This window comes from Peromyscus maniculatus, chromosome 18, assembly GCF_049852395.1.
Source record: "Peromyscus maniculatus bairdii isolate BWxNUB_F1_BW_parent chromosome 18, HU_Pman_BW_mat_3.1, whole genome shotgun sequence".
Classification (NCBI taxonomy): domain Eukaryota; kingdom Metazoa; phylum Chordata; class Mammalia; order Rodentia; family Cricetidae; genus Peromyscus; species Peromyscus maniculatus.
In genome coordinates, this window is record NC_134869.1 from 42,835,776 (window position 1) to 42,952,184 (window position 116,409).

The following is a 116,409-nucleotide window of genomic DNA, read 5'->3' on the forward strand; positions in this document are numbered from 1 at the left end:
TCCCACAGAAGCCATCTTGTTTATTCCCTTTGCTGAGAAACACACTATATATACCCCAAAATCATGTCTTACTCAATCCCTGCAGGAGGATTACACTTTATAAACCCCCACATCATGTCTGCAACCCTAGATCCTCAGCCATTAGAACATGATATTCCTTCATTCCTGAGTTAAGTTATGAACAAGGGCTGCATGTGGGCATGACTGGAAAAGGCTTCCACAGTGGGCCTGTTCCCCACCCTTTGCACCACTGATTCTAGACTCCATCCCTCCCCTCCCTACATGCAGAAGAAAGAGTGGGGTGGGTGGGGATGGCCTGGCCTTCACTGGAGAAGTGCTTCTCACCTGGCTGAGCTACACTCCTCTGGAGTCTTGATCCCAGTAGATGATTCAGCTCAGATTCTGCCTCAGCACTGCAGCCCAGAGATCAGACAGCTGGAGTGTTGAGACACTCACAAGTTCAGCCCTGGAATGGGACAAGGAGACCCCTACCCAGGACACTGAAGAGGACCACTGGGCACTGTCAGTTGGTCTGTGCAGGAATCTCAGTGGAAAGATGGATGGACTGGGGGAAGCTTCACAGGACAGGGTGGTGTCTCTGAGGATTTCTCTTCAGCCCTGTGACTCCAGGTGAGGGAGTCACACGCAGACCCCTATTCTCAGTGACTTTATCTGGAAATCCAGGGACTGGTCTGGATCCTGCTGTGTTCTAGAAGCCCTTGTCAACAACAGGAGTGTGTACTGCTGTCAGGGTGAGTAAGAAGGGTCAGCAGGTGTGGGGAGTGGGTTTGAACATGAATGGATGGGGCTAGGGAATTCACAGTTGAAGGGACATGTGTTCACTGGGGGAAAATGTACCTTCAGGTTCCCTTTGTTAAGGAAGTCCCAGTGTTCACTTTGTAGGATGCAGCCCACTCATTCTAGGGTCTTGAGGTCCCCTTGGCTACTCAGAACCTTGAGAATCCCTTACTCTTTTGCCCTAATGAGCATCCTAGGGAAGTCCTGACAGCTGTTGGGAAGCAGGACAAGGAGGAGCAAACAAGGAGCAGGATCAGGACCAGGAAAGCCATGGACAAGGGGAAGAGGAGGAGAAGGAACAGAATTAGCAGAAGGAACAGGATTTGAATCGAAAGTGAGATTCACTAAATAAGGAGGAAAAGGAGGAGGAGCAGGAAAATGATCGGTCTGTCCTAGGTGCTTCTCTGTGGCTGTGACACTGTTATGCTCCAATCTTGGGACCCCAAACGACCACCATGGAGACCGAATCCCATATGTAAAAGCAAAGATTCTTTATTTTCAAGCTTGGAGCTTGGATTTTCGGTCAGACACAGTGGTGAACCAGAGAGTCCAGAGCCTGGGCCAGGTGGGGTTTTATCATAGCAGAGGTTGGGGTGTCGACGTTCCCAGGGTTTGAGACACCAATTGGCTGATATTTCTCAAAGGGTGCTGATCATGTTTGGAATGTCAGGTTTCTCCCCTTAGACGCAGGCCCTCCTTGGGTGGAGTCAGTTTATAGCTTCTCCTCTTCTGGGTGTTGCCTGTCAGTAAGCCTGTCACAGAAGTTGTGTCTGGGCCTCTAAGCCTGTCATGGCAGTTGTGTGGTCAAGCTGTTTTCACACACACACACACACACACACACACACACACACACACACAAACACTACAGCACAGACCAAATGAAACTTGGGAAGGAAAGGCCTTATTTGGCTTATACTTCCAGGCCACAGTCCATGACTGAAGAAAGTCAAGGCAGGAACGCCGTGCTGGAGTCTAGAGGAAGGAGAATGAGACAGAGACCATGCCTGACGCTTCTCACTGGTTTGCTCTCCATGGCCAGCTCAGCTTTACTTTTCACACACCTCAGGACCACATACCCAAGGGTGGCACCACCCGCTGTGGGACAGACCCTCCCACAGCCCTCACTATTAAAGGAAAACCCACAGACATACCTGCAGGCCAATCCGATGGAGGCGATTCCACAGTTCGGTTTCCTCTTCCCAGATGTCCTTAGCCTGTGTCGGGTTGATGAAAATATCCAGCACAATTGACCCACTGACATCGTGATCCACAGTGTATCAGTATTAGACTACAGCCTTTCCTTTTTGTTGTCGATTCTCAGATCTCATGCTAATATCATGGTATAAAACAGAGTGAATTTGATGTCTCACACTCTCAAAACATTAAAACCCCTTAAAAGTTCAAAGTCTCTTTAAAACATACAAAGTCTAGTCACTGTGGGTTTCTGAAAAATCAAAACTATTAAATATTTTCTTGCTCCAAAAGAGAAGAACCTCCATGTACAAAAACAATGACCCTTAATCAAAATGAAATTCCAGCATCGGAGATCTCCATCTTGTAGATCAACGTCTGACATCTGGGGCTCACTCTTGATCTTCTGGCCTCCAAAGCCTCGATATCTCCAGGTCTCCAGCTCCGCCATCCTCAATGCACACAGTTTGTCTCATGTCTGATGTCTCAGGACTGCTCCACTCCATTCCTGCTGCCATCTTAGGTCCCTCAGGGCTGGAATCTCAACTATTCTGCGGTCTCCATACCAGCTGAGGCTGCACCCTCACCACTGGTCTCTCCTGGTCTCTCCCAGTGGTCAGCCTCAGTTGCTCTCCATGACCTCTTCAATCCCACAGCTTTCATGTCACCAATACTACTCTCATGGGAGAAATTCTCAAACACTGCCGAGTTCATCTGTGAATTTAAGATGCAGAGTTGGTCCCTGTGCACCATGGATAGCCAGTGTGTGCTCAACCTGAGGAAATACTCCCCAGATTTTATCTCAGTGATGCTGGTCTCTAATGGATAACAGTCGATTCTTCAGCCCCAGATGACCAGCATCCATTGTCACAATAAAGCAAAATTTTCACTTTCTATTATTCATGATAAAAATGTCAGATATACAACCTGATGGAGGAATTTCACCCCTCCGAACATCACAAACCTGGCCTTCTACTATCTGCATTGTTTACCATATCCTTTTCTTTTTAATTTTCAAATTTATTCCACTCTAATATATTGCATACTCTCCCTCCTCTCCTCCACGTCCCCATCCTCTACAGTCCCCATCCACTCCTCCTCCTCAAAAGGCAGCCCTCCCAGGGATATCAACCAAACACGACTTATCAAGGTGCCATAAGACTAGACACTTCCCCTCATATTATGTTTGGACAAGTCAACCCAGTAGGAGGAAAAGGGTCCCCAAAGCAGCCAAAAGAGTCAGAGAAAGCCCCTGCTTCTGCTCTTAGGAGTCCCCCAAGAAGAACAAACTACACAATAATAATATGTATGCAGAGGGATTTTAGGTCAGACCCACACAGACCCTCTGATTGTTGGTTCAGTCTCTGTGAGCCCCTTTAAGCCTGGGTTAGTCGATTTGGTGGGTTTTCTTGTCGTTTCCTTGGCCCCTATGGCTCTATAGTCATTTTTCCCCTTCTCGGCAGGATTCACTGAGGTTGGCCTAATGTCTGGCTGTTGGTCTCTGCCTCTGCTCCTATCAGTTCCTAAATGGAGCCTCTCTGACCATGATAAAGATAGGGTCTCGTCTTTGACTATAGTAGAGTATCATTAGGAGTCATTTCACTCACTTATTGTTATTGTTGCTGTTGGTACTATTTGGTTCTAACACAGGTCTCTGGGATGCTGGAAAAGAAGAAGTCAAAGTATTTCTGTTCTCAGATGATATGATAGTATACATAAGAGATACTAAAAATTCTACCAGGGAACTCCTACACCTGAAAAACACCTTCAGGGAAGTGGCTGGAGGGAGATTAACTATAAAGAAGCAGACAAACAAATAAACAACAACAACAACAACAAAATATCAGTAGCCCTCATATAAACAAATGATAAATGAGTCAAGAAGAAATCAGAGAAACAACACCCTGCACAATAACTACAGATACTATAAAGTATAGCTAGACTAGCTATAACCAAGCAAGAGAAATACCTGTATGACAATAACTTGAAGCCTTTGAAGAAAGAAATTGAAGAAAATATCAGAAGTTGAAAAGATCCCCCACACTCAAGAATTGGTAGGGTCAACATAGTAAAAATGGCCATTTTACCAAGAGAAATCTACAGATTAAATGAAATACTCCTAAAATTCCAACACAGTTCTTTCCAGACCTGTAAACAAAATAATACCCAACTTCATATGGAAAAGCAAAAAATAAATAAACCCAGGCTAGCTAAAAATAAACCTGTACAATAAAAGAAGTTTTAGAGTTATCACCATCCCTGATTTCAAACTGTACTACAGAGCTCTAATAATAAAAACAGCATGGCATTGGCATGAAAACAGACAAAATAGACGATCCAGACATAAACACACACACACACACACACCTGGATTTTGATAAAGAACCCGGAAATACACAATGGACAAAAAGACAACAACGTCCTTCTGCATCCTTCTCTTCAACCCCCAGACAACAGCCCATTACGTTTCCAGCTTTCAAGAGCCTTTCAGCTCAAACTCCAACATCCTTCCATAAACCTCACAAACAGTGATGTGTGCAGGGCCATCAGAGTGAAGTCCCACAGTGGTTGTACAAGTTTACATTCCCACCAACAGTGGAGGAGTGTTCCCTTTGCTCCACATCCTCTCCAACATTGACTGTCATTGGTGTTTTTGATCGTAGCCATTCTAACAGGTGTAAGGTGGTATCTCAGAGTCGTTTTGATTTGCATTTCTCTGATGATTAAGGATGTTAAGCATTTCTTTACATGTCTTTCAGCCATTTGTAGTTCTTGTTTTGTGAATTCTCTGTTTAGCTCTTTAGCCCATTTGGGGTCTGACTTTTGACATATTTTACAAGAGGCAGTGATAGTTTTTAAGAGCTATAAGTCCTCAGGGGTCGGCTGCAGGTGGGCCTTGACAAAACGAGACAGAGCCTGTCTTTTAAGATGAAAGAGCTGGTGTAGACAGGACAGAATTTGTCAAGTGTCTGGGTGACTGTGAGGATGTGGGTTGTAGTGTGTGGATTCCCTGTGGTGGGTGAGGTGAGTCTGGGCCTTGGAGGACACTGTCCTAGCTGCCTGGTGGGCTCAGTTATGTCCCTTAGAGATGATGGAGCTGTTGGTCTGATGAGACCAGCAATGAATAATCCCTATTGCTTTGGAAAGATGGAAGGCTTTTAGCAGGGCCATAATTTGGCCTGAGTTTGTCATGGGTCCTCCTTTTGTTGTTAGTAGCCTGTGCTCTTTCCAGATGGCAGCGTGGGACAAGAGGATATGAAAAGCATATTTGAGGTTTGTGTAAACATTTAGGGATTGTCTTTGTGCCAATTGGAAGGGATGAGTGAGAGCTATTAATTCAGCCTGTTGGTTAGTAGTGTTGGGGGGGGTGCCTGTGCCACCACCACCCCAATATCTGACACTGGCAGAGCCTGCTTTTCAGGTCCTCTTATGTAAAAATGAGCTGCCATCTGTGTGCCAGGTATAGGTGGCCTGAGGCAATGTGCCCTCCTGCATGTGTGAAGGACGGGGCAGTAGTTCCTCTAGGGTTGCAATGAGAGAATGAGATGGGGAGTCGTGAGTATTGGGTTGAGGGAGAAGACTTGAGATATAGAGGGCAGAATTCTCAGGGCAGCAACATCAGGCTTCAGCTGCCAGGCCTCAGAAGAGCTGACAGTTGTGGGGTTGGAATTTGTGAGGAGGACCAGCCTATGTTGTCTAGGGAAAAGTGAGGCAATGGATTCCCCAGAGTCCTGTTGTCCAAGGTCTGAAGAAGGCCCTGGCAGCAGTCGAGGCAAAAGGCAGTTTTGCTCAGTGGCTGTCATTGGCACTCTGGAGCCAGTTCCAGGTGGAGGTTCTTCAGGTGGAGGTTCCTCTGTGCCCATCCATCTTCTTTGGAGGAAATAAGGGTGCTGCCAGGAGCTGGCATGTCTCTCAATCATAAAAGCTTTTTTTTTTTTTTGGTTTTTCAAGACAGGGTTTCTCCGTGTAGCTTTGCGCCTTTCCTGGAACTCACTTGGTAGCCCAGGCTGGCCTCGAACTCACAGAGATCCGCCTGTCTCTGCCTCCCGAGTGCTGGGATTAAAGGCGTGCGCCACCACCGCCCGGCTCATAAAAGCTTTTTAATTAAACAATTTAAATGCCATATTCTGCAGATCTCTGAGCATTTGAGGACTGCCTGTCTATTAGGTGAATGACTATCGACCTGTGTTCCCTAACAGTCGACTCAACTCTGAGAAAAGGACCCTCTTGGGGGATCAGAAACTCCATTATAGAATATATATATATTATCAAATACCTTCTTTATCAAACCTATGCCATCATTTGTTTAAATTCTCTAGAATTTAGTGCTGAACATTTGGCAAAGACGACATAGGTGTAGATCTCTAAGTTAGATTTTTGTTAATCTGAATGGATCTTTATAGCTTTCAATTTCTATTATCATATAGAGTATATTATAAACCAGAGTTGAATCAAATATAGCTTTACATTCTATCATCATACAAAAAATCCATACCGACCCAATATATTTGAGGCTTGCTGCTTCCTTACTCTAGAAGGAGATAAAATGAACAGAGAAGTCACTAGGACTAAATGTATTTTTTATCCATAGCAAACCTTAGTAAAAGATGGCTGCCAGCCATCTGGCTGTCTACATCATGATAAGGTCACCAGCCAAGATGGAGGAGAGCCATGTGGTTGCTGTTTAAAACATATATATATATATATATATATATATATATATATATATATATATATATATATATATTTACAGTAGTTACATACACATATACACAGAGTTGAATCCAAGTTACAAACACATACACGCAGAATTAAGGCTAGCTACATTCACACATATAGGGTTAAATCCATGTCACATGCATATACACACTTAGATATATTAAACAGGAGTTGGGTAAATAAGAAGAAAGAGAAAACCAGTGTGTGCTGAGCAAGACAAAGCACACATGCTTTATTTGTCAGAACATGATCAAAATATTATACAACACGCTAGAGGTTGTGAGTAAGGTTTGCTGGGAAATTAAGCCAGAAACCCTGGCTCGGGGCAGTCAGGGGCAGTCATGGAGGTTGCGGCTGAGGATGGCTCTGCTCGTGTCTACTAGAATTCATGCAGCCCAAAGAAGAGCTTTTGAGGGAAAAGTCGTTTCCTCCCCCACGTCATCTGTGAGACTTAGGGATCTGAGTTCCAGGTGTCATCACCTAGAGGTCCTCAGGGGTCAGCCTTCCTCCTTGGCACCTCCTCCTCCTTCCCAGGCAGCTGCTGTACCAGGAAGTCACCAGCCGGCACTGTCCTCTCTTTAGTGTCTCCTGGAGTTGTAGTGACAAGGATTTACCTTTGTTTTCTGAGGAGAGATTCTGGCTGAGGAACCTGGGGAGGACACCTGAGCTCAGGGCAGGATCTTCACGTAATGTCCTCTGAGTCCCGGTGCAGGTTGGCAAGGGCACCTACGTTCAGAAAGCCCTGGGTTCGGGGCTTTGGAGTGCTAAATGCAGAGTCACAGAGGAGCCAGGGAGTGCCTGTAGTGAGCATGTGTGAGGAAACATGCATGTATTCCCACACAAGGAAAAGTGAAGATCCTAAGAAAAAGGAGGTGTGTTACTGAATAGACAGTGCTGTTTTCTTTGGCAGCAAGTAAGGGGATGCCAAAGGCCATTGTATATCAGCTGAGCAAACAGGTGGAAGATTAGAGAAGTGAGGCATGAATAAATATCAAAGCAGTCAGCAGAAGAGGAACAAAGTGTGGACTCCCTGCTATAAGCCTGTGTTCCTCTGTGTCTCCTGAGTCTTCAGGGTCTACTTGTCCTCTTGAATAGAAGCCAGGCTCACTTTAGCACAGACTGTATGTGCCTGTCCTCTGCCAAGCCATGTGGCTCTACCTGGTGGTTCTCCTGGGCCTGTGGAACCTCCTGCGCTTGTTCAGGGAGAGGCAGGTGGTGAGCCATCTCCAAGACAAGCATGTCTTCATCACGGGCTGTGACTCGGGCTTTGGGAACCTGCTGGCCAGACAGCTGGACAGGAGAGGCATGAGGGTGCTGGCTGCATGTCTGACAGAAAATGGAGCTGAGGAGCTGAGGAGCAAGACATCAGACAGGCTGGAGACGGTGATCCTCGATGTCACCAAGACAGAGAGTATTGTGGCAGCCACTCAGTGGGTGAAGGAGCGTGTTGGCAACAGAGGTACCATTGAGATTCCTGTGTGTGTCTGCTGGTTTGTGTCTCTGTGTGAAGGGAATGCCTGTGTAGACCTGAAAAGGTTGCTCAAGGGGGTGGGGGTGGAATTTTAGTGTCTACAGACTCTTCCCCTCTCCAGCATGTCAGGACTTCCTCTTCCTCCTACATTTGGTCCTTCAAGCTCTCTACTCCTGGTCAGCTGGTGTCCTGTGTCATTTCATGTCCACACTTCTGTCTGTCCTCTTCTGTCACTGTATGCAGAAAGGCTGCACTGTTGGCTGCTGAGTGCCAGGTTAGAGACAGTGAGGAGGTTGGGGCCCTAGCTCTGTGTGAAGCTGGCTGGGCATGGGTCAGATGCATCTCCACTCTCAGTACTGGACTCTGGTCTCACCTTCCACCTGGGATCCTTTATGGGGAGCCAAGGTCATTGCCATGCTTAAGGGTAACACCCCACACTGGAGGAATGCCTTAGTTCAGTCAAATCTAGGAAGGGGATTCTCTCTCTCACACTCACACTTCCTGCCTCTATTCTTTCTTCTCTCCCTTTCTGTCTCCCTTTCACTGTTTGTATGTGTATGAAAATAAATAATTAATTAATTAAAAAATCTATTGAAAACATGTTTATTGTTCTAAACACTAGAGCATATGAATCCACAGTTAATACACAATTTACTATTTAGTGGATAAAACTAGTAACAGTTGGATCTGTACCGATTAATACATGTGAATTCTTTTCAGTTTAAATGGTGAACAATTTTTGACACTTGAAGATTTATTCAAATATAGTATTCAAATAATTAAAATAGTTTGCCCAGTAATAAAACCCAACTAGTTTTACAATGCCTTGGCTTTGGATACTGGAATAGTTTCATTTGGTTGTGTTTATTTGTGTTGGGTTTTGAGTTTAGGTCTTGGTATAGAGCTGGCCATGATCTAATGTTTCTCTTCCTCAGCCTGCTTTGTGCTGGGATTTCAGTTATGTACAACCACACTCAGCTTGTTTCCTATATTTATTGTCATAAACACTGTCTTGGGAAACTTCTGCTTAATTCAGAGTATACAGCATGTTTAATTTTGGAAACAAGAAATAAAATATTTTTCCATATTTTTAACAAATTCTTTTTCATTTGTTTCTGGTTTGGGGGTTGTATTTTGTTTAGTTGTTTGGTTGGTTTTGGGTTTTTGTTGTTGTTGTTTTTGTTTTTTGACACAAGGTTTGTCTGTGTGCTCATGGCTGTCCTGGAACTTGGATTGTAGACCGGGCTGTCCTTGAACTCACAGAGATCCACCTGCCTCTGCCTCTGACGTGCACTTAAAGAAGTGGGCCAGCATGCCTGGAAACTTTTTTTCATAAAATATATTTCCATCATGTTTTCCTTTCCTCAACACCTTCCAGATCCTCCCCATATCTTTATACACCCAATTTCATATTCGTTCCCCCCCCCTCTCTCTCTCTCTCACACACACACACACACAAATTAAAATAAAAACAAAATAAAAAACCAAAATGAAAATCAAGAAATAATCAGAAACCCAAAACAAACAAAATACGTAAACACATCAACATGAAAGATCCCTAAAAATAAATACTTGGAGTTCATTTTGTGTTAACAAGTACTTCTGGGCATGAGGCTCCAATGTCACTGCAGTGGAGAAAACTGTTGTTCCCTTTGCCAGCAGGTATCACTTACAAATTGCTTCTTGGTTAGAGGTGGGACCATGTGTCCACTGCCCCTTCTCAGTGTTGGGTCACTGTCTAGAACCTGATCAGGTCTTACGTGTGCAGCCATAACCTCTGTGAGTTTATGGGTGCCTCAGTCCTGTTGTGTCTGGAAGACAGTTAATTGGAGTCTTCCATCACCTCTGGCTCTTCAGTCTCCCCACATCCTTATCTTCAAATACCCCTGAGCCTTGAGGTGAAGGCTTTGATGAAGATTCCCCTTTTAGGACTGAGTGCTCCAAAGTCTGTCACTCTCTGCACATTGTCCAGTCATGTGACTCTGTGCTCATTCTCATCTATTGCAAGACCAATGTCTTCTGATGAGTGCTGTGCAAGGCACTGGTCTATGTGTGTAGTGATAATGTATTAAGACACATTTTACAGTATTTTCCTTGAGCAGGATAATGTTCTTAGGTTTTCTCAAGGCCCATGACCTATCTGGCCTGATGTTTCTGACTCCTACACAGAGTCAGGTATGGCTCCACCTCATAGAGTGCCCTTCAATCTAATCAGAAAGTGCCAGTTACTACAGGTCATTTGTGCCTCTACTGCGCAGTAGATCTTACAGGCAGATCACAGGTGTAGGTCACAGGGTTTGTAGCTGGGTGATCCTGGTGCTGGCCTTTCCCTCTGGGAGTGCACAGAGTGTCTTCTGGCACCCTGATTGTGAATCAGTAGGGGTGAAGCTGTTAGTCGGACACCTGCTCAACCTCTCCCTGCTGGATGACATAAGTAACTATCATCTTCAGCAATCTGTCCTTACTATGAGCTTGTGAAGAACAATGAGTGGCCTTGGCAATAGCCTGTGATGGGGGTTGGGAGTGTGGCTCCATGGAGACCTTTTGACCAATGACTCAACGGGATGTAACCCATTACTGGCACTGAAAGTTTTACCTGGTGGCATAAGATGTCTAGGTCAGAGATCATCTCCCCATCCTATGGTGACTCCATTTAAATCCTTTCACATATGTATGTATCTTAGGAATTATCTATAGAAATAGATTTCCATAGAGCTTCTCAAAACTAGATTTTAAAAAATTTATGAAAGAATATGGGTCCCCAGAAGGATAAAACTTGCTTTTGAGCCAAGGGTACATATGACATATGAGTCAAGTTTTTTAAATCAACAAATGCCATGCTAAATCTAATCAACTACTCTCCAATGCACTCTGCACAGAAATTGACAGTGGAATGTGGTGTGTAGTTGTAAGCCTTCCCGAGTGGGTACTTGGGGATCCAGGACTTAAAGACCAAAATGGATGAGGAAGGGCAGCTGTTGGGTGAGGGTCAAGAAAGGGCGCCCTTTTCTGGGGTTGGGGTGGAGTCTCAGTGCAGTTGGTGGTCAGCAATCATTGTCTCCTCTCTTTCCTGTCCCTGGGGTTTGCAAGCATCTGAGGAGAGCTGCTCAATATTGATGCTAGACCTCCCAAGACTGGCTTCATCAGAGCCATGAACATAGCAGTTTTTTCCAAACTCTGCCCAAACAAGGTCCACATGTGTTTGTTTCTCAACCTAATTTCACCAGGACATCAATTTTCTCCTTTCTTTTGTTTCTTTTCTATTTTCCCCTATTACCTCTCTCACTAATCCTTCCTCATAACTGTCTTCCTTTGCTATTTGAAAGACAAAGGCAGCAGTGTGTCTTAGTCAGTCTTCTATTTCCGTGAAGGGAAACCACGGCCATGGCAGTTCTTATAAAGGAAAGCATTTCTTTGGGACTGCTTACAGTTTAGAGGTTTAGTGCATTATCAGCATGGTGTGAGGCCTGGTGGCCCACAGGCAGACATGGTGCAGGAGAAGGAGCTGGGAGTTCCACATCCAGATCAGTTCTACATGTCTCCTTCCAGACAGCAGGAAGAATGAGACTCTGGTCTGGCTTTGGCTTTTGAAACCCCATAGCCCAACCACCCCCAGTGACACACTTCCTCTATCAAGGGCACACCCACTCCAACAAGGCCACACCCCCTAATCCCTCTCAAGGAGTGCTGTTTCCCAAAAATGCATGTTTTCTAATCTATGAGCCTCAGGGTTATATCCAAACCACAACAAGAGAATGAATAAAATATTTTCAAGGATGAAAATAATCGGTAAAACATAATCATAATTTCATGGTCTCCAGATAAACATGTCTTCAACACCCATTTTTATAAGTAGCAAGTGACAGTGACTGCTTATTTCTTCCCAGGCAGGGATCTGGGCCATGAACCTAAAGGAGGGAGGTGTCCACGCTGTGAGCCTAGAGCCTCTGGGTTGGGTCCCCAGCCCTGTGATGCCATGCTGTTCCTCATTGCATCTACTCTCCAGTACACACATGTCTAAGTGGTCTCACCTTGTTGAATGTGCATTTCACCCATAACTGTACCTGAGCTGTGTGACTCTCTTCTTCCCACTGTTTCCAGGACTCTGGGGTCTGGTCAACAACGCTGGCATCTCCATCTCCTTGGGTCCCAGTGGGTGGCTGAACAAAGAGGACTTTGCAAAGGTACTGGATGTGAACCTGTTGGGAATGATTGAGGTGACCCTGAGCATGCTGTCCTTAGTGAGGAAGGCAAGAGGCCGTGTGGTCAACGTCTCCAGCGTCATGGGTCGAGTGTCTTTCCCTGGTAGTGTTCCTTACAACATCTCCAAGTGTGGTGTAGAAGCCTTCTCGGACTCCCTCAGGTATTGGACAGGGATGTGGGTACCGGAGGGAAGCATTGGCATTGGGTTTTATTTGATCATGGCCTTTAGAATCCCATCATGGAGAGGATAATCTCTGGTTGGGGACTGTCTCACCTTCTCCTCATTCAATCATCCACTGGGAAGCACTTTTCCATGTCTCTAGCAGAGGGCAGGACACGAACTGAGTGTAGTTCATCTTGTCCTGCCATGAAAGACTGAGGGTACTAGGTGCCATTATTGAGGTCAAATTGAGCTTTGGAGTATTTTGAGTCAAGAATTCAGACCCCTGAGCTCTATGATGCTAAACATGTTTTTGAGTGGGGCTGAACATCTCATTCAAATTGAGATAGATATCACGCCCCTGTAGAGTCCAAAACCACCATGTTCCAGCAGACAGAAATGTTTGAACCTGACCTAAAGACTATGGCAACTTAGAGAGTGTGAGCAGAGACAGAGTGGAACTTTGGAACTTCCCTTGGAATGACCCATGTCCCAGTCAGCTGTGTCCACCATGGTTGTCATCTGTTTGTCAGGGTCCTGTAGCAGGATTGGGCTGCAGCAGAGTAAAGGTTGAACATGGAAACCTGGGACCTGTATGTGTAAGTGGACTCTCCCTGGGAAAAGTATAGACCATATGTGGAAGGCGGATGGTCAGCAGGTGGGCTGATGTAGACTTGTGGAGAGCCTAAGAGTGCTCAACGGTATGTTCTTCATGCTGTCAGCAATAGAATCCGTCAAAGGGATTGAATCAGGGGAGCCATTTGGGGCAGGTACATCCCTGCTGGAGGGAACAGGGAGGCTGTGAATGTGAGGAAGTGTCAGGCAGGTTCTTGCTCTCTGAAGACTCCTGCAGGAACAAAGTGAGAGATGTCCTGAGTGCTTCCTGGGACAGTGGGGTGGACTGAGACTTAGGAGTGAGGTGGAGGTGACTCGGGCAAGATGGTGACCCTTTGCATCTGCAGAACATGGAGAGAGGTCTTAATGGTGTCATAGAACAGAAGGCCTAGTTTTAGGTCAGGGAGCTACACACACCAAACACTTAGTGTGACATTCCAAAGCACAGAGGTAATGCCTTCACTGGGAGTTTAATTCCCATGTGCTACACAACCCAGATCCACAACTGTGACCTCTCCTCACCACAGGCTCATGTTGGCATGTCACTGTACACTTATGGTTAATTTTTTTACAGAAAATCATCTGAAATTGTTGATGTCTGTCTGTCTTGCAGAAGGGAGCTCTCCTATTTTGGGGTGAAGGTGGCCATTATAGAGCCTGGTGTCTTCAAGACTGCTTTGAGCAGTAGTGACAGGTTATCATCAAACATGAATATGGTGTGGGACCAGGCCAGCTCAGAGGTCAAAGAAATTTATGGCGAGAACTTCCTGGCATCCTGTAAGTGAGCTGTGAAGACCCAACAGAGTCTAGTCCTGAATCCTTAGTCTCCTGTTCATTTTGCCAGTACTAACCCATTGCCCTCACTCTTCAAAGAAAGTAGACCCATTTTCTTGTGGTAGGTGTGTATATTGTCAGGAAAATCTTGACTTTGAGAACATGGTGCTCTGCTCCATCTGAGCCTCTCATCATCATGAAGCTGTGAGTGAGGTCAGGGATGGGAGGAGGAGGAATTAGACAGTACTTTCCATGAGCTGAGACAAAGATGTGGGCATGCACGGTTCTTCCTTGAAGCTGGGTCGTGGGCCGCCTGAGGAACTGGGACAGGATAGTGTTGGCATGGCTTCTGATGTGGGATCATGGGGTCTAGAGAAACTTTCCTCTAACTAGGTTTAGAGCAGATGGGGTGGAGGTGAGCAGCAGCTGAAATACTTCTCGCTCTGCACAGATCTCTCAATGCTAAAGTCGTTGGACCAAAAGTGCAATGAGGACCTCTCCTTGGTGACGGACTGCATGGAGCACGCACTGACTTCCTGTCACCCTCGCACTCGGTACTCAGCTGGTTGGGATGCCAAGCTCTTCTACCTCCCCATGAGCTACCTGCCCACCTTTCTTGTGGATGCCATGATCTACTGGACATCCATAAAGCCTGCCAAAGCTCTGTGAAGCCTACATCTGTTTCTGTAGTTGGGTGTATGTGAGTGTAATGTGAGGGAGCAGATCCTCAGGAGAAGGAAGATTCCTGGGTTCAGTACAATCTTGTCATTGGGAGGAACATCCATAGTGGCCTGACTTTTCTTTGTCATTATAAATTTGGAGGAAATAGAGCCACAGGAAAAACTACTACATTTAAACAAATGTGGGTGAAAATAGAAACTGATCTTCCATGTGTCAGAGTCATTTATTTTACTTACTTTATTCTTAAAGATTTATTTTTTTATTTACTGTATGCATGTGTGTCTGTTTTCCATGAGTGTAGGAGTACCTGTCAGGATGCACCATGTAGCATGGGTCGGCTGAAGAAAGAAGCACTCCAAGATGAAATTTAAAGGCCTATGGGGTAGCAGGAATGTCCAGATTCTCTGAACCCCAAACAGCTGTACAAAGGAGTATTGTATTTATTGATTGTTACACAAAGTATTACCTTATACCAAGGTCCAGTCTAGTTTACATGTCTTACTAAGGGGGAACATCACATGCCCCCATGACTCTAGTCCTTTATATATATAGTTTGCAATACACAATAATACAAGTGCCCTGGATCTGCCTGAGGAGTCTTGTGATCAAAGCCATGGGATGGCTGCAAAGACCCTTCAGCAAAACAATTTTACAAAACTTGGGGAGGGAATCACTTTTTTCCCACAAGGGTTCTTCAAGGTTAAAGTACTTCTAGAAAACAGCTGTTCATTCTAATGTCTACCCCAGATACAGTGACTCTGCTAAATTCCTACAAGCACCCATGGAGTCCATATTATTGTGTCGGAGTTACAGGCAGTCAGGAGATGCCTAACTGTGGACTGGTAACAAAATTTGGGTCCTCTAGAAGAGAGGCTAGTGGTCTACCAGATGTCCCTATGTCTAAACCGTTCATATTTGTAGTTAATCTTTAGGTCATTTGAATCTGGGACTCACCATGTCACACAGGTACATCATGACCTTCTGAATGTCTCCCTTTGCGACAGCACATCTGGCTTAGGTCTGAAACCCAAAGGGGCTTTGAGGGTCAGTGAGAGAATGAAGAAAGGACAGATACACAGACACGTGTACAGAAAACAGGCATCCAGTGGCCTGTGTGTGCTCTGATGGAGCCTCAGCTACTTCCTCTTCGACCTGCACCCTGAGCATGTTTATTGTGAACATCAAAGGGAAGGGGCTGGCTAGTCTCTGCAGAGGGACTGAAGACACCAGGTTCAGACTGTAAACATCCATGAAGCTGCAGTTGCTAGTTTTTTCCTGACTGATCTATAAACATCTGAATGTGGTTCAGAGGAAGAAAGCTTTTTCAATTCTGAACCTGACCCATATAGGAAAGGCTTTGCCAATTTGCCATGGGTCAGAGGGCTTCATCCCTGTCATGGAGGTGCCCAGGTCAACAGTACACACTCACTCAGGACCCACTCAGGGCTTCCTCTCCTCTGAATTGCTTCAGCATCTCCAGTGCTGGGATTATGAAGGTGTGCCACCAAGCCATGCTGTTATTTTATATTTCATCGACACATACAAACACTATTATTACACATGATAATAAAATAGCATGTAAATGTTCAAGCAATTCATCACAAAACTTACAGCATCAGAACAGTGAAAGAACAGGGTGTCCAAGATGTAAAGGAGCTAAGAGTCTCCCAGTGCTCCTGTATAGTTCATTCACGTCAGCTCATGATCTACTTGCAAAGAGAACAAGACAGTGTACGGTGGGACACTCCTACAATGTTAGCATTCTGTAAAATGAACCAGAAGGATCAATGTGAGTAGACAGAAAGTGTGAATATGAAGTCTCCTGGATTCACACTTTCTCTCTCTACACACACACATACACACACACACACACACACACACACACACACACACACTACATTTTAGAAAAATCAGGAGCATTTCTCCACTTTGTAGACTGTGAAGAACCTGATCAGAATGGTTGGACCCATCTCCGAAACTCTCTCCAGAACACAGACAAACATGAGAGAACAAGTTTCTGTCCCTCTTGCTGGGCTACATACGGGAAGGGCCAGCACCAAGGACAGATCTATGGTTTGTAAAGAGGAGCATCATGTGCTTGAACACAGTGTGATTAGAAGGAAGTACCCATAATGTGGTCCAAGTCTCAAGTGCCGCACCCTGGGAGGAGCCCACATTCCTCCTCCTTCCAGATTTCTTTGTTGAGTGAAGACTGGAGTCTACTCAGGGGACCTGTGAGGGACCCTTCAGATCCCACAGAAGCCATCTTGTTTATTCCCTTTGCTGAGAAACACACTATATATACCCCAAAATCATGTCTTACTCAATCCCTGCAGGAGGATTACACTTTATAAACCCCCACATCATGTCTGCAACCCTAGATCCTCAGCCATTAGAACATGATATTCCTTCATTCCTGAGTTAAGTTATGAACAAGGGCTGCATGTGGGCATGACTGGAAAAGGCTTCCACAGTGGGCCTGTTCCCCACCCTTTGCACCACTGATTCTAGACTCCATCCCTCCCCTCCCTACATGCAGAAGAAAGAGTGGGGTGGGTGGGGATGGCCTGGCCTTCACTGGAGAAGTGCTTCTCACCTGGCTGAGCTACACTCCTCTGGAGTCTTGATCCCAGTAGATGATTCAGCTCAGATTCTGCCTCAGCACTGCAGCCCAGAGATCAGACAGCTGGAGTGTTGAGACACTCACAAGTTCAGCCCTGGAATGGGACAAGGAGACCCCTACCCAGGACACTGAAGAGGACCACTGGGCACTGTCAGTTGGTCTGTGCAGGAATCTCAGTGGAAAGATGGATGGACTGGGGGAAGCTTCACAGGACAGGGTGGTGTCTCTGAGGATTTCTCTTCAGCCCTGTGACTCCAGGTGAGGGAGTCACACGCAGACCCCTATTCTCAGTGACTTTATCTGGAAATCCAGGGACTGGTCTGGATCCTGCTGTGTTCTAGAAGCCCTTGTCAACAACAGGAGTGTGTACTGCTGTCAGGGTGAGTAAGAAGGGTCAGCAGGTGTGGGGAGTGGGTTTGAACATGAATGGATGGGGCTAGGGAATTCACAGTTGAAGGGACATGTGTTCACTGGGGGAAAATGTACCTTCAGGTTCCCTTTGTTAAGGAAGTCCCAGTGTTCACTTTGTAGGATGCAGCCCACTCATTCTAGGGTCTTGAGGTCCCCTTGGCTACTCAGAACCTTGAGAATCCCTTACTCTTTTGCCCTAATGAGCATCCTAGGGAAGTCCTGACAGCTGTTGGGAAGCAGGACAAGGAGGAGCAAACAAGGAGCAGGATCAGGACCAGGAAAGCCATGGACAAGGGGAAGAGGAGGAGAAGGAACAGAATTAGCAGAAGGAACAGGATTTGAATCCAAAGTGAGATTCACTAAATAAGGAGGAAAAGGAGGAGGAGCAGGAAAATGATCGGTCTGTCCTAGGTGCTTCTCTGTGGCTGTGACACTGTTATGCTCCAATCTTGGGACCCCAAACGACCACCATGGAGACCGAATCCCATATGTAAAAGCAAAGATTCTTTATTTTCAAGCTTGGAGCTTGGATTTTCGGTCAGACACAGTGGTGAACCAGAGAGTCCAGAGCCTGGGCCAGGTGGGGTTTTATCATAGCAGAGGTTGGGGTGTCGACGTTCCCAGGGTTTGAGACACCAATTGGCTGATATTTCTCAAAGGGTGCTGATCATGTTTGGAATGTCAGGTTTCTCCCCTTAGACGCAGGCCCTCCTTGGGTGGAGTCAGTTTATAGCTTCTCCTCTTCTGGGTGTTGCCTGTCAGTAAGCCTGTCACAGAAGTTGTGTCTGGGCCTCTAAGCCTGTCATGGCAGTTGTGTGGTCAAGCTGTTTTCACACACACACACACACACACACACACACACACACACACACACACACAAACACTACAGCACAGACCAAATGAAACTTGGGAAGGAAAGGCCTTATTTGGCTTATACTTCCAGGCCACAGTCCATGACTGAAGAAAGTCAAGGCAGGAACGCCGTGCTGGAGTCTAGAGGAAGGAGAATGAGACAGAGACCATGCCTGACGCTTCTCACTGGTTTGCTCTCCATGGCCAGCTCAGCTTTACTTTTCACACACCTCAGGACCACATACCCAAGGGTGGCACCACCCGCTGTGGGACAGACCCTCCCACAGCCCTCACTATTAAAGGAAAACCCACAGACATACCTGCAGGCCAATCCGATGGAGGCGATTCCACAGTTCGGTTTCCTCTTCCCAGATGTCCTTAGCCTGTGTCGGGTTGATGAAAATATCCAGCACAATTGACCCACTGACATCGTGATCCACAGTGTATCAGTATTAGACTACAGCCTTTCCTTTTTGTTGTCGATTCTCAGATCTCATGCTAATATCATGGTATAAAACAGAGTGAATTTGATGTCTCACACTCTCAAAACATTAAAACCCCTTAAAAGTTCAAAGTCTCTTTAAAACATACAAAGTCTAGTCACTGTGGGTTTCTGAAAAATCAAAACTATTAAATATTTTCTTGCTCCAAAAGACAAGAACCTCCATGTACAAAAACAATGACCCTTAATCAAAATGAAATTCCAGCATCGGAGATCTCCATCTTGTAGATCAACGTCTGACATCTGGGGCTCACTCATGATCTTCTGGCCTCCAAAGCCTCGATATCTCCAGGTCTCCAGCTCCGCCATCCTCAATGCACACAGTTTGTCTCATGTCTGATGTCTCAGGACTGCTCCACTCCATTCCTGCTGCCATCTTAGGTCCCTCAGGGCTGGAATCTCAACTATTCTGCGGTCTCCATACCAGCTGAGGCTGCACCCTCACCACTGGTCTCTCCTGGTCTCTCCCAGTGGTCAGCCTCAGTTGCTCTCCATGACCTCTTCAATCCCACAGCTTTCATGTCACCAATACTACTCTCATGGGAGAAATTCTCAAACACTGCCGAGTTCATCTGTGAATTTAAGATGCAGAGTTGGTCCCTGTGCACCATGGATAGCCAGTGTGTGCTCAACCTGAGGAAATACTCCCCAGATTTTATCTCAGTGATGCTGGTCTCTAATGGATAACAGTCGATTCTTCAGCCCCAGATGACCAGCATCCATTGTCACAATAAAGCAAAATTTTCACTTTCTATTATTCATGATAAAAATGTCAGATATACAACCTGATGGAGGAATTTCACCCCTCCGAACATCACAAACCTGGCCTTCTACTATCTGCATTGTTTACCATATCCTTTTCTTTTTAATTTTCAAATTTATTCCACTCTAATATATTGCATACTCTCCCTCCTCTCCTCCACGTCCCCATCCTCTACAGTCCCCATCCACTCCTCCTCCTCAAAAGGCAGCCCTCCCAGGGATATCAACCAAACACGACTTATCAAGGTGCCATAAGACTAGACACTTCCCCTCATATTATGTTTGGACAAGTCAACCCAGTAGGAGGAAAAGGGTCCCCAAAGCAGCCAAAAGAGTCAGAGAAAGCCCATGCTTCTGCTCTTAGGAGTCCCCCAAGAAGAACAAACTACACAATAATAATATGTATGCAGAGGGATTTTAGGTCAGACCCACACAGACCCTCTGATTGTTGGTTCAGTCTCTGTGAGCCCCTTTAAGCCTGGGTTAGTCGATTTGGTGGGTTTTCTTGTCGTTTCCTTGGCCCCTATGGCTCTATAGTCATTTTTCCCCTTCTCGGCAGGATTCACTGAGGTTGGCCTAATGTCTGGCTGTTGGTCTCTGCCTCTGCTCCTATCAGTTCCTAAATGGAGCCTCTCTGACCATGATAAAGATAGGGTCTCGTCTTTGACTATAGTAGAGTATCATTAGGAGTCATTTCACTCACTTATTGTTATTGTTGCTGTTGGTACTATTTGGTTCTAACACAGATCTCTGGGCTGCTGGAAAAGAAGAAGTCAAAGTATTTCTGTTCTCAGATGATATGATAGTATACATAAGAGATACTAAAAATTCTACCAGGGAACTCCTACACCTGAAAAACACCTTCAGGGAAGTGGCTGGAGGGAGATTAACTTTAAAGAAGCAGACAAACAAATAAACAACAACAACAACAACAAAATATCAGTAGCCCTCATATAAACAAATGATAAATGAGTCAAGAAGAAATCAGAGAAACAATACCCTGCACAATAACTACAGATACTATAAAGTATAGCTAGACTAGCTATAACCAAGCAAGAGAAATACCTGTATGACAATAACTTGAAGCCTTTGAAGAAAGAAATTGAAGAAAATATCAGAAGTTGAAAAGATCCCCCACACTCAAGAATTGGTAGGGTCAACATAGTAAAAATGGCCATTTTACCAAGAGAAATCTACAGATTAAATGAAATACTCCTAAAATTCCAACACAGTTCTTTCCAGACCTGTAAACAAAATAATACCCAACTTCATATGGAAAAGCAAAAAATAAATAAACCCAGGCTAGCTAAAAATAAACCTGTACAATAAAAGAAGTTTTAGAGTTATCACCATCCCTGATTTCAAACTGTACTACAGAGCTCTAATAATAAAAACAGCATGGCATTGGCATGAAAACAGACAAAATAGACGATCCAGACATAAACACACACACACACACACACCTGGATTTTGATAAAGAACCCGGAAATACACAATGGACAAAAAGACAACAACGTCCTTCTGCATCCTTCTCTTCAACCCCCAGACAACAGCCCATTACGTTTCCAGCTTTCAAGAGCCTTTCAGCTCAAACTCCAACATCCTTCCATAAACCTCACAAACAGTGATGTGTGCAGGGCCATCAGAGTGAAGTCCCACAGTGGTTGTACAAGTTTACATTCCCACCAACAGTGGAGGAGTGTTCCCTTTGCTCCACATCCTCTCCAACATTGACTGTCATTGGTGTTTTTGATCGTAGCCATTCTAACAGGTGTAAGGTGGTATCTCAGAGTCGTTTTGATTTGCATTTCTCTGATGATTAAGGATGTTAAGCATTTCTTTACATGTCTTTCAGCCATTTGTAGTTCTTGTTTTGTGAATTCTCTGTTTAGCTCTTTAGCCCATTTGGGGTCTGACTTTTGACATATTTTACAAGAGGCAGTGATAGTTTTTAAGAGCTATAAGTCCTCAGGGGTCGGCTGCAGGTGGGCCTTGACAAAACGAGACAGAGCCTGTCTTTTAAGATGAAAGAGCTGGTGTAGACAGGACAGAATTTGTCAAGTGTCTGGGTGACTGTGAGGATGTGGGTTGTAGTGTGTGGATTCCCTGTGGTGGGTGAGGTGAGTCTGGGCCTTGGAGGACACTGTCCTAGCTGCCTGGTGGGCTCAGTTATGTCCCTTAGAGATGATGGAGCTGTTGGTCTGATGAGACCAGCAATGAATAATCCCTATTGCTTTGGAAAGATGGAAGGCTTTTAGCAGGGCCATAATTTGGCCTGAGTTTGTCATGGGTCCTCCTTTTGTTGTTAGTAGCCTGTGCTCTTTCCAGATGGCAGCGTGGGACAAGAGGATATGAAAAGCATATTTGAGGTTTGTGTAAACATTTAGGGATTGTCTTTGTGCCAATTGGAAGGGATGAGTGAGAGCTATTAATTCAGCCTGTTGGTTAGTAGTGTTGGGGGGGGTGCCTGTGCCACCACCACCCCAATATCTGACACTGGCAGAGCCTGCTTTTCAGGTCCTCTTATGTAAAAATGAGCTGCCATCTGTGTGCCAGGTATAGGTGGCCTGAGGCAATGTGCCCTCCTGCATGTGTGAAGGACGGGGCAGTAGTTCCTCTAGGGTTGCAATGAGAGAATGAGATGGGGAGTCGTGAGTATTGGGTTGAGGGAGAAGACTTGAGATATAGAGGGCAGAATTCTCAGGGCAGCAACATCAGGCTTCAGCTGCCAGGCCTCAGAAGAGCTGACAGTTGTGGGGTTGGAATTTGTGAGGAGGACCAGCCTATGTTGTCTAGGGAAAAGTGAGGCAATGGATTCCCCAGAGTCCTGTTGTCCAAGGTCTGAAGAAGGCCCTGGCAGCAGTCGAGGCAAAAGGCAGTTTTGCTCAGTGGCTGTCATTGGCACTCTGGAGCCAGTTCCAGGTGGAGGTTCTTCAGGTGGAGGTTCCTCTGTGCCCATCCATCTTCTTTGGAGGAAATAAGGGTGCTGCCAGGAGCTGGCATGTCTCTCAATCATAAAAGCTTTTTTTTTTTTTTGGTTTTTCAAGACAGGGTTTCTCCGTGTAGCTTTGCGCCTTTCCTGGAACTCACTTGGTAGCCCAGGCTGGCCTCGAACTCACAGAGATCCGCCTGTCTCTGCCTCCCGAGTGCTGGGATTAAAGGCGTGCGCCACCACCGCCCGGCTCATAAAAGCTTTTTAATTAAACAATTTAAATGCCATATTCTGCAGATCTCTGAGCATTTGAGGACTGCCTGTCTATTAGGTGAATGACTATCGACCTGTGTTCCCTAACAGTCGACTCAACTCTGAGAAAAGGACCCTCTTGGGGGATCAGAAACTCCATTATAGAATATATATATATTATCAAATACCTTCTTTATCAAACCTATGCCATCATTTGTTTAAATTCTCTAGAATTTAGTGCTGAACATTTGGCAAAGACGACATAGGTGTAGATCTCTAAGTTAGATTTTTGTTAATCTGAATGGATCTTTATAGCTTTCAATTTCTATTATCATATAGAGTATATTATAAACCAGAGTTGAATCAAATATAGCTTTACATTCTATCATCATACAAAAAATCCATACCGACCCAATATATTTGAGGCTTGCTGCTTCCTTACTCTAGAAGGAGATAAAATGAACAGAGAAGTCACTAGGACTAAATGTATTTTTTATCCATAGCAAACCTTAGTAAAAGATGGCTGCCAGCCATCTGGCTGTCTACATCATGATAAGGTCACCAGCCAAGATGGAGGAGAGCCATGTGGTTGCTGTTTAAAACATATATATATATATATATATATATATATATATATATATATATATATATATATTTACAGTAGTTACATACACATATACACAGAGTTGAATCCAAGTTACAAACACATACACGCAGAATTAAGGCTAGCTACATTCACACATATAGGGTTAAATCCATGTCACATGCATATACACACTTAGATATATTAAACAGGAGTTGGGTAAATAAGAAGAAAGAGAAAACCAGTGTGTGCTGAGCAAGACAAAGCACACATGCTTTATTTGTCAGAACATGATCAAAATATTATACAACACGCTAGAGGTTGTGAGTAAGGTTTGCTGGGAAATTAAGCCAGAAACCCTGGCTCGGGGCAGTCAGGGGCAGTCATGGAGGTTGCGGCTGAGGATGGCTCTGCTCGTGTCTACTAGAATTCATGCAGCCCAAAGAAGAGCTTTTGAGGGAAAAGTCGTTTCCTCCCCCACGTCATCTGTGAGACTTAGGGATCTGAGTTCCAGGTGTCATCACCTAGAGGTCCTCAGGGGTCAGCCTTCCTCCTTGGCACCTCCTCCTCCTTCCCAGGCAGCTGCTGTACCAGGAAGTCACCAGCCGGCACTGTCCTCTCTTTAGTGTCTCCTGGAGTTGTAGTGACAAGGATTTACCTTTGTTTTCTGAGGAGAGATTCTGGCTGAGGAACCTGGGGAGGACACCTGAGCTCAGGGCAGGATCTTCACGTAATGTCCTCTGAGTCCCGGTGCAGGTTGGCAAGGGCACCTACGTTCAGAAAGCCCTGGGTTCGGGGCTTTGGAGTGCTAAATGCAGAGTCACAGAGGAGCCAGGGAGTGCCTGTAGTGAGCATGTGTGAGGAAACATGCATGTATTCCCACACAAGGAAAAGTGAAGATCCTAAGAAAAAGGAGGTGTGTTACTGAATAGACAGTGCTGTTTTCTTTGGCAGCAAGTAAGGGGATGCCAAAGGCCATTGTATATCAGCTGAGCAAACAGGTGGAAGGTTAGAGAAGTGAGGCATGAATAAATATCAAAGCAGTCAGCAGAAGAGGAACAAAGTGTGGACTCCCTGCTATAAGCCTGTGTTCCTCTGTGTCTCCTGAGTCTTCAGGGTCTACTTGTCCTCTTGAATAGAAGCCAGGCTCACTTTAGCACAGACTGTATGTGCCTGTCCTCTGCCAAGCCATGTGGCTCTACCTGGTGGTTCTCCTGGGCCTGTGGAACCTCCTGCGCTTGTTCAGGGAGAGGCAGGTGGTGAGCCATCTCCAAGACAAGCATGTCTTCATCACGGGCTGTGACTCGGGCTTTGGGAACCTGCTGGCCAGACAGCTGGACAGGAGAGGCATGAGGGTGCTGGCTGCATGTCTGACAGAAAATGGAGCTGAGGAGCTGAGGAGCAAGACATCAGACAGGCTGGAGACGGTGATCCTCGATGTCACCAAGACAGAGAGTATTGTGGCAGCCACTCAGTGGGTGAAGGAGCGTGTTGGCAACAGAGGTACCATTGAGATTCCTGTGTGTGTCTGCTGGTTTGTGTCTCTGTGTGAAGGGAATGCCTGTGTAGACCTGAAAAGGTTGCTCAAGGGGGTGGGGGTGGAATTTTAGTGTCTACAGACTCTTCCCCTCTCCAGCATGTCAGGACTTCCTCTTCCTCCTACATTTGGTCCTTCAAGCTCTCTACTCCTGGTCAGCTGGTGTCCTGTGTCATTTCATGTCCACACTTCTGTCTGTCCTCTTCTGTCACTGTATGCAGAAAGGCTGCACTGTTGGCTGCTGAGTGCCAGGTTAGAGACAGTGAGGAGGTTGGGGCCCTAGCTCTGTGTGAAGCTGGCTGGGCATGGGTCAGATGCATCTCCACTCTCAGTACTGGACTCTGGTCTCACCTTCCACCTGGGATCCTTTATGGGGAGCCAAGGTCATTGCCATGCTTAAGGGTAACACCCCACACTGGAGGAATGCCTTAGTTCAGTCAAATCTAGGAAGGGGATTCTCTCTCTCACACTCACACTTCCTGCCTCTATTCTTTCTTCTCTCCCTTTCTGTCTCCCTTTCACTGTTTGTATGTGTATGAAAATAAATAATTAATTAATTAAAAAATCTATTGAAAACATGTTTATTGTTCTAAACACTAGAGCATATGAATCCACAGTTAATACACAATTTACTATTTAGTGGATAAAACTAGTAACAGTTGGATCTGTACCGATTAATACATGTGAATTCTTTTCAGTTTAAATGGTGAACAATTTTTGACACTTGAAGATTTATTCAAATATAGTATTCAAATAATTAAAATAGTTTGCCCAGTAATAAAACCCAACTAGTTTTACAATGCCTTGGCTTTGGATACTGGAATAGTTTCATTTGGTTGTGTTTATTTGTGTTGGGTTTTGAGTTTAGGTCTTGGTATAGAGCTGGCCATGATCTAATGTTTCTCTTCCTCAGCCTGCTTTGTGCTGGGATTTCAGTTATGTACAACCACACTCAGCTTGTTTCCTATATTTATTGTCATAAACACTGTCTTGGGAAACTTCTGCTTAATTCAGAGTATACAGCATGTTTAATTTTGGAAACAAGAAATAAAATATTTTTCCATATTTTTAACAAATTCTTTTTCATTTGTTTCTGGTTTGGGGGTTGTATTTTGTTTAGTTGTTTGGTTGGTTTTGGGTTTTTGTTGTTGTTGTTTTTGTTTTTTGACACAAGGTTTGTCTGTGTGCTCATGGCTGTCCTGGAACTTGGATTGTAGACCGGGCTGTCCTTGAACTCACAGAGATCCACCTGCCTCTGCCTCTGACGTGCACTTAAAGAAGTGGGCCAGCATGCCTGGAAACTTTTTTTCATAAAATATATTTCCATCATGTTTTCCTTTCCTCAACACCTTCCAGATCCTCCCCATATCTTTATACACCCAATTTCATATTCGTTCCCCCCCCCTCTCTCTCTCTCTCACACACACACACACACAAATTAAAATAAAAACAAAATAAAAAACCAAAATGAAAATCAAGAAATAATCAGAAACCCAAAACAAACAAAATACGTAAACACATCAACATGAAAGATCCCTAAAAATAAATACTTGGAGTTCATTTTGTGTTAACAAGTACTTCTGGGCATGAGGCTCCAATGTCACTGCAGTGGAGAAAACTGTTGTTCCCTTTGCCAGCAGGTATCACTTACAAATTGCTTCTTGGTTAGAGGTGGGACCATGTGTCCACTGCCCCTTCTCAGTGTTGGGTCACTGTCTAGAACCTGATCAGGTCTTACGTGTGCAGCCATAACCTCTGTGAGTTTATGGGTGCCTCAGTCCTGTTGTGTCTGGAAGACAGTTAATTGGAGTCTTCCATCACCTCTGGCTCTTCAGTCTCCCCACATCCTTATCTTCAAATACCCCTGAGCCTTGAGGTGAAGGCTTTGATGAAGATTCCCCTTTTAGGACTGAGTGCTCCAAAGTCTGTCACTCTCTGCACATTGTCCAGTCATGTGACTCTGTGCTCATTCTCATCTATTGCAAGACCAATGTCTTCTGATGAGTGCTGTGCAAGGCACTGGTCTATGTGTGTAGTGATAATGTATTAAGACACATTTTACAGTATTTTCCTTGAGCAGGATAATGTTCTTAGGTTTTCTCAAGGCCCATGACCTATCTGGCCTGATGTTTCTGACTCCTACACAGAGTCAGGTATGGCTCCACCTCATAGAGTGCCCTTCAATCTAATCAGAAAGTGCCAGTTACTACAGGTCATTTGTGCCTCTACTGCGCAGTAGATCTTACAGGCAGATCACAGGTGTAGGTCACAGGGTTTGTAGCTGGGTGATCCTGGTGCTGGCCTTTCCCTCTGGGAGTGCACAGAGTGTCTTCTGGCACCCTGATTGTGAATCAGTAGGGGTGAAGCTGTTAGTCGGACACCTGCTCAACCTCTCCCTGCTGGATGACATAAGTAACTATCATCTTCAGCAATCTGTCCTTACTATGAGCTTGTGAAGAACAATGAGTGGCCTTGGCAATAGCCTGTGATGGGGGTTGGGAGTGTGGCTCCATGGAGACCTTTTGACCAATGACTCAACGGGATGTAACCCATTACTGGCACTGAAAGTTTTACCTGGTGGCATAAGATGTCTAGGTCAGAGATCATCTCCCCATCCTATGGTGACTCCATTTAAATCCTTTCACATATGTATGTATCTTAGGAATTATCTATAGAAATAGATTTCCATAGAGCTTCTCAAAACTAGATTTTAAAAAATTTATGAAAGAATATGGGTCCCCAGAAGGATAAAACTTGCTTTTGAGCCAAGGGTACATATGACATATGAGTCAAGTTTTTTAAATCAACAAATGCCATGCTAAATCTAATCAACTACTCTCCAATGCACTCTGCACAGAAATTGACAGTGGAATGTGGTGTGTAGTTGTAAGCCTTCCCGAGTGGGTACTTGGGGATCCAGGACTTAAAGACCAAAATGGATGAGGAAGGGCAGCTGTTGGGTGAGGGTCAAGAAAGGGCGCCCTTTTCTGGGGTTGGGGTGGAGTCTCAGTGCAGTTGGTGGTCAGCAATCATTGTCTCCTCTCTTTCCTGTCCCTGGGGTTTGCAAGCATCTGAGGAGAGCTGCTCAATATTGATGCTAGACCTCCCAAGACTGGCTTCATCAGAGCCATGAACATAGCAGTTTTTTCCAAACTCCGCCCAAACAAGGTCCACATGTGTTTGTTTCTCAACCTAATTTCACCAGGACATCAATTTTCTCCTTTCTTTTGTTTCTTTTCTATTTTCCCCTATTACCTCTCTCACTAATCCTTCCTCATAACTGTCTTCCTTTGCTATTTGAAAGACAAAGGCAGCAGTGTGTCTTAGTCAGTCTTCTATTTCCGTGAAGGGAAACCACGGCCATGGCAGTTCTTATAAAGGAAAGCATTTCTTTGGGACTGCTTACAGTTTAGAGGTTTAGTGCATTATCAGCATGGTGTGAGGCCTGGTGGCCCACAGGCAGACATGGTGCAGGAGAAGGAGCTGGGAGTTCCACATCCAGATCAGTTCTACATGTCTCCTTCCAGACAGCAGGAAGAATGAGACTCTGGTCTGGCTTTGGCTTTTGAAACCCCATAGCCCAACCACCCCCAGTGACACACTTCCTCTATCAAGGGCACACCCACTCCAACAAGGCCACACCCCCTAATCCCTCTCAAGGAGTGCTGTTTCCCAAAAATGCATGTTTTCTAATCTATGAGCCTCAGGGTTATATCCAAACCACAACAAGAGAATGAATAAAATATTTTCAAGGATGAAAATAATCGGTAAAACATAATCATAATTTCATGGTCTCCAGATAAACATGTCTTCAACACCCATTTTTATAAGTAGCAAGTGACAGTGACTGCTTATTTCTTCCCAGGCAGGGATCTGGGCCATGAACCTAAAGGAGGGAGGTGTCCACGCTGTGAGCCTAGAGCCTCTGGGTTGGGTCCCCAGCCCTGTGATGCCATGCTGTTCCTCATTGCATCTACTCTCCAGTACACACATGTCTAAGTGGTCTCACCTTGTTGAATGTGCATTTCACCCATAACTGTACCTGAGCTGTGTGACTCTCTTCTTCCCACTGTTTCCAGGACTCTGGGGTCTGGTCAACAACGCTGGCATCTCCATCTCCTTGGGTCCCAGTGGGTGGCTGAACAAAGAGGACTTTGCAAAGGTACTGGATGTGAACCTGTTGGGAATGATTGAGGTGACCCTGAGCATGCTGTCCTTAGTGAGGAAGGCAAGAGGCCGTGTGGTCAACGTCTCCAGCGTCATGGGTCGAGTGTCTTTCCCTGGTAGTGTTCCTTACAACATCTCCAAGTGTGGTGTAGAAGCCTTCTCGGACTCCCTCAGGTATTGGACAGGGATGTGGGTACCGGAGGGAAGCATTGGCATTGGGTTTTATTTGATCATGGCCTTTAGAATCCCATCATGGAGAGGATAATCTCTGGTTGGGGACTGTCTCACCTTCTCCTCATTCAATCATCCACTGGGAAGCACTTTTCCATGTCTCTAGCAGAGGGCAGGACACGAACTGAGTGTAGTTCATCTTGTCCTGCCATGAAAGACTGAGGGTACTAGGTGCCATTATTGAGGTCAAATTGAGCTTTGGAGTATTTTGAGTCAAGAATTCAGACCCCTGAGCTCTATGATGCTAAACATGTTTTTGAGTGGGGCTGAACATCTCATTCAAATTGAGATAGATATCACGCCCCTGTAGAGTCCAAAACCACCATGTTCCAGCAGACAGAAATGTTTGAACCTGACCTAAAGACTATGGCAACTTAGAGAGTGTGAGCAGAGACAGAGTGGAACTTTGGAACTTCCCTTGGAATGACCCATGTCCCAGTCAGCTGTGTCCACCATGGTTGTCATCTGTTTGTCAGGGTCCTGTAGCAGGATTGGGCTGCAGCAGAGTAAAGGTTGAACATGGAAACCTGGGACCTGTATGTGTAAGTGGACTCTCCCTGGGAAAAGTATAGACCATATGTGGAAGGCGGATGGTCAGCAGGTGGGCTGATGTAGACTTGTGGAGAGCCTAAGAGTGCTCAACGGTATGTTCTTCATGCTGTCAGCAATAGAATCCGTCAAAGGGATTGAATCAGGGGAGCCATTTGGGGCAGGTACATCCCTGCTGGAGGGAACAGGGAGGCTGTGAATGTGAGGAAGTGTCAGGCAGGTTCTTGCTCTCTGAAGACTCCTGCAGGAACAAAGTGAGAGATGTCCTGAGTGCTTCCTGGGACAGTGGGGTGGACTGAGACTTAGGAGTGAGGTGGAGGTGACTCGGGCAAGATGGTGACCCTTTGCATCTGCAGAACATGGAGAGAGGTCTTAATGGTGTCATAGAACAGAAGGCCTAGTTTTAGGTCAGGGAGCTACACACACCAAACACTTAGTGTGACATTCCAAAGCACAGAGGTAATGCCTTCACTGGGAGTTTAATTCCCATGTGCTACACAACCCAGATCCACAACTGTGACCTCTCCTCACCACAGGCTCATGTTGGCATGTCACTGTACACTTATGGTTAATTTTTTTACAGAAAATCATCTGAAATTGTTGATGTCTGTCTGTCTTGCAGAAGGGAGCTCTCCTATTTTGGGGTGAAGGTGGCCATTATAGAGCCTGGTGTCTTCAAGACTGCTTTGAGCAGTAGTGACAGGTTATCATCAAACATGAATATGGTGTGGGACCAGGCCAGCTCAGAGGTCAAAGAAATTTATGGCGAGAACTTCCTGGCATCCTGTAAGTGAGCTGTGAAGACCCAACAGAGTCTAGTCCTGAATCCTTAGTCTCCTGTTCATTTTGCCAGTACTAACCCATTGCCCTCACTCTTCAAAGAAAGTAGACCCATTTTCTTGTGGTAGGTGTGTATATTGTCAGGAAAATCTTGACTTTGAGAACATGGTGCTCTGCTCCATCTGAGCCTCTCATCATCATGAAGCTGTGAGTGAGGTCAGGGATGGGAGGAGGAGGAATTAGACAGTACTTTCCATGAGCTGAGACAAAGATGTGGGCATGCACGGTTCTTCCTTGAAGCTGGGTCGTGGGCCGCCTGAGGAACTGGGACAGGATAGTGTTGGCATGGCTTCTGATGTGGGATCATGGGGTCTAGAGAAACTTTCCTCTAACTAGGTTTAGAGCAGATGGGGTGGAGGTGAGCAGCAGCTGAAATACTTCTCGCTCTGCACAGATCTCTCAATGCTAAAGTCGTTGGACCAAAAGTGCAATGAGGACCTCTCCTTGGTGACGGACTGCATGGAGCACGCACTGACTTCCTGTCACCCTCGCACTCGGTACTCAGCTGGTTGGGATGCCAAGCTCTTCTACCTCCCCATGAGCTACCTGCCCACCTTTCTTGTGGATGCCATGATCTACTGGACATCCATAAAGCCTGCCAAAGCTCTGTGAAGCCTACATCTGTTTCTGTAGTTGGGTGTATGTGAGTGTAATGTGAGGGAGCAGATCCTCAGGAGAAGGAAGATTCCTGGGTTCAGTACAATCTTGTCATTGGGAGGAACATCCATAGTGGCCTGACTTTTCTTTGTCATTATAAATTTGGAGGAAATAGAGCCACAGGAAAAACTACTACATTTAAACAAATGTGGGTGAAAATAGAAACTGATCTTCCATGTGTCAGAGTCATTTATTTTACTTACTTTATTCTTAAAGATTTATTTTTTTATTTACTGTATGCATGTGTGTCTGTTTTCCATGAGTGTAGGAGTACCTGTCAGGATGCACCATGTAGCATGGGTCGGCTGAAGAAAGAAGCACTCCAAGATGAAATTTAAAGGCCTATGGGGTAGCAGGAATGTCCAGATTCTCTGAACCCCAAACAGCTGTACAAAGGAGTATTGTATTTATTGATTGTTACACAAAGTATTACCTTATACCAAGGTCCAGTCTAGTTTACATGTCTTACTAAGGGGGAACATCACATGCCCCCATGACTCTAGTCCTTTATATATATAGTTTGCAATACACAATAATACAAGTGCCCTGGATCTGCCTGAGGAGTCTTGTGATCAAAGCCATGGGATGGCTGCAAAGACCCTTCAGCAAAACAATTTTACAAAACTTGGGGAGGGAATCACTTTTTTCCCACAAGGGTTCTTCAAGGTTAAAGTACTTCTAGAAAACAGCTGTTCATTCTAATGTCTACCCCAGATACAGTGACTCTGCTAAATTCCTACAAGCACCCATGGAGTCCATATTATTGTGTCGGAGTTACAGGCAGTCAGGAGATGCCTAACTGTGGACTGGTAACAAAATTTGGGTCCTCTAGAAGAGAGGCTAGTGGTCTACCAGATGTCCCTATGTCTAAACCGTTCATATTTGTAGTTAATCTTTAGGTCATTTGAATCTGGGACTCACCATGTCACACAGGTACATCATGACCTTCTGAATGTCTCCCTTTGCGACAGCACATCTGGCTTAGGTCTGAAACCCAAAGGGGCTTTGAGGGTCAGTGAGAGAATGAAGAAAGGACAGATACACAGACACGTGTACAGAAAACAGGCATCCAGTGGCCTGTGTGTGCTCTGATGGAGCCTCAGCTACTTCCTCTTCGACCTGCACCCTGAGCATGTTTATTGTGAACATCAAAGGGAAGGGGCTGGCTAGTCTCTGCAGAGGGACTGAAGACACCAGGTTCAGACTGTAAACATCCATGAAGCTGCAGTTGCTAGTTTTTTCCTGACTGATCTATAAACATCTGAATGTGGTTCAGAGGAAGAAAGCTTTTTCAATTCTGAACCTGACCCATATAGGAAAGGCTTTGCCAATTTGCCATGGGTCAGAGGGCTTCATCCCTGTCATGGAGGTGCCCAGGTCAACAGTACACACTCACTCAGGACCCACTCAGGGCTTCCTCTCCTCTGAATTGCTTCAGCATCTCCAGTGCTGGGATTATGAAGGTGTGCCACCAAGCCATGCTGTTATTTTATATTTCATCGACACATACAAACACTATTATTACACATGATAATAAAATAGCATGTAAATGTTCAAGCAATTCATCACAAAACTTACAGCATCAGAACAGTGAAAGAACAGGGTGTCCAAGATGTAAAGGAGCTAAGAGTCTCCCAGTGCTCCTGTATAGTTCATTCACGTCAGCTCATGATCTACTTGCAAAGAGAACAAGACAGTGTACGGTGGGACACTCCTACAATGTTAGCATTCTGTAAAATGAACCAGAAGGATGAATGTGAGTAGACAGAAAGTGTGAATATGAAGTCTCCTGGATTCACACTTTCTCTCTCTACACACACACATACACACACACACACACACACACACACACACACACACACACACACACTACATTATAGAAAAATCAGGAGCATTTCTCCACTTTGTAGACTGTGAAGAACCTGATCAGAATGGTTGGACCCATCCCCGAAACTCTGTCCAGAACACAGACAAACATGAGAGAACAAGTTTCTGTCCCTCTTGCTGGGCTACATACGGGAAGGGCCAGCACCAAGGACAGATCTATGGTTTGTAAAGAGGAGCATCATGTGCTTGAACACAGTGTAATTAGAAGAAAGTACCCATAATGTGGTCCAAGTCTCAAGTGCCGCACCCTGGGAGGAGCCCACATTCCTCCTCCTTCCAGATTTCTTTGTTGAGTGAAGACTGGAGTCTACTCAGGGGACCTGTGAGGGACCCTTCAGATCCCACAGAAGCCATCTTGTTTATTCCCTTTGCTGAGAAACACACTATATATACCCCAAAATCATGTCTTACTCATTCCCTGCATGAGGACTATACTTTATAAATCCCCACATCATGTCTGCAACCCTAGAATCTCAGCCATTAGAACATGATATTCCTTCATTCCTGAGTTAAGTTATGAACAAGGGCTGCATGTGGGCAGGACTGGAAAAGGCTTCCACAGTGGGCCTGTTCCCACCCTTTGCATCACTGATTCTAGACTCCATCCCTCCCCTCCCTACATGCAGAAGAAAGAGTGGGGTGGGTGGGGATGGCCTGGCCTTCACTGGAGAAGTGTTTCTCACCTGGCTGAGCTACACTCCTCTGGAGTCTTGATCCCAGTAGATGGTTCAGCTCAGATTCTGCCTCAGCACTGCAGCCCAGAGATCAGACAGCTGGAGTGTTGAGAGACTCACAAGTTCAGCCCTGGAATGGGACAAGGTGCCCCCTACCCAGGACACTGAAGAGGACCACTGGGCAGTGTCAGTTGGTCTGTGCAGGAATCTCAGTGGAGGGATGGATGGGCTGAGGGAAGCTTCACAGGACAGGGAGGTGTCTCTGAGGATTTCTCTTCAGCCCTGTGACTCCAGGTGAGGGAGTCACACGCAGACCCCTATTCTCACTGACTTTATCTGGAAATCCAGGGACTGGTCTGGATCCTGCTGTGTTCTAGAAGCCCTTGTCAACAACAGGAGTGTGTGTTGCTGTCAGGATGAGTAAGAAGGGTCAGCAGGTGTGGGGAGTGGGTTTGAACATGAATGGATGGGGCTAGGGAATTCACAGGTGAAGGGACATGTGTTCACTGGGGGGAAATGCACCTTCAGGCTCCTTTGTTAAGGAAGTCCCAGTGTTCACTTTGTAGGATGCAGCCCACTCTTTCTAGGGTTTTGAGGTCCCCTTGGGTACTCAGAACCTTGAGAAACCCTTACTCTTTTGCCCTAATGAGCATCCTAGGGAAGTCCTGACAGCTGTTGGGAAGCAGGACAAGGAAGAGCAAACAAGGAGCAGGACCAGGACCAGGAAAGCCATGGACAAGGGGAAGAGGAGGAGAAGGAACAGAATTAGCAGAAGGAACAGGATTTGAATCCAAAGTGAGCTTCACTAAATGAGGAGGAGAAGGAGGAGGAGCAGGACGATGATCTGGCTGTCTTAGGTGCTTCTCTGTGGCTGTGATACTGTTATGCTCCGATCTTGGGGCTCCAAAAGACCACCATGGAGACCGAATCACATTTGTAAAAGCAAAGATTCTTTATTTTCAAGCTCAGAGCTTGGACTTTCTCTCAGACACAGTGGTGAACCAGATAGCCCAGAGCCTAGGCCAGGTGGGGTTTTATCATAGCAGAGGTTGGGGTGTCGACGTTCCCAGGGTTCAGGACACCGCTTGGCTGATATTTCTCAAAGGGTGCTGAACATGTTTGGAATGTCAGGTTTCTCCCCTTAGACACAGGCCCTCCTTGGGGGGAGTCAGTTTATGACTTCTCCTCTTCTGGGTGTTGCCTGTCAGTAAGCCTGTCACAGAAGTTGTGTCTGGGCCTCTAAGCCTGTCATGGCAGTTGTGTGGTCAAGCTGTTTTTACACACACACACACACACACACACACACACACACACACACACACACACACACACACACACTACAGACTAAAAGAAACTTGGGAAGGAAAGGCCTTATTTGGCTTATACTTCCAGGCCACAGTCCATGACTGAACAAAGTCAAGGCAGGAACTCAATGCTGGAGTCTAGAGGAAGGAGACTGAGACAGAGACCATGCCTGACGCTTCTCACTGGTTTTCTCTCCATGGCAGGCTCAGCTTTGCTTTTTCACACACCTCAGGACCACATACCCAAGGGTGGCACCACCTGCTGTGGGACAGACCCTCCCACAGCCCTCACTATTAAAGGAAAAGTCCACAGACATACCTGCAGGCCAATCAGATGGAGGCAATTCCACAGTTCGGTTTCCTCTTCCCAGATGTCCTTAGCCTGTGTCGGGTTGATGAAAATATCCAGCACAATTGACCCACTGACATCATGACACACAGTGTATCAGTATTAGACTACAACCTTTCCTTTTTGTTGTCGATTCTCAGATCTCATGCTAATATCATGGTATAAAACAGTATGACTTGGATGTCTCACACTCTCAAAACATTAAAACCCCTTAAAAGTTCAAGGTCTCTTTAAAACATACAAAGTCTAGTCACTGTGGGTTTCTGAAAAATCAAAACAATTAAATATTTTCTTCTTCCAAAAGAGAAGAACCTCCATGTACAAAAACAATGACCCTTAATCAAAATGAAATTCCAGCAGCAGAGATCTCAATCTTGTAGATCAACGTCTGACATCTGGGGCTCACTCATGATCTTCTGGCCTCCAAAGCCTCGATATCTCCAGGTCTCCAGCTCCGCCATCCTCAATGCACACAGTTTGTCTCATGTCTGATGTCTCAGGCCTGCTCCACTCCATTCCTGCTGCCATCTTAGGTCCCCCAGGGCTGGAATCTCAACTATTCTGCGGTCTCCATACCAGCTGAGGCTGCACCTTCACCTTTGGTCTCTCCTGGTCTCTCCCAGTGGTCAGCCTCAGTTGCTCTCCATGACCTCTTCAATCCCACAGCTTTCATGTCACCAATACTACTCTCATGGGAGAGATTCTCAAACACTGCCGAGGTCATCTGTGAATTTAAGATGCAGAGTTGGTCCCTGTGCACCATGGATAGCCAGTGTGTGCTCAACCTGAGGAAATACTTCCCAGATTTTATCTCAGTGATGCTGGTCTCTAATGGATCACAGTCGATTCTTCAGCCCCAGATGACCAGCATCCATTGTCACAGTAAAGCAAAATTTCACTTTCTATGATTCATGATAAAAATGTCAGATATACAACCTGATGGGGGAATTTCACCCCTCTGAACGTCACAAGTCTGGCCTTCTACTATCTGCATTGTTTACCATATCCTTTTCTTTTTAATTTTCAAATTTATTCCACTCTAATGTATTGCATACTCTCCCTCCTCCCCTCCACGTCCCCATCCTCTACAGTCCCCATCCACTCCTCCTCCTCAAAAGGCAGCCCTCCCAGGGATATCAACCAAACATGACTTATCAAGGTGCCATAAGACTAGACACTTCCCCTCATATTATGTTTGGACAAATCAACCCAGCAGGACGTAAAGGGTCCCCAAAGCAGCCAAAAGAGTCAGAGAAAGCCCATGCTTCTGCTCTTAGGAGTCCCCCAAGAACAGCAAACTACATAATAATAACATGTATGCAGAGGGATTTTAGGTCAGACCCACGCAGACCCCCTGATTGTTGGTTCAGTCTCTGTGAGCCCCTTTAAGCCCGGGTTAGTCGATTTGGTGGGTTTTCTTGTGGTTTCCTTGGCCCCTATGGCTCTATAGTCATTTTTTCCCCTTCTCGGCAGGATTCACCAAGGTTGGCCTAATGTCTGGCTGTTGGTCTCTGTCTCTGCTCCTATCAGTTTCTAAATGGAGCCTCTCTGACCATGATAAAGATAGGGTCTTGTCTTTGACTATAGTAGAGTATCATTAGGAGTCATTTCACTCACTTATTGTTATTGTTGCTGTTGGTACTATTTGGTTCTAACACAGATCTCTGGGCTGCTGGAAAAGAAGAAGTCAAAGTATTTCTGTTCTCAGATGATATGATAGTATACATAAGAGATACTAAAAATTCTACCAGGGAACTCCTACACCTGAAAAACACCTTCAGGGAAGTGGCTGGAGGGAGATTAACTTTAAAGAAGCAGACAAACAAATAAACAACAACAACAACAAACTATCAGTAGCCCTCATATAAACAAATGATAAATGAGTCAAGAAGAAATCAGAGAAACAATACCCTGCACAATAACTACAGATACTATAAAGTATAGCTAGACTAGCTATAACCAAGCAAGAGAAATACCTGTATGACAATAACTTGAAGCCTTTGAAGAAAGAAATTGAAGAAAATATCAGAAGTTGAAAAGATCCCCCACACTCAAGAATTGGTAGGGTCAACATAGTAAAAATGGCCATTTTACCAAGAGAAATCTACAGATTAAATGAAATACTCCTAAAATTCCAACACAGTTCTTTCCAGACCTGTAAACAAAATAATACCCAACTTCATATGGAAAAGCAAAAAATAAATAAACCCAGGCTAGCTAAAAATAAACCTGTACAATAAAAGAAGTTTTAGAGTTATCACCATCCCTGATTTCAAACTGTACTACAGAGCTCTAATAATAAAAACAGCATGGCATTGGCATGAAAACAGACAAAATAGACGATCCAGACATAAACACACACACACACACACACACACACACACACACACACACACACACACACACCTGGATTTTGATAAAGAACCCAGAAATACACAATGGAAAAAAAGACAACAACGTCCTTCTGCATCCTTCTCTTCAACCCCCAGAGAACAGCCCATTACGTTTCCAGCTTACAAGAGCCTTTCAGCTCAAACTCCAACATCCTTCCATAAACCTCACAAACAGTGATGTGTGCAGGGCCATCAGAGTGAAGTCCCACAGTGGTTGTACAAGTTTACATTCCCACCAACAGTGGAGGAGTGTTCCCTTTGCTCCACATCCTCTCCAACATTGACTGTCATTGGTGTTTTTGATCGTAGCCATTCTAACAGGTGTAAGGTGGTATCTCAGAGTCGTTTTGATTTGCATTTCTCTGATGATTAAGGATGTTAAGCATTTCTTTACATGTCTTTCAGCCATTTGTAGTTCTTGTTTTGTGAATTCTCTGTTTAGCTCTTTAGCCCATTTGGGGTCTGACTTTTGTCATATTTTACAAGAGGCAGTGATAGTTTTTAAGAGCTATAAGTCCTCAGGGGTCGGCTGCAGGTGGGCCTTGACAAAACGAGACAGAGCCTGTCTTTTAGGATGAAAGAGCTGGTGTAGACAGGACAGAATTTGTCAAGTGTCCGGGTGACTGTGAGGATGTGGGTTGTCGTGTGTGGATTCCCTGTGGTGGGTGAGGTGAGTCTGGGCCTTGGAGGACACTGTCCTAGCTGCCTGGTGGGCTCAGTTATGTCCCTCAGAGATGATGAAGCTGTTGGTCTGATGAGACCAGCAATGAATAATCCCTATAGCTTTGGAAAGATGGAAGGCTTTTAGCAGGGCCATAATTTGGCCTGAGTTTGTCATGGGTCCTCCTTTTGTTGTTAGTAGCCTGTGCTCTTTCCAGATGGCAGCGTGGAACAAGAGGATATGAAAAGCATATTTGCGGTCTGTGTAAACATTTAGGGATTGTCCTTGTGCCAATTGGAAGGCATGAGTGAGAGCTATTAATTCAGCCTGTTGGTTAGTAGTGTTGGTGGGGGTGCCTGTGCCACCACCACCCCAATATCTGACACTGGCAGAGCCTGCTTTTCAGGTCCCCTATGTAAAAATGAGCTGCCATCTGTGTGCCAGGTATAGGTGGCCTGAGGCAATGTGCCCTCCTGCATGTGTGAAGGACGGGGCAGTAGTTCCTCTAGGTTTGCAATGAGAGAATGAGATGGGGAGTCGTCAGTATTGGGTTGAGGGAGAAGACTTGAGATATAGAGGGCAGAAATCTCAGGGCAGCAACATCAGGCTTCAGCTGCCAGGCCTCAGAAGAGCTGACAGTTGTGGGGTTGGAATTTGTGGGGAGGACCAGCCTATGTTGTCTAGGGAAAAGTGAGGCAATGGATTCCCCAGAGTCCTGTTGTCCAAGGTCTGAAGAAGGCCCTGGCAGCAGTTGAGGCAAAAGGCAGTTTTGCTCAGTGGCTGGCATTGGCACTCTGGAGCCAGTTCCAGGTGGAGGTTCTTCTGTGCCCATCCATCTTCTTTGGAGGAAATAAGGGTGCTGCCAGGAGCTGGCATGTCTCTGTATCATAAAAGCTTTTTAATTAAACAATTTAAATGCCATATTCTGCAGATCTCTGAGCATTTGTGGATTGTCTGTCTATTAGGTGACTGACTATCAACCTGTGTTCCCTAACAGTCTCTAATATGTTAGGAGCTTTAATAAGACTGAAAAAGGGGGCTTGTGAGTTGGTGTGACTCACCTCTGAGAAAAGGACCCTCTTGGGGGACCAGAAGCTCCATTATAGAGTATGTCGCTTGTTTATCAAATATGTATTAAGCAAACCTCTGCCACCATTTATTTAAATTCTCTAGAAGCTTGGTTTTGAACACTTGGCAAAGACATAGGTGTAAATCTCTAAGTTATATTTTTGTTAATCTGAATGGATCTTTATAGCTTTCAATATCTATTATCACATAGAGTATATTATGAACCAGAGTTGAATCAAATATAGCTTTACATCTCTATCATCATACAAAAAATTCATACCGACCCAAAATATCTGAGGCTTGCTGCTTCCTTACTCCAGAAGGAGATAAAATGAACAGAGAGGTCACTAGGACTAAATGTATTTTTTTAACCTGAGCAAACCTTAGACAAAGCAGACATCTCTATCTCTGACTCACTCTTTGTATCAAACAGGACATTTAAAGAGAGAGAGAGAGTAGACAGACATAAACAGGTCTTTGGAGCAAAGAAAAAGAAAGAAAGTAGAGGATTCTTTCTTGGTTTCCCAACTGTCTGGGCCGAAGACTACTGAGGGCAAAGCTGCCGGCGAGTGAGAAAGCAGCTATGTTACGGGTGGAAGAGAGTGAATCCGGAAGCACATTTGGTACAGGCGGAAGAGAGCGGATCTGCTGCAGGGCGGAGCAGGCGGTGAGGTCGTGGCGTGAAGCGGGTACCTCTGGTGGGCCCTGTCCAGGTATGTTACTGAACACACATGCCACACACACAACAGAGTTCGTGTGGGAGGTCTATCGGGAGGGGGAGAGCAGAAGAATAAGAGTGAAAGACCACGTTGGGTGGGGACTTGGGAGAGGCAGGCAGACGAGAGGGAAGGGAAGAGAGAGAAATGAAGAGGTATAATATAAGGGAAGGGGATCTTCCCATTTCCCTGATTGCTCAAAGTAGTCATATAGGACAAAAGGGAGGAGCAAACGAGGACCAAGCCATTCAGAGGGTCATCACCACACTCAACGGGGTCAGATTTAGCCTCGCTAAGTCATTGGAGCTCGGCGCCTGGTACCAGGGCTTTTGTAGAGGCCAGAATGCGAGGACGAACACTAAGGTCTAAGAGGGGTCTCATCCACAGGAAAGCATCAGGAATGGAGTCACAAAAGCCCCGTTGGTCCTAATGAAACTGTAGGATTGCAGCTCCGAGGGTGGTGGGATGGGGTCAGGTGAAGAGAGCCAGCCAAGCCTTTAAGGCTGTGGATGGAGGTTTCCGAGGTACCAGAGGAAGGTCACCTCCTCATCCCTCAGGCAGCTAAGCAGGCGTGCGTCCCTGCTGGAGGCCCCGGTGAGGAGCATACCACCACTCTTCCCTGGAGTGTGGAGTGCTGCGGGATCCGGAGCTGAGGAGGGGTGGGTCTGAATGCGAACAGGGGAAAGCACCTGAAAGATGAGACAAGCAGAGAAGCCACCAGTCCTCTCTTAATGCTCTGTCCTTCCTCCAAAAGGGCTAAGTCCCTCTCTGCCCCACCTCACTACACCCTGTTCTATCTGTCCTCACTCCTCCAAAACCTCTGTGGTTAATTTTGGCAGGGTAGTGGCTAGCTCCTCCCTCTGACTCCGATCACTCTTTATTTGTCAGAACATGATCAAAATATCATACAACACGCCAGAGGTTGTGAGTAAGGTTTGCTGGGAAATTAAGCCAGAAACCCTGGCTCGGGGCAGTCAGGGGCAGTCATGGAGGTTGCGGCTGAGGATGGCTCTGCTCGTGTCTACTAGAATTCATGCAGCCCAAAGAAGAGCTTTTGAGGGAAAAGTCGTTTCCTCCCCCACGTCATCTGTGAGACTTAGGGATCTGAGTTCCAGGTGTCATCACCTAGAGGTCCTCAGGGGTCAGCCTTCCTCCTTGGCCCCTCCTCCTTCCCAGGCAGCTGCTGTACCAGGAAGTCACCAGCTGGCCCTGTCCTTTCTTTAGTGTCTCCTGGAGTTGTAGTGACAAGGAGAGACCTTTGTTTTCTGAGGAGAGAATCTGGCTGAGGAACCTGGGGAGGACACCTGAGCTCAGGGCAGGATCTTCACGTAATGTCTTCTGAGTCCCGGTGCAGGTTGGCAAGGGCACCTACGTTCAGAAAGCCCTGGGTTCGGGGCTTTGGAGTGCCAAATGCAGAGTCACAGAGGAGCCAGGGAGTGCCTGTAGTGAGCATGTGTGAGGAAACATGCATGTATTCCCACACGAGTAAATCAAAGATCCTAAGAAAAAGGAGGTGTGTTGGTGAATAGACCGTGGTGTTTTCTTTGGCAGCAAGTAAGGGGATGCCAAAGGCCATTGTATACCAGCTGAGCAGACAGGTGGAAGGTAAGAGAAGTGAGGCATGAATAAATATCAAGGGAGGCACGGGACAGGAAACAAAGTGTGGACTCCCTGCTAGAAGCCTCTGATTCTCAGTGTCTACGTTGTCCTCTATGAATAGAGGCCAGGCTCACTTTAGCACAGACTGTATGTACCTATTCTTCCAAGCCATGTGGCTCTACCTGGTGGTTCTCCTGGGCCTGTGGAACCTCCTGCGCTTGTTCAGAGAGAGGCAGGTGGTGAGCCATCTCCAAGACAAGCATGTCTTCATCACGGGCTGTGACTCGGGCTTTGGGAACCTGCTGGCCAGACAGCTGGACAGGAGAGGCATGAGGGTGCTGGCTGCATGTCTGACAGAAAATGGAGCTGAGGAGCTGAGGAGCAAGACATCAGACAGGCTGGAGACGGTGATCCTCGATGTCACCAAGACAGAGAGTATTGTGGCCGCCACTCAGTGGGTGAAGGAGCGTGTTGGGAACAGAGGTACCATTGAGATTCCTGTGTGTGTCTGCTGGTTTGTGTCTCTGTGTGAAGGGAATGCCTGTGTAGACCTGAAAAGGTTGCTCAAGGGGGTGGGGGTGGAATTTTAGTGTCTACAGACTCTTCCCCTCTCCAGCATGTCAGGACTTCCTCTTCCTCCTACATTTGGTCCTTCAAGTTCTCTTCTCTTGGACAGCTGGTGTCATGTGTCATTTCATGTCCACACTTCTGTCTGTCCTCTTCTGTCACTGTATGCAGAAAGGCTGCAATGTTGGCTGCTGAGTGCCAGGTTAGAGACAGTGAGGAGGTTGGGGCCCTGGCTGTGTGTGAAGCTGGCTGGGCATGGGTCAGATGCATCTCCACTCTCAGTACTGGACTCTGGTCTCACCTTCCACCTGGGATCCTTTATGGGGAGCCAAGGTCATTGCCATGCTTAAGGGTAACACCCCACACTGGAGGAATGCCTTAGTTCAGTCAAATCTAGGAAGGGAGTTCTCTCTCTCACACTCACACTTCCTGCCTCTATTCTTTCTTCTCTCCCTTTCTGTCTCCCTTTCACTGTTTGTGTGCATATAAAAATAATTAATTAATTAATTAAAAAATCTATTGCAAACATGTTTATTGTTCTAAACACTAGATCATATGAATCCACAATTAATACACAATTTACTATTTAGTGGATAAAACTAGTAACAGTTAGATCTGTACCAATTAATACATGTGAATTCTTTTCAGTTTAAATGGTGAACAATTTTTGACACTTGAAGACTTATTCAAATATAGTATTCAAATAATTAAAATAGTTAGCCCAGTAATAAAACCCAACTAGTTTTACAATGACTTGGCTTTGGATATTGGAATAGTTTCATTTGGTTGTGTTTATTTGTGTTGGGTTTTGAGTTTAGGTCTTGGTATAGAGCTGGCCATGATTTGATGTTTCTCTTCCTCAGCCTGCTTTGTGCCAGGATTTCAGTTATGTACAACCACACTCAGCTTGTTTCCTATATTTATTGTCATAAGCACTGTCTTGGGAAACTTCTGCTTAATTCAGAGTATACACCATGTTTAATTTTGGAAACAAGAAATAAAATATTTTTCCATATTTTTAACAAATTCTTTTTCATTTGTTTCTGGTTTGGGGGTTGTATTTTGTTTAGTTGTTTGGTTGGTTTTGGGTTTTTGTTGTTGTTGTTTTTGTTTTTTGAAACAAGGTTTGTCTGTGTGCTCATGGCTGTCCTGGAACTTGGATTGTAGACCGGGCTGGTCTTGAACTCACAGAGATCCACCTGCCTCTGCCTCTGAAGTGCACTTAAAGAAGTGGGCCAGCATGCCTGGAAACTTTTTTTTCATAAAATATATTTCCATCATGTTTCCCTTTCCTCAACACATTCCAGATCCTCCCCATATCTTTACACACCCAATTTCATATTTGTTCCTCTCTCTCTCTCTCTCTCTCTCTCTCTCTCTCTCTCTCTCTCTCTCTCTCTCTCTCTTTCTCTCTCTCTCTCTCTCTCTCTCTCTCTCACACACACACACACACACACACACACACACACATAAATTAAAATAAAAACAAAATAAAAAACCAAAATGAAAATCAAGAAATAAACAGAAACCCAAAACAAACAAAATACATAAACACATCAACATGAAAGTTCCCTAAAAATAAATACTTGGAGTTCATTTTGTGTTAGCAAGTACTTCTGGGCATGAGGCTCCAATGTCACTGCAGTGGAGAAAACTGTTGCTCCCTTTGCCAGCAGGTATCACTTACAAATTGCTTCTTGGTTAGAGGTGGGACCATGTGTCCACTGCCCCTTCTCAGTGTTGGGTCACTGTCTAGAACCTGATCAGGTCTTACGTGTGCAGCCACACCTTCTGTGAGTTTATGTGTGCCCCAGTCCTGTTGTGTCTGGAAGACAGTTAATTGGAGTCTTCCATCACCTCTGGCTCTTCACTCTCCCCACATCCTTATCTTCAAAGACCCCTGAGCCTTGAGGTGAAGGCTTTGATGAAGATTTCCTTTTAGGACTGAGTGCTCCAAAGTCTCTCACTCTCTGCACATTGTCCAGTCATGTGACTCTGTGCTCATTCTCATCTATTGCAAGACCAATGTCTTCTGATGAGTGCTGTGCAAGGCACTGGTCTATGTGTGTAGTGATAATGTATTAAGACACATTTTACAGTATTTTCCTTGAGCAGGATAATGTTCTTAGGTTTTCCCAAGGCCCATGACCTATCTGGCCTGATGTTTCTGTCTCCTACACAGAGTCAGATATGGCTCCATCTCATAGAGTGACCTTCAAACTAATCAGAAAGTGCCAGTTACTCCAGGTCATTTGTGCCTCTACTGCGCAGTAGATCTTACAGGCAGATCACAGGTGTAGGTCACAGGGTTTGTAGCTGGGTGATCCTGGTGATCACCTTTCCCTCTGGGAGTGCACAGAGTGTCTTTTGGTACCTTGATTGCGAATCAGTAGGGGTGAAGCTGTTGGTTGGGCACCTTCTCAACCTCTCCCTGCTGGATGACATAAGTAACTATCATCTTCAGCAATATGTCCTTACTATCAGGATGTGGAGAACAATGAGTGGCCTTGGCAATAGCCTGTGATGGGGGTTAGGAGTGCGGCTCCATGGAGACTTTTTGACCAATGACTCAACGGGATGTAACCCATTACTGGCACTGATTTTTACCTGGTGGCATAAGATGTCTAGGTCAGAGATCATCTCCCCATCCTATGGTGACTCCATTTAAATTCCTTTCACATATGTATGTATTTTAGGAAGTTTCTATAAAAATAGATTTCCATAGAGCTTCTCAAAACAAAACAAAACAAGACTAAAAAAAAAAAACTTGATGAAAGAATATGGGTCTCCATGAGAATAAAACATGCTTTTCAGCCAAGGGTCCATATGTCATATTGGGCCAACTTTTTAAATCAACAAATGCCATGCTTAATGTCAATAAATGACTCTCCAATGCACCTTGCACAGAAATTAATAGTGTGGATATGGTGTTTAGTTGTAAGCCTTTCTGAGTGGATATTTGAGGATCCAGGACGTAAAGACCAAAGGGGATGAGGAAGGGCAGTCTGTGGGTGAGGATCAAGAAAGGGCGCCCTTTTCTGGGGTTGGGGTGGAGCCTCAGTGCTGTTGGTGATCAGCAAGCATTGTCTCCTCTCTTTCCTGTCCCTGGGTTTTGCAAGAATTTAAGGAGAGCTGCACAATATTGATGCTAGTCCTCGTAAGAACAGCTTCATCAGGGCCATAAACATAGCACTGTTTTTGAAAAACTCCCCAGTCAAGGCCACATTTTTTTTTTTTGTAGGTGGAAAGCTTTTCTCCGGGTCCCGCCAAGCCCCGGCAGTCCAACAGCCCACTTGTAAAATAAACACACAGACGCTTATATTATTTACAAACTGTATGGCCGTGACAGGCTTCTTGCTAGCTGTTCTTATATCTTAAATTAACCCATTTCTATAAATTTGTGCCTTGCCACGTGACTCGTGGCTTACCGGAATCTTCACATGCTGCTGGTCATGGCGGTGGCTGGCAGCTTCTCTCTGATTCACCCTTCCACTTCCCAGAATTTCCTCTCTCCTTGTCCCACCTATACTTCCTGCCTGGCCACTGGCCAATCAGTGTTTTATTTATACAGAACAATATCCACAGCAACCTAGTTACACTGGGACATTAATTTTGCCCTTTCTTTCTTTTCTTTTGTATGTTCCTCTGTTGCCTTAATCCTAGTCCTTCCGTTTTTCTGTCTCTCTTTGCCATTTGAAAGACAAATGCAGCAGTGTGTCTTAGTCAGTATTCTACTTTCCTGGAGGAACACCACCACCATGGCAATTCTAATAAAGGAAACCATTTATTTGGGGCTGGCTTTCTATTTCATAGATTTAGTCCATTATTAGCATGTCGGTCGGGTAGGTAGTCTGGAGACACACAGAGAGACATGGTGCAGGAGAAGGAGCTGGGAGTTCCACATCCACATCAGTTCTACATACATCATTCAGGACAGCAGGAAGAGTGAGACTCTGGTCTGGCTTGAGCTTTGAAACCCCATAGCCCATCCCCAGTGACACACTTCCTCCAACAAGGCCACACCCACGCCCACATAGCCACACCTCCTACTCCCTTTCAAGTAGTACTGTTCTCCAATAGCCAAGCTTTCAAATCTATGAGCCTAGGGTCACAAGTGAAAGAATAAAATATCTTCAAGGATGGAAATAATGTGTAAAAAAAAAATCATAGTTTTATGATCTCCAGATACACAGAGGCACACCATGATTTCAAAATCTATTCTTAAAACTAACAGGTGAGAAAATAACTGCTTCTTGCTTCTCATCAGGCATTGAGGCCATGAAGCCTTCAAGAAGAAGGGTATCCATGCTGTGAGCTTAGAGTCTCTAGGATGGGATCCCCAGCCCATATGATAACATACTCTTCTTCATTGTTTCCTGCTTTCCAGTATACACTTGTCTAAGTGTTCTTACCTATTTGAATACATATTTCATTCAGAACTAGCTATTTTATGTGACTCTCTCTTCTTCCCACTTTCTCCAGGACTCTGGGGCCTGGTCAACAATGCGGGTATTTCCATCCCCACGGTTCCCAATCAATGGCTGAACAAGCAGGAGTTTGCAAAGATACTGGATGTGAACCTGTTGGGCATGATTGAGATGACTCTGAACATGCTGCCTTTAGTGAGGAAGGCAAGGGGCCGTGTGGTCAATGTTTCCAGCATCATGGGCCGAGTGTCCTTCTTTGGTGGTGGTTATTGCATCTCCAAGTATGGTGTAGAGGCCTTCTCAGACTCCCTCAGGTATTGGACAGGGATGGGGGTACCTGAGGGAAGTTTTGGAAGGGGTGTATTTAATCATGGCCTTTAGTATCCCATCATGAGGAAGATACTCTCTGTCTTAGGGGCTCTCTCATCTTCTCTTCATTGAATTATCCATTGACAAGGACATTTCCAAGTCTCTATAGAGGGAAAGACTGAGACCTGAGTTCATCTTGCCCTGTCATATTTGGGGGAGGAAACTGGGGAACATTACTGAGGTAAAATGGCATCTTTGAGTATATTGGGTCAAGATTCCAGCCCCATGAGTTCTATGATGATAAACATGTTTTTGAGTGGGGCTGAACATTTCATTCAAATTGAGAGATAGATATCAGGCCCCTGTAGAGTGCACAATCAACATATTTCATGAAACATAAATGTTTTGACCTGAACTAAAGACTATGGCAACTGAGAGAGTGAGAGAGGAGACTGAGAAGAACTGTGCCCTTCCCTTGGAGTGGCCATGGCTCATTCAGCTGTGTGGACCATGGTAGTCCTCAGATTAGTCAGGGTCCTGTAGCAGGAATGGGCTGAAGCAGAGTAAAGGTTGAACATAGAAACCTGGAACCTGTATGTGTCGGTGGATTCTCTTTGGGGAAAGGACAGACCAGATATGGAAGGAAGATGGTCACCAGGTGGGTTGAGGTAGACTTGTGGAGAGCCTGAGGGCACTGGACAGTATTTATTTCATGCTGTTGGCAATATAAACCTTCAAAGCAATTGAATCAGAAGAGGCACTTGGGGCAGGTACATCCCTGCTGGAGGGAACAGGGAGGCTGTGAATGTGGGGAAGTGGCAGGCAGGGTCTTGCTCTCTGAAGACACCTGCAGGAACAAAGAGAGAGATGTCCTGAGTGCTTCCTGGGACAGTGGGGCAGACTGAGACTTAGGAGTGAGGTGGAGGTGACTCGGGCAAGATGGTGACCCTTTGCATCTGCAGTTCATGGAGAGAGGTCCTAATGGTGTCATGGAACAGAAGGCCTAGTTTTAGGCCAGTGAGCTACACACACCAAACTCTTAGTGTGACATTCCAAAGCACAGAGGCAATGCCCTCACCAGGAGTTTCATTCCCATCTGCTGCACAACCCAGATCCACAACTGTGACCTCTCCTCACCACAGGCTCGTGTTGGCACGTCACTGTACACTTATGGTGACATCTTTTACAGATAATCATCTGAAGTTCGTGATGTCTGTCTGTCTTGCAGGAGGGAGCTCTCCTATTTTGGGGTGAAGGTGGCTATTATAGAGCCTGGTTTCTTCAAAACTGATATAACCAATAGTGACACGCATTTATCAAATACAAAGATGGTGTGGGACCAGGCCAGCTCAGAGGTCAAAGAGATCTATGGCGAGAACTTCCTGGCATCAAGTAAGTGAGCTGAAGACCCAACAGAGTCTAGTCCTGAATCCTTATTCTGTTCATTTTGCCAATACTAACCTATTGCTCTTACACTTCAAAGAAAGGGAATTTAGACCCCTGTCCTTTGGAGGGTGGGTATTTGCTCTTAAAAAGTGTTCTTGACTTTGAGAACAACGTACTCTGTTCCTTCTAAGCCTCTCATCATCATGAAGCTGTGAGTGAGGTCAGGGATGAGAGGAGGAGGAATTAGCCAGCACTTTCCATGAGCTGAGACAAAGATGTGAGTGTGCACGGTTCTTCCTTGAAGCTGGGTCGTGGTCTGCCTGTGGACCTGGGACAGGATAGTGTCGGCATGGCTTCTGATTCGGGATCATGGGGTCAAGAGAAAATTTCCTCTAACTTGGACTAGAGCAGGGGAGGTGTAGGTGAACAGCAGCTGAATTACTTCTTGCTCTGCACAGATCTCTCAATGTTAAAGTCGTTGGACCAAAGGTGTAATGAGGACCTCTCCTTGGTGACGGACTGCATGGAGCACGCACTGACTTCCTGTCACCCTCGCACTCGGTACTCAGCTGGTTGGGATGCCAAACTCTTCTACCTCCCCATGAGCTACCTGCCTACCTTTCTTGTGGATGCCATGATCTACTGGACATCCATAAAGCCTGACAAAGCTCTGTGAAGCCTACATCTGTTTCTGTAGCTGGGGGTAAGTGAGTGTAGTGTGAGGGAGCAGATCCTCAGGAGAAGGAAGATTCCTGCGATCAGTACAACCTTTTCATTGGGAGGGGCATCCACAGGTGCCTGTTTTCTTTCCTTGGTATGAATATAGTGGACATAAAGCCACAGGAAAAACTACAATGTATAAACAGTGATTCTGATTTTGGATGAAAATAAAAAGTGAACTTCCATGTCTCAGGGTCATCCATTTTACTTATCTTCTCTTTAAACATTTGTGTTTCTATTTGTCTATGCAAGTGTGTTTGTATTCCATGGGGGGAATAATTCCGGTATGGGAAAGTTTTTTTGTGTCCCCTAGAACAGGAGTTACAGGCAGTTGTGAGATACCTAACTGTGGACCTGGGATTCTCTAGAGAGAAGAACAATTTGTGATCTCTAGAGAGAAGAAAATGCTCTACCAGCTCTACCAGATTAGTCCATATGTAATTTTTTAAGTATATTTTAAGTTAATTAGTTAGTTTGAGACAAGATCTCACTATGTCACACAGGTACATCATTACCTTCTGAATCTCTTGCCTCATTCCAGCACATCTGTCTTTGGTGTCAAACTCTGTAGAAAGGACAGACACACAGACGCATGTACAGAAAAGCTGGCATCCAGTGGCCTGCATGTGCTCTGATGCAGCCTCAGCTGCTTCTGCTGCGACCTGCCTCCTCAGCATGTCTGTTAGGAGCAGCAAAGGGGAAGGGGCTGGCGAGTCTGCAGGAGGACTGAGGGAGCGTCTCAGGCTGGGACCTTCAGGAAGCTGCAGTGGCGAGTTTTTGCCACACTGTTCACTTATCCATAGACACCCAAACTTGTGCCAGAGAAAGAAGGCTTTGCCAATTCTGACCCTTATTCATGTAGGGAAAGGCTTTGCCAATTTGCCATGTGTCTGAGACCTTGGTCCTTGTGATGGTGGTGCCCAGGTCAACAGAACACCCTCACTCAGGGCTTCTTCCTCCTCTGTATTGCTTCATGGTTTCTGATGCTGGGATTATGAAGGTGTGCCACCAAGCCATGCTGTTGCTTTATAATTAATCAATACATACAAACACTATTATTACACATGATAATAAAATAGCATGTAATAGTTCAAGCAATTCATCATAAAACTCACAATGAGTGTTGATTCCAAAATCGGAACACTGAAGGAATGGGGTGTCCAAGATGTAAAGCAGCTAAGAGTCTCCAAATGCTCCTGTGTGGTTCATTCAGGTCAGGCCATGTTCTCCTTGCAAAGAGAACAAAACAGTGCATGGTGGGTCACTCCAGCAATGTTAGCAATCTGCAAAGCTGAACAGGAGAATCTTTGTGAGTGGAAGGTAGGCCTGAATCTGAAACCTGATGGTTTCACACTCCCTGTACAGCCACATGGACACACACACACACACACACACACACACACACACACAGAGAGAGAGAGAGAGAGAGAGAGAGAGAGAGAGAGAGAGAGAGAGAGAGATTACACAAACACATTCTAGAAATATCACATATTTCCCTTGTAGTCTGTGAGGAAGCTGATCAGGAGGTTTGCACCATCTGAGAAGTTCTTTCTGGAGCATCAGGGAAGTGTAAGTGTACAAGTTGTTGACCTCCCCTCCCCCATTCTGGGCTCCACTAGGGGAAGGGGCAGGGCCACCATCTAGGACAGAAATCTGGCTTTGGGAATGGGTAATGGTCAAGGGCTTCATGATGTGACTGGGCAAAGTGTAATTGGAAGGAAGTGTCCTGTAAAGTGGTCCATGTCCATGTGCTCCACGCTTGGAGAAGCCTGCTGTTCTCCTCCTTCCAGACTTCTTTGGTGAGTCAAGACTGGCGTCTACTCAGGGGACCTGTGAGGGCCTCTTCAGATGCTGCCAGAGGCTGTCTCACTCAATCCCTTTGCTGAGGATTACACTATATATGCCCCAAACTCATGTCTTACTCATTCCCTGCATGAGGAGTACATTGTAGAAACTCATGTCTCAACCTAGAATCTCAGCCATTAGAACATGATATTCCTTCATTCCTGAGTTAAGTTATGAACAAGGGCTGCATGTGGGCAGGACTGGAAAAGGCTTCCACAGTGGGCCTGTTCTCCACCCTTTGCATCACTGATTCTAGACTCCATCCCTCCCCTCCCTGCATGCAGAAGAAAGAGTGGGGTGGGTGGGGATGCCTGGCCTTCACTGGAGAAGTGCTTCTCACCTGGCTGAGCTACACTCCCCTGGAGTCTTGATCCCAGTAGATGGTTCAGCTCAGATTCTGCCTCAGCACTGCAGCCCAGAGATCAGACAGCTGGAGTGTTGAGACACTCACAAGTTCAGCCCTGGAATGGGACAAGGAGCCCCCTACCCAGGACACTGAAGAGGACCACTGGGCACTGTCAGTTGGTCTGTGCAGGAATCTCAGTGGAAGGATGGATGGACTGGGGGAAGCTCCACAGGACAGGGAGGTGTCTCTGAGGATTTGTCTTCAGCCCTGTGACTCCAGGTGAGGGAGTCACACCCAGACCCCTATTCTCACTGACTTTATCTGGAAATCCAGGGACTGGTCTGGATCCTGCTGTGTTCTAGAAGCCCTTGTCAACAACAGGAGTGTGTGCTGCTGTCCGGGTGAGTAAGAAGGGTCAGCAGGTGTGGGGAGTGGGTTTGAACATGAATGGATGGGGCTAGGGAATTCACAGTTGAAGGGACATGTGTTCACTGGGGGAAAATGCACCTTCAGGCTCCCTTTGTTAAGGAAGTCCCAGTGTTCACTTTGTAGGATGCAGCCCACTCATATTAGGGTTTTGAGGTCCCTTTGGCTACTCAGAACCTTGAGAATCCCTTACTCTTTTGCCCTAATGAGCATCCTAGGGAAGTCCTGACAGCTGTTGGGAAGCAGGACAAGGAAGAGCAAACAAGGAGCAGGACCAGGACCAGGAAAGCCATGGACAAGGGGAAGAGGAGGAGAAGGAACAGAATTAGCAGAAGGAACAGGATTTGAATCCAAAGTGAGATTCACTAAATGAGGAGGAAAAGGAGGAGGAGCAGGACGATGATCGGGCTGTCCTAGGTGATTCTCTGTGGCTGTGACACTGTTATGCTGGGATTTGGGACTCCAAAAGAACACCATGGAGACCGAATCCCATATGTAAAAGCAAAGAGCCTTTATTTGCAAGCTCAGAGCTTGGACTTTCTGTCAGACACAGTGGTGAACCAGAGAGCCCAGAGCCTAGGCCAGGTGGGGTTTTATCATAGCAGAGGTTGGGGTGTCGACGTTCCCAGGGTTCAGGACACCGATTGGCTGATATTTGTCAAAGGGTGCTGAACATGTTTGGAATGTCAGGTATCTCCCCTTAGACACAGGCCCTCCTTGGGTGGAGTCAGTTTATGGCTTCTCCTCTTCTGGGTGTTGCCTGTCAGTAAGCCTGTCACAGAAGTTGTGTCTGGGCCTCTAAGCCTGTCATGGAGTTGTGTGGTCAAGCTGTTTTGCCACACACACACACACACACACACACACACACACACACACACACTACAGACTAAAAGAAACTTGGGAAGGAAAGGCCTTATTTGGCTTATACTTCCAGTCCACAGTCCATGACTGAAGAAAGTCAAGGCAGGAACGCCGTGCTGGAGTCTAGAGGAAGGAGAATGAGACAGAGACCATGCCTGACGCTTCTCACTGGTTTGCTCTCCATGGCAGGCTTAGCTTTACTTTTCACACACCTCAGGACCACATTCCCAAGGCTGGCACCACCCGCTGTGGGACAGACCCTCATATCTATATTCTCTTTTTTCCTTTCCTTTTTTAAAAAAACAAAAACAAACAAACACAAACTCTGAATATAATCTCCTTGTTCAGTTTTTTCCTGCCCATTAACAATTAACAACTTGTAACCAACCATCGCAAACAATGGAAATATCCATAACTCATTAAACAACCAAAAACCACCCATCCTACCTCTTGGAAATATGGGTGTCGTTTTTCTTAAAATTACTTTTGCTCTCTGGGGGTGAAGGCATCCTTAGGGAATCCTGAAAATAAATTTTTTGGGTTAATTGTCAAGTCCTGTATCATTTGTCCAGTCTCTGCATAATGGGAAAGTTCAGGGCTTGCCTCAAGTCCTTGTTCGAGTAGTCTGTCAGGCTGGATCATCTCTGCCTGCCAACTCAAAATTGTCCTGATCAGTTTGTAGTCCAAAGCCGATCTTTCCTTGTTGTTAATCAGCTTAATGGCTTTACCACAGTCCATGTGGAAATCTTCTTTGTGGCATCCCATCATTCTTTTGAAGATTTCAAAGTTGCTGTTAGGTGTGGTCATGGTTCCCTGCAAATTTTTTTTTTTTCTCCTCTATGGTTTGGAGCAATCACAGTCTGATAAATGTCAGTCTCTTGGAACCATGAGTGTCCTTCCCAAGAAGAGAAAATCTTCACAGCCATTTCTCCCCACCATTTGTCTTGCTAAACTTTTCCAACTGACCTTTGCTGATACTTTCTTGTGGTCCTGGAAATTCTTCTCTGAACAAGCAGCAGTAAACCCTTCATCCCAGGTAGCAGCATCACTGCAGTCACCAACATGATGAGAAGGAGCCAGCAACTCAAAGCAGCAGCCACTGCCTCCATGGTCACTGCCACCATTTGTGGCTCGGCCCTGGCTGAAGCTTCTCCTTAGCAAGCAAGCCTCCTAGGCTGGCCTCAAACCCGGGATCTTCCTGCCTCTGCCTCGTACAGCAAATCCTACCAGTGTGTTCCACCACAACTGGCAACTTGGGCCTGAGCTGGGGCCCTCAAGGCCACAGGCAAGTAGCTTTTTCACTAATTTGTACCATGAATGTTGGGTGCCAGATGTAGCATGAATCTTAAATGGTCTTATTAATAAAAACAAGCCTGGAGCCAGGTATTGGGGTGAACGCTGGAAGATCAGAGAAGCAGAACAAACCACAGCTTCCTCACCTTGCCAGTTCCTCAGCTGATCCTGTTTCCTCAGACTGGAAGCTTCTGAGTCCTCATCCAAATGGATCTCAGCTCAACTGTTGCTCAAAAGCCTAAAAGCTTAACCAGCCTCTAGATCCTGGTCCTCACGCCTTATATACTTTTCTGCTTCCTGCCATCACTTCCCAGGATTAAAGGCATGAGTCACCATGCCTGGAGTTTCCAGTGTGGCTTTAAACTCACAGAGATCCAGATGGATCTTTGCCTCCAAAAGGCTAGGATTAAAGGTGTATGTGCCACCATTTTCTGGGCTCTATGTCTGTCTAGTGGCTGTTCTGTTCTATGACCCCAGATAAATTTATTAGGGTGCACAATATTTTGAGGAGCACAATATCACCACAAGAGACCATGGAGGAATACAGCTTTCTGGCTTGCTCAGCATGGCTGGTTCATTGGCTTTGTCATACAACCCATGACCACCTGCCCAGGGTGTCACCACCCACAGAGGGCTGACCCATTTCACATCAATTAGACAACAAGAAAAAGACCCACAGACACCCCACAGGACAACCTGAGGGAGGCAATTCCTCAAGTGAGGTCCCTCTCTCTAGGTGACTCTTGAATGTGTCCCATGGACAAAAGCACACCAGCACACAGGGTCAGGGCAGAAGCAGGACCAGAGCTAGAACCAAGGCAACCACCCACTTGAAGGAAAGGTGGCCCAGCTCCAGGCCACAATTTTCTCTCTGCTGACAACCAAGGCTTAGGCTTTAAGGTATAGCTGTAATCTGTCCACTGTTCTCCTCCTTCTCATTGAGTCAGGACCACATTGAGGAGTTATATAAAGGCCACTGCAGGGGGATGTCTTTCTGTATGCTGTGAATATATGTTGTTCCCATTGGTTAATAAATAAAGCTTCATTGGCCTATGGCAAGGGAGCTTAGGGGCAGGTGAGAAAATCTAATGAGAGAGACAGAGAAGAGAAAGGAGAGTCTAGAGAGACACCAGCACCACCAGGAGAAGGAACATGTGAAAATATCAGTAAGCCATGGCCATGTGGCAACTTATAGATTAATAGAAATGGGTTAAGTTATAAGAGCTAGCTCATCAAATGCCTGAGCCATAGGCTATATAATTTACCGTTAATATTAAGCCTCTGAGTGGTTATTTTGTAAGTGGCTGAGGGACGACGGGGCCAGGTACAACTTGAGGAACACAGACTCTGGGACTGGGAAGGACCTGAGAAAATTTCCAACTACAGGCCATCACCTCATGAGAGATATTTGATTACACTGGGTATATGTCACTGTGTTTAGTTTAATAAAAAGCCAACAAACAAATAGCTAGACAGAATGTGTAGATGGAACTTCTGGGTAGAGGGAATAGAAGAGGAATTGAATCTAGGCAGGGGAGAGATTCCAGAAGAGAGGATGATGAAGCAGGACACGCAGGAGGAGAGACAAAATCCCTGAGACACACAACAAAATGTAAATTAATAGAAACGTGTTAATATAAGTTATAAGAGCTATTTAGAAACAAGCCTAAGCTCAGGCTGAGTTTACATAATTAATAAGAGGTCCTCGTGTCATTAATTGTGAGCTGGCGGTACAGAGAAAGACTTGCTACATCATACTCGAAGGCGTGACTTACACTTTGGAGAATTGATAAGTGAAGGCCTTTGGCAACTGCCACAACCAGAAATTGGCTTTTCTCCCCATGTCTGCTCCTCTCCCTCTCTGCCTTTTTCTTTCATTCTTTGTGGGACATGAGACCCTCTACCTCAGTGTACAGAGATGCTCCAGAAATGGAGAGTAAAGAGCAATATGGTGGGCATCCAGAGCCTAGTCTCAGGATAGGGGGGAGCATGAGGACCAGACACAAGGTGCTATGAGGACTAACAGAGAAAGGCATATGGATGCAGTAATGCACAGAACGCATTGTGTTGGAGGAACTGCTGACAGAAGCATGGTCTTTGTGATCCACACCACCAGTTTGAGTCCTCACATGTTTGGACATGAAGTGGTGGAAGAAACAGATAAGGGAAACTCGGCTCCATTCTGATGGAAGGTGCCTGTTTTATTTTAAGTTGGAATCAGAGAGTCAGTTGGGCACATCTCTAGAGCCAGGAATCAAATGTAAAGCTCCACACACTGCTCTAGAGCTTCTGATTAAGGTTTTCTCTGAAATTCAGCCAGAAATCCTAGGCAGCAAGTAAGGGGATGTCAAAGTCCATTGTATATCAGCTGAGCAAACAGGTGAGAGATTAGGAAGTGAGGCATAAATAAATATCAAGGCAGGCACTGGACAGGAAACAAAAGTGTGGACTCCCTGCTAGAAGCCTGCAATCCTCCATGAATCCTGAGTCCTCAGTGTCTACTTTGTCCTCTGTGAATAGAGACCAGGCTCACTTTAGCATAGATTTTATGTGCCTGTCCTCTGCCAAGCCATGTGGCTCTACCTGGTGGTTCTCCTGGGCCTGTGGACCCTCCTGCGCTTGTTCAGGGAGAGGCAGGTGGTGAGCCATCTCCAAGACAAGCATGTCTTCATCACGGGCTGTGACTCGGGCTTTGGGAACCTGCTGGCCAGACAGCTGGACAGGAGAGGCATGAGGGTGCTGGCTGCATGTCTGACAGAAAGTGGAGCTGAGAAACTGAGGAACAAGACATCAGACAGGCTGGAGGCAGCTGTTGGGTGAGGGTCAAGAAAGGGCGCCCTTTTCTGGGGTTTTGGGTTGGAGCCTCAGTGCGGTTGGTGATCAGAAAACATTGTCTCCTCTCTTTCCTGTCCCTGGGTTTTGCAAACCTCTGAGGAGAGATGCTCAGTATTGATGCTAGACCTCCAAAGACTGCCTTCATGAGAGCCATAAACATAGCATTATTTTGAAACACTCCCCAATCATGGCCACATTTGTTTGTTTCCCAACCTAATCTCACGGGACATTAATTTTGCCCTTTCTTTCTTTTCTTTTGTATGTTCCTCTGTTGCCTCTCTCCTAGTCCTTCCCTTTTTCTGTCTTTATTTGCCATTTGAAAGACAAAGACAGCAGTGTGTCTTAGTCAGTCTTCTATTTCTCTGGAGGGAAACCAAGGCCATGGCAATTCTTATACAGAAACCATTTATTTGGGGCTGGCTTGCTATTTCATAGATTTAGTCTTTTATCAGCACGGCGGGTAGGTATCCTAGGGGAACACAAGCAGACATGGTGCAGGAGAAGGAGCTGGGAGTTCAACATCCAGATCAGTTCTACATACATCATTCCAGACAGCAGGAAGAGTGAGACTCTGGTCTGGCTGGAGCTTTGAAACCCCATAGCCGATCCCCAGTGACACACTACCTCCAAGGCCACACCCACGCCCACATAGCCACACCTCCTAAACCTTTTCAAGTAGTACTGTTCTCCAATGGCCAAGCTTTCAAATCGATGAGCCTATGGGTCGCAAGTGAAAGAATAAAATGTCTTCAAGGATGGAAATAATGTGTAAAACACAACCACAGTTTTATGATCTCCAGATACACAGAGCCACATCATGTTTTCAAAATCTGTTCTTAAAACTAAGAAGTCAGAAATGACTTTTTCTTACTTCTCATCAGGGATGGGACCATGAAGCTTTCAAGGAGAAGGGTATCCATGCTGTGAGCCTAGAGTCTCTAGGATGGGATCCCCAGCCCATATGATAACATACTCTTCTTCATTGTTTCCTCCTTTCCAGTATACACTTGTCTAAGTGGTCCTACCTATTTGAATATATATTTCATCCAGAACTACAGCTATTTTATGTGACTCTCTCTTCTTCCTACTTTCTCCAGGACTCTGGGGCCTGGTCAACAACTGGGGGACATTACTGAGTTAAAATAGCATCTTTGAGTATACTGAGTCAAGAATCCAGCCCCATGAGTTCTATGATGATAAACATGTTTTTGAGTGGGGCTGAACATCTCATTCAAATTGGGAGATAGATATCAGGCACCTGTAGAGTCCACAATCAACACATTCCACCAAACAGAAATGTTTTGACCTGAACTAAAGACTATGGCAACCGAGAGAGTGAGAGAGGAGACTGAGAAGAACTGTGCCCTTCCCTTGGAGTGGTCATGGCCCAGTCAGCTGTGTGGACCATGGCAGTCCTCAGATTTGTCAGGGTCCTGTAGCAGGAATGGGCTGCAGCAGAGTAACGGTTGAAAATAGAAACCTGGAACTTGTAGGTGTAGGTAGACTCTCCTTGGGGAAAGGACAGATCAGATATGGAAGGAGGATGGTCACCAGGTGGGTTGAGGTAGACTTGTGGAGAGACTGAGGGCACTGGAAAGTATGTGTTTCATTCTGTTGGCAATATAAACCTTCAAAGGGATTAAATCAGGGGAGTCATTTATGACAGGTACATCCCTGCTGGAGGGAACAGGGAGGCTGGGAATGTGAGGAAGTGGCAGCAGGGTCTTGCTCTCTGAAGACACCTGCAGGAACAAAGAGAGAGATGTCCTGAGTGCTTCCTGGGACAGTGGGGGGAATGAGACTTAGGAGTGAGGTGGAGGTGACTCGGGCAAGATGGTGACCCTTTGCATCTGAAAACATGGAGAGAGGTCTTAATGGTGTCATGGAACAGAAGGCCTAGTTTTTGGTAAGTGACCTACACACACCAAACTGTTAGTGTGACATTCCAAAGCACAGAGGCAATGCCCTCACCAGGAGTTTCATTCCCATCTGCTGCACAACCCAGATCCACAACTGTGACCTCTCCTTACCACAGGCTCGTGTTGGCATTTGACTGTATTCTTGTTGTGAGTATGCTTACAGAAAGTCCTCTGAAGTTCTTGATATCTGTCTGTCTTGCAGGAGGGAGCTCTCCTATTTTGGGGTGAAGGTGGCTATTATAGAGTCTGGTTTCTTCAAAACTGATATAAACCAGTAGTGACACGCATTTATCAAATACAAAGATGGTGTGGGACCAGGCCAGCTCAGAGGTCAAAGAGATCTATGGCGAGAACTTCCTGGCATCAAGTAAGTGAGCTGTAAAGACCCAACAGAGTCTAGTCCTGAATCCTTAGTCTCCTGTTCATTTTACCAATACCAACCCATTGCTCTTACACTTCAAAGAAAGGGAATTTAGACCCATGTCCTTTGGTGGGTGGGTATTTGCTCATAAAAAGTGTTCTTGATTTTGAGAACAATGTACTCTGTCCCTTCTGAACCTCTCATCATCATGAAGCTGTGACTGAGGTCAGGGCTGGGAGGAGGAATTAGACAGCACTTTGCATGAGCTGAGACAAAGATGTGGGTATGCACGGTTCTTCCTTGAAGCTGGGTCGTGGTCCCCCTGAGAACCTGGGACAGGCTAGGCTTGGGCATGGCTTCTGATGTGGGATCATGGCATCTAGAGAAACTTTCCTCTATGTTGGTCTAGAGCTGGAGGGGTGGAGGTCAACACCAGCTGAATCACTTCTCATTCTACATAGATCTCTCTATGATAAAGTCGTTGGACCAAAGGTGCAATGAGGACCTCTTCTTAGTGACCGACAGCATGGAGCACGCGCTGACTTCCTGTCACCCTCGCACTCAGTACTCAGCTGGTTGGGATGCCAAACTCTTCTACCTCCCCATGAGCTACCTGCCTACCTTTCTTGTGGATGCCATGGTCTACTGCATCTCCGTGAAGCCTGCCAAAGCTCTGTGAAGCCTACATCTGTTTCTGTAGCTGGGGGTATGTGAGTTCAGTGTGAGAGAGCAGATCCTCAGGAGGAAGAAGATTCTTGGGATCAGTACAACCTTTTCATTGGGAGGGGCATCCACAGGTGCCTGTTTTCTTTCCCTGGTATGAATATAGTGGACATAGAGCCACAGGGAAAACTATAATGTATAAACAGTGACTCTGTGTGGTGGTAATCTAATTGTACTGAAATATTATTTTGATTGTATGTTAATAAATAAAGTTGTCCGGGGGTCAGAGCTATTAGAGCCATAGCAAGAGCCGGGCGGTGGTGGCACACGCCTTTAATCCCATAGATATCTGTGTGTTCAGGGTCAGAGCTATTAGAGCCATAGCAAGAGTGTGGCGGTGGTGGCACACGCCTTTAATCCCATAAGATCTCTGTGTGTTCAGGGATATAGTCAGCATTGGAGACATATGCCTTTAAGACCTAGGGGGCTGTACATTCAGACAGTGACGAGGCAGTCATGTGTTTGGGTTTACAACCAATGAGAAGGCAGAACAACATACTTTAAAAAAACGAACCGACAGGAAGTAGGTCTCTTTTCGCGAAGCTGGGACAGCAGGAAGAAGGGTGAGATTTTAGCTCTGAGCTCTGACTTCTCGGCTTTCTCTTTTACATTGTTTCTGTGTTTCTTATTTAATAAGACAGTTGGTTACATCTACAACTCTGATTTTGGATGAAAATAGAAATTGAACTTCCATGTCTTAGGTCATCCATTTTACCTATCTTTAAACGTTTTTGTTGTTTTTTGTTTTTGGGTTTTTTTTGCCATTCTTGATGTTTATTGTAAAAACAGTCCAGACTTCCACATGAATTTAAAATCTCAGTATTATAATGGAGAAAACCCCATCCTGTCATGTGCAGGATACATCAACATTTACTACTCATTTGCCATGTTCAATGAAAATTGCCGGGCTGTTTCGGAAGACCCCCACACCCATTCTCCAGAGTGACATAATTTAAAGTTATTTCTCTACTCAAGTAAATCTATGGGAAAGCTTCAACAGTTAGCTGTTACATGCTTTACATAGTCCCATGAAAAAAATAATTCAACTGGTCCTAATCCCTGATGCAAGGCACTTCAACGCACCCACACAAAATGTCCATGTAAACAGCAATGCAGTACACCTTTTAAATAACATGACTCTACACAGCTTGACTAGACATAGGAAAATAAAATCCATCATTGCCACAGCTAAAAGGCATGTTAAGATTCACAAGAAACTGCTTCTCTGCAGACTACTTAATCTCCTGTTCGTGGGCCCCACAATTATCAAAAGACAGGATCTGGTCTGTAAATGACTGTGTCATCCACGGCCCATTTGGAACGTCACCAGGGGCCGCTTCTCCTCTCAGCTCGGCACCGTCGGCTGTCAGCCCATTCGAAGGAAAGCTGCGAGGTTCACTATTACATGGGTTTTCACCATAAGCACTGCCATACGCTGCTTCATAGCCGGGATCACACTTTTCTGCCTTAACAGCCATCTTCTTCGTATCCTCTTGTGCGAGCTGCAGGTCAACGTGTCCTGCACCCCCTGGACGTCAGTGTTCCACTCAATGCCTTTCAGCTGATCTCGTAAACCCTTCAGCTTAATGTAGTAAGGAACTTTGTCCTGGGCTCGAGGAAACTGAGCGCATCTGGCACCGGAAGACGGCATGACGTAGCAGAGGGTGTCTGTGTCTGGGATCTTGTGGGGCTGAAGCCCAAATTCCAAGTTCTTAACCTTCACTCCATACACTTCTTTACTGAAAATTTCATAAATACATTTTCCATTAAACACCGCTATGCAAGGCTGGTATTTCTGCAGCTTCTGCACTAGGATTTGCCGGCCTTCCTGGAATTCCTTGCTGCCCGGAGTCGTCCTGTCCACCATGTTGGTGAATCCGATGCCATACTTCCCGGGTAAGGTGTGGCCATCCATGTGATTCAGCTGAACCTCACTCAGCCCGGACATGAACAGACACTTCCAGAAATGGTTTCCAGGTCCAGGGTAGTGATGCCCTTTGTAAGCAGCCATTAATCCTGGCTCAACGCCGGTGATCACAATGTCCAGATTGAAGGTCAAAATACCAGGGAGAGTCTTGGTCAGAAGCTCCGCTTCAGAAACGCCTTCGAAACGGGCCACTTTTCTTTTCACTTTAAAGGTGTCAGTGATTTTTTTTTTCCTTGCTTCTCTTTTGATTTTGTGGACTTGCCAGTTTTGTTTTGTTTTTTTGACTCGGCAGGTTTTTTGGGTTCCACTGGGTTCTGAGGCTCTGGTTTTCCTTTTCCTTCTTTTTGGAGCCTCTGGTACAGGCTCCTCCTGGACAGGAGCTTCGGCCGGCATCTGCTCTTCAGTCCTGACTGCCATGTTAGGGGCTTCAGGCATCATTTGTTGAAATGGAAAGGAAAGCTTCAACTTGCTCCAGGGAATAGCTTTGCAGACCCTCTGATTGTTGGTTCAGTCTCTGTGAGTCCCTTTAAGCCCAGGTTAGTCGACTTTGTGGGTTTTCTTGGCCCCCTAAGGCTCTATCGTCATTCTTCCAGCATCACTGAGTTAAAATCTGGGAAGTAGCACCTCAGGTTGAGCACACACTGGCTATCCATGGTGCAGAGAGGACCAACTCTGCATCCTACATTCACAGATGACCTCAGCAGTGTTTGAATATCTCCCCCATGATAGTGGTATTGGCAGCATGAAAGTTGTGGGATTGAAGAGGTCATGGAGAGCAGCTGAGGCTGACCACTGGGAGAGACCAGGAGAGACCACAGGTGAAGGTGCAGCCTCAGCTGGTATGGAGACGGCAGAATAGTTGAGATTCCAGCCCTGGGGGACCTAAGACGGCAGCAGGTATGGCGTGGAGCAGGCCTGAGACATCAGACATGAGACAAACTGTGTGCACTGAGGATGGCGGAGCTGGAGACCTGGAGATGTCGAGGCTTTGGAGGCCAGAAGATCATGAGTGAGTCCCAGATGTCAGACGTTGATCTACAAGATTGAGATCTACACTGCTGGAATTTCATTTTCATTAAGTGTCAAGGTTTTTTGTTTGTTTGTTTGTTTGTTTCTTTTTTGGTTTTTTGAGACAGGGTTTCCCTGTGTAGCTTTGGTGCCTTTCCTAGATATCGCTCTGTAGACCAGGCTGGTGTCGAACTCACAGAGATCCGCCTGCCTCTGCCTCCCGAGTGCTGGGATTAAAGGCCTGTACCACCACTGCCCGGCTTGTGTCATTGTTTTTATATAGGGTGTTTCTTCCCTTTTGGAGCAAGAAAATATTTAATTGTTTTGATTTTTCAGAAACCCACAGTGACTAGACTGTATGTTTTAAAGAGACTTTGAACTTTTAAGGGGTTTTAATGTTTTGAGAGTGTGAGACATCCAAGTCATACTGTTTTATACCATGATATTAGCATGAGATCTGAGAATCGACAACAAAAAGGAAAGGTTGTAGTCTAATACTGATACACTGTGTGTCATGATGTCAGTGGGTCAATTGTGCTGGATATTTTTATCAACCCGACACAGGCTAAGGACATCTGGGAAGAAGAAACCTAACTGTGGAATCACCTCCATCAGATTGGCCTGCAGGTATGTCTGTGGACTTTTCCTTGAATAGTGAGGGCTGTGGGAGGGTCTGTCCCACAGCGGGTGGTGCCACCCTTGAGTATGTGGTCCTGAGGTGTGTGAAAAGCAAAGCTGAGCTGGCCATGGAGAGCAAACCAGTGAGAAGCGTCTGGTATGGTCTCTGTCTCATTCTCCTTCCTCTAGACTCCAGCATTGAGTTCCTGCGTTGATTTTGTTCAGTCATGGACTGTGGCCTGGAAGTATAAGCCAAATAAGGCCTTTCCTTCCCAAGTTTCTATTAGTCTGTAGTGTGTGTGTGTGTGTGTGTGTGTGTGTGTGTGTGTGTGTGTGTGTGTGTGTGTGAAAAGAGCTTGATCACACAACTGCCAAGACAGGCTTAGAGGCCCAGACACAACTTCTGTGACAGGCTTACTGACAGGCAACACCCAGAAGAGGAGAAGCCATAAACTGACTCCACCCAGGGAGAGCCTGCGTCTAAGGGGAGAAACCTGACATTCCAAACATGTTCAGCACCCTTTGAGAAATGTCAGCCAATCGGTGTCTTGAACCCTGGAAACGTCGACACCCCAAGCTCTGCTATGACAAAACCCCACCTGGCCTAGGCTCTGGGCTCTCTGGTTCACCACTGTGTCAGACAGAAAGTCCAAGCTCTGAGCTTGAAAATAAAGACTCTTTGCTTTTACAAATTGGATTCAGTCTCCATGGTGGTCTTTTGGAGTCCCAAATCCCAGCATAACAGTGTCACAGCCACAGAGAAGCACCTAGGACAGCCCGATCATCGTCCTGCTCCTCCTCTTTTTCCTCCTCATTTAGTGAATCTCACTTTGGATTCAAATCCTGTTGCTTCTGCTAATTCTGTTCCTTCTCCTCCTCTTCCCCTTGTCCATGGCTTTCCTGGTCCTGGTCCTGCTCCTTGTTTGCTCTTCCTTGTCCTGCTTCCCAACAGCTGTCAGGACTTCCCTAGGATGCTCATTAGGGCAAAAGAGTAAGGGATTCTCAAGGTTCTGAGTAGCCAAGGGGACCTCAAAACCCTAGAATGAGTGGGCTGCATCCTACAAAGTGAACACTGGGACTTCCTTAGCAAAGGGAACCTGAAGGTGCATTTTCCCCCAGTGAACACATGTCTCTTCAACTGTGAATTCCGTAGCCCCATCCATTCATGTTCAAACCCACTCCCCTCACTTGCTGACCCTTCTTACTCACTCTGACAGCAGCACACACTCCTGTTGTTGACAAGGGCTTCTAGAACACAGCAGGATCCAGACCAGTCCCTGGATTTCCAGATAAAGTCAGGGAGAAGAGGAGTCTGGGTGTGACTCCCTCACCTGGAGTCACAGGGCTGAAGAGAAATCCTCAGAGACACCTCCCTGTCCTGTGGAGCTTCCCTCAGCCCATCCATCCGTCCACTGAGATTCCTGCACAGACCAACTGACAGTGCCCAGTGGTCCTCTTCAGTGTCCTGGGTAGGGGTCTCCTTGTCCCATTCCAGGGCTGAACTTGTGAGTGTCTCAACACTCCAGCTGTCTGATCTCTGGGCTGCAGTGCTGAGGCAGAATCTGAGCTGAATCATCTATGGGATCAAGACTCCAGAGGAGTGTAGCTCAGCCAGGTGAGAAGTACTTCTCCAGTGAAGGCCAGGCATCCCCACCCACCCCACTCTTTCTTCTGCATGCAGGGAGGGGAGGGATGGAGTCTAGAATCAGTGATGCAAAGGGTGGGAACAGGCCCACTGTGGAAGCCTTTTCCAGTCCTGCCCACATGCAGCCGTTGTTCATAACTTAACTCAGGAATGAAGGAATATTATGTTCTAATGGCTGAGGATCTAGGGTTGCAGACATGATGTGGGGGTTTATAAAGTGTAATCCTCCTGCAGGGATTGAGTAAGACATGAATTTGTGGTATATATAGTGTGTTTCTCAGCAAAGGGAATAAACAAGATGGCTTCTGGTGGGATCTGAAGGGTCCCTCACAGGTCCCCTGAGTAGACTCCAGTCTTCACTCAACAAAGAAATCTGGAAGGAGGAGGAAAGTGGGCTCCTCCCAGGGTCCGGAACTTGGATTTGGACCATATTGTGGGTACTTCCTTCTAATTACACTGTGTTCAAGCACATGATGCTCCTCTTTACAGACCATAGATCTGTCCTTGGTGCTGGTCCTTCCCCTATGGAGCCCAGCGTGAGGGACAGAAACTTGTTCTCTCATGCTTGTCTGTGTTCTGGAGAGAGTTTCTGAGATGGGTCCAACCATCCTGATCAGGTTCCTCACAGTCTACAAAGTAGAGAAATGCTACTGATTTTTCTAAAATGTATTGTATTGTGTGTGTGTGTCTGTGTTTATGTGGGTGTACAAAGGGGGCAAATCCAGGAGGCTTTAGAGTCAGGCTGGTCTTCCACTCACAATCATCTTCCTGGTTCAACTTTGGAGAATGCTAACATTGCAGGCATGACTTACCATGCACTGTCTTGCTCTCCTTCCGGGGAGAACATGGGCTGAACTGAATGAACCACACAGGAGCATTTGGAGACTCTTGGCCTTTTGTAGCTTGGACATCCTGTTCCTTCACTGTTCTGATGCCCTGAGTTTATGATGAATTGCTATTTTATTATCACGTGTAATGTTAGTGTTTGTATGTGTCGATGAAATATAAAATAACAGCATGGCTTTGTGGCACACCTTCATAATCCCAGCACTGGAGATGCTGAAGCAATTCAGAGGAGAGGAAGCCCTGAGTGGGTCCTGAGTGAGTGTGTACTGTTGACCTGGGCACCGCCATGACAAGGACCAAGGCCTCAGACCCAAGGCAAATGGCAAATACTTTCCATTTATGGGTCAGGTTCAGAATTGGAAAAGCTTTCTTTCTCTGAACCACATTAAGATGTTTATAGATCAGTCAGGAGAAAACTAGCAACTGCAGCTTCATGGATGCTTACAGTCTGAAAATTTGTCTTCAGTCCCTCTGCAGAGACTAGCCAGCCCCTTCCCCTTTGTATTCACAATAAACATGCTCAGGGTGCAGGTTGCAGAGGAAGTAGCTGAGGCTGCATCAGAGCATACACAGGCAACTGTAAGCCAGTTTTCTGTAAATGTGTCTGTGTGTCTGATTTTTCTTTATTCCCTCACTAACCCTCAAAGCCCCTTTGGGTTTCAGACCTAAGCCAGATGTGCTGTAGCAAAGGGAGACATTCAGAAGATCATGATGTACCTGTGTGACATGGTGATTCCCAGATTCAAATGACCTAAAGATTAACTACAAATATGAACAGTTTAGACAGAGGGACAGCTGATACACCACTAGCTTCTCATCTAGAGGACCCAAATTTTGTTCCCAGTCCACAGTTAGGCATCTCCTGACTGCCTGTAACTCTGGTTGCAGGGGACACAATAATATGGACTCTATGGGTGCTTGTAGGAATTTAGCAGAGTCACTGTATCTGGGGTAGACATTAGAATGAACAGCTGTATTCTAGAAGTACTTTAACCTTGAAGAACCCTTGTGAAAATAAGTGTTTTTTTTTAATGTTTGTAGAATTTTTTACTGAAGGGGCATTGCAGCCATCCCATGGCTTTGATCACAAGACTTCCTCAGGCACACCTGAGGCTCTTGTATTATTGTGTATTGCAAATGATACATAATAAAAGTTTAAAGTCATGGGGGAATGTAATGTTCTCTTTAGTAAGACATGTAAATTAGATTAGAGATCTTGGTATAGGGTAATACTTTATGTAACTATCATTAAATATGTCTTAGTACAGCTGTTTGGAGTTTAGTCCATCAGAGAGCCTAGACCTTCCTGCTGCCACATAGGCCTTAAATTTTCATCTTGGAGTGCTTTCTTTCTTCAACCAACTCATGCTACATGGTGCACCGGACAGGTAATCCTGTGTAGTGGGTAGCAATTTCCAGCTTTGATCTGGAAGTTCCAACCCCCATTGAGGCTTCGACAACTGTCACACCTACAAGGCAGGGCCAAGGGAGGACCCTGGAGACCCGAGGGATCTCAGGCATCAGGATGGACCAGCTCACTCTCTGTCCTTGGACCCTGGACAGTGGAGGTTGTCTGAGCAGAGCTCCAGAGAACACCGCTGGACAGAGATACACCTTCCCCAGACCCCGCGACCTACCTATCCCTTCATTTGTAAGTTACCCACTAAATAAATCTTCCTTTTAACTACGTGGAGTGGCCTTAATAATTTCACCAATACTCCCACACTCAGGGATTACACACACACATGCATACAGATAAATAAGAAACAAATCCTTAAAAATAAGGTAAGTAATATGGATGACCCTGAGACATGGAAGATCAGTTTGTATTTTCACCCATAATGGCGACCTTTGTTTAAACATAGTAGTTTCCCCTGTGGCTCTATGTCCACTGTATTCATACAGACTGAAGGACAGTCAGGCCCCAGTGGATGTTCTTCCCAATGACAAGTTTGTCCTGATCCCAGGAATCTTCCTTCTCCTGAGGATCTGCTCCCTCACACTACACTCAGATACCCCCAGCTACAGAAACAGATGTAGGCTTCACAGAGCTTTGTCAGGCTTCACAGAGATCCAGTAGACCATGGCATCCACAAGAAAGGTGGGCAGGTAGCTCATGGGGAGGTAGAAGAGTTTGGCATCCCAACCAGCTGAGTACCGAGTGCGAGGGTGACAGGAAGTCAGTGCGTGCTCCATGCAGTCCGTCACCCAGGAGAGGTCCTCATTACACTTTTGGTCCAATGACTTTAGCTTTGCCAGATCTATGCAGAATGAGAAGTGATTCAGCTGGTGTTGACCTCCACCCCGTCTGCTCTAGACCTAGTTAGAGGAAAGTTTCTCTAGACCTCATGATCCCACATCAGAAGCCATGCCAACACTATCCTGTCCCAGGTCCTCAGGGGGACCAGAACCCAGCTTCAAGGAAGAACTGTGCACATTCACCACTGGTTTGTCAGTCAGCTCATGGGAAGGGCTGTCTAATTCTTCCTCCTCCTCCTGTCCCTGACCTCACTCACAGCTTCATGGTGATGAAAGGTGCTGATGAACTGGAGAGCCATGTTCTGACTGTCAAGATTCTTTTTCTGAGAATATACACACCCACAACAAGAAAATGGGTCTACTTTCTTTGAAGAGTAAGAGCAATGTGTTAGTACTGGCAAAATGATCAGGAGACTAAGGATTCAGGATCAAAATCTGTTGGGTCCTCACAGCTCACTTACTTGATGCCAGGAAGTTCTCGCCATAGATCTCTTTGACTTGTGAGCTGGCCTGGTCCCACAGCACCTTCATATTTGATGATAACCTGTCACTATTGCTCACAGCAGTCTTGAAGGAACCAGGCTCTATAATAGCCACCTTCACCCCAAAATAGGAGAGCTCCCTCCTGCAAGACAGACAGACATCAACAATGTTAGATGATTTTCTGTAAAAAGACTCACAAAAAGAGTACAGTGACATGCCAACATGAGCCTGTGGTGAGGAGAGGTCACAGTTGTGGATCTGGGTTGTGCAGCAGATGGGAATGAAACTCCTGGAGAGGGCATTGCCTCTGTGCTTTGGAATGTCACACTAAGAGTTTGGTGTGTGTAGCTCACTGGCCTAAAACTAGGCCTTCTGTTCTATGACACCATTAAGACCTCTCTCCATGTTCTGCAGATGCAAAGGGTCACCATCTTGCCCGAGTCACCTCCACCTCACTCCTAAGTCTCAGTCCACCCCACTGTCCCAGGAAGCACTCAGGACATCTCTCTCTTTGTTCCTGCAGGTGTCTTCAGAGAGCAAGACCCTGCCTGCCACTTCCTCACATTCCCAGCCTCCCTGTTCCCTCCAGCAGGGATGTGCATGTCTCAAATGATTCCCCTGATTCAATCCCTTTACAGTGTTTTACTGCTGACAGTATGAAACACATAGTGTCCAGTGCCCTCAGTCTGTCCACAAGTCTACCTCAGCCCATCCAGTGACCATCCTCCTTCCATATCTGGTCTGTTCTTTCTTCAGGGAGGATCCACTGACACATACATGTTCCAGGTTTCTATGTTCAACCTTACTCAGCTGCAGCCCAATCCTGCTACAGGACCCTGACAAATCTGAGGACTACCATGGTCCACACAGCTGACGCAGCCATGGCCACTCCAAGGGAAGGGCACAGTTTTTCTCAGTCTCCTCTCTCACTCTCTAAGTTGCCATAGTCTTTAGTTCAGGTCAAAACATTTCTGTTTGGTGGAATGTGTTGATTGTGGACTCTACAGGGGCCTGAAATCTACTTCTCAATTTGAATGAGATGTTCAGCCCCACTCAAAAACATGTTTATCATCATAGAGCTCAGGGGCCTTAATTCTTCACTCAAAATACTCAAAGGCTCAATTCTACCTCAGTAACGTCCCCTAGTGCCCTCAGTCTTTCATGGCAGGAGAAGATGAACTACACTCAGGTCTTGTCCTGCCCCCTGCTAGAGACATGGAAAAGTGCTTCCCATGGATTATTGAATAAGGAGAAGGTGAGACAGCCCCCAACCACAGAGTGTCCTCTCCATGATGGGATTCTAAAGGCCATGATCAAATAAAACCCAATGCCAAGGCTTCCCTCAGGTAACCACATCCCGGTCCAATACCTGAGGGAGTCCGAGAAGGCCTCAACACCATGCTTGGAGATGGGGTAAGGACCACCACCAGAGAAAGACACTCTGCCCATGGTGCTGGAGACGTTGACCACACGGCCCCTTGCCTTCCTCACTAAGGGCAGCATGTTCAGCGTCACGTCGATCATGCCCAACAGGTTCACATCCAGTACTTTTGCATAGTCCTGCTTGGTCAGCCACTCACAGGGACCCCAGGAGATGGATATGCCAGCATTGTTGACCAGACCCCAGAGTCCTGGGGACAGTGGGAAGAAGAGAGAGTCACACAGCACAGGTATAGTTATGGTGAAATGCACATTCAACAAGATAAGACCACTTAGAAGACATGTGTGTACTGGAGAGTAGATGCAATGAGGACCAGCATGGCCTCACCAGGGCTGGGGACCCATCCCAGAGGCTCTAGGCTCACAGAGTGGACACCTCCCTCCTTTAGGTCTTCATGGCCCAGATCTCTGCCTGGGAAGCAGGAAGCAGTCACTATCACTTACTAGTTATAAAAATGGGTTGTGAAGACATGTTTATCTGGAGACCATGAAACTATGATTGTGTTTTACTGATTATTTCCATATTTGAAGATATTTTATTCTTTCACTTGTGGTGGTTTGAATATAAATGTGACCCTGAGGCTCATAGATTTGAAAACATGCATTTAGGCAATAGCACTTCTTGAGAGGGATTAGGGGGTGTGGCCTTGTTAGAGGAAGTGTGTCATTGGGGGTGGTTGGGCTATGGGGTTTCAAAAGCCAAAGCCAGACCAGAGTCTCACTCTTCCTGCTGTCGGGAATGATGTATGTAGAACTGATCTGGATGTGGAACTCCCAGCTCCTTCTCCTGCACCATGTCTGCCTGTGGGCCACCAGGCCTCACACCATGCTGATAATGGACTAAACCTCTGTACTAGAAGCAATCACCAATTAAATGCTTTCCTTTATAAGAATTGCCATGGTCCTGGTGTCCCTCCACGGAAATAGAATACTGACTAAGACACACTGCTGCCTTTGTCTTTCAAATAGCAAAGGAAGACAGTTATGAGGAAGGATTAGTGAGAGAGGTAATAGGGGAAAATAGAAAAGAAACAAAAGAAAGGAGAAAATTAATGTCCTGGTGAAATTAGGTTGAGAAACAAACAAATGAGGACCTTGTTTGGCCAGAGTTTTGAAAAAAACTGCTATGTTCCTGGCTCTGATGAAGCCAGTCTTGGGAGGTCTAGCATCAATATTGAGCAGCTCTCCTCAGATGCTTGCAAACCCCAGGGACAGGAAAGGGAGGAGACAATGCTTGCTGATCACCAACTGCACTGAGGCTCCACCCCAACCCCAGAAAAGGGCGCCCTTTCTTGACCCTCAGCCACAGACTGCCCTTTCTCATTCATTTTGGTCTTTAAGTCCTGGATCCCCAAGTACCCACTCAGGAAGGCTTACAACTAAACACCACATTCCAATGTCAATTTCTGTGCAGAGTGCATTGGAGAGTAGTTGATTAGATTTAGCATGGCATTTGTTGATTTAAAAAACTTGACCCATATGTCATATGTACCCTTGGCTCAAAAGCAAGTTTTATCCTTCTGGGGACCCATATTCTTTCACCAATTTTTTTAAATCTAGTTTTGAGAATTTCTATGGAAATCTATTTCTATAGATAATTCCTAAGATACATACATATGTGAAAGGATTTAAATGGAGTCACCGTAGGATGGGGAGATCATCTCTAACCTAGACATCTTATGCCACCAGGTAAAACTTGCAGTGCCAGTAATGGGTTACATCCCGTTTAGTCATTGGTCAAAAGGTCTCCATGGAGCCACACTCCCAACCCCCATCACAGGCTATTGCCAAGGCCACTCATTGTTCTTCACAAGCTCATAGTAAGGACACATTGCTGAAGATGATAGTTACTTATGTCATTGAGCAGGGAGAGGTTGAGCAGGTGTCCGACTAACAGCTTCACCCCTACTGATTCACAATCAAGGTGCCAGAAGACACTCTGTGCACTCCCAGAGGGAAAGGCGATCACCAGGATCACCCAGCTACAAACCCTGTGACCTACACCTGTGATCTGCCTGTAAGATCTACTGCGCAGTAGAGGCACAAATGACCTGGAGTAACTGGCACTTTCTGATTAGATTGAGGGCCACTCTATGAGGTGGAGCCCATACCTGACTCTGCGTAGTAGTCAGAAACATCAGGCCAGATAGATCATGGGCCTTGGGAAAACCTAAGAACATTATCCTGCTCAAGGAATATACAGTAAAATGTGTCTTAATATATTATCACTACACTCATGACCAGTGCCTTGCACAGCACTCATCAGAAGACATTGCTCTTGCAATAGATGGGAATGAGCACAGAGTCACATGACTGGACAATGTGCAGAGAGTGACAGACTTTGGAGCACTCAGTCCTAAAACGGTTATCTTCATTAAAGCACTCACCTAAAGGCTCAGGGGTCTTTGAAGATGAGGATGTGGGGAGAGTGAAGAGCCAGAGGTGATGGAAGACTTCAATTAACTGTCTTCTAGACACAACAGGATGAGGCACACTTAAACTCACAGAGGTTTTGGCGGCACACATAAGACCTGCTCGGGATCCAGACCGTGACCCAGGACTGAGAAGGGGCAGTGGACCCAAGGTCCCACCTCTAACCAAGAAGCAATCTGTAAGTGACACCTGCTGGCAAAGGGAGCAGCAGTTTTCTCCACTGCAGTGACATTGGAGCCTCATGCCCAGAAGTACTTGTTAACACAAAATGAACCCCAAGTATTTATTTTTAGGGATCTTTCATGTTGATTTGTTCTGCATTTTTTTCTGTCTGTTTTGGGTTTCTTATTGTTTGTTGATTTTCATTTTGGTTTTCTTCTTGTTGTTTTATTTAAGAGAGACAGAGGGGGGGGAACGAATATGAAATTGGGTGGGTAGGGACATGGGGAGGATCAGGAAGCAGCTGAGGAAAGGGAAAACATGATAGAAATATATTTTATGAAAAAAAGTTTCCAGGCATGCTGGCCGACTTCTTTAATCCCAGCACTCAGGAGGCAAGGCAGGTGGATCTCTGTGAGTTCAAGGACAGCCCAGTCTACAGTCCAAGTTCCAGGACAGCCATGAGCACAAAGACAAACCTTGTTTCAAAAAACAGAAACAACAACAACAAAAACCCAAAACCAACCAATCAAACAAACAAAAAACAACCCCCAATCCAGAAAAAAGACAAAGAATTTGTTAAAAATATGGAAAAATATTTTATTTCTTGTTTCCAAAATTAAACATGCTTGCAGACTCTGAATTAAGCAGAAGTTTCCCAAGACAGTGCTTATGACAATAAATATAGGAAACAAGCTGAGTGTGGTACATGATTGAAATCCCAGCACAAAGCAGGCTGAGGAAGAGGAACATCAAATCATGGACTCCTCCATACCAACACCTGAACTCAAAACCCAACACAAATGAACACAACCAAATAAAATTATTCCAATATCCAAAGCCAAGGCATGGTAAAAAACTAGTTGGGTTTTATTACTGGGCAAACTATTTTAATTATCTGAACACTATATTTGAATAAATCTTCTTCAAGTGGTAAAAATTGTTCACCATTTAAAACTGAAAAGAATGAACATGTATTAATCGGTACAGATCCAACTGTTACTAGTTTTATCCACTGGATAGTAAATCATATGTTAATTGTGGATTGTATGTTTTAGTGTTTAGAACAATAACCATGATTTCAATACATTTTTAACTTAATTCATTATTTTCATACCACACAAACAGTGAAAGGGAGACAGAAAAGGAGAGAAGAAAGAATAGAGGAAGGATGTGTGAGTGTGAGAGAGAGAATCCCCTTCCTACATCTGACTGAACTAAGGCATTCCTCCAGTGTGGGGTGTTGCCCTTAAGCATGGCAGGGACCTTATATCCCCATAAAGGGTCCTAGGTGGAAGGTGAAACCAGGGTCCAGTACTGAGAGTGGAGATGCATCTGACCCATGCCCAGCCAGCTTCACACACAGCCAGGGCCCCAACCTCCTCACTGTCTCTAACCTGGCACTCAGCAGCCAACAGTGCAGCCTTTCTGCATACAGTGACAGAAGAGGACAGACAGAAGTGTGGACATGAAATGACACAGGACACCAGCTGACCAAGAGTAGAGAGCTTGAAGGACCAAATGTAGGAGGAAGAGAAAGTCCTGACATGCTGGAGAGGGGAAGAGTCTGTAGTCTCTACAATTCCACACCCACCCCCATTGGGAATCTTTTCAGAGCTACACAGCAATTCCCTTCACACAGAGACACAAACCAAGACATACACAGGAATCTCAATGGTACCTCTGTTGCCAACACGCTCCTTCACCCACTGAGTGGCTGCCACAATACTCTCTGTCTTGGTGACATCGAGGATCACCGTCTCCAGCCTGTCTGATGTCTTGCTCCTCAGCTCCTCAGCTCCATTTTCTGTCAGACATGCAGCCAGGACCCTCATGCCTCTCCTGTCCAGCTGTCTGGCCAGCAGGTTCCCAAAGCCCGAGTCACAGCCCGTGATGAAGACATGCTTGTCTTGGAGATGGCTCACCACCTGCCTCTCTCTGAACAAGCGCAGGAGGTTCCACAGGCCCAGGAGAACCACCAGGTAGAGCCACATGGCTTGGAAGAATAGGTACATACAGTCTGTGCTAAAGTGAGCCTGGCCTCTATTCACAGAGGAAAAAGTAGACACTGAGGACTCAGGAGACACAGAGGATCAGAGGCTTCTAGCAGGGAGTCCACACTTTGTTCCTCTTCCACTGACTGCTTTGATATTTATTCATGCCTCACTTCTCTTACCTTCCACCTGTCTGCTCAGCTGGTATACAATGGCCTTTGGCATCCCCTTACTTGCTGCCAAAGAAAACAGCACTGTCTATTCACTAACACACCTCCTTTTTCTTAGGATCTTCACTTTTCCTTGTGTGGGAATACATGCATGTTTCCTCACACATGCTCACTACAGGCACTCCCTGGCTCCTCTGTGACTCTGCATTTGGCACTCCAGAGCCCTGAACCCAGGGCTTTCTGAACGTAGGTGCCGTTGCCAACCTGCACCGGGACTCAGAGGACATTACGTGAAGATCCTGCCCTGAGCTCAGGTGTCCTCCCCAGGTTCCTCAGCCAGAATCTCTCCTCAGAAAACGAAGGTCTCTCCTTGTCACTACAACTCCAGGAGACACTAAAGAGAGGACAGTGCCGGCTGGTGACTTCCTGGTACAGCAGCTGCCTGGGAAGGAGGAGGAGGAGGTGCCAAGGAGGAAGGCTGACCCCTGAGGACCTCTAGGTGATGACACCTGGAACTCAGATCCCTAAGTCTCACAGATGACGTGGGGGAGGAAACGACTTTTCCCTCAAAAGCTCTTCTTTGGGCTGCATGAATTCTAGTAGACACGAGCAGAGCCATCCTCAGCCGCAACCTCCATGACTGCCCCTGACTGCCCCGAGCCAGGGTTTCTGGCTTAATTTCCCAGCAAACCTTACTCACAACCTCTGGCGTGTTGTATGATATTTTGATCGTGTTCTGACAAATAAAGCGTGATCGCAGGCAGAGGGCGGAGCTAGCCACTACCCTGCCAAAATTAACCACAGAGGTTATGGAGGAGTGAGGACAGATAGAACAGGAAGTAGTGAGGTGGGGCAGAGAGGGACTTGGCCCTTTTGGACGAAGGACAGAGCATTAAGAGAGGACTGGTGGCTTCTCTGCTTGTCTCATCTTTCAGGTGCTTTCCCCTGTTCGCATTCAGACCCACCCCTCCTCAGCTCCAGATCCCGCAGCACTCCACACTCCAGGGAAGAGTGGTGGTATGCTCCTCACGGGGGCCTCGAGCAGGGACCCACGCCTGCTTAGCTGCCTGAGGGATGAGGAGGTGACCTTCCTCTGGTACCTCGGAAACCTCCATCCACAGCCTTAAAGGCTTGGCTGGCTCTCTTCACCTGACCCCATCCCACCACCCTTGGAGCTGCAATCCTGCAGTTTCATTAGGACCAACGGGGCTTTTGTGACTCCATTCCTGATGCTTTCCTGTGGATGAGACCCCTCTTAGACCTTAGTGTTCGTCCTCGTATTCTGGCCTCTACAAAAGCCCTGGTATCAGGCGCCGAGCTCCAATGACTTAGTGAGGCTAAATCTGACCCCGTTGAGTGTGGTGATGACCCTCTGAATGGCTTGGTCCTCGTTTGCTCCTCTCTTTGGTCCTTTATGACTACTGTGAGCAATCAGGAAAATGGGAAGATCCCCCTTCCCTTATATTATACCTCTTCATTTCTCTATCTCTTCCCTTCCCTCTCGTCTGCCTGCCTCTCCCAAGTCCCCACCCAACGTGGTCTTTCACTCTTATTCTTCTGCTCTCCCCCTCCCGATAGACCTCCCACACGAACTCTGTTGTGTGTGTGGCATGTGTGTTCAGTAACATACCTGGACAGGGCCCACCAGAGGTACCCGCTTCACGCCACGACCTCACCGCCTGCTCCGCCCTGCAGCAGATCCGCTCTCTTCCGCCTGTACCAAATGTGCTTCCGGATTCACTCTCTTCCACCCGTAACATAGCTGCTTTCTCACTCGCCGGCAGCTTTGCCCTCAGTAGTCTTCGGCCCAGACAGTTGGGAAACCAAGAAAGAATCCTCTACTTTCTTTCTTTTTCTTTGCTCCAAAGACCTGTTTATGTCTGTCTACTCTCTCTCTCTTTAAATGTCCTGTTTGCTACAAAGAGTGAGTCAGAGATAGAGATGTCTGCTTTGTCTAAGGTTTGCTAAGGTTAAAAAATACATTTAGTCGTAATGACCTGTCTGTTCATTTTATCTCCTTCTGGAGTAAGGAAGCAGCAAGCCTCAGATATTTTGGAACGGTATGAATTTTTTGTACGATGATAGAGATGTAAAGCTATATGTGATTCAACTCTGGTTCATAATATACTCTATGTGATAATAGAAATTGAAAGCTATAAAGATCCATTCAGATTAACAAAAGCTAACTTAGAGATTTGAACTTACGTCTTTGCCAAGTGTTCAAAACCAAGCTTCTAGAGAATTTAAATAAATGGTGGCAGAGGTTTGCTTAATACATATTTGATAAACAAGCTATATACTCTATAATGGAGCTTCTGGTCCCCCAAGAGGGTCCTTTTCTCAGAGGTGAGTCACACCAACTCACAAGCCCCCTTTTTCAGTCTTATTAAAGCTCCTAACATATTAGAGACTGTTAGGGAACACAGGTTGATAGTCAGTCACCTAATAGACAGACAATCCACAAATGCTCAGAGATCTGCAGAATATGGCATTTAAATTGTTTAATTAAAAAGCTTTTATGATACAGAGACATGCCAGCTCCTGGCAGCACCCTTATTTCCTCCAAAGAAGATGGATGGGCACAGAAGAACCTCCACCTGGAACTGGCTCCAGAGTGCCAATGCCAGCCACTGAGCAAAACTGCCTTTTGCCTCGACTGCTGCCAGGGCCTTCTTCAGACCCTGGACAACAGGACTCTGGGGAATGCATTGCCTCACTTTTCCCTAGACAACATAGGCTGGTCCTCCCCACAAATTCCAACCCCACAGCTGTCAGCTCTTCTGAGGCCTGGCAGCTGAAGCCTGATGTTGCTGCCCTGAGATTTCTGCCCTCTATATCTCAAGTCTTCTCCCTCAACCCAATACTGACGACTCCCCATCTCATTCTCTCATTGCAAACCTAGAGGAACTACTGCCCCGTCCTTCACACATGCAGGAGGGCACATTGCCTCAGGCCACCTATACCTGGCACACATAAGAGGACCTGAAAAGCAGGCTCTGCCAGTGTCAGATATTGGGGTGGTGGTGGCACAGGTACCCCCACCAACACTACTAACCAACAGGCTGAATTAATAGCTCTCACTCATCCCTTCCAATTGGCACAAGGACAATCCCTAAATGTTTACACAGACCTCAAATATGCTTTTCATATCCTCTTGTTCCACGCTGCCATCTGGAAAGAGCACAGGCTACTAACAACAAAAGGAGGACCCATGACAAACTCAGGCCAAATTATGGCCCTGCTAAAAGCCTTCCATCTTTCCAAAGCAATAGGGATTATTCATTGCTGGTCTCATCAGACCAACAGCTCCATCATCTCTGAGGGACATAACTGAGCCCACCAGGCAGCTAGTGTCCTCCAAGGCCCAGACTCACCTCACCCACCACAGGGAATCCACACACGACAACCCACATCCTCACAGTCACCCGGACACTTGACAAATTCTGTCCTGTCTACACCAGCTCTTTCATCCTAAAAGACAGGCTCTGTCTCGTTTTGTCAAGGCCCACCTGCAGCCGACCCCTGAGGACTTATAGCTCTTAAAAACTATCACTGCCTCTTGTAAAATATGTCAAAATCAGACCCCAAATGGGCTAAAGAGCTAAACAGAGAATTCACAAAACAAGAACTACAAATGGCTGAAAGACATGTAAAGAAATGCTTAACATCCTTAATCATCAGAGAAATGCAAATCAAAACGACTCTGAGATACCACCTTACACCTGTTAGAATGGCTACGATCAAAAACACCAATGACAGTCAATGTTGGAGAGGATGTGGAGCAAAGGGAACACTCCTCCACTGTTGGTGGGAATGTAAACTTGTACAACCACTGTGGGACTTCACTCTGATGGCCCTGCACACATCACTGTTTGTGAGGTTTATGGAAGGATGTTGGAGTTTGAGCTGAAAGGCTCTTGAAAGCTGGAAATGTAATGGGCTGTTCTCTGGGGGTTGAAGAGAAGGATGCAGAAGGACGTTGTTGTCTTTTTTTCCATTGTGTGTTTCCGGGTTCTTTATCAAAATCCAGGTGTGTGTGTGTGTGTGTGTGTGTGTGTGTGTGTGTGTGTGTGTGTGTATTTATGTCTGGATCGTCTATTTTGTCTGTTTTCATGCCAATGCCATGCTGTTTTTATTATTAGAGCTCTGTAGTACAGTTTGAAATCAGGGATGGTGATAACTCTAAAACTTCTTTTATTGTACAGGTTTATTTTTAGCTAGCCTGGGTTTATTTATTTTTTGCTTTTCCATATGAAGTTGGGTATTATTTTGTTTACAGGTCTGGAAAGAACTGTGTTGGAATTTTAGGAGGATTGCATTTAATCTGTAGATTTCTCTTGGTAAAATGGCCATTTTTACTATGTTGACCCTACCAATTCTTGAGTGTGGGGGATCTTTTCAACTTCTGATATTTTCTTCAATTTCTTACTTCAAAGGCTTCAAGTTATTGTCATACAGGTATTTCTCTTGCTTGGTTATAGCTAGTCTAGCTATACTTTATAGTATCTGTAGTTATTGTGCAGGGTGTTGTTTCTCTGATTTCTTCTTGACTCATTTATCATTTGTTTATATGAGGGCTACTGATATTTTGTTGTTGTTGTTGTTGTTTATTTGTTTGTCTGCTTCTTTAAAGTTAATCTCCCTCCAGCCACTTCCGTGAAGGTGTTTTTCAGGTGTAGGAGTTCCCTGGTAGAATTTTTAGTATCTCTTATGTATACTATCATATCATCTGAGAACAGAAATACTTTGACTTCTTCTTTTCCAGCAGCCCAGAGACCTGTGTTAGAACCAAATAGTACCAACAGCAACAATAACAATAAGTGAGTGAAATGACTCCTAATGATACTCTGCTATAGTCAAAGACAAGACCCTATCTTTATCATGGTCAGAGAGGCTCCATTTAGAAACTGATAGGAGCAGAGGCAGAGACCAAGAGCCAGACATTAGGCCAACCTCGGTGAATCCTGCCGAGAAGGGGAAAAATGACTATAGAGCCATAGGGGCCAAGGAAACCACAAGAAAACCCACCAAATCGACTAACCCAGGCTTAAAGGGGCTCACAGAGACTGAACCAACAATCAGAGGGTCTGCGTGGGTCTGACCTAAAATCCCTCTGCATACATGTTATTATTATGTAGTTTGCTCTTCTTGGGGGACTCCTAAGAGCAGAAGCATGGGCTTTCTCTGACTCTTTTGGCTGCTTTGGGGACCCTTTTCCTCCTACTGGGTTGACTTGTCCAAACATAATATGAGGGGAAGTGTCTAGTCAATGGCACCTTGATAAGTCGTGTTTGGTTGATATCCCTGGGAGGACTGCCTTTTGAGGAGGAGGAGTGGATGGGGACTGTAGAGGATGGGGACGTGGAGGGGAGGAGGGAGAGTATGCAATATATTAGAGTGGAATAAATTTGAAAATTAAAAAGAAAAGGATATGGTAAACAATGCAGATAGTAGAAGGCCAGATTTGTGATGTTCAGAGGGGTGAAATTCCCCCATCAGGTTGTATATCTGACATTTTTATCATGAATCATAGAAAGTGAAAATTTTGCTTTACTGTGACAATGGATGCTGGTCATCTGGGGCTGAAGAATCGACTGTTATCCATTAGAGACCAGCATCACTGAGATAAAATCTGGGGAGTATTTCCTCAGGTTGAGCACACACTGGCTATCCACGGTGCACAGGGACCAACTCTGCATCTTAAATTCACAGATGAACTCGGCAGTGTTTGAGAATCTCTCCCATGAGAGTAGTATTGGTGACATGAAAGCTGTGGGATTGAAGAGGTCATGGAGAGCAACTGAGGCTGACCACTGGGTGAGACCAGGAGAGACCAAAGGTGAAGGTGCAGCCTCAGCTGGTATGGAGACGGCAGGATAGTTGAGATTCCAGCCCTGGGGGACCTAATTCGGCAGCAGAAATGGAGTGGAGCAGGCCTGAGACATCAGACATGAGACAAACTGTGTGCACTGAGGATGGCAGAGCTGGAGACCTGGAGATATCGAGGCTTTGGAGGCCAGAAGATCAAGAGTGAGCCCCAGATGTCAGACGTTGATCTACAAGATTGAGATCTCTGCTGCTGGAATTTCGTTTTGATAAGGGTCATTGTTTTTGTACAGGTAGGTTCTTCTCTTTTGGAGCAAGAAAATATTTAATTGTTTTGATTTTTCAGAAACCCACAGTGACTAGACTTTGTATGTTTTAAAGAGACCTTGAACTTTTAAGGGCTTTTAATGTTTTGAGAGTGTGAGACATCCAAGTCATACTGTTTTATACCATGATATTAGCATGAGATCTGAGAATCGACAACAAAAAGGAAAGGTTGTAGTCTAATACTGATACACTGTGTGTCATGATGTCAGTGGGTCAATTGTGCTGGATATTTTCATCAACCCGACACAGGCTAAGGACATCTGGGAAGAGGAAAGCAAACTGTGGAATCGCCTCCATCGGATTGGCCTGCAGGTATGTCTGTGGGCTTTTCCTTTAATAGTGAGGGCTGTGGGAGGGTCTGTCCCACAGCGGGTGGTGCCACCCTTGGGTATGTGGTCCTGAGGTGTGTGAAAAGTAAAGCTGAGCCTGACATGGAGAGCAAACCAGTGAGAAGCGTCAGGCATGGTCTCTGTCTCATTCTCCTTCCTCTAGACTCCAGCATGGAGTTCCTGCCTTGACTTTGTTCAGTCATGGACTGTGGCCTGGAAGTATAAGCCAAATAAGGCCTTTCCTTCCCAAGTTTCTTTGAGTCTGTAGTGTGTGTGTGTGTGTGTGTGTGTGTGTGTGTGTGTGTGTGTGTGTGTGTGTGTCAAAACAGCTTGACCACACAACTGCCATGACAGGCTTAGAGGCCCAGACACAACTTCTGTGACAGGCTTACTGACAGGCAACACCCAGAAGAGGAGAAGCCATAAACTGACTCCACCCAGGGAGAGCCTGCATCTAAGGGGAGAAACCTGACATTCCAAACATGTTCAGCACCCTTTGAGAAATGTCAGCCAATCGGTGTCTTGAACCCTGGGAACGTCGACACCCCAAGCTCTGCTATGATAAAACCCCACCTGGCCTAGGCTCTGGGCTCTCTGGTTCACCACTGTGTCAGACAGAAAGTCCAAGCTCTGAGCTTGAAAATAAAGAATCTTTGCTTTTACAAATTGGATTCAGTCTCCATGGTGGTCTTTTGGAGTCCCAAATCCCAGCATAACAGTGTCACAGCCACAGAGAAGCACCTAGGACAGCCCGATCATCGTCCTGCTCCTCCTCCTTCTCCTCCTCATTTAGTGAATCTCACTTTGGATTCAAATCCTGTTTCTTCTGCTAATTCTGTTCCTTCTCCTCCTCTTCCCCTTGTCCATGGCTTTCCTGGTCCTGGTCCTGCTCCTTGTTTGCTCTTCCTTGTCCTGCTTCCCAACATCTGTCAGGACTTCCCTAGGATGCTCATTAGGGCAAAAGAGTAAGGGTTTCTCAAGGTTCTGAGTAGCCAAGGGGACCTCAAAACCCTAGAATGAGTGGGCTGCATCCTACAAAGTGAACACTGGGACTTCCTTAGCAAAGGGAACCTGAAGGTGCATTTTCCCCCAGTGAACACATGTCTCTTCAACTGTGAATTCCCTAGCCCCATCCATTCATGTTCAAACCCACTCCCCTCACTTGCTGACCCTTCTTACTCACTCTGACAGCAGCACACACTCCTGTTGTTGACAAGGGCTTCTAGAACACAGCAGGATCCAGACCAGTCCCTGGATTTCCAGATAAAGTCAGTGAGAATAGGAATCTGGGTGTGACTCCCTCACCTGGAGTCACAGGGCTGAAGAGAAATCCTCAGAGACACCTCCCTGTCCTGTGAAGCTTCCCCCAGTCCATCCATCCCTCCACTGAGATTCCTGCACAGACCAACTGACAGTGCCCAGTGGTCCTCTTCAGTGTCCTGGGTAGGGGGCTCCTTGTCCCATTCCAGGGCTGAACTTGTGAGTGTCTCAACACTCCAGCTGCCTGATCTCTGGGCTGCAGTGCTGAGGCAGAATTTGAGCTGAACTGGGATCAAGACTCCAGAGGAGTGTAGCTCAGCCAGGTGAGAAGCACTTCTCCAGTGAAGGCCAGGCATCCCCACCCTCCCCACTGTTTCTTCTGCATGCAGGGAGGGGAGGGATGGAGTCTAGAATCAGTGATGCAAAGGGTGGGGAACAGGCCACTGTGGAAGCCTTTTCCAGTCCTGCCCACATGCAGCCCTTGTTCATAACTTAACTCAGGAATGAAGGAATATTATGTTCTAATGGCTGAGGATCTAGTGTTGGAGAAATGATTTGGGGGTTTATAAAGTTAGTCCTCCTGCAGGGAATGAGTAAGACATGAATTTGGGGTATATATAGTATGTCCCTCAGCAAAGGGAATGAATGAGACATCCTCTGGTGGGATCTGAAGGGTCCCTCACAGGTCCCCTGAGTAGACTCCTGTCTTCACTCAACAAAGAAATCTGGAAGGAGGAGGAAAGTGGGCTCCTCCCAGGGTGTGGCACTTGGACTTGGACCACATTGTGGGTACTTCCTTCTAATTACACTGTGTTCAAGCACATGATGCTCCTCTTTACAGACCATAGATCTGTCCTTGGTTCTGGCCCTTCCCCTATGGAGCCCAGCGTGAGGGACAGAAACTTGTTCTCTCATGCTGGAGAGAGTTTCTGATATGGGTCCAACCGTCCTGATCAGATTCCTCACAGTCTACAAAGTGGAGAAATGCTACTGATTTTTCAAAATGTGTGTGTGTGTGTGTGTGTGTGTGTGTGTGTGTGTGTGTGTGTGTGTGTGTGTGTGTGTGTGTAGAGAAAGTGTGAATCCAGGAGAGTTCATATTCATGCTTGCTGTCTACTCACATTCATCCTTCTGGTTCATTTTGCAGAATGCTAACATTGCAGGAGTGACCCACCATGCACTGTCTTATTCTCTTTGCAAGGACATCATGAGCTGACCTGAATGAACTATACAGGAGCACTGGGAGACTCTTAGCTCCTTTACATCTTGGACACCCTGTTCTTTCACTGTTCTGATGCTGTAAGTTTTGTGATGAATTGTTTGAACATTTACATGCTATTGTATTATCATGTGTAATAATAGTGTTTGTATGTGTCGATGAAATATAAAATAACAGCATGGATTGGTGGCACACCTTCATAATCCCAGCACTGGAGATGCTGAAGCAATTCAGAGGAGAGGAAGCCCTGAGTGGGTCCTGAGTGAGTGTGTACTGTTGACCTGGGCACCGCCATGACAGGGATGAAGACCTCAGACCCAAGGCAAATTGGCAAAGCCTTTCCTATATGGGTCAGGTTCAGAATTAGAAAAGCTTTCTTCCTCTGAACCACATTCAGATGTTTATAGATCAGTCAGGAAAAAACTAGCAACTACCGCTTCCTGGGTGTTTAGAGTCTGAAACTGGAGTCTTCAGTCCCTCTGCAGAGACTAGCCAGCCCCTTCCCCTTTGATGTTCACAATAAACATGCTCAAGTTGCAGGTTGCAGAGGAAGTAGCTGAGGCTCCATCAGAGCATACACAGGCGACTGGATGCCTGTTTTCTGTACATGTGTCTGTGTGTCTGTCCTTTCTACATTCCCTCACTGACCCTCAAAGCCCCTTTGGGTTTCAGACCTGAGCCAGATGTGCTGTAGCAAAGGGAGACATTCTGAAGGTCATGATGTACCTGTGTGACATGGCGAGTCCCAGATTCAAATGACCTAAAGATTAACTACAAATATGAACGGTTTAGACATGGGGACAGCTGAAAGACCACTAGCTTCTCATCTAGAGGACCCAAATTTTGTTCCCCATTCACAGTTAGGCATCTCCTGACTGCCTGTAACTCCAGTTGCAGGGGACACAATAATGTGGACTCCATGGGCACTTGTAGGAATTTAGCAGAGTCACTGTATCTGGGGTAGACATTAGAATGAACAGCTCTTTTCTAGAAGTACTTTAACCTTGAAGAACCCTTGTGGGAAAAAAGTGATTTACCCCTCCCCACGTTTTGTAGAATTTTTTACTGAAGCGGCTTTGCAGCCATCCCATGGCTTTGATCACAAGATGCCTCAGGCACACCTGAGGCTCTTGTATTATTGTGTATTGCAAATGATACATAATAAAGGACTAGAGTCATGGGGGCATGTGATGCTCTCCCTTAGTAAGACATGTAAGTTAGATTAGAGACCTTGGTATAAGGTAATACTTTGTGTAACAATCAATAAATACAATACTCCTTTGTACAGCTGTTTGGGGTTCAGAGAAGCTAGACATAGACCTTTAAATTTCATCTTGGAGTGCTTTCATTCTTCAGCCGACCCATGCTACATGGTGCATCCTGACAGGTAGGTACTCCTACACTAATGGAAGACAGACACACATGAATACAGATAAATAAAAAATAAATCTTTAAAAATAAAGTAAGTAAAATAAATTACTCTGACACATGGAAGATCAGTTTCTATTTTCACCCCAAATGGAGACATTTGTTTAAACATAGTAGTTTTTCCTTTGGCTCTATTTCCTACAAATTTATAATGACAAAGAGGAGTCAGGCCACTATGCATATTCCTGCCAATGACAAGATTATACTGATCCTAGGAATCTTCTTCCTCCTGAGGATCTGCTCCCTCACACTACACTCACATACCCCCAACTACAGAAACAGATGTAGGCTTCACAGAGCTTTGGTAGGCTTTATGGACGTCCAGTAGATCATGGCATCCACAAGAAAGGTGGGCAGGTAGCTCATGGGGAGGTAGAAGAGCTTGGCATCCCAACCAGCTGAGTATCGAGTGCGAGGGTGACAGGAAGTCAGTGCGTGCTCCATGCAGTCCGTCACCAAGGAGAGGTCCTCATTACACTTTTGGTCCAGTGACTTTAGCATTGAGAGATCTGTGCAGAGCGAGAACTAATTCAGCTGCTGTTCACCTACACCTCCCCTGCTCTAGTCCAAGTTAGAGGAAAGTTACTATTGACCCCATAATCCCCCATCAGAAGCCATGCCAACACTATCCTGTCCCAAGTCCTCAGGCAGCCCACGACCCAGCTTCAAGGAAGAACCGTGCACACTCACATCTTTGTCTCAGCTCATGGAAAGTACTGTCTAATTCCTCCTCTTCCCATCCCTGACCTCACTCACAGCTTCATGATGATGAGAGGCTCAGATGGAGCAGAGCACCATATTTTCTAAGTCAAGATTTTTCTGACAACATACACACCTACCACAAGAAAATGGGTCTAATTTCTTTGAAGAGTGAGGGCAATGGGTTAGTACTTGCAAAATGAACAGGAGACTATGGATTCAGGACCAGACTCTGTTGGGTCTTCACAGCTCACTTACAGGATGCCAGGAAGCTCTCGCCATAAATCTCTTTGACTTCTGAGCTGGCCTGGTCCCACATCATCTTTATATTTGATGATAGCTTTTCACTACTGCTCACAGCAGTCTTGAAGAAACCAGGCTCTATAATAGCCACCTTCACCCCAAAATAGGAGAGCTCCCTCCTGCAAGAGAGACAGACATCAAGACCTTCAGATGATTATCTGTAAAAGATGTCACCATAATTGTACAGTGACATGCCAACATGAGCCTGTGGTGAGGAGAGGTCACAGTTGTGGATCTGGGTTGTGCAGCAGATGGGAATGAAACTCCTGGTGAGGGCATTGCCTCTGTGCTTTGGAATGTCACACTAAGAGTTTGGTGTGTGTAGCTCCCTGACCTAAAACTAGGCCTTCTGTTCCATGACACCATTAAGACCTCTTTCCATGTACTGTAGATGTAAAGGGTCACCATCTTGCCCGAGTCACCTCCACCTCACTCCTAAGTCTCAGTCTGCCCCACTGTCCCAGGAAGCACTCACGACATCTCTCACTTTGTTCCTGCAGGTGTCTTAGAGAGCAAGACCCTGCCTGACACTTCCTCACATTCCCAGCCTCCCTGTTCCCTCCAGCAGGGATGTACCTGCCACAAAGGATTCCCCTGATTCAATCCCTTTGACTGGTTGTATTGCTGACAGCATGAAGAACATACCATTGAGCACCACAAGTCTACATCAGCCCACCTGCTGACCATCTGCCTTCCACATATGGTCTATACTTTTCCCAGGGAGAGTCCACTTACACATACAGGTTCCAGGTTTCCATGTTCAACCTTTACTCTGCTGCAGCCCAATCCTGCTACAGGACCCTGACAAACAGATGACAACCATGGTGGACACAGCTGACTAGGACATGGCCAGTCCAAGGGAAGGGCAGAGTTCTACTCTGTCTCTGCTCACGCTCTCTAAGTTGCCATAGTCTTTAGGTCAGGTTCAAACATTTCTGTCTGCTGGAACATGTTGGTTGTGGAATCTACAGAGGCCTGATATCTATCTCTCAATTTGAATGAGATGTTCAGCCCCACTCAAAAACATGTTTACCATCATAGAGTTCAGGGGTCTGAATTCTTCACACAAAATACTCCAAAGCTCAATTTGACCTCAATAATGTCCCCTAGTACCCTCAGTCTTTCATGGCAGAAGAAGATGAACTACACTCAGGTCTTGTCCTGCCCTCTGCTAGAGACATGGAAAAGTGCTTCCCAGTGGATGATTGAATGAGGAGAAGGTGAGACAGGCCCCAACCAGAGAGTGTCCTCTCCATGATGGGATTCTAAAGGCCATGATCAAATAAAACCCAATGCCATTGCTTCCCTCAGGTACCCACATCCCTGTCCAATACCTGAGGGAGTCCGAAAAGGCCTCTACACCATACTTGGAGATGGTGTAAGCAACGCTACCAGAGAAAGACACTCGACCCAAGATGCTGGAGACGTTGACCACACGGCCTCTTGCCTTCCTCACTAAGGGCAGCATGCTCAGGGTCACCTCGATCATGCCCAACAGGTTCACATCCAGTACCTTTGCAAAGTCCTCTTTTTTCAGCCACCCACTGGGACCCAAGGGGATGGATATGCCAGCGTTGTTGACCAGGCCCCAGAGTCCTGGGGACAGTGGGAAGAAGAGAGAGTCACACAGCACAGGTATAGTTATGCTGGAATGCACATTCAACAAGGTAAGACCACATAGACATGTGTGTACTGGAGAGTAGATGCAATGAGGACCAGCATGACCTCACCAGGGCTGGGGACCGATCCCAGAGGCTCTAGGCTCACAGCGTGACACCACCCTCCTTTAGGTCTTCATGGCCCAGATCTCTGCCTGGGAAGCAGGAAGCAGTCACTGTCACTTGCTAGTTATAAAAATGGGTTGTGAAGACATGTTTATCTGGAGACCATGAAAATATGATTGTGTTTTACCCATTATTTCCATCCTTGAATATATATATATATATATATATATATATATATATATATATTTTTTTTTTTTTTTTCATTTGTGGTGGTTTGGATATAAATGTGACCCTGAGGCTCATAGATTTGAATGCTTGGTTATTGGGGAATAGAACTACTTGAGATGGATTAGGGGGTGTGGCCTTGTTGGAATGTGTGTGTTCTTTTTGCGGGTAGTGTATCACTGGGATGGGCGCTCATCTCTCAAAAGCTCCAGTCAGATCAGAGTCTCACTCTTCCTGCTGTCTGGAAGGAGACATGTAGAACTGATCTGGATGTGGAACTCCCAGCTCCTTTTCCTGCACCATGTCTGCCTGTGGGCCACCAGGCCTCACACCATGCTGATAATGCACTAAACCTCTAAACTGTAAGCCAGTCCCAAAGAAATGCTTTCTTTTATAAGAATTGCCATGGTCGTGGTGTCCCTCCACAGAAATAGAATACTGACTAAGACACACTGCTGCCTTTGTCTTTTAAATAGTAAAGGAAGACAGTTATGAGGAAGGATTAGTGAGAGAGGTAATAGGGGAAAATAGCGAAGAAACAAAAGAAATGAGAAAATTGATGTCCTGGTGAAATTAGGTTGAGAAACAAACACATGTGGACCTTGTTTGGGCAGAGTTTGAAAAAATCTGCTATGTTTATGATTCTAATGAAGTGGGTCTTGCGAGGTCTAACATCAATACTGAGCAGCTCTCCTCAGATGCTTGCAAACCCCAGGGACAGGAAAGGGAGGAGACCATGCTTGCTGACCACCAACCGCACTGAGACTCCACCCCAACCCCAGAAAAGGGCGCCCTTTCTTGACCCTCACCCAACAGCTGCCCTTCCTCATCCATTTTGGTCTTTAAGTCCTGGATCCCCAAGTACCCACTCGGAAAGGCTTACAACTAAACACCACATTCCACTGTCAATTTCTGTGCAGAAATGACCTGGATTAACTAGTACTTTCTGGTTAGATTGAGGCCACTCTATGAGGTGGAGCCATACCTGACTCTGCGTAGGAAGCAGAAACATCAGGCCAGATAGGTCATGGGCCTTGGGAAAACCTAAGAACATTATCTTCCTCAAGGAATGTACAGTAAAATGTGTCTTAATACATTATCACTACACTCATGACCAGTGCCTTGCACAGCACTCATCAGAAGACATTGCTCTTGCAATAGATGGGAATGAACACAGAGTCACATGACTGGACAATGTGCAGAGAGTGAGAGACTTTGGAGCACTCAAACCTAAAAGGAAATCTTCATCAAAGCCTTCACCTCAAGGCTCAGGGGTCTTTGAAGATGAGGATGTGGGGAGACTGAAGAGCCAGAGGTGATGGAAGACTCCAATTAACTGTCTTCTGGACACAACAGGACTGAGGCACACATAAACTCACAGAGGTTTTGGCGGCACACATAAGGCCTGCTCGGGATCCAGACGGTGACCCAGCACTGAGAAGGGGCAGTGGACTTCTAACCAAGAAGCAATTTGTAAGTGACACCTGCTGGCAAAGGGAGCACCAGTTTTCTTCACTGCAGTGACATTGGAGCCTCATGCCCAGGATTTAGTCAGCTAACACAAACCTAACTCCAAGAATTAATTTTTGAAGAGAGTGCTTCATAATATTTTGATCTGATTTTTTTTTTGTCTTTTAGGTTTTCTGTTTATTTGTGTTGGTTTTCATTTTGGGTTTTTATTTTTTTCTTGTTTTTATTTTTGTGAGCAAGACAAAAAGAATATGAAATGCATGGGTAAAGACATGGGGAGAATCTGGGAGTAGTTTGAGAAAGAGAAAACCCGATCAAAATATATTGCATGAGGTAAGTTAGTAAAAATATGGAAAGGGGGTATTTTATTCCTAGGATCCAAAAATTCCCATGCTTGCAGACTTGGGAATTGAGCAGAATTTCCCCAACAGAGCTTTTGACAATAAATATAAGGAACAAGCTGAGCGAGGTCTCACATGACTGGAATCCTGGTACAAAGAGGTTGAGGAGGAGGAAGATGGCTCACGGCCCCATAACAAGATCCTGCCTCAAGACCCAAGACAAATAAACACAACAGCACAAACTATTCCAATACCCATCCCCAAGCATGGGGAAAAGGGTGGGGCTTGGTTAAGGGTCAATTTCCTTTAATTCGTTGACTATTACTATTTGAAAAATGTTTTTCAAGTTGTAAAATTGCTTACTCTTTTTAAAGTGAAAAGAACACTCGTATATTGTTTGGTACAGATCACACTGTTAATAGTATTTATCCACTGGAAAGTAAATTGTATGTTAACTGTGGATTAACATTTAGAACAATAACCATATTTTCAATTTTTTTACAAACCTTAATTTTTTCATACTAACACAAACAGTGGAGAGAGAGAGGAAGAGAGAGAGAAGAAAGAACAGAGGCAGGTGTGTGTGAGTGTGAGAGAGAGAATCCCCTTCCTACATCTGACTTAACTAAGGCATTCCTCCAGTGTGGGGTGTTGCCCTTAAGCATGGCAAACACCTTGGCTCCCCATAAAGGATCCCAGGTGGAAGTTGAGACCAGGGTCCAGTACTGAGAGTGGAGATGCATCTGACCCATGCCCAGCCAGCTTCACAGAGCCATGGCCCCAACCTCTTCACTGTCTCTAACCTGGCACTCAGCAGCCAACAGTGCAGCCTTTCTGCATACAGTGACAGAAGAGGATAGACAGAAGTGTGGACATGAAATGACATAGGACACCAGCTAACCAGGAGTAGAGAGCTTGAAGGACCAAATGTAGGAGGAAGAGGAAGTCCTGACATGCTGGAGAGGAGAAGAGTCTGTGGTCGCTACAGTTCCACCCCCACCCCCATTGGGAATCTTTTCTGGACTACACAGGCATTCCCTTCACACAGAGACACAAACCAAGACACACACAGTAGTCTCAATGGTACCTCTGTTGCCAACACGCTCCTTCACCCACTGAGTGGCTGCCACAATACTCTCTGTCTTGGTGACATCGAGGATCACCGTCTCCAGCCTGTCTGATGTCTTGCTCCTCAGCTCCTCAGCTCCATTTTCTGTCAGACATGCAGCCAGCACCCTCATGCCTCTCCTGTCCAGCTGTCTGGCCAGCAGGTTCCCAAAGCCGGAGTCACAGCCCGTGATGAAGACATGCTTGTCTTGGAGATGGCTCACCACCTGCCTCTCCCTGAACAAGCGCAGGAGTTTCCACAGGCCCAGGAGAACCACCAGGTAGAGCCACATCGCTTGGCAGAGGACAGGCAAATACAGTCTGTGCTAAAGTGAGCCTGGCCTCTATTCACAGAGGACAAAGTAGACACTTAGGACTCAGGATCCACGAAGGATTGCAGGCTTTTGCCAGGGAGTCCACACTTTGTTTCCTGTCCGGTGACTGCCTTGGTATTTATTTATGCCTCAATTCTCTAATCTTTCACCTATTTGCTCAGCTGGTATACAATGGCCTTTGGCATCCCCTTACTTGCTGCCAAAGATTTTTACCTTTCTTGGAACTTAATTTCCAAGAAACTTAATTTCCAAGAAACTTAATTTCCAAGAAAACCTTACTCAAAAGCTCTAGAGGAGTGTGTGTAGCTTTGCATCTGGTTCCTGGCTCTAGATTCTATCTAGATTCTATCTCTAGATGTGCCCACCTGACTCTCTGATTCTATCTTAAAATAAAACGGGCACCTTCCATCAGAATAAAGCCAAGTTTCCCTTACCTGTTTCTTCTACCACGTTTATGGCCAAACATGTAAGAACTCATCTGGTCCTGTTACTCTCAAGTGTTTTGGAATATTATCTTAAGGTGTGTTACTTTTGTTCATGTTGCATTTGTGAAGCTGTGTTACTGTGCCTGTGTAAAACACCTGATGGTTTAATAAAGAACTGGCCAATCGCAAGGCAGGAGAAAGGATGGGTGGGGCTGGCAGGCAGAGAGTATATATATAGAAGGAGAAAACTGGCAGGAGGGATCTAAAATCTAGCAGCTAGAGAAGGAGGAGGACTCCAGGGGCCAGCCACCCAGCTACACACACACAGAGCAAGCCACGGAGTAAGAGTAAGATTTACAGAAGTAAGAGAATGGGAAAAGCCCAGAGGCAAAAGGTAGATGGGGTAAATTAAGCTAAGAAAAGTTGGCTAGGTACTAAGCCAAGTTAAAGCTGGGCATTCATGAGTAATAACAAGCCTCTGTGTGATTTATTGGGGAACTGGGTTGTGAGCCCCATAAAAAAAATAGACAAAAACAACAATTAGTCACCCAATATGAGGAATGAAGCCACGACCCTGAGATTAAGAGTTTCATGCTCTACCCAAGAGGTGGGGGGGGTTAGTCTTTCAACAGGTTTCGGGTTTGGGATAGCTGTCATTATTTATGAGGGTTTGTTACAAGTTGTCACTGTTGTTAATGGACAGGAAAAGGGCTAAACAAAGGAGATTAGATTTAAGGTTCTTGTTTGAAAAAAGATGTATAGAAATGATCGAATAAAGGGTAATTTATTGAAGCTACTTTTAAGACAATTACTAGTTTTCAATACTTTACATTGGATTGGATTTTTATATATTATATATAAATTATATATATTGATATTGAGATTGCTGTACATATATTTCTAATCTTGTTCAGGATATTGTACTTGTACAGTTAATTTAACAATGTAATGCAATTTGTTAATCCTTGAATGTTATTATTACCAACTATTAGGATATAAAGAAATGAAAGTTAGTAGTTAGACACTACAATCGAACTTGTAGTCACATTAGGTGTTTTCAAGGTTAAGCAGAACTATACTTTAGATAGACAGGTCATCTTCAAACCCTTCAGAGATCCACCAGAAGTTTATCCTATGTTTTGTTAGCAAGAAATATTAAAAGTCTGCTTTAAGATTGAGAAAATTGTAACAATGCATAGCAGTATTTTTTATTTATTTATTTTATTTTACAATACCATTCAGTTCTACATAACAGCCACAGAGTCCCTTGTTCTCCCCCTTCCTGGCCCCCTCCCCTTCCCCCCAGCCCATATAGCAGTATTTTATATTAGAATTATGTAAACCTGTTTGTCTTTAAATTTGATGTGGTTGCATCAAAATTTTTTTCGTTTAAAATATAAAGAGGAGGGACCTGTTGGAGCCCACTAGGTTTCCTAGTGGCTGTACCCGGCAGGACTGCATGGGAGGTTGATTGGACCACGGGCCGGGTCCCAGGTCTTTGTGAGGGTCTAACCAGCAAGGGGGAGGTCTTTTGCTCCACCTCTTGGCATTGTTATAAACAGACCTTTGGAATAAAGTTCTGGGCCGGTGGATAAGGATCCAGGCCTACCTACATCTATTCTGTGTTTTCCCCGCCCCCCCCCCCCCCCCCCCGCCATTTCTAACTAAGTCTCTTATCCCTCAATCCTCAAGAGTTCCTGAGGTAAATAAGTGTGGGGGCTTATTTTTAAATTAAATATACTGAGGAATATGAACTCTTCCCCTTTTCTTTAAAACCAAACCAAACCTCTCCATTTAAACAGTTCCATTTTTACATAAACAGTTCCATAAGCAGCCCATGAGTCATCATTGTTGATGGAGTCCATATGCATAAGTAAAGTCAAACTGTCCCATTGTAATGAAATCGTTACTGTCCATTTTATTTTTTAAATTCAAAAGTTTAAAAAGAGTTTTGGTACCATTTCTAAAGGTTCCTTTGAGCGCTCATAGTCAGGGCCTGGCTGGTCAGCTGCCCTTAAGTCTGTGTATAGCTGTCAGAGTCGTAATGATGCTGAAGAGAACAGTTCCAAATAGAACTCCCGCAACCAAAACTTTTCAGTTCGAGCAAGTCTCTCTGAAACCTCGGCTTTCAGCCACCGCTGAGCTTTGCAGTCTGTAGCCTTCCATAACCTGTCCCGGACCAGGCTAGGGAGCTTCACCTCATGGCTACACAGGCTCAAGGCTCCTTCACCTGCCGTGAGCTGAAACTGTGGTCTTCCCACGGCAACCCCGGCTTTGGGAAGGAAAATCCATTTCCTGCATCCCTGACAGTCCAAGTGCTCAGCGAAGCTGGTCCCCGGAATCCTCCCTACGCTGTCCTGTTGTAGGATGAAGGTAGTTCAGGGCAGCTCCATGGTTGCAGTCACATCCTGCTGCTGCAGTCAGTCAAAGCCCAGGAGCCTCCGGCTGGATGTTCAGCCTGGAGTACGGTTCTCACCTCCACAGCTTCCCGCTTCCCAACGCGTCTCAGCGGCCTCTGGAAGCGGTCTGAACTCAGCCACCTCTGCTGTCCACCGCTCTGCCAGCGGCTCATCTTTCCCGGGGCGACGCACACCGCTGGGCTTTCTCCACCTTTTGCCTTTCTCCCGTGTAGCGTCTCAAAGGTTGCAGAACCTTGCTGTTCACCTTTCCTGCAGGGCGGCATCTCTCTCTGCAGGGCTTTCCAAACTGCTGCTTGTCCTTGGCCTCTCTCGCAGCTTAGCTTGTTCATTTTTCACCGTGGCTTTCTTTCGGTAGAAAGCTGGTAGACCCTCGGGCATCTGCCACCTGCACAGCGTTGATGCCTCAAGGGTCTCAGCTTCCGAGACCCTCTGGCTGCTATTTTCTGAAGCTGGCAGTTTCTGGAGCTGTTTTTTTCTTGTTATTGGTGGCTTTCTGGAAGTGCCAAGTCCACAGTCCACCGTGGACATTGCTCTCCGAGTCCCGGGTTGGGAACACCTACTTTTTTTTTTAACCATATCCTTAAACCTAAGGCCTTTGTATTCTAAACCTACATTTCTCTGACTCACTTTATACTAAATCTATGACCTATTTAAACCTACATTCTATCATTCAAGCCTACACAATAAACTTACATTCTACCTGGGCAGTGGTGGTGCACTCGGGAGGCAGAGGCAGGAGAATCTCTGTGAATTTGAGGCCAGCCTGGTCTACAAAGCAAGATCCAGGACAGGCTCCAAAGCTATACAGAGAAACCCTGTCTCGAAAACACCAAAAAAAAAAAAAAAAAAAAAAAAGTACATTCTATAGGAATACTTTAGTACTTTTTCAAATACCCAACTTAGCAAACACCTAAAAAAAAGACATATTACTTCTTACTCTTAACTAACTTACACTAGGAAGACTCTCTTAGCCAAGTCTCTATAGGGGTACCCTAAGCCTATATTTATAAACCTTACCTAAGTCTCACTTAAGTCTAAACCTTGCCTAAGTCTTAGATACATTCAATAGGTCCTGCACTATATTGCTACACTCTACCTTCCTTGTGTTTTATAGATAGAAGAGAGATCTATATATAGACAAATCTAACGCTGCAGCCTCACGGCATTTCACTGCCTTCCCTGTACTCCCGAGAATAAAATACCTTCATTGCCTTCATTTTTCAATTCCTTATCGGCATGCCTAACTCGCAACGCCCCCTTCAATCTTTTCAGCAAGCCCTAGGGATTTTTTTTTCTTTTTTTAACTTTTTCTTTGTCTCAGTTCAGCCACCATCTGTATCCTCATCCAAATGGATCTCAGCTGAACTGCTACTAAAAGCCTAAAAGCTTAACAAGGCTCCAGTTAGTGACCATGCTTGTGTCAGCAAGTCCCCCAACACAATGCATTCTCTGCACTACTGCATCCATATGCCTTTCTTTGTTAGGTCTCATAGCACCTCACGTCTGGTCCTCATGCTCCCCCCTATCCTGAGACTAGGCTCTGGATGCCCACCATATTGCTCTTTACTCTCCATTTCCAGAGCATCCCTGTATGGCCATTGTCATAGTCAGGGTTTCTACTGTTGGAGTAACATATCATGCCCAGAAGACACTCTCAGAGGAAGAACTTAATTGTAGTTTACACTCCCACAATGGAGTTCATCACTGTGGTCATGAATGCCAGGGCAGGAGCTCATGCAGAGACCGTGGAGGAACGCTGCTTACGGACTTGTTCCCCAAGGCTTTCTCTGTAGGCAGAAGTTCCCGTCCTGCAAGCAGCTCCCAAATGACCACACTGAGGCTTATATTAATTGTAAAATGCTTGGCCAATGGTTCAGGCTTGTTACTAACTAGCTCTTACATTGTACTTAACCGATATTCCTTATTTACACTCTGCTACATGGCGGTACTTTTAATAACATGGCATGTTCATCCTGCCGCCTTTGCATCTAGCTAGCAACTTTTCTAATTCTGCTCTTTCTCCTGCCAGCATTCTGAGTTTGGCTCCTCTGCCTAACCTCATCCTGTTCAGCTATTGCCTCTCAGCTTCTTTATTAAACCAGTCATATTGACAAATCTTCACAGTGTACAAAGGGATAACTCCACAGCATTTCTCAGCTAGTTTTCTAATAATATCCAGGAACACCAGCCCAGCGTACAATCCACGATGAGCTGGCCATTTCCACATCCATCTGCAATCAACAAAATGCTCCACAGGATTTCCCACAGGCCAATAGAGAGGTGGAATTTCCTCAATTAAGATTCCCTCTTCCAAAATGGCTCTAGCTTGTATCAAGCTCAAATAAAACTGGCCAGCACAGTCATATACACATAATCCCGACCCTTCAGTCACTGAGACTCTAAAAACAGGGAAATCTCAGGGGAGCAAACACCACAGCCTGTAGGTTTTCCTGAGACTTATCAGGACACAGAAGGCTCTAAAGCTGCAGACCACAGCAAGGGTGTCAGTCAAGTGTGAGTCACACGGGGACTGACTGAGTAGTTTCCCCTCAAGAGTCCCAAGTCAGTGCTCCAATCAGGATCTCTTAGATTTCTGCATGGAGGACTGTAGGTGAAGTAGAGGGTCTCATGTCCCATGAGGTGTGGAAAGAAGGGCAGAGAGAAGAGGGGCAGACATGGGGAGAAAAGCCAGTTTCATGAATCTGAGCAGTTTGCAAAGTCCTTCATTTATCCGTTCTCTCAAGTGTACGTCATGCCTTAAGAGTAGATGACCTTTATACAACAGCTCAAAATGGTCCTGACTCAATGAGAAGGAGGAGAACAGTGGACAGATTACAGCTCTACCTTAAGGCCTAAGCCTTGATTGTCAGCAGAGAGAGAATTGTGACCTGGAGCTGGGCTACTCTTCCTTCAAGTGGGTGGCTGCCTTGGTTCTGGCTCTGGTCCTATTTCTGCCCTGACCCTGTGTGCTGGTGTGCTTTTCTCCATGGGACACAATCAATAGTCACCTGGAGAGAGGGACCTCACTTGAGGAATTGCCTCCCTCAGGTTGTCCTGTGGGGTGTCTGTGGGTCTTTTTCTTGACTTTTAATTGATGTGAGACAGGCCAGCCCTCTGTGGGTGGTGACACCCTGGGCAGGTGGTCCTGGGTTGTGTGAGAAAGCAGATAAACCAGCCATGGAGAGCAAGCCAGGAAGCAGTATTCCTCCTCCATGGTCTCTGCTTCAATTTCCTTCAGGTTCCTGCTCTGGGCTCCTGTCCTGCAATGTAAGCCAGATAAACCCTTCCTCTCTCTAAGATCAGGAAGGCCAACTCTGGAAGGAGAACAGTGAGCTCCTCCAAGCATGTGACACATGGACATGGACCACTTACAGGACACTTCCTTCCAATTACACTTTGCTCAGTCACATCATGGGGCTCTTGAGCCATTACCTATTCTGTTCTAAGAACTGGTCCTGCGGCTTCCCCTAGTGGGGCCCAGGATGGTACTTATTCTTCCTTGGTGCTCAAGAAAGAACTTCTTAGATGGGTGCAACCTCAGTCTACACAGTGGAGAAATGCCATTGGTTTTTCTAAAATGTGATTTGTGCATAAAATTGCTTGTGTAGTGTGTGTGTGTGTGTGTGTGTGTGTGTGTGTGTGTGTGTGTGTGTGTGTTTCTGTGAGTGTAGAGAGAGTGTGAATCCAGAAGGCTTCAGATTCAGGCCTGCCTTCCACTCACAAAGATTCTCCTGTTCAACTTGGTAGAATGCTAATATTGAGGAGTGACCCACCATGAACTGGTCTTGTTCTCTTTGCAAGGAGAACGTGGGCTGACCTGAATGAACTGCATGTAGTTTCCCACATGAGAGAGCTTCATCCTGCCTGACCTGTGCTTTTATTGCTTTCCTGTTCTGTCTTGTCACTGGCTCTAAGCCCAGCCACATGACTTCTTCGTCACTCCCTGTCTATACAGACCTCCAGGTCTCTATGACTGGTACTGGTATTAAAGGCTCATGTCACCACACTTGGCTGCATCCTTGACCACACAGAGACTCTGCCTGCCATGTGATCGGATTAAGGGTGTGGGCTACCACCACCTGACTTCTGTTCCTGGCTTGCTATGACCTCTGATCTCCAGGTCTTTATTTATTAACATACAAATAAAATATCACATTTGAGCACAAATAAAATATCACCACACTATTGCATGCTAGTCTATTATCATGTGTAATATTAGTGTTTGTAAGTATTGGTCAAATATAAAATAATACCAAGGCATGGTGTCACACCCTCATATTTCCAGCACTGGAGATGCTGTAGGGAAGGAAAATGCCCTGAGCGAGTGAGTTCTGAGTAAGTGCGTACTGCTCACATGGGCACTGCCATGACAAGGACCTCAGACCCCAGGCAAATTGGCAAAGCCTTTCCCTATCCGGGTCAGGCTCAGAACTGGCAAAGCCTGAGGTTGGGTGTTTATGGAGGATGGATCAGTGTGAGCAAAACTCGCCACTGCAGCTTCCTGGAGGTCCCAGCCTGAGACGGCTGCCTTCAGTCCTCCTGCAGACTCGCCAGCCCCTTCCCCTTTGCTCTCCTGACAGACATGCTGAGGAGGCAGGTCGCAGCGGAAGCAGCTGAGGCTGCATCAGAGCACACGCAGGCCACTGGATGCCAGCTTTTCTGTACATGCGTCTATCTGTCCTTTCTACATCCCCTCACTGACCCTAGTCAGGGCTTCAAACCTAAGTAAGATGTGCAATAGCTGTACCTGTGTGACACTGTGAGATCTTGTCTCAAAATAACTAACTAAAAAAAATAAATGAAGAGTCTAGACATAGGGTCAGCTGGTAGAGAATTGCTTCTCATCTAGAAGACACAAATTGTGTTCCCAACTCCACAGTGAGTACCTCCCAACTGCCTGTAACTCCAGTTCCAGGGGACACAATAATCTGGACTCTATGGTTACTCCTACATACATGGAATACAGACATATATGCATGCAGATAAATAAAAAACAAATCTTTAATAATGAAATAAGTATAACAGTTGATCCTGAGACATGGAAGATCATTTTCTATTTCCAGCCACATTGGGAATCATGGTTTAAACATAGCAGTTTCGCCTGTGGCTCCATATCTTCCATGTTCATACTGAGGGAAGAAAAGTCAGGCACCTATGGATGTTGCTCCCCATGACAAGGCTGTACTGAGCCTAGGAATCTTCCTTCTCCTAAGGATTCATGACCTCAGCTACACTCACATACCCCCAACTACAGAAACAGATGTAGGCTTCACAGAGCTTTGTCAGGCTTTGTGGATGTCCAATAGACAACGACATCCACAAGAAAGGTGGGCAGGTAGCTCACAGGAAGGAACAAGAGCTTGGCATCCCAACCAGCCGAGTACCGAGTGCGAGGGTGACAGGAAGTCAGCGCGTGCTCCATGCAGTCCGTCACCAAGGAGAGGTCCTCACTGCAGTTTTGATCCAATAAATTTATCACTGACAGATCTATGCAGAACGAGAAGTGATTCAGCTGGTGTTGACCTCCACCACCCCTGCTCTAGACCAACAGAGAAGAAAGCTCTGGAACCCATGCCTCCCACATCAGAAGCCATGCTCAAGACTAGCCTGTCCCAGGTCCTCAAGAGGAACACCACTCAGTTTCAAGGAAGAAGCCTACGTACTTGCCACCTGGGTCTCTGTTCAGGGAAACAGCCTAAGCCCATAGAACATCACTGCTCCCTGACTCAGGCTTCATTTTCATGTCATGATAAGAAGGGGTTCAAATGAAACAACGCTCTGTGTTCTAGAAGCCAGGACCTCTCTATGTGGTGAGATGCCCACCTGGTTACCAAGGAAACAGAGCTAAACATGATCATTTTGAGAACACCTTGGGGTGACTGCTCTCAACACTAGCATGAGACTCAGAATTCTAGACTCATGCCAGGCGGTGGTGGCGCACGCCTTTAATCCCAGCACTCAGGAGGGAGAGCCAGGCAGATCTCTGTGAGTTCGAGGCCAGCCTGGGCTACAGAGTGAGTTCCAGGAAAGGCACAAAACTACGCAGAGAAACCCTGTCTTGAAACTGTGCTCCCCACCCCAAAAAAAAGAATTCTAAACTCATGTTTGCTTGGGTCCCCAAAATCCACTCACAAGATGACAAAAACTTCTCGCCATAGACCTCTTTGACTTCTGAGCTGGCCTGGTCCCACACCATCTTCACACTTGACGATAACCTGTCACTACTGGTCACACAAGTCTTGAAGCCTCCGGGCTCTATAATAGCCACCTTCACCCCAAAATAGGAGAGCTCCCTCCTGCAAGACAGACAGACGTCAAGGACCTCAGATGTCTATCTGTAAGAGAACTCACAATAAGCGTACAGTGACATGCCAACACGAGCCTGTGGTGAGGAGAGGTCACAGTTGTGGATCTGGGTTGTGCAGCAGATGGGGATGAAACTGTGACGAGGGCATTGCCTCTGTGCTTTGGAATGTCACACTAAGAGTTTGGTGTGTGCATCGCACTGGTCTAAACCTAGACTCCAGGTAAGACATCTCTGTACACTCTGGGTACAAAGGGACACCCTTGCCTAAGTCACCGCCCCCAAACCTGTCCCAGGAAGCTCTCAGTCAGCTCCCCATGGCTGCTTTCTTATTGCCTCACATTTACCGTCACCCCAGTCCCTGCAGCCTACAGGTTACCTGGCACAGAGAGAGCTCCCCTGCTTCAATCTCTTCCAATTTGCCTTGCAAAGATCATGGAGTACATTCTTGTCCGTGACTCTCAGGCTCCCCATGTGCCTGCATGCGCTCACCTGCGCAGCCTCCTGCCTGTATCACAGACTCATCCTTTTGTCAACAGCCAACAGGACATTCCATCAGCCAATGGCCACCTAGAGCCTGAGACAGACAGATTTTCCCACCAGCCTTCCTAACCAGGATGCTAGGTTCCCTCTTGGACCCTTTACTATAGGGCCCCAAATCTGATAACTACTGAGGAACCAGAGATAGCCACTCCAAGTGGCTCCATAGTCTCTGTCTCTGTCCCTCCCTCCCTCCCTCTCCCTCTCCCTCTCCCTCTCCCTCTCCCTCTCCCTCTCTCTCTCCCTCTTCCTCTTCCTCTCCCTCTCCCTCTCCCTCTTTCTTCTTTCAATTTCTCAGTTGCCAGAGTTTTTAAGATCTGGGAGAACGCCTTCTTGTGAGTCCAGAATAAGTTGACTATCAAATCTAGCAAGAGTCTAGAAACTACTATGTGAGCTGAGTGAGATGCTCAGCCCACCTCAAGGATATCCTCAAGTTGAACATCATTAAAGGTCACAAGGATCTGGACTCTTCCCAAATTACCATATGTCTGACTTTACATCAAAAAATGTTCTGCTTGTGCACCCTCCTCCAGAGCAAGATTGTTGTGAAATATTATTTTAAAGTATGTTATATATTTCCTACTGCTTTTGTTAACAATTCAAAGATGTGTTTGATTAAATAAAATTAACCTCTGACAGGAGGCTGAGTCAGCAAGTAGCTGACAGGAAGTGGTAAGGAGGAGCCACGTGAAGCAAGGATTTTTTAAGTGAAAGCTAAGAAGACACTGGGTTCTTTGGAAGACACCAGCAAAGGGAGAAGATTAACTACTTGCTATTCAGCCTCTCCTCTGAGCGAGCAGAATTCCACCACAAACCTAGAATTGTGAGTTCTTTAGATTCAGATAAAGTTTCCCTTAGTAGCTTTGAAGGAGTTGGTGCCTGTGGGAACAGAATTCCCTCAGGCTGTGACCCTCGTGGTGGAAGCCTTTGCTTAAGGGGCAGCCACTGTAGATAATAAAAAGAACAATTGGTGCCCAATGGGTGGTAAAATCACATGGAAGGAGGGGTCAGACCAGCCGGCTCTGCTGCATCTGCTGTCTGGACCTCTCCACCTAGCAGTCAGCTGCCACTTGCCTGGAGAGGTCAGCAGAATTGGTGAGAGATTTGGGAAATCCTTTAGGAGAATAGGAGAGAGTTTAAAAGAAATTTTTTTCTACATTAAGAATGGGAAACTTAACCATGTAGGGTGCTAGGGCTCTCTATACTGCTACCTTAGCTGGCTTGAAGTTAGAATATGGGAAGATAAATGATTTAACTGACACTGATATAATACCAATAATAATTACTGTCAGTATGATAATTAATATCTTATCAATAATAGCATTGGTGGGTTTTGTGTGTGTGTGCTACATATGACAAGTGGATTAATAGGATGCAGGCCTTGGAAAGATATACTAATGAAAAAGAAGAAAAATGCTCAGACACAGACCGAGGAATTTAGAGCAGAATTCACACCATTGCATTGTGAAACTGGAGAGGAATGACCTAAAGTTATTAGAATACCAACTTGAATACATCCAGTTACTGTTCAACAACAACCACCAGATGATACATATCCCCAAGGCTATGCACAGGTTAATTGGAGTCCCATAGATATATTAGCCTTAAAGAGATTTAAGGAAGCAGTGCTTTCATTTGGTATGCATTTACCCTTTGTCATGCAGATGTTAAATTCATGGACAACTAGGAAAAAAATTATTCCAGAAGACTGTAAGGATTTAGTTTTAGCAGTATTAGAAGCTGGTCCTCAATTACAATGGAGAACTTGATGAAGAGAAGAAGCCAGGGCCCTGGAACAATGAGGTAGAGATAGAAATCATGAGATTTCCCAAGACCAAATTCTTGGTGAGGGTCAGTATGCTGATTTAGAAAGACAGTGTATGTTAGATGATAACACCCTGATTCTATGTCATCTAGCAGCTTTGAATGCTTGGGACAGGGTTGAAGAATCAGGAAAGAGGATTGAATTATCTACTAAAATCACAGAAGTCCCAAAAGAAACTTCCACTGTTTTTTTTATACACAGATTAACATCAGGTATAAAATAGAATGATATCTGATCCAGTCTCTAGACAAATATTAATTGAAACTTTGGCTTTTGAAAATGCTAATGCAGAATATAAAATGGTTATTAGGCCTTTAAGAGCAAGATCGGCACCCATAGAAGAATGGATCAGAAATACAGTCAATACTAGCTCCTATACTTTTAATGATGATACTTGGATAGGAGCACTGCTTTCTGAAAATATGAAGAAAAGTCAAAATGTTAGGTATTTTAATTGTGGTAGACAAGGTCATCTGAGAAGGGAGTGTAGTCAAGGTGCTCCTAGAAATGATGTTTATTCTAAAAATCATTCAAACAGAAGGCCTCAGCCTTCTGGAGTATGCAGAAGGTATGGCAAAGGCCAGCACTGGACTAATGATTGTAAACAAACAAGAGACAGGCAGGATAATCCTTTGACATCAGGAAATACTTGGCAGGGCCTCTCACAGGCCCCAATATCAAATGTAGTTCAATCATTTCCTGCTAGCACTGGGGAAAATCCTCCACAAAATGATTAAATGATTTAATGCCTGTTGTTAAAAACCATACTGATCTGGATGCCAAAACAGCTTTAGAAGATAGAACAAATTTTTCAAGAGAAACCATAAAGCAAATATTTTGGCAAACTTCTATAAATGATCAAAGACCAAAGTTAAAAATACAAATAAATGGCATAAAAATTGAGGGTTTGGTAGACATAGGTGCAGATGTAACAATAATTGTACCAAAACCATGGCATCCAGGTTGGCCTCTTCAAGAAGTAAATGTTTAGCTTTTAGGAATTGGCAGTTTGTCTCAAGTAAAACAAAGTGCAAGATGGGTTGAATGTATAGGGCCAGAAGGACAGAGAGGGAAAAAAAGCCATATGTGGCTAATATAGCAATGAATTTATGGGGGTGTGATTTAATACAGCAATGGAATACTCAGATTAACATTCCCACAAATTCAGAAACAAACTATAAAATAAGGAATGCTTCCAAGAGAAATACCAAAAGATACTATCAAGGACAGTCACAGACCATTCAAGCTGAACATAAGCAGGGCACCACAGCTGTTGGTATTTCAAAGGTACCAACAGCCCTAACTTTAAAATGGCTGACTGACAAGCCTGTTTGGATGAGCAATGGCCTTTGACATCAGAAAAATTATAGACCTTAGAACAGCTGGTACAGGAACAGTTAAATTTCAACATATTGAAGAATCAACCAGTCCTTAGAATTCTCCTGTATTTGTCATTAAAAAGAAACCTGGAAAATGGAGAATGGTAACAAAACTAAGAACTATTAATAAAGTGATTAAGCCGATGGTCTCTTTACTATCTGGAATTCCCCTGCCTTCTCTATTACCTAAAGGATGGCCTGTTATAGTTATTTATTTAAAAGATTGCTTCTTCACTATACCTTAACAAGAAAGGGATAGAGAAAAATTTGCCCTTATGGTGCCTACTTATAATAATTCTCAGCCTGTTAAGACATACATATTAATGGAAGGTTCTCCCACAATGGATGTTAAACAGCCCTACCCTGTGCCAATATTTTGTTAGACAGTCATTGGAAATAATTTATGTACGGTTCCTCAATCTATAATTTACCATTTCATGGATGATATTTTACTAGCTGATTCAAATGTAGATACTTTAGAGAAAATGTATAAAGAAGTAAAGAAAATTTTGCCTTGCTGGGAATTACAACTTGCTTCTGAAAAAGTACCAAGAGGAGATTCTTTTGTATTAATTACTTACTTGGGCTATTAAATAGGTTTACAAAAAATTCAAGCCCAAAAGGTACAAATCAGAAGAGATCAATTGTGGACTCTCAATCACTTTCAAAAACTATTGGGAGATGTTGCCCATCTACAATCCACTATTGGAGTAACAAATCCAGAACTGAGTAGTTTGTTCCAAGTCTTCAAAGGTGACAAGGACTTAAATAGTCCAAGGGAATTATCTGCTCAAGCTGAGAGAGAATTGGCTTTGGTGGAAAGGAAATTACAGGATGCTCCCATGGATCATTTGGATCTGGAACTTGATTTCTTTCTGGTATTTTACCCTCTATGCATTCCCCTACAGAGATTTTAATGCAGAGGAAAGATACAATATTAGAGTGGATATTTTTACAACACATATAGAGTGAAAAATTAAAGATATGTGTGAAAAAGTTTCCTGAGTTTATTCTAAAAGGAAAATTAAGACTTCATCAATTGACAGGAATGGAGCCAGCAGAAATTATAGTTCCTCTTAGTAATGCTGAAACTGCTTCATTATGAGTAGAAAATTAAGATTGGTAAAGAGCTTGAAAATTTTTTGGGGGAGAGATAAGTAACAATTATCCAAAAAGCAAGAGATTTCAGCTTATAAAAAAATGAATTGGATTTTACCTCACATAGTAAAAGGTACCCCAATTTCTGGAGCCTCTAAATTCTATACTGATGTAAATAAATCAGAAAAGGCAGGTTATAAATCAGGAAAAATAAGTAAAATGGCTCAAAGCCCTTATGATTCAGTTCAGAAATCAGAATTATATGCTATTCTCATGGTATTATTAGACTTTTCAGAACCTCTTATTATAATTACTGACTCTCAATATGCAGACAGAGATGTCTTACATATTGAAACTTATTCCTAGTAAGTCAGAATTAACTTCATTATTTATATAATTATAGGAAATAGGAATAGGAATTATCATATATATATGTATATATATACATATGTATATATATATCAGATATATATATATATATATGTGTGTGTATATATATCAGATCTCATACAGGTGTACCAGGCTCTCTAGCACAAGATAATGATGAAATTGATTAGTTATTAATAGGAAATGTGCTAGAGGCCTCAGAGTTTCATTAAAAAAAATCATGTCAATAGCAAGGGTTTAAAAAGGGATTTTTTTCCATCACTTGGCAACAAGCCAAGGAAATTATAAGAAAATGTCCTACTTGTTCCTTATGTAACCAAACTCCATTACCTGCAGGAAGTATCCCAAAGGGTACTCAAAGAAATGAAATTTCGCAAATGGGTGTGTTTCATTTTGCAGAATTTGGAAAATTAAAATAAGTACACCATACCATAGATACAGATTCTGGATTTCAATGGGCTACTGCTTTGAGTTCTGAAAAGGCTAAATCTGTAATTATACATCTATTAGAAGTAATGGCCATGACGGGGATACCTGTACAAATGAAGACTGACAGTGCTCCAGCATTGGTGTCTAGTAAAATGAACCAGTTTTTTGAATATTGTAACATAAAGCATATTACAGATATACGACACAAACTCACAGGACAAGCAGTTATAGAAAGGTCTAATCAAACTTTAAAAGAAATGATTAATAAACAGAAGGTAGTAATAAAGACACCCAGTGATAGAGTACACAATGCTTTCTTAACTTTAAATTTCTTAAATGCTAATGAAAAAGGAACAACAACTGCAGAGAAACATAGGATAATAGAAAAAACTGATGAATTAAATCAACCTATATATTTTTAAGATGTATTAAACTCAGAATGGAAAACAGGATATATGTTACATTGTGGGAGAGGTTTTGCTTTTGTTTCTACAGGAGAAGAAAAACCATGGATACCATCAAGATTGATAAAGATTAGCTTTGAACAGGAGAACCTTCCTGATGATGAGGGGAGATAGCTATGAGTTAAATTGGCCTAATGGTATAGTATATTTCTAACAGGATAAAATTTAATAAGTAGCCAGATGGCGGTGGTGCACGCCTTTAATCCCAGCACTTTGGAGGCATAGACAGTCAGGTTTCTGTGAGTTCAAGGCCAGCCTGGTCTACAGAGTGAGATCCAGGACAGGTACCAAAACTACACGGAAAAACGTGTCTCAAATAAAAAAGAAGAAAAAAAATTTCATAAGTCTTCCTAAATATTTGTTTTTGTTGTCCTTTACAACTATAAAAGGCAAATGGTCTTTTTGTAGTCCCAATTTATTAAAATTTAAAGCTGGCTTCAGGGTTGGAGCATGGCTCTTTCCTTCTCTAAACCCAAACATGTTTGTTAAAGGAAAATCCAAAATCTCTGTCTCTGTCAGAAGAGCCACCTGATGTTGGACAGAAGAAAACCAAAATTTAGGGACTTTTCTATTGCCAATAATCTCATAATTCTTTGGTTTTATTTTAACTATTTAAAAACTTTTTATAGACATAACTATTAGCTCTAAATTTATAAGACTATTCTGTGTATGACATTTAAAATGTTTAAGTTTTCAACAGTGAACAATAACCAGTCATAGCAGTGATCCTTGAGGTCTCTAATAGAAGATTGGATTCTATAGGGATGGTAGAAGATTAGAATCTGACACCTTCACACCAATGCACATAAAATAAATAAGTTTAAGCCGGGCGGTGGTGGCGCACGCCTTTAACCCCAGCACTCGGGAGGCAGAGCCAGGCGGATCTCTGTGAGTTCAAGGCCAGCCTGGGCTACAGAGCGAGATCCAGGAAAGGTGCAAAGCTACACAGAGAAACCCTGTCTCAACAAACCAAAATAAATAAATAAATAAGTTAAAAAAATCAGATTCTATAGGGGTTGTGGTGATGCCATTAAGGGAACAAGTACCACCCAAAGTCAGTACCACACTGCAAACTGCTCAGGAAAACTCCAAAGTTGCTTGCAGAGAGGGTCCAGCCTTATAGGATAGTTTAGCCAGGATTTCAGATACTCTCTGCACTTTCCCATTACACAGAAACTGGACAACGAATGTTGCAGCTGGTTTTCTCAGGACTTGGCCAGTATTTCAGTTTTCTCAGGGTGTCATCACCCCAAGGCAACAGGAAATAATATTGGGGACGTGACACCCATATTCCTAAGATATGGAGAGAACGGTATTTGGTCATTTAGTGGGTTACAGATGGTTGTTATTAATGGGGGTTGTTTATTAATTGTTACTGGTATTGACAAGGGAGGAAATTATACAAATGATATTATATTCAGGGATCTCTTTGAAAAAAAGGAGGGGAGATATAGGAGTGATAAGATAGAACGGTGGATTATTGAATCTACTTTAAATAATAGGGTAGATTATTGAATCTACTATAAACTAAGGACCACTTTTTGATAGCAAATATTTTTTATTTGTAAGGACTTTTGTATATTGACACATATTTAAGGTAATTTTTGTTGCAACACACTGATGTTTCTGTTCTTGCTTGGGGAATTTTTGTATATTGATTAAAAATTTAAGGTTATTTTTGTTACTTTTTGTTACTTTTTTGTTATTTTTGAAACATATTGTATATATGTTTCTACTTTTTTTTGAGGTATTGTGCCTATGCAGTTCATTTGGAAATTTAGGGTGAAGTTCTAGTTTTTGAAAGCTATTATTATAAACTATATAGGATAACCAAGAAACATAGGTCAGTGGTTAGTCATTTATAACAACTGAAATTGTAGATATGTTAGGTACGCTTTCTAGATCATACAGAGATGCATTTTTACATAGCTGGATGGTCTTCAAACCTTTCAAAGACCTAAGGAATATGGCATTTAAAGTGTTTTGTTAACTTAGGGCTTTCATAACAATGAGACACACCTGCTCCTGGAAGCACCAATTTATATCAGAGATGACGGGCATTGAAGAAACTCCTTATGAAGTTTGCTTTCAGTGTGGCAAGGCTAGCCATTTGGGCAAGAAGCTGCTCTTGCCTGGACTGCTTGACTGTATGTTGTATAAACTGGACATGCAGGACCCACAGGAAAGTAACAACTGAACTTTGTCAAAACAAGGCAAGATGGTCCTTCAGGGTTCCTGCTTCACAGAAGAAACTGCCACACAGGAAAGTGACTGACAAACTTTGCCAATATAGTCAGGACCATCTTTCAAATTTCCTACTTCACAGAAAAGTCTGCCATATGTTCTAGGCCTATAGTCTGAAGATGGATGCCCCAATGTTGCAGAGGAACTTTGGGTGACTGTCTAGGCAGTAAGGTGTCTTTGTCATTTCTAGAATTTTTGGAAGTTGTTGGCAATGCACTTTTTGTTTGCTAATATAATATTACATCCTTCTCGGGTCTTTGATGGAGTTGAAGACTAGACAGTTATAGTTTCAGTTTTCCTTAGATATGATAGAAAGTAAATTAGGTATATAATTTTGTATTCATTGAGATAGGATAGATTATGGAATATTTTCTTTAAATTTACCAGTCATAAATAAATTGGAATTCAGTACCTTGTGAATGTAATCCTTACTTAATAATTGTTCTTACTGTATACAGTCTTACTATGTTAAAATTAAAACCTTTTGTTTTGTTTAGAAAAAATGGGTGAAATATTATCATAAAGTATGTTTCATTTTTCCCTACTCCTTTTGTTAACAATTCAAAGATGTGTTTGATTAAATAAAATTGACCTCTGACAGGAGGCTCAGTCAGCAAGCAGCTGACAGGAAGTGGTAAGGAGGAGCCACATGAAGCAAAGATTTATTAAGTGGGAGCTGAGAGGACACTGGGTTCTTTGGAAGACACCAGCAAAGGGAGAAGGTTAGCTACTTGCTATTCAGCCTCTCCTCTGAGCAAGCAGAATTCCACCTCAACCTCAAATTGTGAGTTCTGTAGATGTAGATAAAGTTTCCCTCGGTAGCTTTGAAAGAGTCGGTGCCTGAGGGAACAGAGTCCCCTCAGACTGTGGCCCATGTGGTGGAAGCCCATTGCTTAGGGGGCAGCCACTGTAGATAATAAAAAAACAGTTAACAACGAAGTTAACAGTTACTATTTTTTGTGTGCATTATGTTTTGCCTGCATGTATATCTGTGTGAGGATGTCAGATCTTGGAGCTACATACAGACAGATGTTAGCTGCCATGTAGGTTTTGGGAATTGAAACCTGGGTCCTCTAGGATAGCAGTCAGTGCTCTTAACTGCTGAGCTAGCTCTCCAGCCCCAAGCAGGATACTCTTTACTGAACTTGACAGGATGGTGGCAAACAGCTTTCATTCTGACACATTCCTTTAATTCCAGCACTCAGGAAATAGATCTGTATGAGTTTGAGGCCAGCCTGGTCTACACAGTGAATTCCAGGACAGCCAAGGGTACATAGTGAAGCCCTGTCTAAAACAAAGAAAAGATGAACTTAGCCCCTGTCTCAGGCTGCCCTTACTGGAGTCATGGAAATGTGTTCCCAGGGAATGATCACCTACCTCCAATAAGGAGACAGGGAGAGAACCCCAAAACCAGAGTGTCCTCTCCATGATGGGATAATAAAGGCCATGATCATACAAAACCCAATGCCAATGCTTCCCTCACAGACCCACATCCCTGTCCAATACCTGAGGGAGTCCGAGAAGGCCTCTACACCATGCTTGGCGATGCAGTAACCACCACCAAAGAAAGACACTCGGCCCATGACGCTGGAGACGTTGACCACACGGCCTCTTGCCTTCCTCACTAAGGGCAGCATGCTCAGGGTCACCTCGATCATGCCCAACAGGTTCACATCCAGCACCTTTGCAAAGTCCTGCTTGGTCAGCCACTCATTGGGACCCGAGGGGGTGGAGATACCAGCGTTGTTGACCAGACCCCAGAGTCCTGGGGACAGTGGGAAGAAGAGAGAGTCACACAGCGCAGGTACAGTTATGGTGAAATGCACATTCAACAAGGTGAGATCACTTAGACATGTGTGTACTGGAGAGTAGACGCAATGAGGAACAGCATGGCATCACAGGGCTGGGGACCCATCCCAGAGGCTCTAGGCTCACAGCGTGGACACCTCCCTCCTTTAGGTCTTCATAGCCCAGATCCCTGCCTGGGAAGCAAGAAGCGGTCACTGTCACTTGCTGATTTTAAGATTTTGAAGACATGGTGTGCCTCTGTTTATCCAGAGACCATGAAACTATGATTGTGTTTACACAATATCCCCATCCTTGAAGATATTCTACTCTTTCCTTTGTATTTTCAGGTATCTCTGAGCAGTTTACACACTGCTACCTTTGTCTTTCAAGTGGCAAAGGAAGACAGGTGAAAGGCTACTGGGAGACAGCTCAGGGTGTGTAGTACTTGCCTCCCAAGCATGAACTCCTGCACTGGAGCGCCACAAGCCACATAAAAAGCTTACAGTGGTGGCTTGATGGTACTCCTGCCACTGGAGATGCCTAGACAGGAGCCCATATCCTCGACACATCTGTGAACCCCAGTGGGGAGATCTGCTTTTTAAAACCAAGCAAACAAAAGCCACACAAAGAAAAAAAACAACATAGACAGCACCCGCATCCGAGGGTGTCTTCTGGCCTACATGCCTTGGCACGTCCGGCATCAATGCTGAGCAATTTCCCTGAGGTGCTTACCCAACACAAGGAGAACCGGCCGGAGCAGGCAGCGCTACAGCGTGGCTCCACACTCTGCCCCAGAAAACAGAGCCCTCTCTTGACACTCATCCACAGGACACCGCCACCTGCCTCTTTTAGTATCACCACCACAGATCTTCAGGCCACCACCCCGTCAGTGCCATACACCTCAACAGCACGTCTCCCAACCGCCGCGCCTGCTCAGCAGGGGGCTGCTTGAGCTAAGGCTGCCGTGGTGCTTGCTGGTTATGAAGGACTCGCCCCAAAAGCCACGTGTCACCTCAGTCCAAACCCACACCTTGCCCTTTTGAAGAATGCAAACTGCTTAACTGAGGTATCTGATTGTTAGAACGCCAACCCAAGCTAAGGAAAGCTGATTACCAGAAAGAATAGTGCTAATGATTATAAAGGTAGGAAACAAGATGTGGATGGTGCACACACATGCAATCCTAGTACAAGAGGGGCTGAGGCAGAAAGATCCTGAGTTCAAGGCCAGCTCAGGATCACAGTCCTATCACAACAACCCAAGCTAAAACAAACACAAATGTACCAAACTTTCCCAGCTTCTGATCCCAGGATATGGGTACATGAGTGGGCCTTTGTAAATGGTTAAGTCTCTCTACCTCATTAAATATTACCATGCAAACGGGGCAGTGATGGCACATACATTTAATCCCAGCAGCTGGGAAACAGAAGAGGGCTGACCTCTGAGTTGGAGGCCAGCTTGGTCTACGGATCAAGTCCCAGAACAGTCAAGAAACAGAGAAACGATGTCCCAAAAATAAAATTATCAAAGAAATGAGGAGGTAAAAATTGCTCAACTATTTTAAGTGAAAAGAATGCATTTATTTTAATGCATACAGATTAAAATATTGATAGTTTTTTATCCACTGGGTGCTGAATTACAGGCTAATTGTTGTGGCTTTACATGTTCCACTGTTTGAACCATCACCATGTTTTCAGATTGTTCTCAGGTTTCTTATAAACCCAGGTTGCTCTTCTGGCCCATGAGTTAACACCACCAGCTTGATGAAAGAAAGGTTACCCTTCCTGGTATCTCACTTTCCCAGTCAGTCCCTAAGCTCGTCATGGCCTGCTCTGCACACAGGAACCATCTTGTCTCCCTCCACAGAGGATGGCAGGTGATAAGTAGATCCACTCCAGCACGGCCCCAGACACCCTGCACACAGCCCAGGGCCAAGTCCATCCTCTCCTCTGGAAAGGGACCCTGCTCTAAGCTGGCATCCAGCATCCAGCAGTCTAGGTTTTCTGCATAGAAAAGATGACAGAGCACAGACAGGAAGGTGATGAGGTGAATCCTCCCCAAAGCACCTTCTTACCAAGACCAGAGAGCTTGGGAGACAGCAGGTAGGGGCTGGAGAAACATCAGGTGATGTTCAGGGGAGGGCAGGAGGCTGCTGGTACTTCAAGTCCCCCAATCCCCTTCAGGAATCTTGTCAGGGAATATGAAGGGGAGACCCCTTCACACAGAGAGACAAACCAACAGACACACACAGGAATCTCAATGGTACCTCTGTTGCCAACACGCTCCTTCACCCACTGAATGGCTGCCACAACACTCTCTGTCTTGGTGACATCGAGGATCACCGTCTCCAGCCTGTCTGATGTCTTGCTCCTCAGCTCCTCAGCTCCACTTTCTGTCAGACATGCAGCCAGCACCCTCATGCCTCTCCTGTCCAGCTGTCTGGCCAGCAGGTTCCCAAAGCCCGAGTCACAGCCCGTGATGAAGACATGCTTGTCTTGGAGATGGCTCACCACCTGCCTCTCCCTGAACAAGCGCAGGAGGTTCCACAGGCCCAGGAGAACCACCAGGTAGAGCCACATGGCTTGCAAAGGACAAACCAGACTCTCTCAGAAAAAAATGAACCTGGCCAGATTTTAGACAGGAGAAATACAAACACAAAGGTCAGTGCTAGGCAGGGTGTCCTTCAGGCTTCTGGCAAGGATGCCTAGTGTTCCTCTCTGGTCACTCTTTTCTAGAACATTCTTCTTCTGTTTTAGATCCTGCTCCACTTCTCTGGTTAGTTTTCTGTGCTGATAAACAAATGTCCTTTGGCACCTCCCACTTAGCAACACCTCCCTAATTGGTCTACTCCCCTCTGCCCTCCTGAGCACATATCAGATCCATCAGTGCCAAATGACTCAGAGGCCTTACCAGTCAAGGACCAGGCTCAGTCTCCTTGTGTGCTACAAGGCACATCTGAACACAGGTAGACTGCCATTGGGAATGTACACTTGGACTATAGACACTTTTACAGCAAAATTCCCCCCTTAACCTACTTTTCTTCATCGACTGCAGTACTCAGCAAACTGACTATCATTTCCTGCAGGACCACAGGAAAAAGCCAAAGGATCGGGCAAGAATGCTGAGGGATGCTCTGTATGGCAAATGTGTTGCTCTGATTGGTGAATAAATAAAATACTGACTAGTGGCTAGGCAGGAAGTATAGGTGGGACTAACAGAGAGGAGAAAAGAGAGAACAGGAAGGCAGAAGGGGTCATTGCCAGCCACCACCAGGACAAGCAGAATGTAAAGATGCCGGTAAGCCACGTGGCAAGGTATAGATTTATGGAAATGGATTAATTTAAGCTATAAGAACAGTTAGCAAGAAGCCTGCCACGGCCATACAGTTTGTAAGCAATATAAGTCTCTGTGTTTACTTGGTTGGGTCTGAGCGGCTGTGGGACTGGCGGTTGACAAAGATTTGTCCTGACTGTGGGCAGGGCAGGAAAACTCCAGCTACACAAGAAGACACCAGTCTCCTTCCCAGAGAAATATTGTCTGGACTGGGGAGTGGGGAACCCTAAATGTGAATTCTGCCCTCAAACATTGTGGTGATATTTTGTCCCCCAATAAATTGTGCATCCTAATAAATTTATCTGGGGTCAAAGGACAGAACAGCCACTAGATAGACATAGAGGCCAGAAAATGGTGGCACACACGCCTTTAATCCTAGCATTCTTGAGGCAGAGATCCAACCAGATCTCTGTGAGTTCAAAGCCACACTGGAAACAGCCAGGCATGGTGACTCATGCCTTTAATCCCAGGAAGTGATGGCAGAAAGCAGAAAGGTGTATAAGGCATGAAAACCAGGAACCAAAGCTGGTTAAGATTTTAGGCTTTTAGCAGCAGTTCAGCTGAGATCCGTTAGGGTGAGGACTCGGAGGTTTTCAGTCTAAGGAAACAGGATCTGTTGGCAAGGTGAGGTTAGCTGTGACCTGCTGTATTTCTCTGACCTTTCAGTGTTCACCCCAATATCTAGCTCCCGAGGTTTTTTTTTTAATAAAACCTTTTAAGATTCGTGTTACAAACATAATCCATCCTAGTTTTCTGCTTATTGCTGTGATAAACACCATGACTAAACGAAACTTGTGGAGGAAAGGGATTTCACGACTCAGAGTTTACGGCCGATCATGAAGGAATGGAGGCATTAGAAATGAAGCAGAGGCCATGGAGGACCACTGCTTACTGCCTTGCTTCCCGTAACTGGCACAGCCTGCTTTCTTACACCACCCAGCATCATCTGCCCAGGGAGGACACTGCCTGGGCCCTCCCATACCAATCACTACTCAAGAAAATGCCCTACAGCCGTGGTTCTCAGCTTTCCTAATGCTGCAACTCTTTAATACAGTTGTTCTTGTTGTGCTGACCCCAAACCATAAAATCACTTCTTTGCTACTTCATAACTATAGTTTTGCTACTGTTATAAAGCATGATATAAATATGTGATATGCGGGATATCTAATATGTGACCCCTGTGAAGGGGTAGGCCAACCCCAACAGGGTCGTGACCCACAGGTTGAGAACCACTTCCTTACAGACAATCTGATGGCAGCGTTTTTCTCAAGTGAGGTTCCTCCTCCCTGATAACTTGTGTTACGCTGATTTAAAAAAAAAAAAAAAAAAAAAAAACAGGACATGAACAAAACTGGAAACAGAGGGAATGGGGTCTGGGAATGCCCGTGAAGGAAACTCCCACCACTGCTGAAAGGAAGCCTTGGATAGCCCTTCCCCAGCTCTGTTTAGCTTGACATGACTGTAGCCATCTTGACTTCTCACAACCAGGACTGCTTCTCATTGACACCAGGCAGTTTTCCCTGCCTACTTTCCCAGCAAAATGGAACTCAGCAAACTCCTCAAACACTGTGTAGAGTTTTGCCATTGGTTCCTGCACCAGGCACGGGCCTGACCCTGCTTCCGGGGTCAGGTCCCTCTCAGGCGGAAGTCACTTTCGTCTCCCTGACACAAGAACTTCAGGGATACAACTGTTCTTGTGGTTAAGGATGAAGGGTTGGTTCCAGCTCAGGATCTGAGGGTCGTGAGGTTTTGCCCCTCACGACAGCAAAAGCATGAGTTGCCTGGCCGAATGACTTCTGCACGAAGCAGAGAGAAATGAAGGTTGGTGATATGCTTGCCCTCTCGTTTTTTATTCAGTTCAGGATTCCACCTACAGGGTGGCTGTGGTAGTTTGAATGTAATTGGCCCCCATAATCCCTTTAGTCCCATAATCTCATAGGGAGTGGCACTACTAGGAGGTGTGGCTTTGTTGGAGTGGGTGTGTCCTTGTTGGAGGAAGTATGTCACTGTGGGGGCGGGCT

The 116,409-nt window shown here is 45.4% G+C and overlaps 6 protein-coding genes and 1 pseudogene across 7 annotated transcripts; 3 read left to right on the forward strand and 4 right to left on the reverse strand.

The window, feature by feature from the left end:
* Nucleotides 1–7,682: 7,682 nt before the first annotated feature.
* Nucleotides 7,683–14,823, forward strand: LOC143266752 (retinol dehydrogenase 16-like). The gene is made up of 4 exons (XM_042263396.2): nucleotides 7,683–8,167; nucleotides 12,281–12,542; nucleotides 13,771–13,934; nucleotides 14,383–14,823. The coding sequence occupies exons 1-4, from the start codon at nucleotides 7,855–7,857 to the stop codon at nucleotides 14,598–14,600; spliced, it is 957 nt and encodes a 318-aa protein (XP_042119330.2). The 5' UTR covers nucleotides 7,683–7,854; the 3' UTR covers nucleotides 14,601–14,823.
* A 9,719-nt stretch (nucleotides 14,824–24,542) lies between these two features.
* On the forward strand, nucleotides 24,543–31,688 carry LOC143269182 (retinol dehydrogenase 16-like). Its single transcript, XM_076554060.1, has 4 exons — nucleotides 24,543–25,032; nucleotides 29,146–29,407; nucleotides 30,636–30,799; nucleotides 31,248–31,688. The coding sequence occupies exons 1-4, from the start codon at nucleotides 24,720–24,722 to the stop codon at nucleotides 31,463–31,465; spliced, it is 957 nt and encodes a 318-aa protein (XP_076410175.1). The 5' UTR covers nucleotides 24,543–24,719; the 3' UTR covers nucleotides 31,466–31,688.
* A 10,598-nt stretch (nucleotides 31,689–42,286) lies between these two features.
* LOC143269181 (retinol dehydrogenase 16-like) lies at nucleotides 42,287–49,755 on the forward strand. The gene is made up of 4 exons (XM_076554059.1): nucleotides 42,287–42,644; nucleotides 47,211–47,469; nucleotides 48,693–48,856; nucleotides 49,309–49,755. The coding sequence occupies exons 1-4, from the start codon at nucleotides 42,311–42,313 to the stop codon at nucleotides 49,524–49,526; spliced, it is 975 nt and encodes a 324-aa protein (XP_076410174.1). The 5' UTR covers nucleotides 42,287–42,310; the 3' UTR covers nucleotides 49,527–49,755.
* An 11,656-nt stretch (nucleotides 49,756–61,411) lies between these two features.
* Nucleotides 61,412–63,656, reverse strand: LOC143269308 (G/T mismatch-specific thymine DNA glycosylase pseudogene; annotated as a pseudogene).
* A 4,375-nt stretch (nucleotides 63,657–68,031) lies between these two features.
* On the reverse strand, nucleotides 68,032–75,062 carry LOC121823731 (retinol dehydrogenase 7-like). Its single transcript, XM_042263392.2, has 4 exons — nucleotides 74,679–75,062; nucleotides 70,335–70,596; nucleotides 68,944–69,107; nucleotides 68,032–68,484 (listed from the first exon to the last, which is right to left on the reverse strand). Exons 1-4 carry the CDS (start codon nucleotides 75,010–75,012, stop codon nucleotides 68,267–68,269), a joined length of 978 nt encoding a protein of 325 aa, XP_042119326.2. The 5' UTR covers nucleotides 75,013–75,062; the 3' UTR covers nucleotides 68,032–68,266.
* A 10,547-nt stretch (nucleotides 75,063–85,609) lies between these two features.
* On the reverse strand, nucleotides 85,610–91,812 carry LOC143269184 (retinol dehydrogenase 16-like). Of its 2 annotated transcripts, none has more exons than XM_076554073.1 (4): nucleotides 91,400–91,812; nucleotides 87,887–88,079; nucleotides 86,508–86,671; nucleotides 85,610–86,059 (listed from the first exon to the last, which is right to left on the reverse strand). In XM_076554073.1, the coding sequence occupies exons 1-4, from the start codon at nucleotides 91,710–91,712 to the stop codon at nucleotides 85,842–85,844; spliced, it is 888 nt and encodes a 295-aa protein (XP_076410188.1). In that variant the 5' UTR covers nucleotides 91,713–91,812; the 3' UTR covers nucleotides 85,610–85,841. The 2 variants fall into 2 exon arrangements, with proteins under 2 accessions (XP_076410188.1, XP_076410187.1); XM_076554072.1 differs by having other exon boundaries at nucleotides 87,887–88,148; nucleotides 91,400–91,811.
* A 7,770-nt stretch (nucleotides 91,813–99,582) lies between these two features.
* On the reverse strand, nucleotides 99,583–113,838 carry LOC102927819 (retinol dehydrogenase 16-like). Its single transcript, XM_006998199.4, has 4 exons — nucleotides 113,322–113,838; nucleotides 110,776–111,034; nucleotides 100,732–100,895; nucleotides 99,583–100,086 (listed from the first exon to the last, which is right to left on the reverse strand). The coding sequence occupies exons 1-4, from the start codon at nucleotides 113,632–113,634 to the stop codon at nucleotides 99,869–99,871; spliced, it is 954 nt and encodes a 317-aa protein (XP_006998261.3). The 5' UTR covers nucleotides 113,635–113,838; the 3' UTR covers nucleotides 99,583–99,868.
* Nucleotides 113,839–116,409: the final 2,571 nt, after the last annotated feature.

Coding starts and splice junctions, on each gene's coding strand:
- LOC143266752 (XM_042263396.2), top strand. CDS start 7,855: ATGTGGCTCTACCTGGTGGTTCTCCTGGGCCTGTGGAACCTCCTGCGC. Junction 8,168..12,280: donor GGAGCGTGTTGGCAACAGAG/GTACCATTGAGA, acceptor CACTGTTTCCAG/GACTCTGGGGTCTGGTCAAC. Junction 13,935..14,382: donor CGAGAACTTCCTGGCATCCT/GTAAGTGAGCTG, acceptor CGCTCTGCACAG/ATCTCTCAATGCTAAAGTCG.
- LOC143269182 (XM_076554060.1), top strand. CDS start 24,720: ATGTGGCTCTACCTGGTGGTTCTCCTGGGCCTGTGGAACCTCCTGCGC. Junction 25,033..29,145: donor GGAGCGTGTTGGCAACAGAG/GTACCATTGAGA, acceptor CACTGTTTCCAG/GACTCTGGGGTCTGGTCAAC. Junction 30,800..31,247: donor CGAGAACTTCCTGGCATCCT/GTAAGTGAGCTG, acceptor CGCTCTGCACAG/ATCTCTCAATGCTAAAGTCG.
- LOC143269181 (XM_076554059.1), top strand. CDS start 42,311: ATGTACCTATTCTTCCAAGCCATGTGGCTCTACCTGGTGGTTCTCCTG. Junction 47,470..48,692: donor GCCTTCTCAGACTCCCTCAG/GTATTGGACAGG, acceptor TCTGTCTTGCAG/GAGGGAGCTCTCCTATTTTG. Junction 48,857..49,308: donor CGAGAACTTCCTGGCATCAA/GTAAGTGAGCTG, acceptor TGCTCTGCACAG/ATCTCTCAATGTTAAAGTCG.
- LOC121823731 (XM_042263392.2), bottom strand. CDS start 75,012: ATGTACCTATTCTTCCAAGCCATGTGGCTCTACCTGGTGGTTCTCCTG. Junction 70,597..74,678: donor GGAGCGTGTTGGCAACAGAG/GTACCATTGAGA, acceptor CACTGTCCCCAG/GACTCTGGGGTCTGGTCAAC. Junction 69,108..70,334: donor GCCTTCTCGGACTCCCTCAG/GTATTGGACCGG, acceptor TCTGTCTTGCAG/GAGGGAGCTCTCCTATTTTG.
- LOC143269184 (XM_076554072.1), bottom strand. CDS start 91,712: ATGTGGCTCTACCTGGTGGTTCTCCTGGGCCTGTGGAAACTCCTGCGC. Junction 86,672..87,886: donor GCCTTTTCGGACTCCCTCAG/GTATTGGACAGG, acceptor TCTCTCTTGCAG/GAGGGAGCTCTCCTATTTTG. Junction 86,060..86,507: donor CGAGAGCTTCCTGGCATCCT/GTAAGTGAGCTG, acceptor CGCTCTGCACAG/ATCTCTCAATGCTAAAGTCA.
- LOC102927819 (XM_006998199.4), bottom strand. CDS start 113,634: ATGTGGCTCTACCTGGTGGTTCTCCTGGGCCTGTGGAACCTCCTGCGC. Junction 100,896..110,775: donor GCCTTCTCGGACTCCCTCAG/GTATTGGACAGG, acceptor TCTGTCTTGCAG/GAGGGAGCTCTCCTATTTTG. Junction 100,087..100,731: donor CGAGAAGTTTTTGTCATCTT/GTGAGTGGATTT, acceptor CGTTCTGCATAG/ATCTGTCAGTGATAAATTTA.